The sequence below is a fragment of the Papio anubis genome, chromosome 13, assembly GCF_008728515.1.
Source record: "Papio anubis isolate 15944 chromosome 13, Panubis1.0, whole genome shotgun sequence".
NCBI classification, from domain to species: Eukaryota; Metazoa; Chordata; class Mammalia; order Primates; family Cercopithecidae; genus Papio; species Papio anubis.
Genome location: NC_044988.1, coordinates 25,582,376 through 25,726,554, shown reverse-complemented (window position 1 = coordinate 25,726,554; position 144,179 = coordinate 25,582,376). Strand labels below are relative to the sequence as shown.

Sequence of the window (144,179 nt, the reverse complement as noted above, 5' to 3'; positions counted from 1 at the left end):
CTTTTCCCTATACCAACCAACTTCTGAAAGCTTGGCAAGGGAAACTAACAGCACAAACACTTTTGAAATGAGGTTCAGAAGTGGAAGGCCCAGATTGCATTGGGGTAAAACTTCACTTTTCACAAACAAAGTCAGATCTCCAAAAGCAATGCTTGATATCCACACAATGGCTGGTGTAGACATACATACATATATAAATCTGAAATCATTCATATGCATTCATCACAAATAATTAAGTCATTTAGTTTACTTTCAATATCTCAATGGCAGAGCCTAGATATTGGAGGAGAGAACACTCATAGTCTAGCTATTATGTACTATATGCTTTAAATACATTTTCTTATTTGATTCACACAACACTCACAAAGTAGACACAGTTTAATCTTCCCAGCCCCCATAAAATAAATATCATGAGAAACCAGGGTGGGTGGGGTTGGTTGAGCAACTAGCAATAGATATTTATTGAAATGCCACTCCTAGAATGCATCATTCTCCCTATTGCCTCAGGCTTTGGACAGGTCTTTCCTCTGCCTAGAATGTTCTGTGTGCTCTGTATCGGTGAATTACTATCTATTCACCTTTCGGATCTCAGCCTACACAATGCTTACTCAGAAAAACCTTTCCTGACTCCAACCAGATCAAGTTCTTTTGTTACTCCCTATATGTTTTCTTCTCAGCACATATTGCAGTTTTCAACTACTTGTTGTGTGACCATTAGATTTTTCTGTGTCCTTTACTAACTTGTAGATTCACGGAGGCTTCATAGATTTGTCTCTCTGTGTCCTCAATGCCCAGCACAGAGCCTGGCACATAGTAGGCACTCGAGAAGTATTTCTTGAAAGAATAAATGCATGAATGAGTGAATATGATGTGCCAGGAGTTGTGCTAAGCACTTTGCCCTATCTCATTCAATCCTCACAGCAAACCCATGAGCTATGTCCTAGTGTTATCCCCGTCTGGCAGATGAGAAAACTGAGGAGCAGAAATATAACAACTTCCCAATCACATACTTTATGAGTGGCAGAGCGGAGATCCAAGTCCAGGATCCTTCCACTATATTGTATTACTATAATATATTTCAATTTGTATTTTCAGGTAGATTCTTATTGCCCTTCATGTAAAAGTGGAGAATAAAATGAAGTCACTATAAGAAAAGATGGCCAGGCACAGTGGCTCACATCTGTAATCCCAACACTTTGGGAAGCCAAGGTGGGTGATCAAGTTAGAGGATGATCGAGTTCGAGTTGACCCAGGAGTTCAAGACCAGCCTGGGCAACATGATGAAACCCCGTACTACAAAAAATACAAAAATTAGCCAGGCCTGGTGGCATGTACCTGTAGTCCCAGCTACTCAGGAGTCTGAGGCAGGAGGATTGCTTGAGCCTGGGCAACAGAGCGAGACCTTGAAAAAAAAAAAAAAGAAAGGAAGGAAGGAAGGAAGGAAAAAGAAAACAAAAGAAAAGAAAAGAAAAGAGAAAAGAAAAGACAACATTCATGATTTAATCACTTGTAAAGGCTGCTACAAATGGAAGAAAGCACAATGTCAACTCAGTTTTGAGATTCTTTTCACATTGTGGTGGCACGAAGCAAAAGCCGGGGATTTCATAAAGCAGACTTTGCACTGGAAGAGCTTTAAAAATAGTTCAGCAAATCCTGCTACACATGCTGAACTTTTATAACACCATCATTTAAAAGGGTGGTCATTCTGGGTTTTTGCAAAGTCACTAGACCAAAAAAAAAGGCACTAAAGTCATTTTTAAAAGACACTAAAAAATTCTCTATAAATAGATAAGTAGGTAATATTCCATGCAATTTCACATTTTGGGGGAACTTTTCAAAAATGTCATCATCTGGATTATTTTACTTGTAAATAGACCTTTATTTTTGAATATATATGTATATTCAGATTTAATTTTATATCTGGAGCTTTTTTTCTCTTTTTGACTTTTGGCATCTCTTATGTTCCTGCTACATACATTAGTTATTACTCCCACTCTAGGGGAGTCCATTTTAATAACCTAATCTATATCTTTTCATTTATTACTTATGCTCACATAATTCTATTTAATCATATACTTATATATACACATCTATACATTGTCAGAACAACTTTTTTTAGTTCTAGTTTAGCAAGAAGGGGTTCACATTATTTATGCTTTTCTGTGCCCTGCTTTTCTCAACCCCTCATGGAAATCCCTCCAAGTTGACTGGGATCGCTGTAACTCATTCTTATAAAACAGCTGCATAATATTCCATGTTCCTCCTGTTGATAGAAAATGCCGTCTTTCTACGGGCCACCAGAGAGCACCATTGAAGCAGTGTCAAGTTAAGCAGAGTCTAGTTTGGGGTAGAAATCTGGAGACATATTTGTTATTAAATTTACCCCTTCATCCTCACTGTTCTGATCAAGATTTTGTTCATTCTCAGCTGAAGATGCAAAACTGTTCCTGACTTCTCCACAAGCCTATGCTCCAGGAGGGAACTCAGAACTTTAGCTTTCTCCAAGTGTATCTTACCTACTATCTCAGCCCCAGTGAGATGATAACAGGCTTCCCAGGGTTGCCTGTTCAGATTCTCCACAGTTGTTCACAGACTCAGAGGGAAAAGTCTCTGCAGAAATATTATGATTGGCATGACAGACAAGAACAGCCCCTACCAAAGCTGTAACTTCTACTGTAATTCATAGAGAACAAAAAAATGCCAGTAAACAGGCTGAGAACTTGACACATATTACCTCCCTTGATATTCACAGCAACCTTTGAAGTAAGCACAGTTGTTATCCTATCATAAAGATGAAGTGTGTGGTATCTCTATACACACATGATAAGACACATATCCAGATGCAGACCCTTACAAGACCCTTATAAGACACCTTACAAGATACCCTTACAAGATAAAAAACCATGGGTTTTTCCTCATGCCCATCTAGTAAGTCCATCACTATGTGGCCCTTCCTGCATCTCCATCTTCAACCCTTGGCACCGTCTGTCTCCATCCAAATTCGATCCAAATTCCCTACAGTTTTTCCAAAGCTACAGAGTTCTTAGAGCTTTGCATTTGCTATTCCCCTGTCCTGTGTGCTCGGCTCCCTGCCTCAGAGTATCACCCTGACCCCAACCAACCCTTTATCCGCAAGCAAATTCCTCTTTGTTAAAGAAGTCAGCTTACATTTTGCCATCTGTGGAGCTTCCCCGAGTAAACTAAATATTCCTCGTGCTTTAACGTAATGGAAAAAGTTGCTTACTTATCTAACTTCTCTACTAGAAAAACGTTCTAAAGCTGAGACTTAGTGGTATTAGTCTCTCTGCACCTGGCACAGTGGTTGGTACATGGCAGATGTTTGATGTACGTTCATAAATGAAAAAATGACTGAGTGAATGAGCTGTGAGGGCTCTCTCTGAAAGAACCAGAGACAACTTCGATTCTTAGCAGCATTAAATAAATAAATAAAAGCCAACAGACTTGGGTCCCTTTTTTTCAGAGAAGATTTCTGTGACAAATTCATTTACCAAGTCAATCTGTAGCAAATAAAGAGCCCCTGGCTTTTGTTCTGCAGCTGAGCCTGCAGCGCTACTTTGCCCTTGGATCCGGACAGCTAAAATTGAAGAAAGAGCAAGGGTGTCAGGCCATTCATACATGCCCAGGATCTGCTATTAGTTGCTGCTGAGAGATAAGGTTCAATTTTTTTATTAGCGTGGAAGTACCTCAGGCTCCAGAATGATACAGCAGCCATTGGGGTGACAAAGAGAGAAAACTCACCTTTTATCCGAAAAATGTGTGGTAAAAGTATACATGAGTTTTCTCATTAAAAACACACACAGGGACTGTTTGGCTTGGTTGGGCTTCCTTATCATTTCCTCTTGCTAAAGGCAGATCAATGCTCCTGGGGAAAGAATTGAAGGCCCAGTGCAAAAGTCACTGGGCCCACAATTACTAACGTTACTACTTATGTAGTGTTTTCTTTCCAGCAAACTCTAGATGCTGCTGAGGAGAATGTCCCATCATTACATCTATTGACCGGAGCAGGGCTCTTTGCTGCCCAACAACACGACATTCTCTGGAAGCTCATTCTTCTGAGCTTCCTGGGTTATTGTGGGCTTCTTCACCAAGGAACAGAGTCGAGGCACGATAGCCCAAGTAGAACTTGCAGCTACAAATGCATATATTCAGGGTTACTGTGGGATCTTCGGAGTTTTCCTCTTTCTCACAGAAGTTGGCTTTCTTCTTTATATATTGGATGTTTCCAATCTAATCAAACACAAATATATGTAAAGTATTTTTCTTCTTCATGCCCCCAAATTTTAAACACATTTTTAATATAACAGGATCAGAGACCTGGATGGGGGCCCTAAACTTTCTCTGCTCCTTGCAGGGAGAACTGTACTTAACTCACCCTGGAAGCAAACTGCCCGCCCTGTTCTCAGAAATACCTCAAGGAGACACGGGACCGCCTGTGCATCCTGCTATCTCTTAGCACAGTTGGCTTCCTTGTGGCTCAACTACCATTGTCTTCATTTCCCCTGCTTCTCAAGCAGAAGCTTCGCTTTTCCATTACTTCCATTTCCTCTGCCGCCCAAGTAAGAGCTCAGTTTTTTTCCATTGTCTCCAGAGTCTATAGACTTTCAGGCTGTACATATGTTGCTGTTTTGTGCCTCTATATCTTTGCACATACAATTCCATCTGCCTGGAAATCTCCTTACCCTTTCTCACAGTAAGAAATTCTGTTTATTCTCCAACACTCAGCTCCTTGGCAAATAGCCTTCTCATCTCCATATTCTGCTGCTCTTTAATCTAAGATTTTAATTACCAGCTCCTGAGTACTAGCAACAGCTTTTCTGAAACTGCGTTGTTGAAACTGTGGTCCTTGGACCAGCAGCAGCAGGAGATTAAAAATGAGAATTCATAGGCCACACTCCTGAACTACTGAATTATTATATCCTAAAGTGGGGTCTGGGAATATGGGTTTTAACAGGCTTACCAATCTTTGAGAAGCCCTACTATGCAATAATTTAATCTCAGATAACCTTTGGCATTGGTGGATTTAACACTCTTAACAGATGAGGAGGATCATGATAAGTAGTTATGATTTTACTGAACAAAATTGGAACAGAATTCTGAGAGAGTCATTAGTGAAAAAGAATTTATGTAACAGCCCAGAATCTACATCTCACTGAGATTATTGCTCCTCATTTTTGATTACAGACATATTTTGGAAGAAAATTATTTGGCAAACTTGAAAAGCCACAGATATCTCCCTTGAGAATGTCAAGGGTCAACACTTTTGCCTTTTGCACATTATTTCAGAATCATTCCTTTGCACGTCTGTTTCATAATAGTCATAAAGACTAGGCCCATCTCTTTTGCATCTTGGAATCCCAGGACCGAGCACAGGCCCTGACATACAGTGATAATTTAGTATGTTAACATGAAAAAAAATTCAGGAATGAATGTCCACAACAGAACATTTCTTTCTGAAAACTCACTGCCTATTTTAGGCAATACAGCCATCAGACTTAGTTTTGGTTTAGTTGCTGCAAATAGTTTTGGCATCTGCTAATGTTTCTCAAAGTGTGTTCTCTGGACCAAACGACCATGAGCATCATCCTGGGTATATATCCTGTGCAGATTCATTGACCTACCCTATAATATTGAATCTGAATCTCCAGTTTTGGGTATACAGAAATCTCAGTGATTTTTATGTAAACAATGTTAAAGAACCACTGGATTATATGATTACTCCAATTTGAGGCACTCTAAAATTGGTCACTAACCAAAAAATAAGAAAAACTGTCCCTAACTAGATGGCTTACCATCTAAATTCAGTAAGGGGGGAGTCCTAATGAGGTAGAGAAGAAAGCAAAGATCCCATGGAGAAATTTCATTATGCAAAGATTCCAGACAATCCCATGAGTTTCACTGCACGTTTAGATTGAGATCCATATCTTTGTGAATAGCTGCTTTGGGAAGTGGGAAAAGAGTTTAAGAAGTTTATTTTGCTAAGCTACTCCTTACATAAGAAGCCTGTGAAATATACTCCCAGGAATTCAAATCAAGGGAAGGAAAGCAAGTGGAGGAAGTAGAGGAGTTGTTTCTGGGTTTTGTTGTTGCTTTTACAGGATAAAGAACTAAACATAGAGCCATATATTCTTCCTAAGACCACTTCTCTCCAAAAAGCATGATGCAAATGCCCAGTAGACACCAATTTACTATGGTGTGCCTTCAAGGGGTTGAAAATGAGGTATCCGTTTCACGAGAGTTCTTTAACTGAAGATGCCTTCTCCTGTTCCACAATTTAAGATAATATCTACAGTAGAAATACCCTAGGAAGAAAAAAAAATAGTTTATTTTCAAAATATAATATGGGGAGTTGGTGGTGGAGGTGTGCAATTTTTAATCTTAAATCACCTCATGAGAAAGCAATCAGAACCAAACCAAATAACCACAGACAATAGTATCTATAACCTAGTTAGGTAATAAGTTGTCCTCATGAACCCAAGTAGAGGTGGGTGGGAACAAATCATCAATCCCCAGGTAGTGTCAACATGTACACAGAGGGGAAGCCATGGGAAGCAAGGGGACATTTAATGGATGCTGAAAAAAGATAACTCCAAAAAATATTGGCTGGAAAGCATGGTCAGCCAATTTGAAGATGGCGGCTGAATTGGAAGGGCTTTTTGGAGATGAGACCAATAGGATGGCAGTGAGATTTTAAGAGGCTGATTTAATCTGGGATTTATGAACTGTGGAAACATATTTGCCCTAGTACACTCCCAGGAAAAAGCGCCATGCCAGAAACAACTTCTGGAAATAGAACCCAAATTGACCAACAGGGGTGAAAACGAGAGAGAGAGAGAGGAGAGAGAGAAGGTTCAGATAAAGTTGAGATGAGTAATAAAACCAAAGAGCTCCAAAAGTATGAGGCCATGGTTTTGAACAAAAGTTATTAATCATCAAAAAGACAGAATTCGACAGCAATGAAGCTAGAAATGCTATCCTAACTCAATCCTTCCTCCTGAAAGTTGAGGAAAACTTATTTCATATAAAAACAAGCAGCAGAAAAAGATTATGGTTGAATCTTGGACAACGATTTTACAAGTAAATAGAAAATGAGTCACGGGAAAACATCCCTGCAGATAATGAAAGCACGTTAATGCCCACAAAACAGATGAAAACTATAACCTAATTTTTAATGAACTAATTAAAATTGTAAAATGATAAACCTATATGAAAGAACAACACAAATTAAAATTTATTTAACGAGGTGTTAGAACTCAGAAACGAGGTGTTAAAACTAAGGACAAAATTAAGCCTGTCACAGTGGCTCACGCCTGTAATCCCAGCACTTTGGGTGGCCAAGGCGGGAGGATCACTGGAAGTCAGGAGTTTGAGACCAACCTGGCCAACATGGGGAAACCGCGTCGCCACTGAAAATACAAAAATTATCTGGGCGTGGTGGCGCATGCCTGTAGTCCCAGCTACTGGGGAAGCTGAGGCAGGAGAATCGCTTGAACCCGGGAGGCAGAGGCTGCACTGAGCCGAAATTGCACCACTGTACTCCAGATTCAAGGATGGAGAACTGAGCATTTTAGGAGAAAGGAAAACGATACACAACTTAGCAAGCTGGATTTGTCTCGGGCTTTTACCAGCCCAAATTTTGCTCAGAGAAGTAGCATGTATGTTACTTGGCATGACATGACCAGGCCATTTTGCGTATCAACCATCACGCCATGCTAAAAGTGATAATGCAGTGGGCTCTCCCATTCTGGACCTAAGGCAGATGCCATTTTTACCTCTCGACATAAAGTAATATAGTGCATGGGTATGACCTCAACTAGGAACACTATGGAATCCTCAAGGCAAAATGATGGCGTTTGAAGAAACATAAACACGTACACAATTTTCCCTTTGTTAGAGTCAGTTCAGATTCTACCTTTTATTTTTCATTCATCTCAATAGATATTATATAGCTATGGTTGGAATCATACAGTATATAGCCTTTTCAGATTGCCTTTCACTTAGTAATATGCATTTTGGATTCCTCCATGTCTTTTCTTTTTCTTTTTCTTTTTTTCTTTTCTTTTTTTTTTTTTTTTTTTTGACGGAGTCTCGCTCTGTCGCCCAGGCTGGAGTGTAGTGGCGGGATCTCGGCTCACTGCAAGCTCCACCTGCCGGGTTCACGCCATTCTTCTGCCTCAGCCTCCCAAATAGCTGGGACTACAGGTGCCTGCCACCACGCCCAGCTAATTTTTTTGTATTTTTAGTAGAGACGAGGTTTCACTGTGTTAGCCAGGATGGTCTCGATCTCCTGAACTCGTAATCCACCCGCCTCGGCCTCCCCAAGTACTGGGATTATAGGCGTGAGCCCCTCCACGTCTTTTAATGGCTGAATTTCTTTTTATACACGTAAACTGTGGGTGTGGGGAGGGTAAAAGCACATAGCACATCAAGAGTTGAGAATCCAGTGTTGTTTTCCTTCTACAATAAAGCCCCAGGCTCACACACCTTAGATTAGGATAGCCCACTGGTCAACCTGGAAAGTGTTTGTATGCTAATTATCCTAAACCTGTTTGCTACAATGTGTAGTCTGTGTCAGGCATTGTGCTACAGCCTAAGGATGAAATATAGGGGTCCCAAGCCCAGAGTTCACAGACTGGTCAGAAAGACTACACATAAATGCATGAATTGCAATAGAGAATAGTAGGGGATTTAGGGGAGGAATAACAAAGGGCTTCAGGATCATAGAGGATAGGACTGAGCCTTGGTCTAGTCTGTCTGGTTTCTATGTCGACTGTGTGCTCACTGCTGACTATTAAACTGAAGGACTGATAGGATAAATAAGCTACTTTCCAAAACTGGTCAAATGAAAAAACACTGGGCTCTAGGTAAGGTCGGAGTGCCCTCTACTGAAACAGGAAGATGGAATTAGAAGACAAACTAGTCTGAGTAGAAAAACGTTAATATATTCTTTCTATCCTTTCATTTTTAGAAATGAATAAAGATCTACCTCTCATAACAACATCCATCTTAAGTCTAGCAGACTGTGTTTTCTGGGATGGAAAACAATAGGAGGGCAGGCGAATAGCAAGCAGATGTGAGTTTAAGATAATTAGCATATAAACACTTTCCAGGTTGATTTGGGGGCTATCAAAATCAAAGGTCTGGGACCTTATTGTAGAAGGAACTGGAGCCTCAACTCCTGACGAGCAATCATGTGCTTTCACTCTCCCTGTTCCCACATGTTGTTTAAATAAAAAGAAATTCAGCCCTAAAAGACATGGAAGAAACCTAAATGCATATCTAAGTGAAAAAATCCAGTCTGAAAAGACTACATACTTTTCAATTCCAACTATATAATGCTCGGGAAAAGTCAAAACTATGGAGATAGTAAAAAGACTGATAGTTGCTAGGAGTTAGAGGGGCTGGAAGCATGAATAGGCAGAGCACAGAGGATTTTTAGGGCAGTGAATCTACTCTGTATGGTACTATGATGGTGAATACACGTCATTACACTTTTGTCCAAATCCATGGAATGTATAACATCAAGAGTGAATCCTAATGCAAACTATGGACTTTGGGTGATGATACGTCAAAGGATTGAATTTGATTTTTTTTTTTTAAAGAAATTCAGGCTAATTCCATCATCAGGGCAAATCTCAGAAGGTAAAAGAAGATCATAAAAAGGCAATATGTAAATTGAATGTTTTATCTGTAAGCACATGGCCCACCAGCGGGGCAGGGCACTCCCAGGCTGGTGGGGGTGGGCCCTTAAGCAAGCCACTTCTCTCTTTGGTGTTTTACTTCAGTCTGAATGTCAGTTTGAGTTCTACAGTTTAAGATCTATGTTAAAAATAAGTTAGTTATGATTACAATCATTGCTACTTTTGAGCGAATGCTGAAATTTCCACTAAATCAATCAGAATTTAACCAGTTTCTGGAAAATGTAATGATAGGTAGGTTCATCGATGGTAACAAATGCACCACTCTGGTGCAGAATGTTGATAGTAGGGGAGGCTGTGCATGTGTGAAGGTGAACTTTCTGCTCGATTTTATTGTGAACCTAAAGCAGCTCTGAAAAAAAATAAGATCTTTTAAAAATTTTTTAAAGAAATTCAAGCTAATTCCATCATAAGGGCAAGTCTCAGAAGGCAAAAGAAGATCATAGAAAGGTAATTTGTCTTGCCATCTAAAGGGACTGTAGATAAGAAGAGAGAATGTGTGAAGGACAGATGACATGGTAGTATGAGCCTCAAAGAAAGCCGCCTTACTTACTTCCTCTTGCTCAACCTCCCTATCAAACAGCAAGCTACAGAGACAGTATCATTACATATACCAGAAACTGGCTAAATTCTGATTGATTTAGTAGAAATTTCAGCATTCACTCAAAAGTAACAATGATTGTAATTATAACTAACTTATTTTTAACATAGATCTTAAACTGTAGAATTCAAATTGACATTCAGATTGAAGTATGACACCAAAGAGAGAAGTGACTTGCCTAAGAGTCCACCTCCAACAGCCTGGGAGTGCCCACGGCACTGACTGGCAATGTGCGCACTGACTGGCAATGAGCTTACAGACGCAATGTTCATTTACGCTACGCAACAGAAAAGACAGAGGCTTCTAAAACTGGAGGTTCTGCCATAAGTGACTCTTGAGCAAATGAGATACTTTATAGCAGCGATTGGGGCTGCTTTTGTTTTTCAAACAAGGACATATGCTAAATGTCGATAACTGTCCTTTAGTCTGGATTATTTGGTCTGAAGTCCTGTTTCCACCTTGAATTAGCTTCCAAAAACGGAATCCCAGATTTTGAAACAGCATGGTTGATAAATCTTCAGAACTATCCCAAGAAGAGCACTGTAGTCATTTACTTAAATGGCATTTAGAGTAATTAACAGTTTTAGAATTTTTCCTAGCCTCTTTAATTATCTAGTGAGGCCTAAATATTTCATTGCTCTGGCATGATTAACGTGCTAGTACAGATGAAAAGGTAAGGGGAGGTCTCTGTAGAACAGGTGCTGAATGCCTTACTTGCAATAAACATCCCAGCCACCATGAGTTTGGACATCTGGTAGAGATTTTGTAGTGATATAACATCTGGAATTTAATTTTCTACATGTAGTAGAAAGAAACTCCTTCTATTAAAAAAAACACAAAAAACCCTTAACTTTATTCAAAGCAATTTGCAGTCTTATAATCCATTCATACCCCCACCCAGCTCTTTAGAAAAAAAATCTCCACAAAGTCTATTGTGAAAATCCTTGGAATTTCTTGGCTTTGCAAAATGATAACAATGCATTTTAAGCAAGGTTATTCCAGTTCCTGCTTCCCTGTTTCCATCCATTAATGAGCTCTGGCTTTATAATTAAAGTGACCTAGTGTGATATTTCAGCTTAATTACTCAATGTTGTCATCTATTTCAGGGCCTGTGAATTTAATAGTATGTATGGAGGCCCAGTAAGAAGTGAGGGAGAGCAAGCAGAGAGTTCATTTGCATTTATTGAGTTCATTCGTGTTTATGTGCACAGTGTTCTTTTCCTGTGGAAATGGGCTTTTGTGACTGCTCTTTTCATAGTTCAGTAGATTGCTTGCTCCACTGCAAATGGCTGCTATCAATAAACACCCTTACTTTTCATCTGTGAGACCCAATCATTTCCTGGAGATAAAGATGGCTTAGATTCATGTAAAATACATTCCAAGACATTTCTTGGATGGAGTCAGGACATTTAAAGAAAACCTAACAGGCAGACCTTAGATAAGATGGCTCTTTTTCGCTCGCTCGCTCTTTTTTTTTTTTTTTGCCATCCTCAAACTTGGGGCCAACTGACCTTTGGAAAGCAAGAAGGGGCTATTAAATAATATCAACCCCTTCTTCAGTCTCAGGGTGGCAGAGCTCCCTCTCTAAGAAAGCAGGTTGCCCATCAGATGAAAGGCTGGAAGTTCACGTTCAGACCCCGGGTGTGCCTTTCACAGTCCTTTCTAAACTTGACCTATGGGCGGTTTCGTGTGTGATATCAAGCTGATAAGCACTTCTCGGAATGATTTCCTCCTCCACTGAACCAGATCCTGAAAGGAAACGTTGATTATGGCTCTTCCCTAAATTACTCATCCTCAGCATTTCCTACATTAAACAAAAACTGTCCTCAAATAGTTATCACTATTACAAACATCTTATGTTCCTTTCTTTCAGCGATTTCTCCTTATAACGAATTCTGCTTTTGGATCCAATATATCAAATTCAGCCTGCTAAAGCACTTACTATTTTTCTAATAATTGAAACATGAATTTATTGCCTGTGAAAAACATGTTCAGCCCAGAAAAACACATCCTCATAGTCGGGACCTTTTGAAATGTAAATATTACATACGGGAAACATACAATATGGGAACAGTTTAAGTGGGTTTCTCTAAGTCATTACCAGATGATCTTCCAGTAGGCTTTAGCCTCAAGACAAAATGAAACCTAAAGTTGCCTGAGTAGATTTGTGGTGATCAGCTTTAAATATATTAGACTGGGAACATATGTTTTTAAGCAAAGGAATCCTGACACAGCAAAACCTTTTGACATGACAGAGGAAAGAAACTGATCTGAGTAGCTGTCTGTAACATGCCATTTGCTGTGATCAGTCTCTCCTCTAGCCTGATCTCTGGTGTCCCTGTTTGTATTGGAGCCATTTCCTGCCTGATAGTATGTTCCTGTTTGACACACCATGCCTGGGAAAAGGCAGTATCATTTACCCCCACCCAGGCAGGCACAAGCTGTAAGACGTCATCAGAACCCTCTGTTTCCGTTACTGGGTGTTGGTCATTCTGCAGGGTTTGCATCTTTCTCTATTTACTTCCTGCCCAGTTAAGGGAAATCAAAAGAAGTGTCCAAAGATTTGGTTTCAAGATGAATTGACAAAGCTCAAAAAAAAAGAAGACAAGGAGGAGGTGAAAATATAGTTCAAGGTCCAAGATTTCTAATCAGAATTTTGAAGCCTATAGAATTTATCTGTTCCTTGCTACTCAAAGTATGGTCCACGGACCAGCAGCACAGGAATCACATGGAAGCTTATTATAAACACAAAACCCCAGATTCCACGCAAGACCTACTGCATCAAAATCTGCATTTTAACAAGATACTCAATTAATTTGCATGTGCCCTGAAATTTGAGATATACTGATCCAAGTCAAGCCTTTTATTTACAGTTAAGGAAACTGAGTCCCAAGTGAAAGGCTTATGCCAAGCCACAAAGCGATTCATCACAGAGGAGCTGGGACTAGAACTTTGATATGAATACTCTGGCTAGTCGTCTTTCTCTGTATTTGAATGGAAGACATACAGCTCATGCCCTGGGGACAAAATTTCTTCAAATTTGTCATCCTCTTCAACTCACAGATTGCACCTCTTCAACTCACAGATTTCTCATTCATCAGAGCTTCTTCACTTCTCTCCTCATCCATATTAGATTCCATTACAATTCTCATCCTGCAAATTCCTGAACTCCCCTTGCACCCTTTTCTCATTGTTTCACACACTCTGAGCAAAGCACCTCCCATGAGTGAGCTCAACCAACCACTTTCTCCACACCTGCACCCAAACAGCTGAGCAAGGCTGGAGAAATATCATTGAACCATATAGATTGCTGTCACTTTATATTTACAATCAGCAATCTCAGCTAAGCCCTCAACAGTGTCCACTAATCTTACTATATGTCTGCAGTAGTATAGTACATTTCCTACCCTTTCATACTTTTTGCAATTTCCTCAAAATTCCCACTACCTATTCTCTCTCTCTCTCTCTCTCTCTCTCTCTCTCTCTCTCAGACAAAGTCTCGTGTTATTACCAAAGCCGGAGTGCAGTGATGCTATCATGGCTCACTGCAGCCTTGACCTCCCAGGCTCAAGTGATCCTCCCATCTTAGCCTCCTGATTAGCTGAGACTACAGGCACACACCATCACTCCTGGCTAATTTTTTTTTTTATATAATTTTTTTTAGAGACAGGGCCTCTCTATGTTGCCTGGGCTGGTCTCAAACTCATGAGCTCAAGTGATCCTCTCGCCTTGGCCTACGTAAGTGCTGGGTTTACAGGCTTGAGCCACCACACCCAGCCCACCATCCATTCTCAAGTAATGATTTGTCTTCAACTTCGCTAAGATAATATAAGTAATTAGCTATTAAACCTTTCAACTTTCTACTGCCGGTTCTAAATCTACATACCCGTCTGCCCCTGCCCACATCCATATTCTCCTTTCCCCTCCTCTCCCACCTCTTAACACACTAGTTTGCAATGGGCCCTGTGAAACCACCCACTCTCCCCTTCTCAGGAAGGATTATTGCACTATAGATCATTTTTCTTTTCTGAATATACCATATGCACACATCCTTGCTTCTGAATCAATCTCATCAGCATTCAATTATATCCCAGTGCCTCCCTTCTTCAACAAGAAGCAAGGAGGCAAAGCTTTGGAGAGAATTTCTTTGAGTTCTCTCGATTCTCTTCCTCACAGAAGCTTCTTGAAGGGTGTATTCTCTACACAAATACTGTTCACTTTTCATCTTTCATTCACTATTTCTTTACTTCGTTGATTTTATAAAAGTGGCACATGCTCCTTTTTAAAAAATTTAAGCAATAAAATATTTTTTAATTATGAAAAACAGTCCCAGAACTCCCACAACCCAGAGATAATCATCCCTTGTCTCTTTATAATCTTTTATATTAATATATATCAACAGGAAGGGGGATAGAGTAAAAAATATAAAATGAGATACATTCTGTATGCTGTGTTCTAAAATGTAAGATTTAATTGTATTTTTTCAAATGTATTTTTCCCCAAACCTTATTTATTTTTTATTGTACTTGAATTTAACAGAACGAGTTTAGAAAGCAAAATTAAAAGACATTCCTGGCCAAGTACAGTGGCTTATTCCTTTAATCCGAGCGTTTTGGGAGGCCGAGGCAAGCAGATGGCTTGAGCACAGGAGTTTGAGACCAGCCTGGGCAACATGTTGAAACCCTGTCTCTACACACACACACACACACACACACACACACACCAAAAATTAGCTGGGTGTGGTGATGTACACCTGTTGTCCCAGCTACTCAGGAGGCTGAGGTGGGAGGATCACTTGAGCCCAGGAGGTTGAGGCTACAATAAGCTGAGATCACACCACTGTAGTCCATCCTGGGTGAAAGAGTGAGACCTTGTCACCAAAAAAATTAAATTAAAAAAAAAAAAAACTCCTTTGAACAATAAGAAAATTAGTCTTTTAACCTATCAGAAACTCAAAAGAATGCAACCATTTGTCTCTCACCCACCTGTGACCTGGAAGCCCCCAGGATGTCTGGGCAGGGGTTAGGTGGGGGAGGGCTTGTTTTGAGTTGTCTCCACCCTTCTGAATGGAGCTAATGTACTTCTTACATATATTGATTTGTGTCACATGTCTCCCTAAAACGTATGGAATCAAGCTGTGCCCCGACCATCCTGGGCACACATTGTCAGGCCTTCCTGAGGCTGTGTCATGGGCACGTCCTCAACCTTGGCAAAATAAACTTTCTGAATTAGCTGGAAAAAAAAAGGAAAATTAATCTTTTATAATTGCCTTCACATTCTTAGTTTTATAGCTTATCTTGTTATTTTAACTGTGTCAAAGTTTTTAATATAATCTGTTCTGTAATTATCATCCTTCGAGTACTGTGTTCTAGTTCTCTATTTAAATATATCTAATCCTCAACACTGATTATTTTTACTGTAGATTTTCCATTTCTGAGTATATTCAACAAATATATTTGAAGCATCTAAACATTGGAGATGAGAGTAGAAAAATAGGTAAGAGTTTGTTTTTATGGAACATATTCTAGAACAGGAGAGAGAACACAGAAATAAACAAGACAAACCAAAAACCAATATAACTTTCAGATTGTGTGCAGTAAGTACTGTGTACTATATATAAGAGCATATACTGAATAAGTAAGGAAAAAGCTATTCTCATCAAGAAAGGCTTCCCTTTGGATGTGGCATGTGAGCTGAGTCTTGAATGATTCAAAAGAGCCAATCACAGAAAGGGATGGGGGAGCAGGAAGAGGAGGGACATTTTAAATAGAAGGAACAGAAAATGCTTACAGCTACATAGAAGGAACAGAAATAAGCTTGGCATATTTGAGTAACAGAAAGTAGGCCCATGTGGCTAGAGCTTAGTGGGAGAGCAGGAGAGGGGAACATGCGGTTGGAGAGGTACACAGGAGTCAGTTTACAAAGGGGTTTTACGCCAAGACATGAGGTTGCAACTTTATTCAAAATGCAATGCAAAGCCTTTAGTAGGTATAAGCAAGAGAGGGAGAGAGGGATATAAAGTGATTTATGTTTTCAGATGACCAGTTTGACTCCTGTGTAGAGAATAAATTGAAAAAGGAGGTGAAGTGAAAAGGGAGAAGCAGGAAGTTCAGTTAGAAGATGTAGTAATCCAGGCAAGAGATGATGGTGACTTGGATTAGAGAGATACCAGCAAGGATACAGAAGAGTAGCAAATTTGTGATATACATCATAAATAGAGGGGATGGGACTTGCTAGTGGGCTGGAGGTGGAGAAAAATAGAACCAAGGACAAATCCTAGTGTTTGGTTGGTTAGTTTTGTTTTACTGAGCAACTGGGCTAAAATTGACGCCATTTACAGAGAGAAAGAAGGCTGGAGAAAGTATAGGTTGGACTGGGAACAGATGTCCAGGAATTTCACATTTGAGATATCTACTGAAAAATCCATCAGACAGAGGTATCTACGTCTAGTCCAGAGTTGAATGGAGACAAAAATTTAGGAGTGCTCAACATGTGGATGCAATGAACACCGTCGGAAGGACTGAAATCACCTAGGGTGGGTAAATGGTTCACAGTCCTCACTTTGCAACGAAATTACCTGAAATCTCTAAGAAACACTTGTGGCTGGGCACAGTGGCTCAGGCCTGTAATCCTAACACTTTGGGAGCCTAAGATAAGAGGATTGCATGAAGCCAGGAATTTGAGACCAGCCTGGGCAACATAGTGAGACCCTTGTCTCTACTAAAAATAAAAATAAAAAAAATACTTGTGCCAAGTGTCTAACCCCAAAATAAATCAGCATATGTGAGAATGGGGTCAGCATCAGTGTAGATAAAGAAATGGGCCAAGGGCTAAGCCTTTGGGTACACTAACATTTAGGAGAATCCAGTAAAGGAGACTAGGGAGTCACCAGGGAGAAGGGAGGAAAACTAGGAAAGTGTGTTGTCCTAGAGACCAAGAAAAGAAAGTGTTTCATGAAGGACGGAGAGGCTGTTCTGCTGAGACATTGGGAAAGATGAGGACCACGTAATGGCAATGTGGAGGAGAAAGTTGAGTAAGTTGCCACCTGCTTTTGTTTTATCAGCCACGTAAAGGGAAACCATCAGCTGAGAAAGTGTAGGAACAGAATGACACTAAAGGTTGGAGGAGAGAGAGGAAATTGTGTAAATGTTATTTTGAAGAGTAAGAGAGTAAACAGAACATTCAAGGAAAGCCAGGAAGTGTCAAGTGCTGATCTGAAAATTAGGAGAATAGTCAGTTTACTGGTATAAGCGATTCCAACCCCATTCACGTGCTCAAGGTGGGCAAGTAGTTGACTTCATAATGGTAGGGTTTTTGTTTGGCTTTAGTTTTATTTTTGTTTGCTTGTTTGTTTTGCCAAGTAAATACTATGAAGGAAGACAGGGAGGCAAGACAGTTAACTTAAACTCCTAACTTCCCTGGGGTTAATTACAGTGACAGAACATGACATCAACACCTTCAACCAAGTGGGGGGGACTTCGCAAAAAAAACAAAAACGAAATAAAAAGCATTATTCAGATTTTCAAAGGAATGTGCTTTTAAGTAAATCTAAGCTGGATAAAGACAGAATGAGACTAGAAAGCTTGATAATGAAATGCTGAATAATGAAAAGTGGTGGGGTTAGTAGATGGGGATCCCAATGAAATAGAATTGGTAGGGGGCTGGGCACAGAGGCTCACGCCTGTAATCCCAACACTTTGAGAGGCCCAGGTGGAAGGATTGCTTCACCCTGGTAGTTTGAGAGCAGCCTGGGCAACATAGTGAGACCCTATCTCTAAGAAAAATTTGAAAATTAATCATGCAGGCTAATACACACCTATAGCCCCAGCTATTTGTAGACTGAGGCAGGAGGATCATTTGTGCCCAGTTCATTGTTGCAGTGAGCTATGATCATATAACTGCACTCCAGCCTGGGCAACAGAGTAAGATCCTAGCTCTGAAAAAAAGAAAAAAAAAAGAAGAATTGGTAGGCTGTAGACCTAAGAGTGAGCCAGAGGATCAGTGGTGGTGAGACCTTCTTTTTTTTTTTTTTTTTTTTTTTTGAGAGAGAGTCTCGCTGGGTCGCCCAGGCTGGAGTGCTCACTGCAAGCTCCGCCTCCCGGGTTTAGGCCATTCTCCTGCCTCAGCCTCCTGAGTACCTGGGACTACAGGCGCCCGCCACCTCGCCCGTCTAGTTTTTTGTATTTTTTTTAGTAGAGACGGGGTTTCACCGTGTTAGCCAGGATGGTCTCTATCTCCTGACCTCGTGATCCGCCCGTCTCGGCCTCCCAAAGTGCTGGGATTACAGGCTTGAGCCACCGCTCCCAGCCTTGGTGAGACCTTTCTAACTGTGTTCAACTCTTACCTTTGTCTGCCGCATTCACTATGATATTGTCAGTATTTCCTCTATGTAAATCACTTGATTTTCAGCTGTGTGTACTGTGCTATCTGTTGTTTCTAATTTATGTATGTTTTATAATATTGTTTTGTTTCTTAAGTTATTCCCTTGACTCTGAAATCTGTCTCATTTTGTTCTGCTTTTTGTGTTTTTTGTTTTTGAGGTTTTCCTGCCATCATGTCCTTAAATTCTTATTTTATAAATTCCTAACAAGGAATCGTATTTATAATTCTTTTATGGCCCAAAGGACCCATGGAAATGTGGACTATTCAACTGTGTTTTGCCCACTACATTCCTTCTTCCCTCCTTAGTACCTTCTTCTTTTCCCTCCCTTACTTTCTTCTTTTCCTTCTCTTCTCTCTTTCCTCCCTTTCATTCCTTTGTCTGTCTTCTGTCCTTTCTTCTCTTCTTCATTCTTCTCTTTTTCCCTTCCTCTTTCCCCTTACTTCCCTCCATGCTGTCTTCTCCCTTCTAGCCTTCCTTCCTTTTCTCCCTCTTCCCTCCTCTTTCCTTTCCTCCTTCCCTCTTTCCTTTTTCTCCTTCCTTCTTTCCTTTTTTCCTTTCCTCTTCCTTCCTTCATTTTTTTCCTTCCTTTTTTTCCTTTCTTTCTCTTTTTCTTTCTTTTTCCTTCCTTCCTGCTTCTTTCCTTCCTTCCTGCTTCTTTCCTTCCTTATTCTCAATTTATCTGGCACCATGGCTTGGTTTTTTTGTTGTTGTTTTCACACAAGTTTAAGGCTGACAGCTCTAACCAGAACTTCTCTTTAGTAGACTGCAGGTCAGGCCTCATCTGCACCCTTTGCAGTTCATCTAAGACTCTGTTGTTTTCTCCCCTGGGCAGCAGGTGAAGGAGTGAATGTTATCTCAGACCCATCTTCCTGTGGCCTGTGGTGCAAGGGAACAGGAGAACCTTCTGCTGGGGTCTGAGCATCCTCAATCCACAATGTGAAGACATGAGCTCTTCTATTTCTTCAGAGTTTTTGTTTGTTTGTTTGTGTTTTTGAGACAGTCTCGCTCGGTCACCCAGGCTGTAGTGCAGCGGCACAATCTCGGCTCACTGCAACCTCCACCTCCTGGGTCCAAGTGGTTCTTGTGCCTCAACCTACTGAGTAGCTGAGATTACAGGCACGCATCACCACACCTGGCCAATTTTTGTATTTTTAGCACACACGTTTTCGCCATGTTGGCCAGGCTGGTCTCAAACTACCCTCAAGTGATCCTCCCACCTCGACCTCCCAAAGGTCTGGGATTACAGGCCTGAGCCATCACACCCAGCCAATTTCTTCAGAGATTCTTTTTTTTTTTTTTTTTTTTTTTTTTTAGGCCAGTGCTTGCTCTGCAGCCCAGGCTGGAGTACAGTGGCGGATCTCTCAGCTCACTGCAAGCTCCGCCTCCGGGTTCAAGCCATTCTCCTGCCTCCAGCCTCGAGTAGCTGGGACTACAGGCGCCTGCCACCCTCGCCCGGCTAGTTTTTGTATTTTAGTAGAGGCGGGGTTTCACGTGTTCAACCAGGATGGTCTCGATCTCCCTGACCTCGTGATCCGCCCATCTCGGCCTCCCAAAGTGCTGGGATTACAGGCTTGAGCCACCGCGCCCGGCCTGAGATTCTCTTAATACCCTGTGTGACAGCATATCACCTGGCTATTGGCCAGTCCCCCAACACCTTTCGCATGGGGCACGCGTTCTCGGAGCCTTCATGTTACTGTCCAATTTATTGGAAAGCCTTTCTTTTCTCTACTGAGACCCTGTGATGATACTCAAGGGTTTCTCTTAACTTTCCCTAGGCTTCCTACTCAGCCCCTCAGTCTCCACCTCCACAAACTTGGGAATTTTGACAAGAATGTTCAGGACTCTATGGACTTCCCATCTCTCCCGTGCTGCCTCTGGAAGGTGGGTGTGGGTCAGAAGCCATGCTCAGCCCAGCCATGGTAGAGTCTTCTGATTCTTTCTTTAGCTACCAGGTTTCCATAGTTAGCGAAACTGGAACCTTTTCCTCATTTGATTGCGGCTGGTGAGCTTACTGTTGGTTTTCATTATATTTGTTGTTGAGAGACAGATTTTTGTGATCCTCTTTCCCACGACTAACTGGGAAGCACCAAAAATGAAATCTCTCCCTCTGCCTTCTTGTAGAGAGAGACACAGATCTTAAATATGTAAATAAACAAGACAGTTTCAAAGCATTGCGACAGAAATAAAATACAAGGAAAGCAACATTTCTTTAGGTTTGTCTTACTAGCTTTACCTTCATTTTCCCTGGAACTATCATTTACAGGAATCTAGCCCCACAAAAGAACACATGACACGCTGTTACTTTAGGTGGATGCCGTGAAGCTCTAAATAAAACTGCTCCTAAGTGGATTGTGATGTCATATTTAATAAAAACTTTATGTTATGGGATAGCCATAGAAACAATGACAGGTTAGACACACTCATCTGTCTCGAGGTGGCGGGCAGGGGTCAGGGGGATGGGAGTCCTGATTTCTAGCATTTACAAATTTCTGTAGTATAAATACTTATACCATGCTGATTTCAAGCTACTAGCGATTTAATAACTAGCTTGAAAACTCCTAACTATTTACCGGTGGGCTCTTGTAAGTCAATACAAGACAGCAAAAGCCAAGCCCTTCAGCCTGTGCCCCACTGGGGCTGCTACTCTGGGGCCCAAGCTCCAGTTCTCATTTTCAGAGTGGCTGTGAACAAGTTATATAACTGTTCTTCGTCTCCATATTTTCATTTTTATAAAAGGATCAATAATATGATAGAAATGTATGATGGTTACATCCCATAATGTTTAGTTCATAAAATCTTCCTAATTCATCAAGCACATACATGATAGAGTGGGAGAGGTCTATCATAAGCCGAGCTGTGAACTTGAGATTCTGAAGAGCCTCAGAATAAATGAAGACACGTTCCTACGCTCACTCCCTATATAATTCGTTTGAAAAATTGCATCCCCTCTCTTTCCCTCCCTCGTTCTCACACACATACATGTCCAGCTGAAGCCACCTGAATGTCCGATGTTGAAAGCTCAGTCTCCTGCTGTTGTCCTGACTTCCTTAGGGAGTTCTGATGAGTCATTCTGGCTCCAAGCCCCGCCACTTCCTCCTCCTGCAGAGGAAGCTCATTTTTCAGCACTCACACCCACAAACCACACAGGAAAGCGAGAAGTGGGATTAAGTGAGAATGTTGAGCTCCTTCCATCGCCTCTGGTCCACTATTATACACGATCTTGCCAACTGTGCCTTGACTGTAACTGTGGCTCGTCTGAGAACTGGAGTGGCCCCTGGAGCACACATCCCTGCCTGTGCATTGCCTGGAAAGTCGAGCTCTATAGCCCAAGGAAAAACCTCCTGATTGGAAGGCAGAAAGCACTGGGTTTTGATCCAGCTGAACTGGATACAAAGACTTTAGTTTCCTCATCAGCAACCTGGGCATAAATAGTTACGCGTGCTTCATAGTGTTATGTAAAGATTAGTTGAGATAAAGCATGCAAAATGCTCAGGATAATGCCTGGTACATAGAATATTCTCATATATGTTAGCTAAAATAATAATAATAACTTTTTTTTGAGACAGGGTCCAGCTGTGTCGCTCAGGCTGGAATACAGTGGCATTATCAGGGCTCTCTGCAGCCTTGACTTCCCAGGCTCAAGCAATCCACACACTTCAGCCTCACAAATAGCTGGGACCACAGGCATGCACCACCACACCTGGCTTTTTTTTTTTTTTTTCTGGTAGAGATGGGGGTCTCACTGTGTTACCCAGGCTGGTCTTGAACTTCTGGACTCAGTAATCCTCCCACCTCAGCCTCCCAAAGTGCTGGGAGTGCAGGTGTGAGCCACAGCTCCTGGCCAATAATTATTTTTATCATTAAGTAGATCTGCCTAAGGATATCTTTCCAGTCTTTGAGAAGCTTCACCTACGACTATTTTAAAACATGTATCCTTTAATAAATTTCAAACTCACTATTCAGGATTTGTGTCACTGAGTTGCTATTTTTTAATTTATCCAAAAGCTCTTTCATAATGCTTTAGCCATTTTGCCTAGTAGGAATTTTTCTGTATGATTTTGCTCTAGATGTCAGTCTGAACTGTTTTAAAAACCTCATATAAGATTTGCTTGTTCTCCAGACACTGTATGATTTTGCTCTAGATGTCAGTCTGGACTGTTTTAAAAACCTCATACAATATTTGCTTGTTCTCCAGACATTCATTTATCATTTGATTGAGAAATATTTTTATCTTTTTTCTATTATTTCCCTTTTTCTTGATTTTTACAATGCAGATGGAAAAGGAATCAGGGTTGGGCTGATGGCCATGGGTGCTTAGGGAAGCCTGGATTCATTTATTCATTCCACACACCTTTGTTGAATACATTTCTTGTGCCTTTGGGTCAGGCACTACCCTAGGAGATAAGCCCACAGAGAACAAAAACACAGTCCCTAGCTTCGAGGACTCCAGAGACTAAGTAGAAACTACAGACAGGTCAACTGGTGATAAATGCATGGTGTGTTAAGTGCTAGATACAAGAATTCATACCCACTATGGGAACCTGTGGGTCAGAGGGAGCTAAACTGGGAAAGGAGGAGACAGGGAAGTTTTTTTGAAGTTTGCAAGTGACTTTCAAATGAAGAAAGTGGATAAAAAAAGTCCCAGGCAGAAGGAACAATAAACACATAAGCACAAAAACATGAGAGAGCCTGGTCTACCAGCAGCCACACGTAGTTGTATTTGTTGGAAATTAGGAAGAAGGTAGGGAAGTTCCAGCGGTGAAGGCTTACAAGCCAGGTCAACCTGTTTTTACAACATCCTGATATCAATAAGGAGTGATCAAAAGATTTTAATCAGGGGAATAAAGAGACCACACTTGTGCTTTGAGAGGTCACTGCAGGAGCGATATGGAAAGACTTCAAGTAGGGCAAGCCTGACGATGGAAAGACCAGTCAGGAGGTAAACAAAATGGGCAGAGAACGAGGAGGTTTGAACTAAGGAGACAGCAGTGGGAATGCAGAGAAGCAGAGGGCTATGAGAGGGATGTGAAGCAGAAAACTCAATAGCTCTTGGTGATCAAATAGACATGGTAGATAAGGGAAAAAGAAGAGTCAAGGATGACTCTTAAATTCTTGGCTTGGGTATCTAAAGACTATGGTGCCATCCACTGACAGGAAGCACAGGAGGAAGAATAGATTTAAGGAGTTAAATAATTATTCGTTTTGGGTATCTTAGGTTGATTTGCCTGTGATACTTCCAGACCAGGCCAGGTGTGGTGGCTCACGCCTGTAATCCCAGCACTTTGGGAGGCCAAGGCAGGAGGATTGCTTGAGCACAGCTGTTTGAGACCAGCCTGGGAAACATGGCAAAACCTCGTCTTCACAAAAAATATGAAAATTAGCCAGGCATGGTGACGTGCACCTTCAGTCCTAGCTACTGGGTAGGCTAAGACTGGAGGATCATCTGAGCCCAGGGAGGTCAAGGCTACAGTGAGCCAAGATTGCACCATTGCACTTCAGCCTGGGTGACAGAGTAAGACCCTGTCTCAAAAAATAAAAATAAAAGTAAATGTCCAGGCCAGACAAAAGTGTTTCAGAGTGGTGCAATGTATCTAGTTTGGAGTTTGACAGACAGATCTTAGCAGAATACAGGTGGTAGTCAAGGTCACAGACTTTACATGTAGAGAGTCAGCGGAATGAGAAGAGACTAAAGAGTCAAGGAGGAAAGACTGATGCTATGGTTTCCATGTTCGTGTCCCTCCAAAATTTACATGTTGGAACTTAAACCACGAGGTGAAGGTATTAACAGGTGGGGCCACCTGGAGGTGATTAAGCCATCAGGGCTCTGCCCTCATGAATGGGACGAGTGTCTCTATAAAAGGGCTTGAGGGAGTGAGTTCACCTCTTCTGCCCTTCTGCTTCCTCCACCATGTGAGGATACAGTGTTCATCTCTTTGGCCATGTGAAGACACAGCAAGAGGCACTATCTTGGAAGCAGACAGCAAGCGCTCCCCAGACACGGACTCTGCTGACACCTTGATTTTGGACTTCGTAGCCTCCAGCACTGTTGTCTGTAAATTATCCAATACAAGGTAAATTCTGTTATAACAGCAAACAAACTAAGACAACTAGTAAACATAAATAGCAAAAAAGAAGAGAAATAAAAAGGAAAAGTCAAAGAGATAGAAAGGAAATAGGAAGAGTGGGAAACTGTATTAACACTTAAGATTTATGGCCAGGTATGGTGGCTCACACCTGTAATCCCAGCACTTTGGGAGGCCAAAGTGGGAGGATCGCTTGAGCCCAGGAATTCAAGACCAGCCTGGGCAACGTAGCAAAAACCCTGTCTCTATAAAAAAACAAAACAAAACAAAACTACAAAACTTTTCTGGGTGTGGTGGCAGGCACCTGTGGTCCCAGCTACACAGGAGGCTAATGCAGGAGTTTTGAGCCCAGAAGGTTGAGGCTACAGTGAGCCATGATTGTGCCACTGCACTCCAGCCTAGGTGACAGAGTGAGACCTCGTCTAAAAAAAAAAAAAAAAAAAAAAAAGATTTAAGGCTCAGTTCAGGTACCAGATTTTCCAGAAAAGCAATTACCAGTCTCCTCCTGACACCGAAGCCCCATCCTATAAAACCCTCAAGGGTCTGGTCCAGCTTTTACACATCTACACATCTCCAGCACCTAGAATGGTTTTCTGACACATGGTATCTATTTCGTCCCTCAATATGTTTTAAAAAAAAAAAAAATTGAAAACAAGGGAAGCAAGACACTCAAATGAGAGGAAATGATCAGCTCTGCGAAGTACTTCCAAGAAGCCAAGTCAAAACACTGTACTTCTAAACAAGACAGTCAATTTGCAAGGTTCTTGGCAAGAGAACTTAGTAAACTAAAAGAGGCAGAAACCAAATAACCCTGGGAGTGAATTGAGACAGTGGGGAAAGAAAAAGTAGATTTCTCTCCTGAGAACTTCGTCAGTGAAGAGTTACGTCACCTCATATAAAGCTGGTAAGGAAGGGATTTTCACCACAGTGGCTCTTGAAATATTATGCTGCTTTTGAGGCAATTCCTTCTGTTTTATTACAATGACTTTTTCACCTAAAACATATGAGACAAGTCCTCTACAAGAAGTGATATTTTGGTATTCTGGTTCCAGGCAAAGTCACACTCCCCAATTTACTTGACACAATAGTTTCTCATCAGAGAGTATCATGCAAAACAAATTTGAATTGCACTCATGTTTGTATAAACCCAAACAATCTGTTTTGAATATGCGAAAAAGAGGCAAGGGAGATGGCCTCTTCTAGGATTCCTCAGTCTTTTTTCACACGTAACAACTCCATATTTCTAAGCACTCTCTTGTCTGGACTTTATTTTGTGCTGCGGGTGTGTTTCTATGCTATAAGATTACTTTAACTGCACTTTGAGTGAAGATACCTCAAGTCCCCAAAAAGCTGAAAAATTGTTGAAGAAGATGATGCAAAGAGAAATAATTAGCTTAAGAAATTTTCATTGTATCACATTTAATGCACAAATTATTGACTTTCAAAATGTTATCCATTACTTGTAAAAACTTGTTTTTATCATTTGATATATATTTACTAGCTATGAAAATGATTTGGGTATCATGGGTTCTGATGAAATTCATCAAAATTTTTCCATTAAAATTAATGAAAATATTTTCTTTATGTAATGGCTTTTCATTTAGCAACAGACTTTTCAGAAATGAATTTAAATTGTTAAAGGAGGGATAGGTGTTGTGAAAATGGGAGGGTGATAGTCATGGAGATTTTTTTTAAAGATGGAAGATAGTTTAGTGCAATTGTATATCAAAGCAAAACAAAAACATGTTAAGAGAGAATGAAGATACAGAAGTCAGAAGGCATCACTGATAAAGTGATTTCTTGAGAAAGTAAAAAGGAAAGATGATCCAGAACACAGGTGCCTTGAACTAATGTGGAATGAAGGCAACTGTTCTCATAGAAACTCAGAGGAATGGAGGAAATAAAGGTTTCAGATTCAGATCAGTGGGTCAGGAAGAGGAAGGTTGATGCCCAAATTTACATGTTAACTTGACTGGGCTGTGGTGCCTAGCTATTTGGCAAACAATAGTCTAGATATTGCTATGAAGGTATTTTTTAGATGTGCTATGCATTTAAATTAGTAGACTTTTCTGGATAAAGCAGATTACCCTCCATATGTGGGTGGGTCTCATCTAATCAGTTGAAGGCCTTAAAAGAAAAGATGGAGGTCTCTGGAAGAGGAAGGGATTCTGCCTCCAGACTGCCTTCAGGCTCAAGACTGCAACATCAGCTCCTAACCAGAATTTCCAGACTCCCAACCTGCCCTGCACATTTTGTACTTGCCAGTCTCATAATGGTGTGAGTCAATTTTTGAAAATAAATTAATCTCTAGATAGGTAGAGAGATAGACACAAACATCATACAATATACGTAGGGCTAGGCATGGTGGCTCACGCCTGTAATCCCAACACTTTGGGAGGCTGAGGTGGGAGGATCACTTGAGCCTAGGGTTTGAAACCAGCCCGAGCAACATAGTGAGACCTCATCTCTACAAAAAATAAAAACTTAGCTGGGTATGGTGGCACACACCTAGAGTCCTATTTGGGAGGCTGAAGCGAGAAGATGGCTTGAGTCCAGGAGGTCAAGGCTACAATTAAACCATGATCATGCCAGTGCACCCCAGCCTAAGCAACAGAGCGAGACCCTGTCTCAAATATAAATACACACACACACACACACACACACACACGTTGCATATACACATATTTATTGGTTCTGTTTTTCTGGAGAAGAAGGGGAAAAGAAGTTCAGGGAAGTTCAGGGAGAACTGCTTTCTGACCACTATTCCCTGGATGAAATCCTGGATGGCATCATCCACTGAGAGCTGATGGTGCTGCCGAGGGAGCATTAGGAAACTGGCAAACGTTTGCATAGTTATTGTGGACAAGCAGGAGGTTGCTAACTCAAAATGTGCAGAAACATTGTTACAGCAATTTAGAGATACTGACAGCTCAGTGCTGGAACAGCAGGAGACCACCTCTATGAGGCCCCTGTTCCTGGAGTTATGTGTGGTTGCATAGATTCCGTATACAAGACTTGATTTTTGGTGGAGCATGGGGAAGGATCTGCTGTGTAGAACTGTTAATAAGAATTATATATATGAGAAAATAATACATTTTTTCACAAATGTATTTATTCATTTTCTATAACACAAATAAGAATGCATGTGATGGTTTATCCCTTTCAAAATCCAAATATCCAAGTACCCATCTCCATATTCAACAGGTGATATTTTTGCCATATTCTCATCAGATCATTTGTTTTCAGAAGTAGACATAGCAAATATCATTGAAGCCTCAATATTGCTCCGTCTCTCCTCAGAAGTCACTAGCATCCATGTTTTCATAATTTATCGCCCAGGTATTTTATGCATAAGCAATATTTATAATTATTTGACATTGCCATTTCCAATAAAAGAATAGAGAATTGTTTTTGAATGATTTTATTGTTTAAGTAAATGTCATCTTACTGTACAACAATTTGCTTTTCTCTCTACTTTGTTTTTAAGTTTTATCATGTTAATACATGTAACTGGAAAATGAGATTTTTTATTATCGTTTTTAAGAATAATTTATTTTACTTGAAAAATCTTTTTACAGCGAGTTTCTTCTTAAATTTTCATCTTAAATTACACCTTTCTAATTTAAATGAACAGTTTTTATATACTGATTGTATTAATTGAAATAAGAACAAAATGACCAACAAAGTTTTTTTTAACTAAAACACACACACACACACACACATACAATTCTCTATTACAAATATTTTAACAAATGTAGTTTCCTAAAGCAAACATACATTGTCTCAAGTTTACAAGTCAACATTCTTGTAATCTCTACTAAACAAACTTTTATACATGACAGGAAAGTTCTTTGCCCTTTCAAGTAAATAGTCTTAGATAAGAGATCATTTCATGATAACTAAAGACAAAAGAAGCATAGATAAATTTTATAATCATGGCAACTGGAATGTAAATATTCTGTAACCTCCTGCATTATCTTTTTCATCTAAACAAAGAATTGGGATTCTCAAAAACACTATGCTAATAACCTCGTTGAAGTTTTTTGTTAGTATCAGTGAACCATGTGGCTTAGAGTTTCAACTATAATTTTAACTGAAGCTGATTCTAAGTATTTGAGGTAAATAATGTTCTATGATATAGAACATTAAAGAATCTATAGGCAGAATTTATAGCCATATAGCCACCAATTCATGTTAATTGTTCACAGTATTCCATTATATAAAGATCCTACATTCTAATCTACTCTCTGGCAATAAGATCAGTTTATTTCTAGTTTTTAATTATCACAAGGAAACCCCCAAGAGCATTTATTTAAGCACATGCCTCTGAACTCACATGCAAGAGTCTCTCTGTGTTCCACATTAAGTGGAACTGCTGGATCACCAGGGTAAAGAGAATGTGCATCTTTGGTATGATACAAAGATCATATCTTTACTAGAAATTGTCAAAATTGTTTTTGAAGAAGTTGCACCAGCATAGCCTCTCACCGCTCCTGTGTGAGACTTCTGTCTTGTTTTTCCACATGCCACCTCATACTGGGAATTATGGGACTTTTAAGTTTCCACCATTCTGCTGGGTATAAATCCATGCCTTTAATCTGTATTTCCCTGGTTACTGGTGAGACTATGCTTTGCTTTTGGATTTTGGATATACTTTGTTGCCATGTTGGTTTCCTCTTCTGTGAATTGTTTGATCACATCCTTTGCAAATTTTCTCAAGGTCTTGTCTTTTCTTAAAAGGTTTGTAGGAATTCTTGATATATTCTGCATACAATTTCTTTTCAGTTTTATGTGTTGCAAAAATCACCTCCCAGTGTGTGGATTTAGTGCTACCATTTTAATTTGCACTTACCATTCTTCTTCTCCTCCTCCTCCTCCTCCTCACTCTTATGTTTGCTCCATTCTTGCCTTCTGTTGTACTTATAACATTTATAAATATATACATATGTGAAAGGAAAATAAATCTTGGGATAAGCCAAAGGGAAAAGTCAAGCTGGAAACTGCTTAGGGCAAACCTTCCTCCCATTCTACTCCTAAAAAAGACAGCTACTAAAATTTAAAAAGTCACATAACCTCCTTCACAAGTTGTCTACCAGGAAATTCCTTACAGACAAAGGTCAAACAGAACTCAAAGTCATCCCTCTGCTCACTGAGATAAATGCATATCTGATTGCTTCCTTTGGAAAGGCTAATCAGAAACTCAAAAGAATGCAACCACTTGTCACTTATTATTTACCTATGACCTGGAAGCCCCCTCCCCACTTGGAGTTGCCCCACCTTTCTGGACCAAAACAATATATATCTTTACACATATTGATTGATGTCTCAAGTCTCCCTGAAAATGTATAAAACCAAGCTGTGCCCCGACCACCTTGGGCACATGTCATCAGGATGTCCTGAGGTTGTCACAGATGCGTGTCCTTAACCTTGGCAAAATAAACTTTCTAAATTTATTGAGACCTGTCTCAGATATTTGAGGTTCACGTATATATAGTCCATTTTTTTTTCCTTTGGGGTTTTAAAGCTATACATAGTTTCTATTCCTTTAATTGTCACTCAATTTTTTTTTTTTTTTTACCTACATGCTTAGTTTTTCCAATAAAGTCTGGAGGAGTGGTTCTCAAAGCACAGACCCCAGAGCAGCAGCCTTAGCATCACCTGGGAATTATTAGAAATGCAGATCCTCAGGTCCCACCCCAGACCTGATGAATCAGAAACTCTATGGGTGGGCACACAACCTGTGTGTTCTAAGTGATTGTGACGCATGCCAAAGTTGGAGAAACACTGGTCTAGAAATACTTAAATATTTCTATCTACCTTTTCCTACCCAATCTCATAAGAACTCCCATCCCTACTCCACCCTCTTCCTCGGTATTCTTGCCTGGAATTTTGATGTCTGTGCTGTGTTTGTGTGTGGGGGTGTGGAAATAGTGTCAATGGTTAATTAAATAAAACAGCATTTCAAGAAGATCAGTTTCTCTTGGGGTTTTTGTTTTGTTTTGTTTTATCACAATCCTTGGATCTCTGTTAATGGTTCTTTCATTAAAGATCCTAAGTTGTTCAATTTTCCTAATGCATTTTTGAAAGTCTTTATATGGTCTTTATTTTTAAATCCTGGTTCATTCAGGTCTAGAATTCAAAGTTTGCAGTTACTGTCTGTCAGCACCTTAAAAATATTATTCTGTTGTGATGCGGTATCTGTTGCACATGAGAAGTCTGTTGTTCATCTAATCAGATCTGTTAGCAAGAATTCTGTCTTTCTCTTTTGTGTTTTTTTTTGTTCTTTTGTTTTGTTTTGTTTCAGACAGAGTCTCACTCTGTCGCCCAGGCTGGAGTGCAGTGATGCAATCTAGGCTCACTGCAACCTCCACCTCCTGAGTTCAAGCAATTCTGGTGCCTCAGCCTCCCGAATAGGCATGATATGTTTTGGCTATGTGTCCCCAACCAAATCTCACCTTGAATTGTAATAATCCCCATGTGTCAAGGGCAGGGCCAGGTGGAGATAATTGAATCATGAGGGCAGTTTCCCCTGTACTGTTCTCGTGGTAGTGAATAAGTCTCCTGAGATCTGATGGTTTTATAAATGGGAGTTCCCTCGCACCTGCTCTCTTGCCTGCTGCCATGTAAGACGTGACTTTGCTCCTCCTTTGCCTTCCACCATGATTGTGAGGCCTCTCCAGGCATGTGAAACTGTAAGTCCATCAAATCTTTTTTTCTTTATAAACTACCCAGTCTCAGGTATTTCTTTATTTGCGGTATGAGAACAGACTAATGCAAGCTGTGATTACAGGCATGCACCACCACACCCAGCTAATTTTTGTATTTTTAGTAGAGACAGGGTTTTGCCATGTTGGCCAGGCTGGTATCGAACTCCTGGCCTCAAGTGATCTGGCTGCTTCAGCCTCCCAAAGTGCTGGGATTACAGGTGTGAGCCACTGTGCCCAACCTTCTCCTGTGATTTTTAAAACTTTTGTCCTTACTCTTGTTCTGCAATATTACCATCTTGTGTCTACATGTGCATTTATTTCTATTTATCCTTTTCATTATTCTTTGTGCATTTTTAATTATAAGGATTTGTGAATTTCTTTAACTGTGAAAAGACTTCAGTTGTTCTTTCTTTGAATATTGTTTCTCCTTATCCTTTTTTCTCTTTATGTATGTATGTATGTATGTATGTATGTATGTATATTTATAGAGATGAGGGTCTCACTATGTTGCCCAGACTGGTCCTGAACTTCTCAGCTCAAGTGATCCTCCTGACTCAGTCTCCCAAAGTGTTGGGATTACAGGCATAAGCCACTGTGTCTGGCCTGAATTTCTAATACAATTGTTCAGAGCCCTTTTTTCTTCAGCTATGTCATCCTAGAGTTGATCCAATCTATTGTGTTTTGTTTTTCACTTTCCAGATTTTTTTATGTACATGATATCCAGGCAGTTCTAATTTATATGTTACTGTTCTTATGTCCTTTCTGCCTATTTTTGTTTGGTTAATTCTTTTCCTTTTATTTTTTTCCAGTAGAGATGGGGCTCTCACTCAAATGCCCAAGCTGGTCTTGAACTCCTGGGCTCAAGCAACCCTCCATCCTCTCTGCCTCCCAAAATACTGAGATTACAGGAGTGAGCGACTACACCTGGTCCTTTTCCTTTTATTTACCACTCTGATGATCCTAAACTCGTGTGTTTAAAGCCTCTTTTAAATCTTAATCTATTATTTTATTATTTTCTTTTTATTTATTTATTTATTTATTTTTTGAGATGGAGTCTCACTCTGTCGCCCAGGCTGGAGTGCAGTGGTGCAATCTTGGCTCACTGCAACCTCCGCTTCCTGGGTTCAAGCAATTCTCCTGCCTCAGCCTCCAGAGTAGCTGGGATTACAGGCACCCACCAGCACGCCTGGCTAATTTTTATGTTTTTTTATTCGAGATGGGCTTTGCAATGTTGGCCAGGCTGGTCCCGAACTCCTGGCCGCAAGTGATCCATCCACCTCAGCCTCCCAAAGTGTTGGGATTACAGGCATGAGCCACCGCACCCAGCCTTATTCTGTTATTTTAATTATACATAAACTGAATTTGTCACAAATGTTGGCTGTCTCTCTTAGACTAGACTTCTTCACATGCTTTAGACTGTGTACTTCAGCTCATCTTAGGTGACATTTTTTTCTCTTTCATCCTTTCCAGCCAGTCTCCAGGTTTGGGGTTGTTTCTACCTGGCCTTTCAGAGCCCTCAACTTCTACTTCTAGTGGTGGCTCACGACTACCTCTCTCCCCCATACGCTGTGTGGTATTACAGGTATTGATGATCTGCGAATGTGTGGGGCTTGCTTAAGATTTTGGTTGTGTGTTTCTTTCCTGGGCACAAAACTTCACAGAAGTGATAGCCCTAAGGAGCTTTCCAGACTCGTTTTTTAACCAGGGGAGCTTCATTCAATCCCCTAGTTTCAAGAAACTCCTGCTCCCTTTCAGACATAAAGCCCAGCAAGTCCCAGAACCAACCCCCAATGGGTTTGTTGTGTTTCTGATACGTGGAAATATTATTTATTATTGATATACTGAATGCTTTTATTTTCTATTTTTATACTGCTATATGGAGCAAATATGGCATTTTGAAGAATAAATTTGTAATGCTACTGAACTGTATTAGTCAGTTCTTGCTCTACTATAAATAAATACCTGAGACTGGGTAATTTATAAAGACAAGAGGTGTAATTGGCTCACAGTTCCACAGGCTGAGCACAGTGGCATCTGTTCAACTTCTTGGGAGGCCTCAGGAAACTTACAATCATAGCAGAAGGTAAAAGGAGAACATCTCTTCACATGGCTAGAAAAGAAGCAAGAGAGAGAAGGGGCACCTGCCACACACTTGAAAACAACCATATCTCATGAGGACTCACTATGGGATGACAGCACCAAGGGAGATGGTGTAAAACCATGAGAAACCACCCCTGTGATCCAATCACTTCCCAGCAGGCCCTACCTCTGACACAGGGGATTACATTTCCACATGAGATTTGAACAGGGACACAGATCCAAACCATATCATTGACACACAGATTCTGACAAGAAATTTGCTTTGTTAGGCCGGGCGCGGTGGCTCAAGCCTGTAATCCCAGCACTTTGGGAGGCCGAGACGGGTGGATCACGAGGTCAGGAGATCGAGACCATCCTGGCTAACATAGTGAAACCCCGTCTCTACTAAAAAATAACAAAAAAAAACTAGCCGGGCGATGTGGCGGACGCCTGTAGTCCCAGCTACTCGGGAGGCTGAGGCAGGAGAATGGCGTGAACCCGGGAGGCGGAGCTTGCAGTGAGCTGAGATCCGGCCACTGCACTCCAGCCTGGGCGACAGAGCAAGACTCCATCTCAAAAAAAAAAAAAAAAAAAAAAAGAAAGAAATTTGCTTTGTTATGTTTTTAGGGCCCCGGAAGGTAAACAGAATGATGCAGACTTCCCGTTTCTGGTCTGACATGTAAGAAGCTTGGAAGTCATCACTCTGTCCTAACAACAAGTAAAAAGCTGAACAAAATGAAAATCAATAACTTTTCTTAGATCTGTCAAGAGAAGTGAGGTCAGATCAAACTGCTGCCCTCAAAGCTGGAGAGACAGACAGCTGGTTACAGAGAATAATAACTTACCAGAGCAGAACTCCATGAGCAGAAACCTCCACAGGAAAGGTTAGGAAAACCTAAGCTGTAACTAAGAGTTGCTGAAGCCTTGGTGTGGACAGGTCTGAGAGTTAAAAACTCCAGAGGGGCCATTCATAGGGGCAACTTCATGCTTTTGTGAGTTCTCCACGATCTCTAGGTTCTCACAATGAAGGCTGGAGAGAAATCCACTGAAACTTCCTCCAGGGGGAGGGGAAAGGGAGCCATTTTAAAATATGCCAGAGCATTCTGTGCGTCTTAACGAGGTCTGCTCTCAAGAGCAACTATTTTACCATTGCCTACCTTAATGGGTTATTTCAGAGCCTAACCAACCGGGAGTAAGGGAAAAACCCAGCTCCAGCCCCCTCTAGCCATCCTGTCCCACCTAAGGGGAAGGAGAGCACTGAAAAGCACTTAAGAGGTTCACAGCCCAGCCCAGAGGCACAGACTTCTTACACCACATTGCTAAAGGTCTATTTGCTGGAATTACTTTCACCCAGTATGTCATGTCTAGCTTTTAAGAAAAGATTATAAGGTATACTAAAAGGCAAAAGACACAATTTGAAGACACTGAGCAAACCTCAGAACGAGACTCAGATATGGCAGAGATGTTGGAATTACTAGACGGAGGTTTTTTGTATTTTTTTTTTCCCCCGACAAGGTCTCATTCTGTCTCCCAGGCTGGAGTGCAGTGACACAATCACAGCTCACTGCAGCCTCAATTTCCTGGCCTGAAGCAATCCTCCCACCTGAGTTTCCTAAATAGCTGGCGCTACAAGTGTATGCCACATGGCAAGCTAATTTTTTAATATTTTGTACAGACAGGGTCTCACAATGTTGTCCAGACCGGTCTTGAACTCCGGGCCTCAAGCAATCTTCCTGCCTCAGCCTCCCAGAATGCTAGGATTACAGGCATGAGCCACTGTGCCAAGCCCAGATCATGATGTGAAACAACTATGACTATGTTAAGGACTTTAATTTAAAAAGCAGAAAACATGCAAAGACATATGGGTAAAATAAGCAGAAAGATGGTTACTCTAAGAATCAAAAATAAATGCTAGAGATCAAGAGTACTGTAACAGAAACGAAGAATGTCTTTGATGGTCTCAAGAGTAGACTAGACATGGCTAAGGAAAGAATCTCTGAGCTTGAGAATACGATAGTAGAAACTTCCAAATCTGAAGAGGAAAGAAAGAAAACACTGAAAAAACCAGACAGAATATCCAAGAACTATGGAACAACTACAAACGGTATAATATATGCATAATTGGAATACCAGAAGCAGAATGATGTATAATAATCATGTTCACATATATAATCAATTTAATGTTATCTTCTAAGTTCTCCTGGAAGTTAAGACAATTACCCTCACTGTAATTCTATGTGAAATTTCTTCATAACTAGGTTATAAGCTTCACCAGAAAAGCAACTTTGAAGTCCCACTTCATATGCAGCAATGGATAGACCATGTGGACTCACATTTTAAAGTACTTTCAGTAAGGTCTAAACAAGTGGTTGCAAACTCTCAGCACACATGCCATGGTTGATCTATGTAATTGTTTGCTGTATTCTATCCCACCATACTATGACAGTACCTCATGATCCTTCTCAACACAACACACTAGGCAGTCATTTCCAATTTTCTTGAGTTAGCCCACAAAATACATTCGGCTTACCAATATTTCCTATGTGGCAACTTCCTTCTACAAAACATTAATTTGTGAAAAACAAAAAAAGGATTAATAGAGTCACATGAATTTGGAAACACTGAATCAAAATCACACACATTCTTCTTTTAACTTTGAGACTTCATAATACACATGATATGTCTATTTTCTAAACTTTCTAAACCAGGAAGGGGCAGCCTGTAAAACAAGCATGCCCTGGAGCATACTTTGACAAATATTATTCCAGAATATTCATGGAGACATTGTTTACGGTAAAGTAGAGGAGTTTGGGAAGGGTGCCAAATGTTTTTAGGTTAGTGCTATAGTACAGGGGTTTGCAGATTTTCTCCACCAAGGCCAGATGCTAAATATTTTGGACTTTCCGATCCATAAATTCTCTTTCACAGCTACTCATCTCTGCTGTTACAGCACAAAAGCCATAGTCAATCCTGGGCGTGGCTGTATTCCAATAAAATTTTGTTTACAAAAAGAGGAATGTGGGTTGTAGTTTGCCAACCTCTGCTACAAAGAGTAATAATGATGCTTTGTCATAAAACATTTGTATTCAACAAATACTGAGTAGCTACTGTGTGTTTTTTGGTTCCGTAAATATTGTTGGATGCGTGAATACAGTAGTCACCTCTTATACGTGGGTTATATATCCCAAGGCCCCCAGTGGATGCCTGAAACCACGGAGAGGACTGAACCCTGTATATGCTGTTTTTTCCATCTAATAACCAAGATGGTGATTGTGACTAGCAGGTGGGTAGCATAGTAGGTAGTGTATATAGCGTGAATACATTGCACAAAAGGGTAAGTCCTATCCCAGAAGGATAGCATGACATTTCTTCACACTACTCACAATGGCATGCAATTTAAAACTTACAAATTTTTTACTTCTGGAATTTTCCATTTAATATTGTCAGACCAAGGGTGACCATTGGTAACCGAAACCACAGAAAACAAAACAACAGATAGAGGGGGATTACTGTAGATGAAATCAGTGTTTGTGGGAGAGACCAAGGTGTTTAAGGCACAGACACTGTTCAAAGACCTAAACCTTTACAGTTGACATTTACTTACCATTTTTTTGCTTGGCTTTTGGTAAAATTATTATTTTTGCATCACCATTCCACAGAGGAGGGAACTGAGACTCAGACTTCCTTTGGTGGCCATACCAGAGGTGGCATCAAGGAATACAGGATGCATACACACACCACCAGTATAGCTTTTCTAAGTCACTGATGCTTTGTGTGTCAACTTGACATTGCCCCAACTTATGGTGTGAATCCTACAAATATTAAAACCACAATAAAAACATCACAGAAAAACAACTAATTTGCTTTAGATAATCCAACCCTGCAGTGTTTATGTGTTCCAGGATGGGATCCATTCTTGAGTTGTTCAAAGAAATCGATTACATCTTTTTCCCACATCCAGTTTTCTAGTCCTCTGCTGAACTTAAAACCTGGACAGTAGCAAGGAAAGATAAAGGCACCCTTTGTTTTTTTCAATATTTTGTTTTGAAACCCTGATGGAGAAGCTTTATTTAGATCTGGCTAGCCTTTATCCTGCAAAACTTTCCAAACAAAGGCTTCGTGGCTTGGAGTTTTTCCAGGTCCTGTTGATTCCTGTAAATCAAGTTAACCCAAGGCAAGTTTGGGCTTTGTTCAAATCCCTACCACCCTCCACTTCCATGCCTGTTTCCCATGCCAGCTGTTTAGACTACAGCATTCTGATATTCGCAACCCACAGTTAGGTTAGGCTATGTTCTTGTGCAGCAAAAGACAATCCCAAGATGACAAGTATTTAGCATCTGACAACTACAGAATCAGGGAAAGGGAAGCAATTTATAATGAAAAGGAGATGGGTGCCCCCATGTTTACTTTCACAAGCTCTGTTGCACCATCCTTTCTAATTGTAACCTTTTGGAATAGGTGCTAGAAATTAGCCTATTTCTAACAAAAGAAGACATTGAAGCCCCTCTTACCCACCCCCCTGCAACCCTATAGCACAATATACTAAATTGCTGATGTGAAACAATTACCACTGTGGCCAGACATAGGGCTCCAATTCAAAAAAGGGCTGTGTCCCTTGAAATTCCTTAGGCTTGGCTGCCCTGCTGGCCACAGAACCAGCCACCGGAATGTTTAATAGACCAAATGCTCTCTGCCTAAACCATTTGTTTCTCTTCCTAGAATTCCTATGGGAAATTTTCTTATGAAACAGATCTGAGAGTCAGTATGTACAAAGAGCTTCCTTTTGAACAACTGTCTTCCACTCCCCTATGCCCAGCCAAATCGGATGAAAGCAAAAAATGTTCTCAGACTGCACAAGCAAAATTGGGCCTCATAAAGGCTTATAAGAGTTAAAAAAAAAAAAAAAAAAAAAAGTGGGAGCCATTCTTCAATTGGTTCAAATGTCTGATCCAAATGAAAGCAAATTCCTAGCATTCCCCTTCAGCTGGCATCATTCAGTATAGCCAGTTCTCAAAGTATTGCTACAACATCCGCCAACAGGGATTGTCACCACTCATAAACATCTGTGGATTTAACTCACCCCAGAGCTCTGAAGAGTGGGAAATCCAGGCATTTGTTATTTCTGCAGAACAAACTAACCTTGACCCAACAAGGGACAAAAACAAGGCAAAGCAAAATTAAATGACAAGAGCTAGGTGTGACTGATGGAAGGCAGAATATAGAGATGGGGAGAGGATTTGTTTTTGGGAATGTGTAATATCCAGTAAAGAACACCTGACTGGCTTTAACAGCCATGTCTACTAAGCACAATTTTTTACTTACTAAAAACTCTAGTTTGGAGGCTTATCCTGTGTTTGTTTTCTCCTGCCACATCAAAGAATAACACACTCGACCATGGCTTGTCACATGTGACTTGCATTAACTAGTCGTTCAATCTGTAAACATGACACTCTAGAACTAGATGTTTTCTGAGATCCTCTGGCACTACAATTCTAGGAATGATTTTTATCTTTAGCGTTTCAGAAAATGGCATGGCATCTTTTCCCTTCCCTAGGATTAAGAAAAATAATTCACAGATATTAAAGCAGACCCAGTTTTACCTACGAAGGAAAAATACCTACCATTGTCTGATGGAGATACATACACCAGTTTGAGTTATTGGGGGCAAAATCCACAAGACTTCATTTTTCCCCTTCCCACAGCACTGGCTTCTTGGGCATTTCACACCTCCTTCAGGGGATAACAAAGACTATGAGAAAAGTCAAGACTCAAACCAGTTTTCACACAGTATCTGTTAGGAATGCTAAAAATAAGCTAGGTAGCAAAGAGTAGTCATAATTAAGGTTGAAGTTTAACTGTAAATTTCAATTACCGTATTTCTGTAAAATTTAATTTTTATATTTCAGCAATACTAAGACACATTTTTTTTCACATTTAACATCTCTGAAATTGGAATGCAGTGTTACATTCCAGGGAGTTGCATTTTACAATTCCTGTCATCGAGGCACCATCATGATGTAGTTGCCATTGCTGAGGTATGTACAGCATTGGTCACACCTGTTCAAATGAATGTTGTCATCTCTATTGAATGATGTACAACCTGGTTGCTATGGTTTGAATGTCCCCTCCAAAACTCATGTTGAAACTTAATGTGGCATATTGAGAGGTGGGACCTTTAAGAGGTGATTGGACCGTGAGCCAGCATGTTACCACACTCAGTCCCCTCACCAAGTGATGCCCTGCATGACCACACGACTCTTTGGAGTCCTCACCAGCAAGAAGGCCCTCACCAGATACAGCCCCTCACTCTTGGCCTTCCCAGCCTCCATAACCGTAAGAAATAAATTCCTTTTCTTTATAAACTACTCAGTTTCAGATATTCTGTTATAAGCAACAGAAAATGGACTAATATGTCAGTACTACAGCATTGAATTTAACTACGATCTAACATTTAGATAAAAGATTTCAAGAATGTGGAAAGACACAGAAAACAGAGCAAAGGGGTATAAATTTGACATAAGAGAAATAAACAGTGTATTGTGTATGTACAAAGACATAAAAACTGAGCAGAAAATATTCACTGTAGGAGAAGAAGAATGACTATGCTTCCATATTTTCTTATAAAGGAATAACAAGTGCTTTACAGGAGCTAAAAAAGAAGATGTTCACAAGAAGATGATGTCATAGTTTGTTACTGAGGTGTGTGCAAAATGACTGCTTATCACAAGGCAAGGAAGGCAACTGGGGCAGGACAGATTGCCAAATCCTCTGGAAGAGCCGAGAGACATTTCAAAGCAGTCAGAGGTTGCTGTGATCAATTCACATAAAGTTGTTTTTTGTTCTTCTCTTCCTTAGTAATGTATAAAATAATGGTGAGACTTGCAATTGATGGAATCTTGGGGTTGATGGGCTGTATCTTCAGCATCACAACTAACTGAATATGAAGCAGACCTTCATAAGAGATTGAAGTAGTATGTGGTGTTGTACTCATGACTCATATATGGAAACTCAACCTCCTTGTGACCTCCAGCCCCTCAACCCCTCAGAGTCAGCAAGACCACTGACTGCTCTTCCCGGCCAACTTCACATCCATGGCCACTCAGCCCAGGCCCTCTAATTAGTCGTTTCACCATGTCCTTACCAATACCTTAAAGACCAGTTTTTTTCACCATGATTTTCTATCTTGGTTAATGGCTTCTGCATGTACAACAATTTCAACAAGTAAAACCTTCTGGTCCATAGTAGATGTTCAATAAATGCCTGTTTCTTTTATCATATGCCTCCTCCCCAGCTCACAAATCCCCTCTTCTGGGCCTAACCCACACTCCATGATTTCACAGAGCTCATATAACCAGCTTTGTCCAACACCCATTACATTCACACTCAGGGTTCCCTGTTTTCAAAAAACTTTGCTTCTCCCTTGACTTTCTCTCTAGCAACTTGGTAGCAACTAGAAAAGATAATTTTTAGTTTGCTTTTTGCCACTTTATTCAAACTGCCTTTTCTGTAAATAAATCTCAGGAAAAAATATACATAATGGAATTCTACCTCTTTTTGGTTTTAATTCTTTTTTGTTTTTTGTTTTTTGTTTTTTTTTTTTTTTTTGAGACAGAGTCTCGTTCTGTCACCCAGACTCGAGTACAGTGGCCGGATCTCGGCTCACTGCAAGCTCCATCTCCCAGGTTCACACCATTCTCCTGCCTCAGCCTCCCGAGTAGCTGGGACTACAGGCGCCCGCCACCTCGCCTGGCTAGTTTTTTTTGTATTTTTTAGTAGAGACGGGGTTTCACCGTGTTAGCCAGGATGGTCTCGATCTCCTGGCCTTGTGATCCGCCTGCCTCGGCCTCCCAAAGTGCTGGGATTACAGGCGTGAGCCACCGCGCCCAGCTGGTTTTAATTCTTGAATGTCTCAGCAACACTTGATACAATTTAAAACTTCTTCCTACCTGAAATTTTCTACTTTCTGACTTCTGAAACGCCATTTTTTTCTTGGTTTTCTTCCAAAGTTTATGAAAACTTCTTTGGTTACCCTTTCTGAAATATTTGCCTCTATTCAGTCCTCAAAAGTAAAGTGCTCCATTGCATAGACATTTCCGTATTATCTCATTCCAAATCCGTATTTCCAATTCCAGCCTGAGCTCCAAACAGCATTTCAAACCATCTCCTGGAAATCCGCATCTAGGTGACTTACAAAGATCTCTGTCAACCACATCCCAAACTAAAATAAACTCCTCTATATTCTTACTGTTCTTATACACAAATACTCAGTTAAGAAAACAATTATCTTCACACACCAAGTGTGAAACCTCAGCATCATCTTACACTCTGTCTTCTTCAACTCCAACAGTAAGTACCACCCAGTCTTGTTAAGTCAAATTCTGTAAGATCTATTGAATCAAGTCCTTTTTATCTTTATTCATTTGTACAAATGTTTAATGAACAGCTTCTCTTGGAGATGGCTCTGTAAAGTGCCAGTGACAACCCTCTCCTCCTTCTAATTTTGATACTCAGAGATAGATCCATTCTCAGATAGAAATTAGAGTATGTGTAACCCAAATGAGGCTCCCTACCAGCATACACACAAATACACATGTGCACATGCACACGGGCACACACACACACAAACACACACACACACACAAAAGCCCAAATTTGCAATCCATCTAAAAGGAGAGTCTTTACAGGCATATTCGCTTTGCAGCAAATATATCCAGTCAACTATATGGGGAATTGTGTGCTGTCTTGCAACCCTTGAGCCTAGAGAGTTCCTAGAAAACAGGCTTGGGATCATCAATCAGGTTTGCTTACATAATCTGCAATCAGGCTTGCTTACTTCATGGAGGAGATCAGTAGAAGAACATATCCACCCTATAGGCTAGCCTAAAACACAGCCCAGAAGAATAGTAGCTGCTATGAGCGAATTCCACAAATCAGATAAATAATTCTTATTTTGTGAAAAAGGTGGAGTATAAAATGAAGAGAGAGATGTAATTGGAAACATTACTGTAACGCTATCTCACCTTATAAGTGGAGTGAAAGTCCTATATTCATTTTCTGAGGCTGCTATAAAAAATTACAAGTATGCCAGGGCCAGTTGCTGACATTTGTAATCTCAGTACTTTGGGAGGCCAAGGTAAGAGGATCCCTTGAGCACAGGAGTTTGAGATCAGCCTGGGCAACATAGCGAGGCTCCAACTCTAAAAAAAAAAAGAAACCTACCGACTTGGTGGCTTGGTGACTTAAACAATAGAAATGTATCCTCTCACATTCTTGGGGCCAGAAGTTTAAAATCAAGATGTTGAGGGGGTTGGTTTCTTCTGGCGGCTCTAAGGAAGAATCCATTTCTTACCCCTCTCCTGGTTTCTGATGGCTGCTGGCAATTGTTGGTGCCCTTTGGCTTACAGTTGTGTAACTCTATTCTCTGACTCTGTCTTAACATGTCCCTGGCCCCTGTGTCTCCCACTGTGCTCTATGTCAAATCTCCTCCTTTCTGTTAGAAGGACACTAGCCATTGGATTTAGGGTCTATCCTAAGTGTAGGATACTATCATTTCACAATATTTAAATAATTATATCTACAAAGACCTTATTTCCAAATAAAATCACATTTATAGGTACCAGAAGTTAAAACTTGGACATATCTTTATCTTTTGGGGACACTAAACAATCCACTACAAGTCCTTATGAAAGTGTGAGCACAAGGATTCTCCCTCTAACTCTCTTTTATTCCAGGAACTGTAGCAGGCACCAGAAACACAGAAGTGAATACAATCAATGCAGTCTGTGTCCTCATACTCACTGTCCATTCTTCACTTTTCCTACTAACAATGCCTGACCAATGAAAATGGTCTCCTAATTTTTCTTCTGGTTTCCAGTCTAATTAGTGACAGATTTTAAAACATGCACATTAGTCAGAACAGGCAAGGTTATGCTGCAACAACAAATAACCACTGTATTTCAGTGACTTTTTTTTTTTTTTTTTTTTTTTTTTGAGACAGGATCTTGTTCTGTCACCCAGGCTGGAGTGCAGTGGGACGATCATAGCTCACTGTAACCTCAAACTCCTGGGCTCAAGCAATCCTCCCACCTCAGCCTGCCACACTTGGCTCATTTTAAAAAATTTTGATAGAGACATTTGTTGCCCATGCTGGTCTCGAACCCCAGGGTTCAAGCAATCCTCTTGCCTTGGCCTCCCAAAGTGCTGGGATTACAAGCATGAGTCACCACACCCAATATTCTCAGTGTCGTAAAACAAAAAAGCCTTGTGTCTTATTCATGTTCCTGAAAGAATAGCTGAGAGTCTTCTCTATGTTTTTCTCATTCAAGGACCCAGTCTCAGGCTCCCATAAAAGCTAAGGCAGAAAAAGGAAAAATGACAAATCGAACAGTGTCTCTTAAAGTTTCTACCCAGACCTGGCACATGTCACTTGCACTCATTTCTCATTAGCATTGGTCCAAGTCATGTGACCATGACTCAGCTCAAAGGTATACAGAGAAGTATGTAATCCTAATATAGGCTTAGAAGTGTGAGGAACTAGCAATATTCAGTGAACAGCTCTAATAACTACCACGATCATCCTAATGTTTCAATCTGTAATACATGTACCTCACTTGCAGATTAAAGTTCACACTCCTCAGCATGGCATTCCAGGGTTTATGTAAAGATCCCAATCTCTATTTTCTGCTTCATTTCTGCCGCTAATGCTCCAGCATTTTGACTACTCAAATTCCATGCCATGATGTGCCCTCTCTAGCTTCCAGGTGTTTGTTCATACTGCTCCCTCCACCAGGAACAACCTTTGTCCTTTCTCATTTTCCAAGTTTCTTCTTAAAGGTCGTTTCTTCTATGAAGCTTTTTCCTTAGGTAGAATTAATCCCTCCATCTGTTATATTTCATTTTTATATAACTCATTCCTTCACTAATTTATTTCCTCAAGAAGTAAACCACGTGCCAGGCACTGTGCTGCAATGAAGAGAAGGGCATAGCCGTAGTCCTCCAAAGTTTATTGCCTAGTAGGGGAGAAAAAAAATGTAACAGGCAATTAAAACACAGAATTTCACATGCCACTTAAGGAGAAGGATGAGGTGCAATGGGAGCCATTAGCCAAGAAAAGGCTTGGGGAGGAGAAAGATCCAGGTGGAGAAGAGCTTGTATACAGGCCCATAGAGAAGAGAACTCATGATGAGTTTGAAGAACTGAAAATATGTGCTTAAATACAGGGGAAAAGCATGACACACACTGGAAAGTGAATTGAAGATGGCACCATATCTTGAACTGGAGAACAAGACAGTCTCATTTACTACGTTCACAATTCATCAGAGTAATTGGTTCCTTAGTCTGGCCTCTTTGATCTATCAGTTTCTGAGATCTCAGAGGGATATTTCTGTTTGTTGTTGTATTGGTGGGGTTTGTTTTGTTTTGTTTTTTTGAGACATAATCTTGCTCTGTCATCCAGGCTAGAGTACAGTGATGTATGATCACGGCTCACTGTAGCCTCGACCTCCCAGGCTCAAATGATCCTCCCACCTACCTCAGCCTTCTGAGCAGCTGAGACTACAGGCATGTGCCAACGCCCAGCTCGTTTTTTGTGTTTTTTTGTAAAGGAGTTTTGCCATGTTGCCCAGGCTGGTCTTGAACTCCTGGGCTCAAGCAATCCTGCTGCCTTGGCTTCTCAAAGTGCTAGAATTACAGGTGTGAGCAACAGCACCCAGGCTTCCTCTTCATTTTGTAATGCTACCACCTATTATTATGCATTGTCTTTTTTCTTTATACTTTTTTTCTTTTTGCTGAATGTTCTATTCATATTCTACTAATATTAGTATTATTAATTTTGTTATATCAACTTTTAAAAAATTAATATACCATTTTTTCTCTTTTCATTTTTAATCATTCCATATCATTTTAAGGTATGTTTATAAACAACACTTAATTATATTTTACTTTTTAGTCCAAATGGAGATTGTTGAATTCAATATTAGAAAAGTGAGTTTAACCTATATCTATTTTATATAATTATTAACATATTTACGCTGGCCAGGTGCAGTGGTTCACTCCTGTAATACCACAACTTTGGGAGACCAAGATGGGTAGATCACATGAGACCAGCCTGGCCAACATGCCAAAACCCCATCCCTACTAAAAATACAAAAATTAGCTTGGTGTGGTGGTGAGTGTCTGTAACCCCAGCTACTTGGGAGGCTGAGGCTGGAAAATCACTTGAACCTGGAAGGGAAATATTGCAATGAGCTTAGATTGAGCCACTGCACTCCAGCCTGGGTGACAGAGCCAGACTCTGTCTCAAAAAATATGTGTGTATGTGTGGACACTGATTTTTGCCACCTTTACATTTTACTTTTTGCCATTCTTATTTTTTTCTTTTTACTGTTTTATTAAACAGATCAATTTTACAGACTTCTTTCTTTTCACTTTCCAGTGTCGAAGTTATGCTTTTTGTGTTTATTTTAGCATACATTCTTACATTTATACTATGCTGACGAAGTGAAAGGTAATCAGTATTTCTTTTCTCTACGGAAAAAGACAAGGACCTTAGCAAACAGTAACTTCCTCCAAACTTCCTCTGCCTCAAGGTTTCCAAGTTACTGTGGACTATTTTATTTCTAGCTTCTTTTGAAACTCAAAAAACAAAAACAACTGTTCTTGTTATTTTATGGAAAATACTTTTTGAAACTGTGTTCCACATTTTATTGCTTCCTTTGTTCATCGTTGCTTCTTGTACTTTATCACTCCACCTCGCAATCATTTATCTTCTCACTGAACCCCAGGGCTTTAGCCCCAGTCAAATAGATACTTTAACCCCAGGGCTGGTTAAAGAACCACCCTCAGATATGGATATCTGGGGTTCCTGAGTTGTAACCCAGCACTTTAGAGCGTCCCTCTGGCCCTTCATCTACAGTGCCTATCCCCAAGAGCCAAGGAATCCAGGAGCCCAAGAGGACACCCCACCAAAGCAGGTACCTCTGGTCCTCCTCCGAACCATGTTTCAAAGATACAGGACCCAGGAATTTCCTCTGAAGGGCAAATGTTAAGGGCAGGCTTTCAGTGTAGCTTTCTGGTTCACACAAACCTTTATATCCTGCTCACTGATTCCAGTTTCTTCTACAGTTCCAACAAGTGCAAATTTTGCTTTATTTTGAGCCAGATCTGTGTGAGTTAACATAGAATCGAATAATTCTATATGTCTCAAGAGGAACGGTTGTTAGAAGGAGGGGAAAGTAGATTTTATATGTGCAAAATCCACTGCCTTAATCTTAATTTTACATATAACTAAATGTATGATTTAAGTGAAATAAAATTAATTGAATTACATTGGTTATTTTTACAATTAAATTGATTGAATTTAAATTATTAAATTATGCATTAAGAAAATCCTCTAACTGTGGCCCAAATCATACTGTGGACCACATAACTCCATGATCTGGGACAAATCAGTTTATTTTTCTGAGCTCCAATTTCTCCTTTTAAGAAAGATATTGATGTGGATTGCACATAGTGACTTCCTTCCAAAGAATACAGCATGGAAAAGGGAGAGAGGGCAGAAAAGCAACTCTGCAGCTAAGAAACTGTGGCAAATCCTACCTGTACCAGGTGATCAAGGTTAACATCGAAAGGGATAAATCATGATAATAATATGTGCAGTTGATATAATGTGATAGGAATAGTACTTCATAGTCCTCCTCACTGAAACTCAGTCTAAAAATGAGAAAAATATCAGACAGCCTCTAATGAGGAACATTCTACAAAATAGCTGATCAGTACCCTTCAAAACTGTCAAGGTCATCAAAAAAAGGCAAAGTCTGAGAAATGCCTACAATGTAGAGGAGCCTAAGAAGACATGACCAATAAATTCAATGTAATATCCTTCATGGGACCCTAGAACAGATAAAGAACATTTGTTAAAAACAGAAACTCTGAATAAAGTATAAACTTTAATTACTATATCAGCATTAGTTAATTAAGTGTAACAAATGTGCTATACTAATGTAAGATGTTAGGCTGTGCATGGTGGCTCACGCCTGTAATCCTAGCACTTTGGGAGGCCGAGGCGGGTGGATCACAAGGTCAGGAGATCGAGACCATCCTAGCCAAGATGGTAAAACCCCATCTCTACTAAAAATACAAAAAAAAATTAGCCGGGCATGGTGGCAGACACCTGGAGTCCCAGCTTCTCGGGAGGCTGAGGCAGGAGAATGGTGTGAACCTGGGAGGCAGAGCTTGCAGTGAGCCGAGATGGCGCTACGGCACTCCAGTCTGGGCATCAGAGCCAGACTCCGTCTCAAAAGAAAAAAAAAAAAATTAGCCAGGTGTGGTGGTGGGTGCCTGTAATTCCAGCTACTCGGGAGGCTGAGGCAGGAGAATTGCTCGAACCTGGGAGGCGGAGGTTGCAGTGAGTAGCACACCACTGCACTCCAGCCTGGATGACAGAGCAAGACTCTGCCTAAAACAAAAAAACGAATGTAAGATGTTAATAGGAGAAACTAGGTGTAGGTTATATGGAAACTCCCTGTACTATCTTTATAATTTTTCTATTAATCTAAAGCTATCCTAAAATTAAAAGTCCATTTTTAAAACATTTAAAGGGGGAGATTAGATAATTTCTAGGAGAGTTTTTAGCCCCAACATTCTGAGATCTAAATGTAAAATAATGAATCTTCAAGTTTAGCAAGGAAAGAAAGAAAATCTCTCTTAGAGGTAGGAAATTGGATCACGCAACCTCAAAAATAAGTGTATGTCTATAAATATCATATTACCATTTCAAATGAATTCATTTGTAACTTGCCTATCCAGCAATGTGTTTTCTAAATGTATCCACACTGATACAGAGAGAGAATACATTCATAGTTAACTGAAGTAGAGTAGTTCAATGTATTCTGTAACGTGTTTATGCAGTCTCACATGATGAACATTAATGTTCTTTCCATTTTTTCACCAATATAAACACAGCAATGAATTTGTTTAAACATGTTTGCTTGTACACATGAGCAAGAAGTATATATACAATTATATTCACAAGTGTATATATACAATTAGGGTAGCAAATATACAAAGCTTTTAGATACTGCCAATTTGACCTCCAAAAGATTTGTACCAACTTACTTTCTAACCAACAATGTATTCCACAGTTTCATTTTCTCTACATATTCACTAACACTTTGAAGGGTATTTCATTTGTTAATTTCAGTTTCCCTAAATACTAATAGAGTTGACATTCAGATTTCTATTCTATGAGTTGGATATGATTAACATTTGCTCATTTTTTTCCTTGTTTGCTTTTATTTTCCTCAGTGATTTATAGAATATATATATATATATATATATATTCTTGATAGTAATCCTTTACTGATTATACTTGTTACAAATATCTTGTTTAAGTTTTTGGTGAGTCTCCTGACTTTGCTTATGGTATCTTTTGTCATACAAAAATTCCATTGCACTATGGTATGAAAGTTTGTGTTTCCCTAAAATTCCTATGTTGAAATCTAGTCACTAATGCGATGGTGTTAGGAGCTGGGGCCTTTGGAAGGTAAGGACAAAGCAAGAAGGCTCCATCTATGAATCAGGAAATGAGCCCCGCCAGACATCAAGTCTGCCAGTACCCTAATCTCAGACTTCCCAGTCTCCAGAACTGTGAGAAATAAATTTCTGTTGCTTGTTAGCTACCTAGTGTACAGTAATTTTTATAGCAGCCTGAATGTACTACAACAAAATTGGTACCAAGAAGTGGGGTGTTATAACAAATACCTAAAAATGTTGAAGTAGCTCTTGGACCTGGCTAATAGATAGAGGCTGGAAGTGAGATCTATGCTAGAAAAAGCCTACATTGGCATGAATGGAGCATAAAGGATAATTCTGATGAGGGCCCAGAAGAAAAGAGCTGTAGAGAAAGGCTGAATCTTCTTAGAGAATACGTACATGGTTATGAACAGAATGGTAAAGGCTATTCTGATAAGGTCTCAGATGGAGATGAGGAATATGCTATTGGAAACTGGAGGAAAGGTGATCCTTGTCATAAAGTGGCAAATAACTTGTCTGAATTGTGTTATTGGCCTACTGTTTTTGTGGAAGGTAAAACTTATGAGTAATGAAATGGCATATTTGGGCAAATAAACTTCTAAACAAAGTGTTGAAGGTCTGGCTTAGATTTTCTTGAATGCTTATAGTAAAACATGAGAAAGGGGAAATGAATCAAAGATGGATTTTTAATCAATAAGAAAGCAGAACTTAAAGATTTGGAAAATTCTCAGTTTGTGTGTACTGTAAAAAGTGAGAAATGTGTTGGGAGCTAACACCAAGGGTGTGGCCAAATGACCCTTTGATAAGGAAATTAGTATGGATTGGCCAGGTGTTACTCATCAAGACAATAGAAGAATGACCCTGAAGGCATTTCAGATTGGGGCTGCCCCTCACAGCCCCAAGTGTAAGGACCTGGGGGAGAGAACAATTTCAAAGGAGGGGTCATTGGCACCCCTGGGACCTTGGCACCCTCTGCACAGCACTGCCTCAAGGTTCTGCTTCCTGCACTCTGTCACCATGCTCCTCCACTGCCCCAGGTGTGGCTCTCATGGACCTGATTCAATATGCACTATATGCAGCAGAGCTATAAGGGTCTGGCTCCTGCTACCTAAATTTCAAAGGATGGCCTGGAGAGCCTGGAGCCCATGTAGAAAGCAGCCATGAGGTGGGGACACTGCAAGGGGCCCACACTAGGGCAATTCCCAGTGGAGCCATGGGGGGTATGGCCACAATGAGACCAACAGTTAGACCCACTGGCACGTGATTACATCTGGGAAGAGCTGCAGGTTCAAGACCCAGGCAAGAAGCCACCATGGAGATGGGGCCTGCTCAAAGCCCCATTAAGAGAACTGCCATGGGGATGGGGCTCCTCAAAGCCATGAAGGCAAGGCCCTGCCCCAATGGGTTCAGAAAGGGGAACTTCAACCCTGCTAAGACTGGTAGGAAGAGCCTAGAGTCAAAGAAGATTATTTTCAAGCTTTAAGGTTTTGAATTGCTCAGGACCCATTACACTCTTCTGCCCTTAAATAAGCAACCTAACTAGTGGAATGAGTCACAGAACCTGGAAATAGACGTGTGACAAAGATGGCATTAAAAATGGAATGGAAATGTCTATCCTGTTCCTGTCCCACCATTGTGTTTGGAAGCACATAACATGTTTGATTTCACAGGTTCACAGCTGGAGATAATTTGCCCCACAATGAGTCATACCTTCAATCTCACCTATATCTGATTTGAATTATATTTAGATGAGACTTTGGACTTAGATTTTAAAGTTGATGCTGGAATCAGTTAAAACTTTTGGGGCTATTGGGATGAATATACTTTTCGTGTGAGATGGAGTTTATTTTGTTTCATGGTGTGAGGTAGGGATCTAATCACATTTTTTTCATATGAAAAATCAATTTTTCTCATATTATTTAATGAATAATTTATCCTTTACATGCTGATTTGTAATGCCATCTTTGTCACACATCTATTCCCAGGTTCTGTGACTCATTCCACTAGTTAGGTTGAAGGGCAGATTTCTAGGTTTCAATACAAGATTTAAATGCAATCTACATAGAATGGAGTCCATGAACCTGCAATTTCCATAGTTCTGATGGATACAGCCCATAAACTTCACTTTAAGAAACATAGTCCTTGGCTTTGGTAAACAAAAGAGAATGCCAGAGTCCAGGGAAGATGATATTCTTTAATACAGGGTAGCCTCCCCTTTATAACCTGTTCTTTTTCCAAGTGGTACCTGAAACCTTCACATCCACTATTCAACAGCCCATTTCAATGCAACTTGACTCATAGAAGTCTGACCACAGAGAGAAGCTAAGCCCTCATTCCCTCTAAACTTAGAAACTCATACTAAGCAGATGGGTATATCTAAGTAGCTAACTTCCCCACGATAATTAACAGATTTAACTTTTCCCTTGAAGCAGGAGTCCACCTACCACAAGCACCAGTGTAACACTATTTTTATAGCCCTCAACAAAATAATTACATTAATACAACAAATAAACTCTCAGACATGAGAGCAACACACACACGCACACACACACACACACACACACACACACACAAAGTAACAATGAGGGCAGAATTTGTTTAGAAAAATATTCTCTCACTAAGCACACTCAGAAATTCAATGATTAGATAGAGTCCACTGGCTCTGACCTGCTAGTGGAAGAGCAGAGATAGTAGGAAAAGTGAAAGAAAACCAAGGTAGAGCCACTGTTCTTCCTCCTCATTCTTTACTTCCAATGTTACCATTCTTTAAGTCTATAATTGGCTACCTTTATGCTTCATATTAGTTACTTGTCTTCTGTAAACAGGTAAAATAAAGTTAGGACCAAATAAAAAGAGCCTCTTGTGTTAGGTAGCAACAATAAAAATAATAAATTTTTAATTTAGAAGCTGACTCTCCAAAATATCCAACACTTATACTTGTTATCTACTTTAAATCCAATTATTTTAGATAATATTACAGTAAAAAACTATAACTGAAAACAACAAATTGACTCATTTCAAGGAATCTGAAACAAGAGCCAGAAAATTTAGATTATGCATATAATAAAATCACACCTTCCCCTCACAAACATAATTTTGTGTTTATAACTGACCCTCTTCCTGGGGTCAGTTCCTGGATAAAACTGCACAGGAAGCCCCTAATCCTCATGATTCCTAATCTTGTTTATGTATCATCTATCCACTTGCATCTTCCCTTAACTTTTCTGGCATATGTTTTCAATATAGAGCTGCAACAAAGGAAAGCTATAATTAACAAATCTCTTCCTTTTAGCTATTAAAATAGGTGACTTACAGAAATGCAAGACATTACAAAAAGAAAGAATTTTGCAGTGCTCACAGAGCACAGCTTCCAGGAAGATGTTGGGATAAATATGCTTTCTTGTGGCCAAGACCCTGGGCCTGGAATCTGAATAGATTATATGTTTCAGAGCCAGGTACTGTTTCTCATCTAGTATCTGTGTTCTGAGAACATTGCTTAAGCTGGAGGAAAATCACAGTATAATCCATGACTTTCCGGAAGGTAATCAGAAGGGATTCTACTCAAGACCAATACTCATATCCTGTAGATGTACTGACTTCACTACCCAGTGACTAGTTCTCCAGGGTGTGAATTTTCCAGATCTATAATTTCCTCTACACACAGATGAAATTAGTCTCATATGGAGGTCAATATGCTGCTGGAGGGCAAAAATCCTCTAAAAGCCAACAAATCAGATATGTCAACAAAAATTCCAGGTACATACTACTTTTATAACTATAAGGTGCTGTGGGCAGATATTTAAAATCACATTGCCTCCCAAGAAAGAATTTGTTTTAGACATAGGGACTGACCTGATTTTGAATTACTTTAGCAAGGGTTAAGGATCCTGAGGGTTAGAAGAAAACATGTGAGCAGCAGTGGAGCAAGAGTTATGAAACAGTTCTGGAAATGTGGTCTTCCAGTATAACGAGGGCCCCAGGAGTGGAGCTTGGGCAGTTGGGAGGGGGCAGAGGTGTGACTAAGCAGAAATGGGGCACAGAAAAACAGGAAGGTTTGTTGTCAAAGGCACTCATTTTCCAAGTCCTTGAACTCAGCTTAGCTAGTTATATGAACCTTAGCTCTAAACCATTTCACTACATGTCAGCATTTTTTCCTACTTGATAGGAAGGAAAAGTGAAATTCTGTGTGGTTAAAAAAATGAGAGATAGTGGGCCGGGTGCGGTGGCTCAAGCCTGTAATCTCAAAGTGCTCACGCCAGCACTTTGAGAGGCCGAGGTGGGCAGATTGCCTGAGGTCAGGAGTTTGAGATCAGCCTGGCCAACATGGTGAAACCCCATCTCTAGTAAGAATACAAAAATTAGCTGGGTGTGGTGGCACATACCTGTGATCCCAGCTCCTCCTCAGGAGGCTGAGGCAGGAGAATTACTTGAGCCTGAGAGACGGAGGTTGCAGTGAGCAGAGATCGTGCCACTGCACTCCAGCCTAGCCGACAGAGCGAGACTCTGTCTCAAAAAAACAAAAAACCTGATAGTTAGAAATGAGATGTTTCTGGTCCCTGTTAGTTTATGGTACAGAGGGGTTAAAATAGACAAATTATTAACTGAACTAAAGCTCCTTCTCACAAGAATGAAGAGCTGAAAACTATACATACTAGCAGAAGAACAGGCTGAAGCCACATGTTTTCCAGGTTTGTTTGTTTGTTTTTTTTCCACATTTCATAACTCCGGTCTGTACACAGCTGATTTGTTGAGTGATGGTGCTAGGGCAACTAAGGGCATGAATGCAAATCTCATGATGTTCAAACCAAGTCACTAAATGGGTATTGCCTGGCCTGAGGTCCCGTTTTCTAGATATAAGTTAACAGTACCAGAGTGCGTTGAAACTAGGGCAGGGTTGTGCATTGGGTATTCTCAGTGGTTCCCCAAACTGGCATTATGTTAGAAGTCTGTTTTTAAAAAATCCAGATTCCCTAATCCTTAACCCTCAAAAAAACAACAACAAAGCTACTAAATTGGAATTCACAGGGGTCTGGAAATCTAATTTTTTAGAACACAAACCATCGGGCGTTTCTGATGGCCAGCCATGTTCAAGAGTCACAGCTGTTCTCATTTAATCCCCCCTGTAATTTCACAAAAGTTATGAATGGTTCCACTTTATAGATGAGAAACCTGAGGCTCAGGAGGAAGCTGCTCCCAGGACCACCACTAAGTAGAGAGCCTTAGCAGAATCAAACCTAGATTGGTCACGAAAACATCCATACCTGCAGCAAATAACTGTATCAGACACTTTACCCTGACTCCACTCCACCTCCTCTCACTAAGAACTATTTTCCTTAAAAAACAACTGACTGCATACACTCTTGAAGGAGGCAAGTTTGGTCATCTTTCTCTCCCATCAGAACTCTCTCATCCTCCTACCCATAGTGGGAGCTGAGGATGTTTCTTGCCTCCTAAGACTTGCAAATCTTGCATTCTCCCACATCAGAAACCTACCTGACCCAGGCCCTCCTCCATCAGGAACTGGATGTTGACAATCAATATGGGCTGATGGGAGAAGGTGAACCTCCCACACCCACCCTCTTCTCTGGCAAGGGTCAATCTCATTATCCACGAACGATGCTTAGCCACTTCCTGCAGCCCTCCATGAAGTTCGTGCATTAAAAGGTTTTTGCTTACAAAGCAAACTGCCTGTATGAAATAACTCATTCTACCTCACAAAAAATACATCTGAAATTACCAATCAGAGCTTCAATAAATGTAAAATTAGTAAATAGGGTGAATATTTACTAAATAAATATTTAGCAAAGAAAAAGCAAAGAAACCTATGTTTTTGTTAGTCTCTGCAGCCTAACTGTGGCCAAATGTATACTTTCCTTTAAAGTCCTTAAAAATAATAAAACGAACTTGTAGAAAATAAAGAATAGCTGGGATTTCAGAGTAGGAATAACTGTAGCCAAAGGAATCATTGTAGTGGTATTTCGAGCATCATGGCGGGAGGACTTAATCATGGGCTCCAAACCCTTGTCCCACTAATAGCCATATACTTCGCCCAATATCAAATCGGCCCTAGTCAGAAAAAGTTCTAGGGAAAACCGTGTAGATAAAATCATTAAGGTTTAAAAAAAAATTCCATTTTGTTCAGATGTGTTCTCTATTGAAGGGAAAGAGGGAAAGGAAGAACAGGCTCACTACATGCTATGAGATGGTCAAACTTTAGTGTTCACAAGAAACATCTGGAGAGCTTGTTATAACATCATATTCCCAGCTTCACAACTCCTGGAAATGCCACTTCTCCTGTCTGAGCTGAGGCTTGGGATCCTGCATTTTCATCAAGCACCTCAGGCGATTCTGATGCAGGTTTTTTCCTTAAGTTGCTATTTTAAAACTTTTGACAATGTGGGAAGTTTCCAAGAACAGGACAATGAACACCCACTACACTGAGATCAAGGGTTGGTAAATTTTTTCAGTAAAGTAAATCTTTTTGGACTGACAGTCTCTGTAGCAACTACTCCTTTCTACCCTGCAGCAGGAAGTGCCTACAGTTAATAAGTATACGCAAATGAGCTTGGCTATGTTCCAATAAGATTTGATTTATGGGCACTGAAATTTAAATGTCATAGAATTTTCACCTCATAAAATATTACTCTTCTTTCCCTTTGTTATATTTAAAAACATAAAAACTATTCCTAGCTCAGAATTGTAGGCAGAGGTTTGCCAACTAAGCCAGCTTTCCTATGGATGAACTTTAAATTTACCATTTTTCATATTTAGACTAATTATTTTGTCCGTCTTAGGAAAATTACAAAAACACATCTATAAAGATGTTTTCTGGTCCACCCTTTGCTGTATTTTCAGATATAACATGTTCACAGCTTGCTACGGCTGATAATTTTGGATGTCCTGTGGGACACAGTTCCTCATTTAGAAATCACAGTGCAGTCAGTCATTCTCTAAATTTACCACATAAAAATAAAAAGTGTGCGTGCCCTTATCCACAACACCAGGGCCTACTGAAGCATCCTTTTATTAGCTTTTTTCTCAAACCGAAGATAAATAAGGGAAAAACAGAAAAAACACCTTTTCTCTTCCAGATGACTCAAATGGTCTAGCAAGTCGTGAACAGCATTTTGCCATTTGTGAGCAAGGAACCAGGAATGGAGTTCCTTTATTTTTTTCCCTCCCTGACCTTTTGTTGAAAATTAGCTTAAATAGTATCTGCTCACATTTCCAGCTGACTGGGTTATAACCAAGTAACACTAACAGTAATGATACAAATCTGCTGCCCTATTAAAGGTCTTTCCCTCCAGGGCAATTTCTCAGGTTATTAAACATTGTTTAATAAGTATCCGAAAACCAAACAAGAATTCCAGAAGTAAGCTCCAACTCTGCATGAAGAAATTAACAAACATTGTCATCATGGAATCTGTGTATTGTGCTTACCTACTAGGAACAACAGAAAAAAACCACTCGACCTAACTAAAATCATTCCTTCTTACTGAAATGCCCCTCAACCACACACATCCAAACATGACCTCATCTCTTAAGGAACGAAAACCTACCGTAGTTATCTAAAGCACTCAAGCCTCGATCCATCACTTCATTACCCTCCCCTCCTCAAGACAAAGTAACCTGCTTAATGGCATGAGGATGTGTTGTATCTTGATGAAGTTAGAGAGCAGAGGAGTCATAAATCCTCTCTTCCATCCCCGAGTCTAAACATCAGCTTAGAGGCTGCTTTGGAGTCATAGTCCATGAGATGGTATGTCTGCCTTTTATCTTCTTGCCAGCACTCTCTTCCAGCCTCTGAAGATAATATATGGCATGCTGACTCAGGTGGAGAGGCAGGAATCACAGCAAAGACTTAAACCCCAGTCTGTGGATACATGAGAGCCCTCTGTATTTCTCATCAGCTGGCTGATTTGTGGACGACCACATTTTTGGAGCTCAACCAACGGCCTCACCTGATGGAAAATGCTTACGAACTTATAAATCACCTTTGAATATATTTTCTTGGTAGAAATAGAACAGACTGCTAGCTCCCAATTGCCTGAAATGTATATATCAGTGTATAGAACCAATTTAATGATTTGAGAGGACTGAGGACTAAAAACTGTATTAAAAGCTTCTATTACAAAGAGACAATAGAGAAATGCTTTATTTAGGGCTGAGAGTTTTATAAGTAATATAGGAAACCCAAATAAAAATAATAGATAAATGCAATTTTGTTTTAGTCACAAAAAAATTACAGACTGAAGTTAAACAGTGGGCCTATTATATTAGTACAGTGGTTCCGAAACCTGGCTACATATTAGAATCATCCAGGGAGCTTTAAAAAAAATTTCAATGCCCAGGCTGCACCCAACACCAATTAAATCTGAATCTGGGGGAAAGGGAGCGAAGCCCAGGCCTCTATATATTTTTTAAAGCTCCTCAGATAATTCCAGTCCACAGCCAAGGTTGAGAACCTCTGCATTGGAGAATATAGTCCCTGCCCTTCTGAGCTTACTTTTACAATATTTACTTGGTGAATTCTGTTCACCAACTGTCTTCCTCACTTCTGTCAGTAACTTCTTTAGAGCTGGAATCTGGAATTTTAAATTTATAGATAGAGATATAAACTCACGTACAGGCCAGGTGCGGTGGCTCACGCCTGTAATCCCAGCACTCTGGGAGGCCGAAGCAGGAGTATCACTTGAGGTCAGAAGTTCAAGACCAGCCTGGCCAACACAGTGAAATGCCACTTCTACTAAAAATACAAAAATTAGCAATGCATGGTGGTGGGTGCCTGTGATCCCAGCTACTCGGGAGGCTGAAGCAGGAGAATCGCTTGAACCTGGGAGGTGGAGGTTGCAGTGAGCTGAGACTGCATCACTACACTCCAGCCTAGGTGACAGAGTGAGACTCCATCTCAAATAAATATATAAATAAATAAATAAATTCACATACACACATATATAAAATACATGCGCACATATTTTTATTTAACTTAGGCCCTGATTATTAATATATAAAACAGAAAAACTAAGTGCCTTGGTAATTTACATATCTTCTCCAAATCTTTAAAGAACCAAACTCTAAAAACCACACATAAAGATATTTAAGTCATAAAACACACACATACACATACACTCAAACTTTAATGACCTTCAGGAACCATGATCCAATAATATATTTAATAGGTAAGATCTCATTCATCAATATACAAAAAAAAAAAAAAACAACCCAGAAAACAAAAAAACTAACTTTGATTAAGACATGTGCCCTTAGTAAGGGCACTTACAGTTAGAAAGGTTTATCGGTAGCACTTTGAGGTAGCATATTTTGTAAAGTCACAGGGCTGCTCTGCAGTTTCTCCTGGATACAAAGGTAGAAGCCATCAGCCTTTGCCCCTGGAAGAGGAAAGTGAAATTATCTGTATTCATTGCCAGTGTCAGCCTGAACACACTTTATACCACCCACCCTTGGCCATCCCTCCTCTATACTTTATGCATGGGGGTTTAGAACAACAAAGGCATTTTGCTGCTTCTTTCTTCTTGGTATGGCAGCATCCCAGGCTGTGGAGCCAGTTGCCTCTTGCCACATGTGATTCACCAGCAGGAGACACATGCACCCCGTGGAAAGGGAAGCTGGGCATCACGGCATGCTTTTTAATTGGCTTTAACATTTCATTAAGTAAGAGTGACTCATTCCTGTAAGGCTTTAAAGAGGTTCATTTCTGAGTATTCTCTCCACGATTCTGACCCTAGAAAGCGCTCCTTTTTTTCCTCCCTGGGTGTAATCATTTTGGGGTATCATTAAGCTTTCTGGGATTTTCCTGGCAGGAGGGTGAACAGAAAAGCTTTAAAAAATCCACACAAAACAACAACAAAAAACCCAAGTGCAAGAGCGATACCAAGAACAGACTTCCTTTGTGCAAGTTAAAAAGATACAAGTTTACGGTTCAGGAAAACAACCGACTTCTTAAAACAAAACAAACAAACAAAAAAGGAAATATTCAGTTCAGCTCTGCATTTTAAATACAAATATACAGTCAAAACAGGCTAAGGATTAAAGCTGCAAAAACGGTCCCAACAGCCTCAGACTTTTGCTGCAGGAAAATTTTTTGCCCAATGGTCACAGATTAAAGGGATATCTAGTCCCCAAGAGCCCTTTTGTCCCAATATATTTCCTGTTTGAAAGTTGAACCCTTAAAAGTAATTGATATACAAGTGAATAAAAATAGCACATGTCCAGACAAAAAAGGGCATGAGCTGGGCCTGAGTTGCCACTTAAAACTGTCATTCAATATCATAGAAAATCCTCAAAGGCTGCCCAGAAACAGGGCCCCAGGCACTGCTGAACATGCCAGCCACCAAGTCGACTGCCACCTGACACAACTGAGCGTTAGACTTCAAGTATCCAAGGTGCTACAATAGCTGGTCCTCTAAAGACCTCAGGCTGACTCTCAGAAGCCCCCACTCCACCCCACCCCATTATACAAAAAGTAAAAACATTGCTCATGGTCATTACAAAATACTGGGGTGGAAAGTGAGGAATAAGAGATCTGCTCTCTGAATACACCAGCCTTACAAATACAAATAACGTCTTTAACATTTTGTACAACTAGAAGGTGCATGAAGCTGGTATCCAAGCAATGATTTCAAACGCTTTCTTTTCTCCCCATTCTGTATCAAACTGGAAAATGGTTCCGTTGGGTTAACAGTGTCATTTTAGAATGCCATAAATTAAATAAGTTAGTTCACATTTTTTCCCCCAGCACTTAAGTTACAGTTAGTCTCTAATGTGCTTTTGAAGCTTGCTTTAGCAGTTCCAGGTCTCTTCTGCGGACAGTGGTGGCTCTGGGACAACCATATTCGTCCAGCTGCAAAGGTATGAATTGTTCAAGCACCCCAAGGCCCTGTCCAGCAGGACTGGTAAATAGCTTAGTCCATGATGGTTTAAAGTTTCCACTGAATCCCAAAAATATGGTACTCCCTGAAAAAAAAAAAAAAAAAGAAAAAGAAAAAAAATTCAATTTTTATAGCTACATTCCAGCAAGAGAATACAGGAGGTGACTCGGAGGTGAGCAAAACAAAGGCAGCTATTAAAAAACTCTACACTTCCTTACATCAGCAAATGAACTCTCACCACCCACCTCTTGCCCCAGATAACAAACCACATCCGAACACACTTCCTGTCGCACTGTGCCCTTATTTAGAAATCATCTTAATGATACCCACTCCAGCAAACAAGCTCATGAACATGGTCTGCTAGCTGAATTGCACCATAAAATTGCCTATGCTGCTGGCCCTGTAAGAACTTCATAGAATAATACAAATACAAACCTTTGTCATAAAGATGAGCTGGTTTGGCTAATCCCAGAGGTACTAGTAAGTGTGAAATGTTCAACTGCTTTATTTCTCCTCTTGTGCTCAACAGAACAATTGACCTGTATGTAAAATTTAGAAAGTCAGAGAAAATTTCAATCCTTCAGCATGAGTATCTTTCTTTTGAGTATTTTTCTCAACTGAATGCTGAATAGAAATATTAGATAAAAGCAGAACTCCAAAAAGAAAAAAGCCTAGATGCTTTTCCATCCAATTCCCTTCTCTTCCACCCCACCACCATGGGCTTCGCATGTTGCTCTTACAAGGGGTAACACACGGAGAAACCAAATCATTTATGTAAGTTCACCTAGTGCAGGGCTTCCCAACCCCTGGGCCATGGACGGGTACCAGTAGATTAGGAACCAAGTTGCACAGCAGGAGGTGAGCGGGTGAGCAAAGCTTCATCTGTATTTACAGCCACTCCCCACCACTTGCATTATAGCCTGAGCTCCGCCTCCTGTCAGGTCAGCTGTGGCATTCAACTCTCATGGGAGCGGAGCCCTATTGGGAACTGAACATGTGAGGGATCTAGGTTGTGTGTTCCTGAGAATCTAATGCCTGATGATCTGTCACTAATCATCACCCCCAGACAGGACCATCTAGTTGTAGGAAAACAAGCTCAGGGCTCCCACTGACTTTACATTATGGTGAGTTGCATAATTATTTCATTATACAATGTAATAATAATAGAAATAAAGTGCACAGTAAATGTAATGTGCTTCAATCATCCTGGAACCATCCCCCTCCACCTCTGGTCCATGGAAAAATTATCTTCCACAAAACCGGTACCTGATGCCAAAAAGGTTGGGGACTGCTGACCTAGTGGATGGTTTGGGATGCAGTTCTTTTAGGGAATAGTCTATTGTTGTTGTTTATAATTTGTATAAATTTGTGGGACACAAGTGCAATTTCATCACATACATAGGACTGCATAGTGGTGAAGTCAGGGCACTTAGGGTATCCATCACCAAATAATGTATACTGTGCCCATTCAGTAATTTCTCATCATCCACCCCTCACCCTTCCTTCTCCATTGTCTATCAGGGAGTAAGTCTACTGTAACATGGGAGAATGGTTTTGTTTTGTTTCAAATACTCTATTTATTTAAGTTCTATTATCTATTTATTAAATAAATGGATAAACACAATTCTAAAAATAAATAAACAACTAACTGTGTTTTCCATGGTCTGAATGGCCATTTTTGTCCTACAGTAAACCAACACACATACTTGGACCTATCTGTGGATTCTCTGTTCTTCTCCTCTGATCTTGCTCTTCTCAGCCAAAACTATGCTGGCCTATGGCTTCATGGTCTATTTTAATAGTTGATAAAACTAGCCCCTTGTATTACTGTAATTTGTTTATATTTTACTACTTTCTCATTTATTCTTCCAGATGAACTACAGTATCAACTGTCAAGTACAGCAGAAAAGTACCTTTTGGGACACTAATGAAAATATGTCAAATTTATATTTTAACTAAGTAAATGTAATGCACTTGAATCATCCTGAAACCATCCCCCTCCACCGGTCCATGGAAAAATTATCTTCCATGAAACCGGTCCATGAAACTAATAATTATTCATTTTTCCATTCAGAAACAGCGAGAGTTTCTCCTTTTATTCAACTTCTGTTGCATATCTTTTAGCAACATATTTAATAATGTATTTATTTTGTGTGTGTGTGTGTGCACGTGTGTGTGTATACAAACTCACTGTTTCAAAAACTTTAATCAGAAATATTCTTGGCCAACCAGGTGCAGTGGTTCATGCCTTTAATTTCAGCATTTTGGGAGGCTGAGATGAGAGAATCACTTGAGCCCAGGAGTTCAAGACCAGCTAGGGAAACACAGCAAAACTCCATCTCCACAAAAAATAAGAAAAATAATAAAATAAAATAAAATAAAATAAAATAACAGATAGGCTGGTGGTGTGCACTTGTAGTCTCAGCTACTTAGAAGGCTGAAGTAGGAGGGTCACTTGAGCCTGAGAGGTCAAGACTGCACTGAGCTGTCACATCACTGCACTCCAGCCTGAGCAGCTGTGTTTTGTTTCTTTAGAGATAGGGTCCTTGCTCTGTCACCCCGGCTGCAATGCAATGATGCAATTATGGTTTACTGCAGCCTCAAACTCTTGGGCTCAAGGGATCTTCCTGCCCTAGCCTCCTCAGTAGCTGAGACTACAGGTATGTGCCCACATACTCAGATAATTTTTGAATTTTTTGTAGAGACAGGGTCTCATTACATTGCCCAGGCTAGTCTTGAATTTCTGGCCTCAAGCAATTGTCCTGCCACAGCCTCCCAAAGTGCTGGGATTATAGGCAGGAGCCACTGTGCCTGACTTCTTGGTCAGTATTACTGAAAAAAAAAATTTCAAGAACAAATCAGTGTTTAGGGGGCTCTGAGTAGCTCTTATTAATTAAAAGGTAACATTAGATTGATTTATTTTCAGAGTCATCAAGGATGCCTACAGGAAGTTGAAATTTGCGTAGTATATCTTAATGTGGGTCTTAATAGTTCTTAAGATTAAGTGCCTTAAGTTTCATGCTAGTATGGGTTCTTTATTGTAGTCTGTCTGTCTTCTTTCTTTCTTTTTTTGAGGCAGAGTCTCGCTCTGTTGCTCAGGCTAGAGTACAGCAGTACGATCTTGGTTCACTGCAAACTCTGGCTCCTGGGTTCAAGCAATTCTCCTGCCTCAGCTTCCCAAGTAGCTGGGATTACAGGTGCCCACCACCACCCTGCCCAGCTAGTTTTTGTATTTTTTGTAGAGATGAGGTTTCACCATGTTGGCCAGGCTGGTCTTGAACTCCTGATCTCAGGTGATCCTCCTGCCTCAAACTCCCAAAGTGCTGGGATTATAGGTGTAAGCCACCACACCCAGCCTACTGTAGTCTTTCTAAAGCAGCGGTGACACAATCTAGAATTAGTGCAGCAGTCTAAGTACGGCCACCCTGCAGACCTGACCTTCTTCAATAGGTCAGAATTACCCATAAGATCATTTACAGGTCACCCCGCAACCCTATACACACAGACACGTGCTCAGTCTCCCTAGAAGTCACTGCCAGTGGCTCCACACTTTCTAAACACTTTGTTAAAATACAACATACACATTGAATTTTTGCAAATGAAACCTATGTGTATAACCAGAGGGTGGATCAAGAAACAGCATTACCAGTATCTTAAAAGCCTTTCTGTTAATGAGTTGGTTTTACCTCTTAAATCTATGGGGTACCTTGCAGGACTACCATGTTGTCCTAAATATTTCTGGTGAGATTTATGTCCCGGATTGTTTTAGGGGAAGTGTGTATGTGTTTTCAACATTAGGAAAAATCTTTAAATCCCGCAAGAAAATTGAGGCTGTACAAGTGTCTTAAGCCAGAAGACAGAACTACATATTTACATTTAATGTTACATCCAAATAATCCAGTGACTTCAGAGAATTTATTGGCATCCAGTTCTGTAAAGCATAAGCTATCGGAAAATGATTCTAAAGCTAGGTAGGCCTTTAATTTGGGGAAAGCTTATGTTCCTTCCTTAATGGTTCCACTAAATGAAAGCCTGTGTATAAATCAACATCTGTGGCAAAGGCAGAAAACACCCTGAGTTCATCTCCTTGCCTCCAGGCAGGGTCTAACCAACCCAGAGAAAGAAAGCTTTCTCTCCTGTGCAGCTTTCTTCAGAGACAGCAAAGAACACCAATCACACTAGTGCTCTACAAGAGCGATTGCACGCTCAACCACTTCAAAAATCAATTTACTCTTTTCCAGCCATTTCCAAGTGACCCAGGTGATGACTTCCTGTATCACGGTCATAGCGCAATGCTGTCCAAGACCATCAGTGGGACAGAGGGCTGCAAAGGTCAACTGCCTGGAAAATCACTTCAAAATAGTAAAAAGCCTTCTGAGGGAGTTGCGGACAAAGTACATCAACTTAATACTAATAAGTATAACGCTCTGATATTTGTTTTGTGAGACTCAAAAAATAGATAAAATAAAAAGTGGGATAGTAATGTTCCAAATAATGAGCGTTTTTTCCTCCGAAGAGCCTTCCCACCATTTGCAAAATGTTGCAATGCCCAAGTTCTGCCACAGGCAAGCAACGGCTTGTCAGTGATAAGCAGCTTAGACGACATGGGCGTCAATCTGAGGTAGGAGAGGAATGAATACCTTGCACAGTGCTGTGAATGTCCACAGAGTAAAAAAAATCAGAGTTGACCAGGCATTATCGGTTGTGGAGCATTCCACATCTTTAAGGTGGCTTTTCCCTGTTATAGCACAAGCTGGGCCTACCTTGGAGGGATGCCTGTTTTTAAATACTCTTCCATGCGACTGACATCAGCAAGAGGAAAAACCTTTTTTTCCGTCAACCGGAATGGAACGCTGCACGGATCCACAACAAGGAGGAGGACGCCTGCACTTCGGAAGGTAAAGTCAGTGCCATTGACCTGAGAATGCAAAAACATCTTCTGCTGTCATCATCATTTCAAGAACATCTGCAGGATGACTCATTTTTCCGGCCCTTTCCCTGTGTCTTCTAAACCCATGATTCGAAGTATATTTCCAAGATTCAAATTGTGTGCTTCACTTGCTTTTTCTTCATCATCTGAAATTGCGCCTGTGTTCCTAGACACTGCCTATAGATTCTGCCTTGATGAATGTTTGCTGACTGGAGAAGCTGCTTTGAGCAAGGCATGGTGGCCCCCACTCAGCTAAGCTGGGTGACTTCACTCTGAAGCGCTCAAGGCATTCCTTCTTACACACACCCTCTCACTGGGGTCAAAGCTTTATAAGTCAATGATAGGTGGCTGCCTCTGTACTTCAGCTCAGATGGCTTATTGTCATATTGGTTCAGAAAAAAAAACACACACACACATATAAATATGCATCATGCCTTGACCCCCAGGAATTGCACGTTAGTTTATATTTGTAGTTTGCTACAAATAACAGCTCTCCTCTGAGATCAAAATGACAAAGCGATAATTTTACTGGAATTTAAGCTACAAAGTACTACTACATTTATTTCACAATTACTGTGAGCTAAATTTTCAAAGTCATCCTCTTTAAATCAATGGTGTGTGACCTTTTCAAGAAAAAGGAACCCCAGACATTTCCAAATATCATTAATTTCTCAGTCAAAAATGAAGGAGCAAAACAAAACAACTAAGCACTAATTAAACCCACAGGCACTGTTTCTGTTTTTAAGGTGTAAAATTATAAACTATTCTAGAGGCTAACAAAGGAGAAGTGTTCTCACCACACCTGTCCATGTTTGGGGAAATTATAATATTTAAATTTTACTTCTAATCACTTTAGATCTCACTGGTATTCAAAATGGCATTTTAAGGCCAGGTGTCGTGGCTCACGCCTATAATCCAGCACTTTGGGAGGCTGATGTGGGCGGACTGCCTGAGGTCAGGAGTTGAAGAACATCCTGACCAACAAAGCGAAACCCCATCTCTACTAAGAGATACACTGCGCATGGTGGTACATGCCTGTGATCCCAGCTACTTGGGAGGCTGAGGCAGAAGAATTGCTTGAACCCAGGAGGTGGAGGATGCAGTGAGCAGAGATGGTGCCACTGCATTCCAGCCTGGGTGACAGAGTGAGACTCTGTCTCAGGAAAAAAAAAAAAAAAAAAAAAGTCCTTTAGCTAAGTTTAAATTGCACCAATCCAGTGAAAATAGTTCTGAAAACATTTGAAGTAAATTTTACATGTGGAAAGACTAGACATGATTTCCTTATTTTTTTAAATTGAGGTACATTTAAGAAAAAAATACGTAACAGTCCTCAACATATTCAGACTGTCCCCATGAAAAGTATCCCCAAAACCTGTTGCTTAAAAAAACCACAAAACGTTCCATGAAAACTAAAGCAAAGCAAGGTACCATGGCCCATGCCTGTATATTAGCTACTTGGGAGGCTGAGGTAGGAGGGTCACCTTAGTCTAGGAGTTCAAGGTCAACCCAGGCAATGTAGCAAGACCTTGTCTTAAAAAAAAAAAAAAAAAAAAACAGAAACAAAAAACAGCTGGGTGCGGTAGCTCATGCCTGTAATCCCAACACTCTGGGAGGACGAGGATGGTGGATCACCTGAGGTCAGGCGTTCAAGACCAGCCTGGCCAACATGGTGAAACCCCATCTCTACTAAAAATTAAAAAATTAGCTGGGTGTGGTGGCTGGTGCCTGTAATCCCAGCTACTCCGGAGGCTGAGGCTGGAGAATCTCTTGAACCCGGGAGGCAGAGGTTGCAGTGAGCCAAGTGCCACTGCACTTCAGATTGGATGACAGAGCGAGACTCTGTCTAAAAAAAAAAAAAAAAACCACCATACAAAAAACCTTAATGCAATCCCAGATCTTAAGGAAGGGTTTTCAGATAATGAATGTAAAAAGTACTGTTGATAAATATGACTTTTCCAGAGTCCCAGGCACCCAGTATGTAACAACAGAGTCAAACAATGTTTTCAGACTCTAGGACATAGCCTGCCTGCAATTTTTTTTTTTTTTTTTTTTTTGGCAAAACGCTCTCCCCATCTCTCTCTCTTTCTCTCTGTCTCTCTGCTACCTAGTAAACTACTAGAACAGTGAGATTCAGCACCCACCTGCTTCCCTTATGCAACTCCCAGTAGATACCATGCTAACAGGCTGGGATCAGGTTCCTCATGCAGCTGACTGCATTCAGATGCTGAGCTAGCAAATTTCATGCCAATAAAATTACATCATGAGTGTATTACAAAATGCAGGACTGCTAAAGGAGGGGAACAGGCATAAACACAGACTTGAAGAATCTTTAACCTGGTGTGGTGGCTCACACCTGTAATCCCAGCACTTTGGAAGGCCAAGGCCGGAAGATCACTTGAGCCCGGGAGTTCAAGACTAGCCTGAGCAACACAGTGGGACTTCGTCGCTATAAAAAATATTTTAAAAATTAACCAAGTGCTGTAGCATGTTCCTTTAGTCCCGGCTACGTGGGAGGATCAATTTAGCCCGGGAGGTGGAGGTTGCAATGAGCCGAGATTGCTCCACTGCACTCTGGCCTGGGTGACACAGGGAGACCCTGTCTCAGAAACAAACAAAACAACAGCAGCAACAATAGCAATAAAAAAATAAAAAAGAATCATTGAGCTACATTTACATAGGGATAGTCTTAATTCAGAGTTGTGAAGCAGAACTGAAGTTCTGGAGCTGGATGGCAGTGATGGTTGTACAACTATATGAATGGACTTCATACCACTGAACTGCCCACTTGAGAATGGTTAAGATAGTAAAGTTTATGTGTACTTTACCACAATACAAAAAATTAAGAAAAAAAGTAAAATTTAATTTTCTCCACATATATATGAATTTGTGATTATGCTGCCCACCACTAAAAAAACCAAGCCCCTAAAGAGACCACATGAGATGGCACAGGCCTTGGCTGAGTATTAGTTGAAAGGCTGGATACCTGTCACCCAAAGAGTTCTTTGTATGGTGGCACCTAGGTCAACCTGATTTTGGACGGGCCACATGCTGAGACCTGGTTCTCATTGGCTAACCTTGCTCTATGCACAAATGCTAGTGTTGACACCGAAACTCATGTCTAAACTTCCATCAAGTCACTTAGAAAAGACAACTAACACTTTGCATCTTCATTTTCCTCAACTGAAAAAATAGAGAAGAGGCAACCTTAAAATAAAAGGCTGAAGAGATGTTAAAACTTTCATTTCCCATATCTTAAACAACCTTGAAGCTTATTTTAAGTTTCAAAGAATAAGGTTAATGGGTAAACACAATCTACTCAGGAAAAAATACTTCTTAAATTTATTTAAAAACACAAATGTTTAGGAGATATTTATACCTCTATTGTATTGCTTGCTACCAATAATACAGAATGTGATTACAAACCAGTGACTATAGCCAGAAGTAATTCCTGTCACCAAGACAGAAGATAAAAGCAAGAAGCTGTGACAGTGTACACATCTGCCTTGGTCTGAATGTCTGTGTCCTGCCAAATATTTCTATGTTGAAATCCTAATCTCCAAGGTAACAGCATTAGCAGGCAGAATCTTTGGGAAGTGATCAGGACATGACAGTGTAACCCCCATGAATGGGATCAGTGCTGTTATAAAAGAAGCCTGAGAGAGACCCCTGGACCGTTCTACCCTGTGAGGACGCGATGAGAAGGCGCCATCTATGAACCAGGCCACCAGACGCTCAATTTGCTGATGCCTTGCTTTTGGACTTTCCAGCCTCCAGAACTGTGAGAAATAAACTTCTGTTGTTTATAAGTTACCTAGTTCATGGCATTTTGTTATACCACCTCGAACAGACTAAGACAACACCAGACAGTACTTACAGAAATAACAGACGGGTCTCCACGCTGCGTTTCTGCTTTATCAGGTGACTGGAATTGCACAGGGAGGTAACTTTTATGAGGATCACTAGTAAACACCACCTAGACAGAGAAGATGTTCCATATTTATGGCAACTCTTACCTTCCTCCAAAAGGTTCCCTCAATATGAACTTAATTATAATTAAAGCCAGTGGTTGTATTTCTTATTCTGAACTTTTTGTACATATTTCATGACCTAGAATTCCATCTTGATATTCTTAACACAGTAAGTATATATTTGTTCTTCATTTTCTGGAGCAACACCAGTTTCAAATAAATATTATTCTTGTTCACTTCAGTTCCATAAGTGATTACATAAATGTGCTTTATATTTAAATCTTTGTAAACATTTTATGGAAAAACAGGCACAAATATTTTTTAAAGTTTTCTTTCGGACCATGGTCCCTCAGTCACTCTAGGACTGAGGAAAGTGTAGATAACAAGGACTACCCTGTTAAGAAACATTGACTAACTTTGTACATGCGGAGGTCTCAACTCCTCTTTGTGACCTGCAAAGTGTTCCATAAACAGAGCCAGGCCTTACAGATAGGCCCCTATTTCTCTCTGTCCTGTTACACTCAGGCAGGGCCTCGCTTTCCCACAAGCACTCCACCCTCTTTCTTGCCACTCTGCCTTTGCTGATGCTGTTCCCTTCCCAAGAATGCCCTTCCCTTTTCCCTGTACTCCTCCAAATTATTCCCAGTCTCCAAAGCCTATCTCCTCCCTAAAGGCTCTCTTCTCATTCAAAAACACTTAATTCTCACACAGTTTAACACTTAGAGGTACACTGTCCATATAAACCAATGTTAACAACTTCCCTGCAAGAATAAACAATCAGCCGGGCATGGCAGTTCACGCCTGTAATCCCAGTGCTTTGTGGGGCTGAGGTGGGCAGATCACCTGAGGTCAGGAGTTCAAGACCAGCCCTGGTCAACATGGCAAACTCCTGTCTCTATTAAAAATACAAATATCAGCCAGGCAGGTGGCACACATCTGTAGTCCCAGCTACTTGGAAAGCTGAGGCAGGAGAATCACTTGAGCCTGGGAGATGAAGGTTGCAGCGAGCTGAGATCGTACCACTGCACTCTAGCCTGGGTGACAGAGTGCGACTCCATCTCAAAAAAACAAAAAACAAAAAATAAACAGTCAAAATGATCTCAAGTAGCATTCGGAAGCTGGATAGTTCTTTGAAGTCTCCAAGTTTGGGGTCAAAAACTCTTGTGAATTTTCCTATTTACTCCTAATATACATGTGTTTGGTTTTGACAGTCAGAACAAAAATTAGGCCGGGCGTAGTGGTTCACACCTGTAATCCCAACAGTTTGGGAGGCCAAAGTGGGAGGATCGCTTGAGCCCAGGACTTCGAGACCAGCCTAGGCAACATAGTGAGACCCGCCTCTATATTTTAAAAATAAAAGTAAAAATTACCCACAAATTTTCAAGTAGAAGTGATATTCCCAGATACTTCAACTACTTTGCAACTGCGCAAAGTCAATACTCAAGACATTTTTAAAAAATGAATTCTGATCAATGCTTCATGCACAAAAGATAAAGAATGCTAAGTATTAGTGCATGGAATCATTTAACAACATAGGCCTAGAATATTTCCAATGATACTTAAATTATTTTTATAAGTTATAATGTTTATTATAAATTATATAAAGTCTCTTCAATATTGAGGGGTCTTAACAAATCCAGCTTGAGAATTAGGCTAGAAAATATACTTCCCCACAAACATTATCTCAAAATGTCACTTTAACATTTTATTATTAAACTGGCCTGGCAAGGAATCATATAACCTTCATATACAGGGTTGTTTTTGTTGGTGTTGTTTTGTCTGGTTGGTTTATTTTTGGTTTTACTTGTATGAGAGAATACAGGTGGCTCAGAAATATGAGAGACTAAGATTGTGATAGTAAAGTTGCCATTCAAAAAAAAAAAAAAAATTGGCCAGGTGTGGTGGCTCACATCTGTAATCCCAGCACTTTGGTAAACTAAGGCAGACAGATCACCTGATGTCAAGAGTTCGAGACCAGCCTGGGCAACATGGCAAAACCTCGTCTCTAGTAAAATTACAAAAATTAGCCAGGTGTGGTCTCATGCACCTGTAGTCCCAGCTACTCAGGAGGCTGAGGGCGGAGAATCCCTTGAACCCGGGAGGCAAAGTTGCAGAGAGTCGAGATTGTGCCACTGTACTCTAGCCTGGGCAACTGAGAGAGACTCCATCTCAACAACATCAACAAAAAGCAAAACAAACAAACAAACTCATACATCCTAGTGGGAAGCATAAATCCACCTCTTTCTTCTTGCTCTTACTGCCACTAATGAATATAAATAATGGGAAAAAAAAGAGAGAAATATGGAACTTATTAGTGGAAGTAATTTTGTTTTCTTAAATCACTTAGGATAGTAAGAAATGAAAAGAAAGATTTAGTTTTCTCCATACTAAGAGGCAGTATGCATATTTGTGGTAATTATTGCTTTTTAAAAAAAATTCTCGGTGGAACTCAAATGTGAACATGTATCAGAATCAGCTGCAGGGCTGGTTAAAACAGATTGCCGGGCCCCAGTCCCCCAGCTGCTGATTCAGTAGGATGAAGGTTAGGCCCAAGAATTCCCATTTTCCACAAATTTCCAAGGGATCCTGATGCTGCTGGTCTGGGGGCCACACTTTGAGAACAATTTCCCTTAGCCCATATTTGTTGGTGTGAAATATAAATCAGGGCAGCTCCATCCTTTGTTTCTTCACTTGGAACTGATCTGATTTCCTTTGGAACCCCTTCCGTATGCCCAATTTTAGTTTGTATTTTGGGTTCACTTTCATTGCACTGCTTTCTTGAGATCCAGTCATCAAGTCATTCTTGATTAGAGGTCATCTAATCAAGAATGTTAGAAGAAGCATTTTCATTTCTAACCAAAGTCAGTCTGTATTTTTTTTTTTTTAATAAAAATGACAGAGTGATGTGATAGTCTATACTTCAATTACAGATAGATATAATAGCATATGCTTCAAACATATGAGTGGATTTCCACCTTATAAAAAGGAAACAATTTTCATATTAGCTGTATTTTTGAAAAGAAATTTCACACTGTGCCAACAAAACAAAGTATCTTTTTTATATCACTGGCATGTAAATCCAACAGTAACACTGCCACAGAATCAAACATCTGAGAAAGAAAAAAAATGAGGACCAACATAGTAACCTCTAATTTAAAACTGTGGAAAATCTGCAGTTGTTCAGGATAAACTGACGTACCACAGGGGAACGTATCTCCATTATAAATTTGAACTAGTTTGCTTCTTATGCGCTTCACATTTTAGCATGGGCCAAAACTCAGGTGATACCATGCAGTGTCCATAAATGGGCAACATAGATGTTTCAAAGAAAAGTGCTCCCATTGCAAAGAAACTCTCCGACTTTTTCTCCCTGGCCACAGACCACTTTTCATCCTTGTTTACCTGCCGAGTGCCACAGCCTTGACAGAGTCCAGTGAGCATGGCCGGCATCCGCTTGACCACTGATGGCTTTCTGTAGTACTGTGGGTACGCTTTGGCCATGCAGTTACTGATGTCCTTTGAGTCTGTGGCTGCCTGGATCTTGACTCTTTCACATCCCTGAGATGAACAGTAACTGTGGCCATGCCTGTGGCTTTTGGCTTTGAGATACAAAAACAGTAACCTGCACGAAACAGAAACCAATCCATGTAGTTAGACTTACTCTCAAAAACTTATAAAATTCCTCAAATCAGTTCATGGCCAAAAGGGATATTCCTCCACCATAGTAACTTTTCCTTAAAACATAAATTACAAAATGAATAAAGTTATTTATGTTTTCTTTCTATCTTTCAAGGGTCCTAAGTCAAATGCAGTAACACTTTAGGAAATACTTTCATACCCTGCTTCCATTGTTCTGGAACATATCAAAGCTGATTTCTGGTTTGAATTAGTTCGATAGGTAATTTGGGGGGATGAAATTTGGTTTGGTTCAAAAATTCCTTGGAACACTTTATACATAATGTGTTGAGTTTAGGATTTGGTAAATTAGTGTGGTTCATTCTTTTGGTTGTTCTCGTTCATAAATCATTTTGGTTAAGGCACAAAACTGAAATAATAAAAACAGGAACTGTGACTTGTTTGGCTAAGGCAAGATAAAGTCTCAAATCAATTCCTGTGATATTTACGAAGAGCAGATGGACCTGGGTTCCTTCAGTCTATATTAAGGGACCAAATCAGGCAAAATGAACAGTCCATCCCACCCATTCTGAATTATCTTCCCACTGCCAAGATGAATGAAAAAGTCTAAGTTCCAGGTGAGAGTTCAATCTCTGTCAGCAAACCCAGTCCTTCCAAACCAAAGGAAGTCAAGATTCTTAAAAAACATGATCAAGTGTGATTGATTACTAGAGACGAAGAATTCACATTTTAATATGAGGTCAATAAACAGTACAAAGTTGAGAATATGAGATACAAATCAGCCCAAATGGCACATCGAATATCTCTCGGACTGAGAGCATGAAAAAAAAAAGGAAAAAAAAAAAAAAAAAATGGCACAACCCGCAATTACTTTTGCACCAACCTAATAAAAGGAATTAGGACCTCAGGATTCTTGAAATACCCAGATCAGAAAGTATTTCCCATCTTTTTACACTTTTAATCATTAACTTGTCACCAGACTATCCTTACAAATGTGGATTTTTTTTTATTCTTGTGGAAAATCAAGTGGGAATCTGGAAGTTCTATCATCTACAGAATGAAAGTCCAGGTGGTTGTTTAAGTCTAATCACAACTCGAAAATCAATGCTGGGTGTGGTGGCAGCAGCTACTTGGGAGGCTGAGGTGGGAGGATCACTTGAGCCCAGGAGATCAAGGCTATAATGTGCCACAACTGTGCCTGTGAACTGCACTCTAGCCTGGGCAACATAGGGAGACCCCGTCTCTTAAAAAAAAAAAAAAAATTAAAAATTGGAGACAATTATGACAATAAAACTTTTAAGCTGGTAACACTGGCTGGTGGGGGACTGGGAGGGCAAATGAGTTGCATCTTATTTAAAGGCTAACCAGGTACTTAACAACTGAGCCCCAACTTCATTCCCCAAGTCAATCTCGTCACCCTTCTCCCCACCCTTCTCCCCACTCTGAACTTCTTGCCTTTCCCCAAACATGCAATGCCATGTTCTGCCATGCCCCCATGCATTTGTGCACACTATCTCTTCAGTGTAAGACATTTCACCCATTTCTTTTTCCATCTCCTCCTAAGTGTTTCTCAAGAATTAGCTCCAGGGTCACCCTCTCAGGATGTCACTGGTTGTTCTAGGCTGAACTTGAGGCAGCCCAAAAGGCACATTGAATATAGGACCAGGAACATTCAACGTTTCCCTCTCTAATGTCTTGCTTTACATGCCCACATTCCTCAATGGACTGTGAGTTTGCAGAAGAAATGTGTCTTCTTTCCATTGGTATCTTTATAGTGCATAGACAATGGCATATAGGAGGAATGTCTGCATGAGGGAAGAGGCTAAAGGTACATGCTACCTGCTGGAAGAGTACAGGAGATGGAGCCTACCATAGCCCACAGGCTGAGAGACTGTAACTGGGTAAAAGCAGTCAAAACCAACAGGACCCCAGGAGAACAGGATTGGAATTAAAAAGTGGAAAGATGCAGCCTAGAGAAAGTTGAAAGCAAATATTCCACAGTTATACAGTGATTTTCAAAAACTCAAGGTCAACTTGAAAGATAGCCTTAAGTCAGGAAGAGAAAAATGAGCTTTCACTGAAATATGAACTATATCACATGTAAATAATCATATGAAGAACTATTATGGGAAAAAATTATTGTAATTTCCAACTGGGCCTACTGGTTCTTCATTGACAAGGCATAATTTCTCTCTCTAAATTGCCTTAATACGTACACAGCAAACATCTTCACTCGATCCCTACTGCCAACTATAATTACGAGTCATTCTAGTTCCCCTCTAAACCTCTAATAGAGATGTGCAGAGAATTACCCACATCAGCTGCTTTACTAAACAGCCGCGATGCTGAAGAACTAGCAATTTCACCATTAAAGAAAAATAGGAATAATTCTCATTGCCTGGTTTCACTGAATTACCCCGTGCTGGAGTCAAAATAGAATTTCCTCTCCGATTGCTTTCTTTGCAGTTCTTCCAGTGAATGCACAGGCTCATATTCTTCGATTTTGGATAATGAGCCATTCTGCCGCTGCAAATAGCCAAAGGTAACTTGAAAACTTGTGTTTGACGGATAGCAAAGGCCAACTCGAATCCAGTCATTCCTTTAAAGGGGACATATAAAAAAATTAGTTTACACTTGAGACATTATCTGTTAAGTAGTATAGCATATGCAAATAACTGCCCTTCATGCCCCACTTCTTCCACTTCCTGCCCATGGTTTTGTCCTCCTTAAATTTCTTCGGTATGGTGGGCCACTGACAGTGGAAGTTCTGAACCATGGCATAGTAACAGATCACCTACCTTCATCTGTTGCTCAAATTTCTCATATCAATAGATACACAGCAAAAATACAAGCCTTTAAAAATTTTTTTTTTATTTTTTTTGTTGTTGTTGTTTTTGAGATGGAGTCTTGCTCTTTTGCTTGGGCTGGAGTACAGTAGCGCGATCTCAGCTCACTGCGACCTCCACCTCCCAGGTTCAAGCAATTCTCCTGCCTCAGCCTCTCGAGTAGCTGGGATTACAGGGGCACACCACCATGCACGGCTAATTTTTGTACTTTTAGTAGAGACGGGGAATCACCATGCTGGTCAGGCTGGTCTCGAACTCCTGACCTCAGGTGATCCACCACCTCAGCCTCCCAAGTGCTAGGATTACAGGCATGAGCCACCACGCCCAGACCTAAAAATTCTTAGTTTTAACAGGATTTCAAAGAACATTTTAAAAAGTTGGATAAAATATACTTAGACACTCTAAAAAGATAAGAAAATTAAGTGAGATGGTTGGGTATAGGTGTACAAGATAGAAACACTAATATATGGAGAGTGGAACTGTACACTGGCAAAAGCATTCTAAAGAATTTTTTTGTTTATAAATATAAATTTACCTTTTATAAATGTATTCAGATGAGTTCCTAGTGGGAAAATTGCTGGATATAAAGGTATATGCCTTTTTAAAGCTTTTGATGCTTATCACTAAATTGCCATAGGATTTTCTTAGTGTCCTTAAATATAAAATTAATCCTTTTTAAAAATCATTAAAAGCATTTCCACTTTTTATCATTTTCTTTTTGACCTTTTTATTATAGTAAATATACATACCATAAAATTTACCATTTTAATAATTTTTAGCCATATGGTTCAGTGGCAATAAGTACATTCTCAATGTTGTTCAATCATCATCACTATTTCCCGAACTTTTTTGTCATTCTAAAAAATGTTTAAACAATATGTAACAAGGCCTTAAAATTCTTCATATAGCCAGGCAGAGTGGCTCATGCCTATAATCCTAGCACTTTGGGAGGCTGAGGTAGGTAGATTACTTGAGTGCATGAGTTTGAGACCAGCCTGGGCAACATGGCAAAACCCCATCTGTACAAAAAGTACAAAAATTAGCTGGGTGTGGTGGCATACACCTGTAGTCCCAGCTACCTGGGAGGCTTAGGTAGGAGAATTAATTTAACCCAGGAGGCAGAGGCTGCAGTAAGCCAAGATTGCACCACCGCATTCTAGCCTGGGCAATGGAGCAAGATGTTGTCTCAAGAAAAAAAAAAATGTTGCTTACCTAGGTTTTAAAGTGAAAAAAATAATCCCACTAAAGAATAATTAGAAAATGCAGACAAAAGATATAAAAGAAGAGATGTTCTATGAATTATTGTCTATAGCAGCAAAATGCGGGGGGAGGGGGAGTAGGGGGTGGGCAGGAGAAATGACCTAAATGTTCATAGGGTAAGTTAAAAAAATTATGGCACATTCATAGGCACAAAGCAACTTGAGGTTAGAAAGAGGGGAATATACTATATATGTTTACAATATACTATATATGTATACTATATATGTTTATATATGTTTACCTCGCTTTGGTTAGGAGGACTATAGATTATTTCCATTTTCTTTATGTTTTTCTCCATTTTCCTTATTTTGTTGAATGAATAAGTACTGCTTTCATAACTTCTAAAAGCGTTATTTTTCAGAAATGGCATTATGACAAAATCTATGACTTCCCTATAATTATCTCAAATTGAGGGGGAAAAAAATTGTCCATCTCTTCCTTTTGCCTCTGACCATCATGTAATTTTTATAAAGTTTCAGCTAATTAAACAAGTATGACTGAATTTCATGCCCATGTGGATTTTTGAAACTTCTAGGCTCAGCTTTTTTTTTTTTTTTTACTTTAAAATGTTTTTACTTGCTCAGTATTTGATGGAAAGGTATGCACAGCACTTTACAGAACACTGCATATCATTTTATTGTCATACCTCACCTCCAATTCATAATTCTGCCCAATATAACTTAAAGAGTACTGATCACCCTTTGACATTTCTCCATCCTCTCTGACAATGGTTTGTTTCTTTCATTGACTTCTCTGCAACTCACTGATGATATCAGATTGGGCTTTCAGAAATCTCACTCTGGCCACAATATGGACTAAGGATTGGAGGTGGGGAGACTGAGGTGGGGACTGCTCCACGGAGCCAGGCAAGAGATGATGGCTTGACTTAGCCACAAACACTGTGGGTAGAAAGAAGTGGACAGATGTAGATGACTTTAGGAGCTGGAACCAACAGGGTGCCGTTACTGATAAGATGGAGTGATGAGGTAAAAAGAAGAGGCAGGAATGAGTACTGACTGGCCTTTGGGCTTGGTTGACTGTGTGGGTGGGGCACAGAGGGCCGCAGCAAGGATTACAGGAAAACAGTAACAGTAATGGTAATAGTTCAGCTCAGAGCACATGCCAGAACCCTAACAATCTCAGAACAAGGGCATCTGCCACAATGTTCATCATCCTTGGAGGTGACTTGCTTAAAGCTGAATTCCTATATGCTCTAGTCCTACTCCGTTCATTTCAACTGGACGTTTTAAGAGTGTTCTGACAAGTCAGGGCTTGATGACAACTCAGGTGAACAAGCCATTTCAATTTTTCAGGTACATATCTCAGCAGTTTCATGGAGTCGCATGGGTTAATATCCACATGTATCTAGATTGATAAGATACATGTGGTTTACCCCTCCCTTTCTAAATAGTCCCATCCCACATTCCTAGTTTCACCTTCTGTCACTTCCTCTGATACACCCTATGTCCCCATCACACTGAATCTATCATTTCCCCCAGGAGAACTGGCCCTTTCCCAACACTGTGCTTTTATTAATAGAACAAGATGGATTGCTTCATCACAATCATTCCTCACCGCCGCCTGGCTCAACTCCTTTAGGCAGAATTATTTAATAGTTGCTCTATCATTTGTCCACTAAAAAATAGCTTTGGTTTTTGAGTTTTTTCTACCTGTCTACTGTGAACTCCTAGAAGGCAAGTACTTCTCTCATTCATCTTTATGTCAACTCACACACAATAAACACTTGAATAAATCAATTATAAAAATAGCGCCTTGGATTGCATGTGATATTAGAACAGACAACTGAGAAATCAAGAAGGGATAAAATAGTGCCTTCAGGCAGGGCTAGCAAATACCTGGCCTTCATGTCCCAACTCTTTCACTCCTTGCCCCTACAGGCATTACTAATCCGTCCCACCACTTTCTTCTGACAAGTCTAAACTCAGCCTCAAAAATCTTTTAATTTTTCAGGTAAGCAAATGTTCTGCTGGAACTACATAGAAAACTACTTCCCATCCCAGCTACAGGGAATTAAAGCATTCCGCAGACTGTATTAAAACCTATTGTTGAATGGCTTAATGTGCATAATAACTTGACCACAGAGGGAAAAAAATGCTTTTGAAATGACAGGATTCAATTTGTATAATCTCTTAATTCCATAAACACAAAATATACAGCCTCCCCACAAGAGAAGCAAAGTACATAAAATTGGCTTTCTTTGTTTGCTGCAAAGGAGATGTAAGTTATTCTTTTTCTCCACTAAATTACTACTTGCTCAACTATTTGAAATAACAGTAACAGAAACATACTTGTTGAAGTTGACGAGGTATAGAAATGTAGTCCGCGGTGCTGGCCCATTCCAGTGGATGGTATATCCCTTCTCCAGCATGACCACAGGCTGGTACTGTGGAAAGGCAGCCTTCTGATTAATACCTCGGAGCACCATAGGGTGGGACGGATACTCATCTCGTGTAATGGTCATAGAAAGATTCTGAGTGCTCCATGTCTGTACATAGACCTTGAAAAAATAACCAAGAAGGGAAGAGAATGAAAATTTAAATAGCTAAACAGACATTTTCAGCACAAAGTCAAGTGTCTCGACTTTGAAAAGGGAGATTCTGTGATCTGTGCCAGACTAAGTGAGCAGCGGCCAACTACATCCTAAGCCACGTATAGTGCAGCCGACTTAAACCAGAAATGGTAAAAACAGACCATGTGCTCTGCTAGCCAAGATCTTCATCATCGCTTCCACCACTACAGGCCAGCTTATTCATCAGAATATAAAACTTCTGTGGCTTACACAGCTTGTCAAAGAAATCTCTCAGTCTAAAGAACACACATACAAAAAAAATTAGTAAACTAATGTGAAAACTGATATCCTCTACTCAAATCTAAGAGATTTTCCTCTAAACCAAGAGATGAAAAATTTATATATCTTAGAGTTTTGGCTTTCAATTTTCCATGACCTACGTCAGGCCACAAAGCCATTTTTCACCCATTCAAAAAAAAAAAAAGTTATAAAGTACTGTGCAACAACTGAAAAAACATATTAAACTGAGACAAATTTGAAAGTCCTGAATGTACTCCAGTGGCATTAGAGCTACTTGCCATGCCAAAACAAAGCCATCCCCAAATGTATCCTACAAAGGAAAATTCTTAGAACAAATCTCCTAAAACAAATCAGTATCTGTAACCAAATTCTCCAGAATATTAAAGCAGCTGCAGAGTATTGACATTTAATCTACAATACTGCTGTATTTTCCCGTTATTTCTATAATCTTATCGACTCCTCAATTTTATGTCCTTTTTAACTACCTCAATTATTTAATACTTTTCTGACACCACTTAAAGATTTAAAATAGACAGGAAACATTTTTAAGACTATTGATTGTCTTCATTTAAATATATATTTGATATATAATATATATTAATTTAAACATACATTTATGTTTAACATATATTTAATTTTATATATTTATGTATATGTATATTTATATGTACATTTTTTTGTGTGTGTGTGTATATATATATGAGGCTATACATACACTGCATATCTGGCCCCTGCCTTAGTAACCTTAACTCTCCCTATATCACCATCTTTCTCCCTGAGCACCTTTATCCCTCAGGTCATCAAAAGGCACATATTTGGCCAGGAGCAGTGGCTCACGCCTGTAATCCCAGCACTTTGGGAGACCGAGGCAGGCGGATCACTGGCAGTCAGGAGTTCGATACCAGCCTGACCAATATGGTGAAACCCCATCTCTACTAAATATACAAAAATTAGCCAAGCATGGTGGTGCACGCCCATAATAATCCCAGCTACTTGGGAGGCTGAGGCAGAAGAATTGCTTGAACCTGGGAGATGGAGGTTGCAGTGAGCCAAGATAGTGCTATTGTACTCCAGCCTGGGCGACAAAAGCAAAACTCCATCTCAAAAAAAAAAAAAAAAGCACATATTCCACTAAAAAATAGTTACAAATAGTTAAATAATGATCATTCTATCTCGAGATCCAATTGCTCCCATTTTTGGCATACTACATCATTTCTAAGTAACAACAAATGGCAGCAGATCTGGGCTTCTGGCCCAAATTTCAAATTCTCAGGAGTAAATTTCTGGTCTATGGTCCTACCATTCCCAGTGACCCCTGAGGAGTATTAGATGACTTCTTTCTTTCTTCATCTATAAATAAAAACAGAATTACTACTCTGATTTGTAATATATATCAGGTTAATATTCTCAAATACATTAGATATTCAAAGGACTGAATGCTTTACTGAGTGAATGTTGAATAAATGAAAAATATGTCATATTGATAGTCGCAATGGTAATTTATAAAAGAGCTACCAGAACCACATATTTTATAGAAACATTTATGATCACTTAAAAAATATAACGTTTTCATTAGTGCGTACCTGCCACTTTAAGACAGACAGACAGATGTATGCACACATGCACACATGCATGAAAACGCATGGCTGGCAAGAACTTTAGCCAAAACTGTAGCTTCAAAAAGACTAAAAGCTTTTTATTATTTATTATTATTATTATTATTATCATCATCATTGAGACAGAGTTTCGCTCTTGTTGCCCAGGCTGGAGTGCAATGGTGCGATCTCAGCTCACTGCAACCTCCGCCCCCAGGTTCAAGCGATTCTCCTGCCTCAGCCTCCCAAGTAGCTGGGATTACAGGTGCCCACCACCATGCCTGGCTAATTTTTTCTATTTAGTAGAGATGGAGTTTCACCATGTTGGCCAGGCTGGTGACCTCAGGTGATCTCCAGACCTCAGGTGATCCACTTGCCTCAACCTCCCAAAGTGCTGGGATTACAGTCTATTATTTAATCCTGGCTGGGCGCAGAGGCTCATGCCTGTAATCCCAGCACTTTGGGGGGCCGAGGTGGGTGATCAAGACCATCCTGGCTAACACGGTGAAACCCTGTCTATATTAAAAATACAAAAAAATGAGCCAGGTACGGTGATGGGTGCCTGTAGTCCCAGCTGCCTGGGAGGCTGAGGCAGGAGAATGGTGTGAACCCGGGAGGCGGCGCTAGAAGTGAGCTGAGATTGTGCCACTGCCCTCCAGCCTGGGTGATAGAGTAAGACTCCGTCTCAAAAAAAAAAAAAAAAAAACTTCCTACCCTTTAATTGTCTGCATGGGGCAGAGCGCGAGGGGAGGATCTTCTCCTTTCAAAATCCTGGGCAACTGGTACCTCCATTCTGCAATCTCTTCCACCCACTAAAATTTGACTATTAAAATCACCTTTGCAACTTACTGCTCTTCTCCTTAAATAATACTAAGAGCAACAAAGCACTGAACTATGTGCCAGGCCTTATGCTAAATGCTTTACATATACACATGTAGTCTATCTTCACAACAGCCTCCTATGAGAGTAACTACTATTATCCCCACTGTGCACTGACATAGAGTAGTTAATCAACTTGCCCAATGCATACTTTAGAAAATAACAAATTCAAACCCAGAATTCAAACCCAGGTAGTCTAGCTCTAGAGTCTGTGCTCTTAACTATATATTATTACCTTGCAAATTAGTTCATCTTCTTATACTAGGCATCAATACACATTAATGCTTAATGTCTTCAAAGAGATGCTTCTCAATGGATATCATCTCCATATTTTCATAGACATTATATCATAATATAATTAGGAAATTTTCCTTAGATTCCTTTCTTATCCACTCACTCCTAATCTCCAGCTCTGTCCCCGGGAACATCTCACTTTTCATGTGACCTACTGATATTTTGCTCAAAAGTCAGATTCTTTAAGTAGAGATTAATGACCCCAAAAGCAAAGGATAAAAATACCTCATAGAGGGCACAGCTGTAGTGTGGCAAGAAAACCTAAGAGTCAAGAAACATGGGTTCTTGCCCCAACTATGTTCCAACCACTTTAACCCACGGTAAATCAGCTGTTCTCTCTGGGACTCACTTTTTCACCTCTTAAACAGATCTGGAGTTGGGGAGTTTTAAGAAAAATTCCAGGAGTCTATGACTCCTAATGAATCAAAAGAAAGAAAAGAAAGGACAGGACAGGACAGGAAGATAGATCACACTTTGGAAAATGTCAATCACGCTGAAAAGCTGAAGAGTACTTCTCACAGAAGCAGTGCTGGCAGGAGCTGGTAGGAACTTGGGCATTATACGTTTGCTAAGCCTACCTGTGCATAGGTCCCGCTGCAGATCACTGCATTCCACTTAGTAACATTTACACAGCTTGGATGGCGGATCAGGTAGTTGTCCATTCTTCCCACATAAGCATCCTTGTATCCTGTCACAGAGCCATCAATGTCGTGGAATATGGAGTTCTTATCACCATCCAGCTCACAATCTTCAAACCAGGGACCAGGCTTTCCAAAAAAGACATTCAGAGAGACCTGACCACAGTGAAAAAGAAAGACATCACAAAGTGAGGGCTCCTGCCATCGCAGCATCCCCTGCCGTGACCCAACTGCAGATCCATTGTGATTGCTTTAAGGTTAGAGCAGTTCTGAGTTACAGTTCATAGTTGTCAGCTATGGCACTCAAGTCAACCTGAGCTTTCTACTCAATTAATGACATACTGGGGTTGGGGGGAATTTCCCAAAACCTTATGGTATTTAATGGGCAAATGTTAAACGTCATCTTTATTTGTATTCCTCTTTTCCCCACTTAAAAACTATTACCTGTTCCCCAGACAAAACTGAAGGGAGACTATGTAGTCATATACATTTGTTAAAAATTATAAACCGTACATGTAAGATCTGTGCATTCCCCTATATGTTAATTATACCTCAATGAAATAAAAATCTATGACAAGTTATCTTCAGAGCTAGTTAATCATTTTATCTCCAAATGCTTCAGTTACTTGTTCATATGACTCCCCCCCACCAAAAAAATAAACAGAGAAGTACAGGTCAAAACAGAAACACAGTTTAAGTGTTGGCTTAGTATGGCTGAGTTACTGATAAACTCACTTGAATCTGCTAAAAAGCCCATACTACTATTTTACTCCTCAATACAGACCAAACTCAGCTCAATAATTTTCACATCCAGTGGAGTTTACTTAAAGCCTTTATCAAACACATAATGCACAGCTGCAAAATGGACTGCAGGTGACATGCTTTACAGCCTTTAGCTGCTTCTCATTAACAGTAAATTATATAATACTAATACTATTCAAGTCACGCAGATATATCTCTTAAATGCTTTTATGCACTTTTTGCCCTGGGGTGTTTTTAAATCAACAGAACATCTAAATGATAAGCAACTCAATGGAAAACTGTGACATCTAGGACAAGTAGCTGCAAGTTCTTGGTTCCATACTTTTTCTCTTTTCCTACGTGGTTAAATCTGATAAAAGTTTACAGCATATTTTCCACCCTTTTAAGTAAAGCAAATTTTGCAAACTGCTCCCTTTATAAGCTTCAGAGCACCCCCACCATAGAAAACTCTAGACTGGATGAACTGCTGGACTTAAACACTATGGATTGTCTTATGCTGTTATAACTTTAGGACAACAAATACAGTGGCTAACAAACCGCTTTTCAGTATGCCTATGCCAGTGATCGCGATACATGGAGAACTATGGGGAGGTCCACGTGGGCAGTAAGGAAACAGCAAGTCTCCACACTGGACAGGTGATCCAAGACTCATCCTGCTGATTTATGTGGATGCCCTCTACCAGCCTAGTCCTACCCCTCCCCTGGAGTCACATGGCCTAAGAAAGAACCAGCCAACCAAGCTGACACTCCAATTTGTACCTGTGCCTCTGATCCACGCCCAAGCTGTTGCAGAAAACCAGACATAGACTTTGATAAACCTATCAAGCTCTATTTTAAATTGGGCAACTATAAAGTTTGTGGGTGGATGTGAATGAGAGAATGAGAATTTATTTCCCAGGTGTGGCTGCCTGTGGGAGCAGGGAGCTAGATGTCCTGAGACTTCTCTTTCTCGTGCCATTGCCATCATGGAACTGGCAAGATGATGAAAGGCTGGGGGCATGTAATCAGATCGTCCTGTGTGTTACAGGTACAGGTGATACTGGTGAAATTGGTAAGAAAATGATTCCTGTGGGCTACTGTACTGTAAATGGTAATTTTTATAGTCTATCTGCCATCTTCATAAAAACCTTCCAACAGTTTATATCAGAAGTAACCCAATTTCAGCCAGGTGCAGTGGCTCACACCTATATTCCCAACACTTTGGGAGGCCAAGTTGAGAGGATCATTTGAGACCAGGAGTTAAAGACCAGCCCAGGTTAATGAGGCCCTTTCTCTATTTTAAAAAAAAAAAAATTTTTTTAAGTAGCCAGATGTGGTGGCATATGCTTGTAGACCCAGTTACTTAGGGAGCTGAGGTGGGGGATGGCTTGACCCCAGGAGGTTGAGGCTGCAGTGAGCCATGATTGTGCCACCATTCACATCACTGCACGTCAGCCTGGGTGACAGGGTGAGACCCTGCCTCAAAGGAAAAAAACAGAAAAGAAAAAAGAAATAACCTAATTTGTATCACACTGTCACAGTAATCTGCTTTATTCCCAACCTCTTATCCTCTAGTTCCCCAGAAGAATAGCCCTCAGACAAGTAAAATAGCAGGAAGGACCCAAATCTCTTAGTGGAAATGGACTACCCAACCAGCATATTTCACTGAATTTTCCAAAATTGTATGTCCTCTTGTTCCTATGAAACTCTATAATTTCTGTATCATCTCTTGAAGTCATTTTCCCTATCAAGGTATGACTTGAATGTCAAACATACCCCAAGTCACACGGGACTTCTGTTCTCACCTTGAACTCAATGGGAGAGTGTGCATGGAATTAGGAGCTGCCTCTGTGTGTGTTTTTCCTCCCACTTACACAGACTCGGTGCAAATCCTTTGCATTTTTGTCTATCCCTCCTTTTCTCACCATAGTCACTACATAGGAACGACAGAACATACTTACATGTGGACCAAACTTCACGAGGGAGATATTATTCCTGGGGGTTATCTGCCAGGAATTCTTCATGAGGAAGCCAATTGCACTGCTGTACCTATCTGGAGTTGGCACATACTTTTTGAAAGTGCTCCTGGTGAGGTGAATGGGCCCATCATAAATCTGAAAGCCTCTAATTGGGAATGTCCTGTGGAAATACAAGATTTTGTTTAATGCACATGGGCTGTCCCCTTAGCAGCACTTCATTTACTTGTTTTATGAATACAGCTAAATATCCTGTATGCGCTATGCAAAATTCTAGGATACAATGGGAACCAAAACAAGATCCCTGATCAAATGAAACATACGGTGTAGTGGGAAAGACAAACAGAAAAACAAAGGATCATTTCAGAAAATAAGTGCTATAGAGACCATAAGACACGACATTATGATGGATTGGGTGGGGAGAAAGATGCTATTTTAGACAGAATGGAGGCCTCTCTGAAGAGGTGACTTTGTTTTCCTAGAATCAACTCAGTTAAGATCTTTTATTTGGAACCTCAGGTACTTTGCTCTTTGTTTCCAAATCTCCAGCCATGAGAACAAAAGACAAGCCTTTGCTTAGGCAGGGAACTGACTCTTAAGCCACTAAATGACAGTACAAAGGTAAAATGATACACTTAAAAGTGTGAAAGCATGAGCCCTCAAGGCTTACCATGACAACAGGTTTAGCTAGACTGAGAATTTTGTTTTATTCATTTTCCCCTTTCTGTTCAAACACAAACTCCTTAGCCTACTAATCATAAATCAATAACCATACTTAATGTATAGGAACTGGTAATATTCTGAATTCCTTAAGTTCCTCTCCTATTAATTCTTTAACTGCATGGCAGAGGATCTCTATAGCAACTAATTATTCTACAACTAGGCAATGTTTTACAGCAAAAGCATATATGCTAGCAAGAAAACCAAATAGCCTAGTTAAAAACCTTCACATCATGATGTATTTAATATTTCTAAGCGTACATCTCAACATGGTTCTCCCCTGTAGAAAAGATTGTGATATGGTTTGGCTCTATGTCCCCACCCAAATCTCATCTTGTAGCTCCCATAATTCCCACGTGTTGTGGGAGGGACCCAGTAAGAGATGATTGAATCATGGGGGCGGGTCTTCTCCGTGCTGTTCTCATGATAGCGAATGGGTCTCACGAGATCTTATGGTTTTAAAAACAGGAGTCTCCCTGCACAAGCTCTCTCTTTTTGCCTGCTGCCATTCACGTAAGATGTGACTTGCTCTCGTTGACTTCTGCCATGATTGTGAGGCCTCCCCAGGCGTGTGGATCTGTAAGTCAATAAACCTCTTTCTTTTGATTTTAAATTGCCCAGTCTCAGGTATGTCTTTATCAGCAGTGTGAAAATGGACTAACACAGGTTGTAAAGATATAATAAGATTAAAGCAGATTCCATTAATCAATGAGAAATTTTGATTTTGGAAAATCCTCCTTACCAAACAGCAAAAAGCATTTTGAAACAAAACTGGAGGTCGATATAAAACACAGAGTGGAATTGATTTGGCCACCATCACATTGCAGCCCATATGCCAACCAATACAGCTTTTTAAAAAATCTACACGTTAGAAGCAGCAGCGAGAGCCTAATTGTGAAGAGCACAGCACTGAAGACAACCTAACTGGGTTTGAATTCCACCTCCTCTACCTTTAGTAAGATACTCATTTGTAAAACAGGATGCTGGCAGTGCCTATCTCATTGAGCTTTGTGAGGATTAAGTAAATATATTTACAACAGGGCCTGACATATCATAAGCATTTAATACACGTTAGCAATGAAAACATCCATGAGGTTCTTTTCCCAGTGGCTTCTAAGGGCTAACAGGAGCTCCACACAGAGTGTAGCACATAGCAGTGCTCAATATTCCACAACGACAAGCACAAGAGGTGAGCAGCCAAGCCTAGTGACCTTTCTCCAGAAAATAGTACAGCCCTCCTCCAAGTCCTCGCTCTGCACCACTACTCCCCAAAGCTAGCAATCTGTTTGCCCCATTCCTCTGCCCTGTTCCAGCCCAACATCCAGCAATAGTACTCCTCTAGGGGAGTTGATTGTTGAAGAATTATGACATGGGCTCAGATGTGAGGCCTAAAAACACTGTTGAATATTTTTCTACCTGGTTTTCTCACAAGTAAAATGAGAAGTCCAAACTGTGCCTCAGAACTGAGATATGAATTATTAGTTAATAGTTTCCTTAAAGCTTTGAAGACGTGCTAAGTACAATTTTAATGACTCTGTGATGATGATGACGACAGAAAACATGCCAAGAGCCTAGCCGTTCCCTTCAACATCTAAACCGCCATTAATTAGACAGCCGTGGAGGGGGTTTGAGGTAACTTTGGCATCGATCAACTCTCATTTCCTAGGACTCTTTTCAGTAGGTAATTTCCTTTTTCCAGTAGCTATTTCTGAAAACCAACAACACACATTGAGGAAAAACTGACCTAACGTCATAGTTTAGGGTTTGGCAACTTTCTATGGCTCAAGAAGGAAGAAGAAAACAGTTTATATAAGGTCTTATATAAGGAATGAGAAACAAGAGAGGTTTCTTTGTTATAAAATTGATAATTAAATCTATGAAATGTTTAATAACGAATGCTCCAAAATTTCAGGAGGATAATACACATAATAATTATAATAGTAGTAGTCGTAGCAGTAGTAGTAGTAGTAATAAATAATAAAATAGGAAAAGAGTCTCACAGTAGGAACCAAGCCATCCAGGATTAGTACAGAAACTCCCCTGAGGATTAGGTTTTCCTTTATTGCTTACATTTGACACTCTACAGCTAAAGCAATGCTTACCTGTTCCTGGGTAATGTCCGAGGCTTCTGGTCTATTCCTCCAGTGCCTACATACTTGTTCTGACCACCCTGAAAGCCGTAATTCCTGCTCTCCCCGACAAAGAGTGATTCAGATACCTCTTGGCTGGAACCTTCATCACTTGGAAAGCTTCCATCACTGTTAACATGAGAACAATCATTAGCTACATTTCTCTAGAAAGTTTAAATGTATTCCCAAATGTAGGCATGCTATAACTGAAAAGCTAAAAGTTTTAAAAGAAGTCAATAGCTTTTTCTCATACATATTCACAAGTCTTCAGAAACTGCTTTTTTTTTTTTTGAGACAGGTTCTTGCTCTGTCGCCCAAGCTGGAGTACAATGGCAAAAACATGGTTCACTGCAGCCTTGACCTGCTGGGCTCAAACAATCCTCTCACCTCAGCCTTCCAAGTAGCTGGGACCACACATGCCTGCCACCACACCTAGCTAATTTTTAAAAATTTTTGTAGAGATGGGGTCTTGCTATGTGGCCCATGCTGGTCTTGAACTCTTGGCCTCAAGTGATCCTCCTGCCTTAGCCTCCCAAAATACTGGGATTATAGACATGAGCCCTCACACTCAGCCTTGAAATTGCTTTTAAACTATAAAAATACCTGTACCTACTTATAGTTTAATATATATACATACATATCCCCTCTTACTATATATATATACACATATATATAAATATATATATATAATTTTTTTTTTTTTTAAGAGACAGGGTCTCATTCTGTTGGTCAGGCTGGAACAGCAACCTTGAACTCTTGCGCTCACAGGATACTCCCACCTCAGCCTCCAGAGTAGCTAAGATTACAGGCATGCCACTACGCCTGGTTTTTTTTTTTTTTTTTGAGATGGAGTCTGCTCTGTCACCCAGCATGGAGTGTGGCACTCCATCCCAGCTCACTGCAAGCCCCTCCCGGATTCACTCCTCATTCTCCTGCCTCAGCCTCCCGAGTAGCTGGGACTACAGGTGCCTGCCACCACGCCCGGCTAATTTTTTTGTATTTTTAGTAGAGACGGGGTTTCCCCATGTTAGCCAGGATGGTCTTGATCTCCTGACCTCTGATCCACCACGCCCAGCCCTCATATGAATTAATACATGATTTACAAACTACATATAAACAAACTTTAATTTAGCAGCAATAATTGATTGCTCTAGTCTCAGGCAACAACACCGAAAATGAGGAGAACAAACTTGTCCTGACTATAAGAATTAAATGACAAGCGTGTTTAGCATGACAACTAGAATGACTATTATCTGTAGAAAAACATATAGAACAAAAAGTTTAGTTCTTAAAGACTGTTGCTAAATTAGAGCAGCTTATAAGAAAGAAAATATTAGTTTTTTAATTTTCTCCCTACTTTTACTCCCTTCCTTTTTTCCCCTACTTTTTAAGAACTTTAGTCTAAATCAAAAGTGCTTTCTTCCAAGCAAAAATTATCCTTCTGTGAAATTCCAGCTATATTAACCTAGTACTTTGGTATGAATTCAATTAATCAAGAAAAAATGTATTTTTGGCCCTCTAGTGGTATCAGGAAGAGGGTGCTATTTTTTTTCTGTTAAAAAATGATAAAACATTCCTGTGTATTATCAGAAAAAAAAAATCAAGGGTTATTTAACTTAAAGCTTTAAAATAAGTATTTTTAAGCAATTACAAACCTGGCAAAGGTCAGTCCTATTCCATTATCTGCAAATCTGTAAAAGAAAAGAAAGTGAAGAACATTTTAATTCACCATATTATGTAAAAAGAGGTAATTCTCTCAATATTTAATTATCATGAAATCCAGGAGGTCCCAATATTTACTCTCTACACTACCACACAAAAATCTGATTTCACAATAACTAGGAGCACAGAATCTGCAGTGACGGCACCCAATTCAAATCCTGGCTTTGCCAATTATAGCTGTGTGACTTTCGGCAAGCTACTCAACCTCTATCTCTCACTTTTCCCATTTATAAGTTGAAATGAAAATATAACCTTCCTCATAGGATTCTTGAGAGTATTAAACATACTAAATAATTTCTAGTGTTGGTGAGGTGCAGTGGCTCATGCCTGTAATCCCAACACTTTGGGAAGCTGAGGCAGGAAAATCGCTTCATCTCAGGAAGTCAAGACCAGCATGGGCAACACAGGGACACCCTGTCTCCACAAAAGATTTAAAAATTAGCAGGGAGTTGTGGCACATGCCTGTGGTCCCAGCTACTCGGGAGGCTAAGGTGAGAGGATTGCTGGAGCATAGAAAGTTGAGGCTGCAGGGAGCTATGACTGCACCACTGCACTCTAGCCTGGGTGACAGAGCAAGAACCTGTCTCAAAAAATAATAATTTCTAATGTTTGGAACAGTGCCTGGCAGACAGTAAGCAGTGTATCAAAGTATTAGCTATAATTATTATTTTCATAACTATGTTTTTAAAACAATTAGACTGTGGTATATGATTCTGAAGCCATTTCTACAGCTTCAACACAATATCAGTTTTTTGGATGAAAAAAGGCAGAAATGACGTGAAATGCCAAGAAGCTAATTTCAGTGCCAGAAAAAAAAATACACACACACATTTTTCTAGACTGTTGAACACTAAATCTTAGCTTAACATGCATGAGACCACTCCTAAAATTATACAAATGGGAAAAAAAGTGAGATACTTACTGCCTCAAGTCATGTTAAGGCATAAGTCAACTGAGGTGGAATTATAAAGCTTTTATTTTGAATGGCAATAGAAGAGCATCAGAAAAACTAAGGAGTTTTCAAGAGGAAGGGAAAAGATCCAGGTAGTTAAGACATAATTACTGCGGTGGAATTATAAAGCTTTTATTTTGAATGGCAATAGAAGAGCATCAGAAAAACTAAGGAGTTTTCAAGATGAAGGGAAAAAATCCAGGTAGTTTTATTTAGCTCTCTGACAAAGACCATACTTGTTATATCAAGTTAAATTCCCGGTTTCTGTTCAATTTCATCAAAAACTCCCATGTCACTGGACAAGTTCTGTTCCAATAAAAGCACCAAAGGACGGGCGCGGTGGCTCAAGCCTGTAATCCCAGCACTTTGGAAGGCCGAGACAGGCGAATCACGAGGTCAGGAGATCGAGACCATCCTGGCTAACACGGTGAAACCCCGTCTCTACTAAACATACTAAAAAAACTAGCCGGGCGAGGTGGCGGGCGCCTGTAGTCCCAGCTACTCGGGAGGTTGAGGCAGGAGAATGGCGTAAATCCGGGAGGCGGAGCTCGCAGTGAGCTGAGATCCGGCCACTGCACTCCAGCCTGGGCGACAGAGCGAGACTCTGTCTCAAAAAAAAAAGGCACCAGAATGAGACTACTTCAAACATTTGTAGTCTTTTAACTCTAGCATACTTCCTTAGAGCTTGTCCTGTCTATTCATAATAATAATAATAATATGATTCCAAGAATCATCACTGTGCTTTCATGCTACCGGCTTTAAAAAAAATCTGAAAATACATCAGTGTCATCATATAATAACTTGGTTGAGAATACCCACGCTGAATTTTGAACGATAATATCTCCTCCTCTGACCCAAGCTCCATTATCATTATTTTTAAAAGCAATGAGCCTGTCGATTAGAGCAGCAACACGTGGTTTTTCAGGGTTTGCATCCTGATGAGGTCGAAATCTAGGGGGTAAAAAAAGAATTTTAAAAAATGTAATACAAAAGCCATAGGAATTAGCTGTCAAGAAGCAGAATTTAAACTTGACCAAAACAAATGAAAAATTCTTAAGATACAACTAACTTACATTTTAAAGATTCAAAGAAGAAATTACATTTATTTACACACAAGTTTCCAGAGAACCAACTGCTTTTATATCTTCTTAGTTCGTTTTTGAAAAATCAATTAAAATGGACACTGCAGAATATTATTGCATAAAAATCATTTCCAAAAAAAACCCAGATCAAGAAGTCTGGCATGTCTTTACAAATCCTTAAGGTACATGTTACTAATATAAACTTATTTAATAAATTAATAATATATTTCAACATACATATATGTGAACTAGAGTATAATTTGAGTTGTATGCTGGTTAAGTGTTTACATATAGACAAAACTGGGTTTAATATCATTAAAATGCCTAAATTTAAAAGAGACTGTATTTTTTTATATTTTATTTTTTTTTTTTTTTTGAGACAGAGTCTCACTCTATCACCCAGGCTGGAGTGCAGTGGCACAATCTTGGTTCACTGCAACCTCTGCTTCCCAGGTTCAAACATTTCTCCTGCCTCAGCCTTCCAAGTAGCTGGGACTACAGGCAGATGCTACCACGCCCAGCTAAGTTTTGTATTTTCAGTAGAGATGGGATTTCCCCATGTTGGCCAGGCTGGTCTTGAACTCCTAACCTCAGGTGATCCACCCACTTCAGCTTCCCAAAGTGCTGAGATTACAGGTGTGAGCCACCGCGCCCGGCCAGACTGCATTTAATTAACATATTTATTACAAAGACTGAACTTCACCTTTTCTTTTTCTTCTCTCTCAAACAGTTACAAGGACCTTAGTGAAAAGGTCAAAACACTTGGTGTCAAAAACTGTCCACTACAACAACTCAAATATTCAAACAGCCCCATCATGCTCAAATACTCAAATACATGATAATCAAATACTCAAATGGCCCCATAAGGCCACCTATTTAAAAAAAAAAAAAATCATTTTTATCTTAATCTTACAAAACAAATGGAAGAAAAAAAAAATCACAGCTTTTCAAAAACCAATTCAGCAGGTAGAGATTTTCAACCAGTGAGGAAATACCATTTGCTTAATGCTAACACCACAGCTGTTGGCACACAGTAGGTGCTCACTAAATGGATATGATGGCAGAAGCAGTTATGGAGAGAGAATAGCAAGTGCAAATGTCCTTAGGCATGAGAGAGCTTAGCATGTTCAAGAATAGCAAGGAAGTCTGCTGGAGAGAAAGAAGCAAGGGACACAGAATAAAGAGGAGGGCAAGGGTTAGGTAAAGATCTGGGTCTCCATTGGAAATGCAATGGGAAGTAAATGGAAGCATGGAATCAAGGAAGGGATGCAATCAAATTTCTTTTTTGTTCTTTTAACAGATCACTGACTGTTATTTGAAGAATGGATTTTAGAGAATGGACTCTAAGGAGACCAGTCAGAAGGATCTTGTGTTTCAGATAGATGCACTTGTGGTATAAACTGGGGCAGTAGCAGCAAAGGTAAAGAGTATCATATCCATCTTTAGATTATATGGCCCAAGTCCCCTTACCCTAACTAGCTCTGACTTAAGAGGTAAAAAGTTTGACTCTAAGCCAACATCTATTCTCTGGCATTGTAATTTCTGCCAAACAGCTTTGTAGTCATTACATAATACCAAGCAGATGGAAGAGTTCTGGAAAGGAGACACATTGTTCTAAAAGAAAGCAAAAAAAAAAAAAAAAAGAGTACTATAAGGCAGCATCTAATTCTCTGCTGTAACCATCTCAACTTTTCTGAACTTCCTATCAATACAAATCAATCACGACACCCCCACAGCGCCCAGGCGCTTGTACAGGGAGGGAAAAAAAATAATCAGTAACTGACCATTTGCTTTGATACCCTTTATTTCCATCTTCTTTCCCACTTGGCATATAGAAAATAGTTAATTTTCCTGATTTTTTAAAATCATCGTTGAGTTTTCAGCGCACTGATCAACCTTCTCTTAATTGTCCTCTGCTTTAAATGTACTAGTCGGTTCTCATGCCCTTTCACTCTTTTAGATGAAATTTCCTTAATTTCAAACCAAGAGCTTTCTTGAGTTAAAATATTCCATCTCTGGATTCCTATATTTTCACATCTTGAAGACACAAGGAAAGGCTTATATGATTAACAGGTGGTTTGTTTTGTTTGTTTGGTTTTTTTGAGACAGAGTCTCATCTTGTTGGCCAGGCTGGAGCGCAGTGGCACAGTCTCAGCTCACTGCAACCTCCACCTCCCAGGTTCAAGTGATTCTCCTGCCTCAGCCTCCTGAGAAGCTCGCATTACAGGAATCTGCCATCATGCCCGGCTAATTTTTTGTATTTTTAGTAGAGATGGAGTCTCACCGTGTTGGCCAGGCTGGTCTTGAACTCCTGATTTCAAGTAATCCACCCACCTTGGCCTCCCAAAGTGCTGGGATTACAAGCATAAGCCACCACGCCTGGCCCTGATTAACTGCTGAGTCAACTTCCTCTTTGAGGAACAGATTAAATATCTTCTGGATCCTCTAAGCCTGGTGTTTAGTACATGAGCTGGTTTATTACTCATTTATGCTAGTTTTTATCATTTTTGCCATGTCTAAATTGCATTAATATATATATGAGCATATTCAAAACACTAGTTCAGTATATGCACAAGCTCTTGTTACTTTTCTGCTATAATCAGTTCTTTTCAATAACAATTTCCAAATGGAGTCCAATTCCTTATCAATATGTATGTAACTCTAAACTAGTAAGGGAAATAAATAATGGAGAGACGAAAGATAACCATTTTCATAATATCACATACACACACCTGGTAAGGAACTACTTAAGCCATTATGAGTAAATTGTTCTATTGTCAAGTCTAATTAAAATATCGGCCGGGCGCGGTGGCTCAAGCCTGTAATCCCAGCACTTTGGGAGGCCGAGACGGGTGGATCACGAGGTCAGGAGATCGAGACCATCCTGGCTAACACAGTGAAACCCTGTCTCCACTAAAAAATACAAAAAACTAGCCGGGCGAAGTGGCGGGCGCCTGTAGTCCCAGCTACTCGGGAGGCTGAGGCGGGAGAATGGCATGAACCTGGGAGGCGGAGCTTGCAGTGAGCTGAGATCCGGCCACGGCACTCCAGCCTGGGCGACAGAGCAAGACTCTGTCTCAAAAAATAATAATAATAATAAAAAATAAAATAAAATAAAATATCAAAGAACTCAAATATATTTACTCCTCTATTCATATATATAAATACATGTACATATATACACATACACATTACTATACTTATACATAAATATATATACATAGATAAGTAATTTTTTAAGGCAGGGAAGAGAATCAATTGTGTTTATGGATTTTTCTGGCAACGCTAAGCAAAGAAGACATTACTTTCTACCAATTATAATAAACTACATTAGTTCTACCAATTATAATAAACTCTTTAACACTGAAAAAGCAGCAGTAACCTTCTAGATAGAATTCTTTGCCAGCTACTAGTCTCCTCTTAGTTCATAATTTGTTGTCCTCTATATACTCTTTTTTCTTTGTTCTTCTTAAGTTTATCTCCTCTATTTTTTCACTTCATTTGTTGATCAGCTTTTAGGTATCTAGTGCTTTGTGTTTATTTTTTTAAATGCCCACAGTTTCTGGGTTTCTCAAATACTATCTGATCATTGCATCAAAATATTTCAGGATCAAGTTGATGTTTGAGGAATCCTGATGAGTAATATACCCACTAGACTTTCCCCAGTTTTCTTCTGATCTCATGTCTTATTAAAGTGTCGCAAGAATCTGCCTCACCCTGAAGTCAGGCTCACCAACCTATGGTGTGCTTCCTACTTGATTCTCTGAAGAACAATCAGCCCTGGTATTCTTTTCCTAAGTGTCTGTCAACAAAGCCTATTAAATCTAGCGCCCTATTAACTCCATAAACTGGTCAATCAACTTGAAGTATGGAAAATAATAATATGTACAGTTTCTACTGAATATGACTTTAAGTCGCCATCTTTTCCAGAAAATTTTATTTTCATCTGGGACATTTTCTTTATTTTGGCTCACATATAGCATGTAAGAGAACTCTACTGAAATGTGGATCCATATCTAATGCATTTTGTGATTACAAAAGAAAGTAAACTAGAGCCTGGCTATGATGTAATCTGAGGCTACAAAGGACCGAACCAGAACCAGGTTGCTTATCAGATTCAGGATCATTCCTTTTGAAATATTAAATGCAGTGTTCATTTTGACCACGAAGAACAAATTCTATATGGTTTGGTTTTTCAAGGATTAGACTAAACATCTTAGTTTAACTTATTTTTCAATGAATCATACTCCACACCAAATTTGGAAACTTTCTCAACATATCTCCTCTTTTTCCTTTCTCTTTCTGCAACTCTCTCTAGCATCTATTTATAGCCATGAAAAAGGAGAAAAACATCAGCCTCTTTGATATTTCAATAAGATAAAAGCCCAGTCACAGGACCTGGAACAACAGAATAAGTAGTTTTCAAAAAACCCTTTTATGAACTTTTAAAACTTCATTTTAAATGTGTTACCAGAGTAACAGCACAATAAGCTCCAGTTGGAAAGTTTTGCTTTGACAAGGTATAGCTTGGGTGTGACTTAATAGAGCCAGCTTTACCTTGCACTGTTGTCCAAACAGAGGTATTCCCTTGGGTCAGCAGCACTAGAGTTTGTTGTTTTGACACCTTTGTCAATAAATAAGCCAGCCTGAAAAATATAAATAACAGACTGGAATGAATATGAATCCCAACTTACAACAACATATACAATGATTCATGAAAATAGATTTTAGCTTATCACTTCTACCAAAAAAAGTGGGGCAGGGAATCAACAGCAAAGGTACTGTAAAAAACAGCTACTTTCCTGGATATTTTCTACTCATTTAACTCATTTCACTCATTTAGTCATTCAACAAATACTTACTGGTAGGCACCCAGTGTTATACATTAGTTAACAAGAAAAATGTGATCCTTGTTGTTGCTAACACAAAAACTAGCAGAAACACATGCAATTAAATAAATAATTACAATCCAAAACGATAAGCATATGATAAAGGAAGCAGATGAGGCTTGGGCACAAGAGAAGGGCATCTGGAGGAGGCCTTTTTTGTGGGTGGAGGTGAGAGGATTCAGGGAATGTCTCCTAAAAGAAGTGACCTCTTAAAGCTGAAACCTGAAGGATGGAGAGAAATTAATCAAGCAAAAGAATGGATTGGCGGTGCAGGGGAGGAGGTGGGAGGAAGGAGCTGAAGAGGCAAAGAAAGTAACTCAAGGGAATAGTTTGTACAAAAGTCTGGAGATGACGAGAGAGCATGGAATAGCCAGGAAAAAAAAAAAAAAAAAAACTTTGATGGACAAACAAGAATGTATGAAGGAAGGAAATATAATGGAGAAGACTAAAGAGGAGCAAACATCAGATCACATGGAATTGATGTGCTACAGAAGTCAGGACAATAGGAATTTAATAAATGCATCGTAACCAACTGTGAGTTAAGGAAAAAACACTGTAGCTGTAACATGGATAATGGATTGAAAGAGGATTAAAAAAAAAAAAAAAAGAGGAGGCATATAAGGTAGAAGATGATTCCAGTAATCCAGAAGAGAAATAAAGATGATCTAGACTTGTGGCCATACTAGCAGTGGAAAACAGATAAAGCGAGAATTATTTACTAGGTAGAACTGATAACATTTTGTAATTGATAAAATTCTGTGGGTGAGGGAACGAAAGCAATAAAAGCTCATATATTTTTAGTTCAGGCCACAGTTGAGTAGTAGTTTCATTCACTGAAACAGACATATGGGAATAGGTCTGGGCCTAAAAATAAGAATTTTAGTTTGCAACATGTTTTATTTATGTCCATAAGACATTCAAAGGGTACTCAGTAGGCAGTAGGATAAGCCTGACCAACCTAGACTAGTACAGACCCAGGAGGCATCAGCAGTTGAAGCCATAAGGACCAGTGTGTGTGTGTGTGCATACATGTGGGTGTGTGCCTGTATGTGTATAGTTATTCCCAAATGACATGTTTCTTTTTGAGTACTCCAAGAATTCAATCTCCTTTGGCTATAAAGTATTATCCTGGACAGTCATTTCCAAATTTAACAAATTAACACCTAATCATCCACTCATGTCATTTAAATGTAATATTCTTATTAATTGAGTAAATTACTGCATGTTAAAAATCAATTAGAATGGGGCCAGGCGTAGTGGCTGACACCTCTAATCCCAACACTTTGGGAGGCCGAGGCAGTCAGTTCACAACGTCAGTAGTTCAATACCAGCCTAGTCAGAATGGTGAAACCCCATCTCTACTAAAAATACAAAAAGTAGCCAGCCATGGTGGCAGACGCCTGTAATCCCAGCTACTCAGGAGGCTGAGGCAGAGAATTGCTTGAACCCAGGAGGCAGAGGTTGCAGTGAGCTGAGATCGCACCACTGCACTCTAGCCTGGGCGACAGAGCAAGACTCGGTCTCAAAAAAAAAAAAAAAAAAAAAAATCAATTAGAATGAGGTGCTTTTTATACCATTTACAATTAAGAAAATTTGAGGATTTCTACTATGAAATGCTACTTTCAATAAACATTAACCAACTATTCAGCTCACGAAAGTCAGTTTTGTACAGTTTTTTCCTCAAGTCTTCATCAAGTGATTCCAAGCTCTTCAAACTGTAACACACTTGGGTTTTTAAAGGATCCTCTGAGTATCATAAATGCAAAGTATTCCTTGAACTGTGGTGTGGGTCACATCAGGGTAAAGGATCTGGGCATTACATGTGTAACAAAAACATTGAAGTTCCTTGTGAGCACAAAATAAATCACATGTATTTATCACCAGGGGGTGAAGGGTTAGAGCCAGATTTCATGAAAAAATTGAAACTCCTAATGGCCTTTAGGTTACTTGATCTGTATCATTTTAAATTAGGTCAACTATTCTTAAGCAATATTTCACTATTTATATAATTAGTATAATGCCTAATAGGACACTCTACCAGCCACTGTGAATCAAAAGAAGAGATGAATTATGTTTCTCAACCCCCAGAAGCATATTATTTAATGTGTACTTCCCTAGAAACAGGTAATAACATTAAAGATTGGAAAGAAGTTGAGAGGGAGGAAGAGATGAAGCAAGGGAAGAAACGAGAGAGGATGAGGACACATGAATCAAATCCATTATGTAATTATTCAGGTTACACGTGCATGTATGTGTTGTACATACCCGTATGCGCAATAGGTATGTATAAATGGAATGCTCTATATATATCCTGAACAGGGAGGGGTTAGGTGTCTGTTTTTAATTACAAATTACTTTTTCTGATGGCAAGTTCTACCAAAAACTGACATTTCTCAGCTATAATCTACTATGGTTTGAATATATCCCCCAAAAAGCATGTGTTAGAAAGTGCAAAAGTATTGGGAGGTAGAGCCTAAGGTGTTTAGGTCATAAGGGATTCACCCTCTCGAATAGATTAATGCTGATTATAAAAAAGGCTGAGGCAGCAAATTTGTTCTATTGCTCTCTCGACTTCTCCTTGCCCTTCTACCATGGATGACACAGCAAGAAGACCCTTACCAGATGCTGTCCCCTTGATCTTGGACTTCCCAGCCTTCAGAACTGTGAGCCAAATATATTTCTGTTCATTATAAGTTAACTACTCTGTGATATTCTACTACAGCAGCACAAAGTGGATTAAAATATAATCACAATAGTTCATCTTTTACACTGTCTAGCACATGTACTAATTGTTAAAACTTAGAAGCCTACCTTAAAATTTGAATGGACCCTGTTGTTATAAAATATACCCAATGGAGTGAGTTCTGGTTTTGCCAAGAGCTGCAATCCAGTGGATTCCCCAGTAGGTTCCTTGTGGAATAAATACCATATCCCAGCATCCTACAAATGAAAGGACAAGCTCATTAAAAGCCTGATTTATACAGATATCTATGAAACACTCTCATAAACTAACTGCTTCATCAGCAAGTTTAATCTTTTTCACTCAAATCTTTCATTATTGCAGGTTCAGAATTGACAATAAAAAGTTATACACACATCTCAAAGTGGTCATATCACGTATTTTTTTAAAAAAGCAAATTTAATTTTGCTTGCAGGATTGGACAAAAGAGAAATAATTGGTTGGTATAAAAATTCACTTTCAAAACTTTTCCATCATTATCTACATTAAAAGTTATGCAGAATTAAAACCAAATCAGCTTTCCATGTGACCAGGACAGCACAGCCGTTAAGCAATATGGTTTTTATCTGTTTACCTCTAAACCTGTTCAATAGATGAGTCATGCCTATTAAACAACTGTCCACCAGCACGCAGAGATCACTGACTTCTTTCAAACAAGTCTAATGCCCTTCCTGTCCTGAGGGAAATTTTTGCCAAAGAAAAAAAAACACCACACGTATGAATCAGGATGCTGTCTCAGGCTGGGCCCTGTCTGTTCAATTTCACTATTACTGACCTTAATAGGAACAGAACAGTTTCAAATTTTTTGACACTCAAAATGAGACATAAAAATGGAAAAAATGTTAATTCCCATGACAGTTCTTTATTTTACAACTCAATTAAAAATCAGCCCAACGTGAAGGATGACTTCACTTGATGGAACTTTGATTAAATAATTTGTTAAAACTTAATCATACAGTGTAAATGGACAGCATTAATTCAAATTTAGCACACATTTATTTAGTGCCAACTATGTGCCAGGTATATAGTAAGACTATTCTCAAATAATTCATAGTCTAATAGGAAATATAGAGATAATTAAAATATAATATACCTAATAAGTACTTACTAGCTGTAACAAATGGAGTCCATTGGGAGGAGAGTTGAGAGAGGAATTATGGAAAACATATATATATACCCACACACCAAAATGAATGTCATGTGTAACATTTTCCATGATAAAAGTTTACAAATGGGTCTTAATAAAACAAACTACTCTGAAAAATGTTTGCTACCCCAACTCTTCTGGGCACAAAACAGACAAGTCGACAGGATAAGACCTGGAGGGTCAGAAGAAAACTCCATACCATAACCTGTAAACTGAGGGCAGAGTGGACCATCCTAGGATGCAATGGAGATGGAGATGGAGATGGGAGTGGGACAGGGATAAGGGGGTAGCACTCTTTCCTGTTAAAACACAGTGGTGTCAACACAGGTAAAAGGAGCTTTGTAAAAGGCAGTGGAAAGGTACAATGAAAAAATGGTTTGATTTACTTTGGGAGGAAAAACCCTGCCCAAATTAGCTTTTACTGGAACAGTTTTTCTAGAGAGAAAATAAACAGCTCACAGAATAAAAAGGAAGAACATACATGCAATGCTTTCTTCTTTTCTCACATGAGCCACAGTAAGGGTATCTGGCAGCCTCACCTTTTATTTTTCATGAACTCTCGGCAATTTGCTTTAATCTTCAAGCCCTGACTTCTAAAAAGAGCTAAAAGAAATCTTTGTTCTGGCTGTTGACGCGTAATGTCACATAGATCAGAAGATGGCTGTGCATCAACTTCTTGGTCATCTTTACTCAAAAACTCACTTTCCAGTTAGAAACTCTAGCACAAACCTCATACAGGCTCAACAAATATTTGATGAAAAATGAATGAATGAAAACCTAAAATGATCAAATATCTGGGTTTCTGCCCTGTCAAATAAGAATCTTCAATTGACAGAGACTTTCAGATTATGTTTTATGTTTTTAAATAAAATAACAGACATGAGTTCAAACCATCATCCACTGATGCCTTTTTTGTTATCTCAAATAAATACTCCCTTCAGCTAATCTTTTGCTTCATCTTGCAAACAATGCTAGGTATTTATTTCCTTTTAAAAACTTAAGTAGCCATGCAGTATAAATATGAATATTTAGGCACCACTGCAAATTTCATATTTTTTAATTGCAGTTTTCAATACAGTTACAATCTCGATAGCATACTATCTTAAAAGATTCATTTAGCGGCTGGGCGCGGTGGCTCACGCCTGTAATCCCAGCACTTTGGGAGGCCGAGGCGGGCGGATCACCTGAGGTCAGGAGTTCGAGACCAGCCTAACCGACATGGTGAAAACCTGTCTCTACTAAAAATATAAAAATTAGCCAGGCGTGGTGGCAGGCACCTGTAATCCCAGCTACTTCAGAGGCTGAGGCAGGAGAATCGCTTGAACCCAGGAGGGGGAGATTGCAGTGAGCTGAGATCTTGCCACTGCACTCCAGCCTGGGGGACAGAGCGAGACTTCGTCTCAAAAAAAAAGAAGGAAAAGATTCATTTAGCCTGAGTATGGTGGCTCATGACTGTAATCCTAACGCTTTGGGAGGCTAAGGCAGGTGGATGGTTTGAGCCCAGGAGTCCGAGACCAGTCTGGGCAACACAGTGAAACCTCCTCTCACTCTCTTACTCTCTCTCTCTCTCTCTCTCCCCCCCCATATATATATGGTTTATATATATGAGATATATATATATATATATATATAAAATCAGCAGGTGTGATGGCATGCGCCTGTAGTATCAGCTCCTCAGAGGCTGAGGTAGGAGGATGGCTTCAGCCCAGGAGGCAGAGGGTGCAGTAAGGCAAGGTCTCACCACTACACTTCAACCTGAGAGACAGCGAGACCCTGTCTCAGGGGGAAAAAAAGATTCATTTAGGTTTTAAATTAGCAGTTTTAATAACACTAAAACTCTAGGCCGGGCGCGGTGGCTCAAGCCTGTAATCCCAGCACTTTGGGAGGCCGAGACGGAAGGATCACGAGGTCAGGAGATCGAGACCATCCTGGCTAACACGGTGAAACCCCGTCTCTACTAAAAAATACAAAAAACTAGCCGGGCGAGGTGGCGGGCACCTGTAGTCCCAGCTACTCGGGAGGCTGAGGCAGGAGAATGGTGTAAACCTGGGAGGCGGAGCTTGCAGTGAGCTGAGATCCGGCCACTGCACTCCAGCCTGGGCCACAGAGCGAGCCTCCGTCTCAAAAAAAAAAAAAAAAAAAAAAAAAACAACAACAATAACACTAAAACTCTCAATAATAAATACAAATTTCTCCAAACTTATCCAGGGGACATTTCTACTACCCAAAAATATCATTTAGTCTCTTAAAATTTATTCTCATGTGTGTCTTAATTCATCATAATGAGTTTTGCTGCTTTCCCAAGGAAATGAAATTCCCATGTGTATATAAAGCCTTACATTCAACAAAAGGGTGTGCCCCCGACCAGAGTGACAATTGTCATGGTATTCTCCAAAATAATCCATTCTCATAAAGAAAAGCTAAGGTTTTTTGTGGGCTTTTTTTTTTTTTTTTTTTTTTGCGTGTGCGTTTTTGTTGACACGGGGTCTCACTGTTACCTGGGCTGGAGTACAGTGGTGCAATCTTGACTCACAGCAGCCTCCACCTCTTGGGCTCAAGTATCCTCCCACCCCAGCCTCCCAAGTGGCTGGGACAATAGGTACGCACCACTTTACCTGGCTTTTTTTTTTTTTTGGGCAGGGGTCGGGGGTGTATTGCCATGTTGCCCAGGCTGGTCTCGAACTCCTGAGATCAAGCAATCCAACCACCTCGGCCTCCCAAAGTGCTGGGATTACAGGTGTGAGCCACTGCGCCTGACCTAAGCCTATTTTTATCAACACCCTGAAATTGAAATTATCAGTTACTTGGCCACATATGACTTAAATATGAGAAGCCAGAAAGGTTGTACCTAATACACCAAAAATACACTCTGGAAATAACATAACCCTAGTGATTAGTCCACTTCTTTTCCCGCTTTGGCATCTCTCTTATTAAACTCACAGATACTAACAGGCACAGGGCGGGCGCAGTGGCTCACGCCTGTAATCCCAGCACTTTGGGAGGCTGAGGCAGGTGGATCACGAGGTCAGGAGATCAAGACCATCCTGGCTAACAAGGTGAAACCCTGTCTCTACTAAAAATACAGAAAATTAGCCAGGTGTAGTAGTGGGCGCCCATGGTCCTAGCTACTCGGGAGGCTGAGGCAGGAGAATGACATGAACCTGGGAGGCAGAGCTTGCAGTGAGCCGAGATCACGCCACTGCACCCCAGCCTGGGCAACAGACTGAGACTGCATCTCAAAAAAAAAAAAAAAAAAAATTACAAAAAAGATATTATATTAACGGGCACAGAGAATTTACGAGAAATAGAATAACCATCTCAGCCATATCCTGCTCTCAGCTAAACAAGTAGTACCAGAAAACAATGTCATGCTTGGGTTACACTAGCACACATGACATTAAATCCAAATAAGCCAGACTATTTATAAACAAGAAAAACATTAAAACATCTGAGGTCACTTTAACATTATTTACCTGTGAGCCTGCAGCTGCATTATTAATCAGATTATTGTTGGGATGAGCAATCCAGAATGTCGAAACAGCCCTGCAAGGAATTTTCCAAGGTGATTTAAACATCCTTCGCAAAAACTCCTGCCCACTCAAAACTTCCCCCAAAACCTCTTCGCCGAAAGTCAAAGGCCTTGATGCATGGGTTTTTCTCTCTGCCAATTACTCACATACAGTCAGTGGCAGGCACAGGGATGTAATTTCCAAACACTTTATCTCGCATGGTGGTACACATGGAATTGTTCCTATCAGTGGGCAGGAGAGTGCCCGGCTTGGTGAGGAGTCCCAGATTGTGGAACAAAGTGTTCCTCTGTTCAATACCATCTTCCAAAAAGAAACAGTGACCTAGCGTGTCAAATCCAATGGTGTCTTTTATCTGCAGAAATAAAAGTATATTAATGTCATTGGTAACAAGACTGATTGTGATTTAAGTGACAAGCGCTATCCAGTGTAGCATGTTCACTACAAATGGAAAAAGAGGTCTGAACCTTCGCAGAATGGGCAAAGTGAAATGTCAGGCTTAATTTATCTCTGAAGGGGATAATCTACTTGGGTCCTACAGGGGAAAAAAAATAAAAATAAATTGTAAATAAATAAATAAATAAATAATAAAATACAAAATATAAAATTGAATGAAATGTAAAAGAGGATACTCTGGGTGGTTGGAAAGGTAGGCTTCCTTCACACGGAAAAATCGTGGAATGCTCAGAAAAGGCAGGATAGAGCAAGGCATGGGGTTAAACAGTTTACTTATATAAAATTGAGAAGACATAAGAATTAAAGAGAGTTAGTTATTTCAATAATACGGGTTGACCTAATGTGAGGCTACTTACTAGCAAGCCATTTGTTCCATGCACAGTGATGCACCTTGAGAAGCTGTGGTGAATAGACAGGCCGTCCACAAATGTTGCGTGTCTGTATCCTCCTTTATAATCCACGTCTCCACACAGGTGAAAATGAACAGGATATCGCCCCATCTGCTGCTGACCCATGCGTTTCAATTCCACATAAGAAAGATGGACTGAACTAAAATTCTTCATTATCTGTAAGTCAAGGTACTAAAATCAAACTCATACTTTTCAGAATGGGGAAGTAGCAAAAAATGTTGTTTTAGCAGAAAACAACCAAAGGAGAATACTTATTAAAACATTTGATTTTCTTTTGCATCCTGTTTTCCCAGATTGCTAGTTAATAATTTAGCAAATGCTTGTTTACATAAGCAAATGCTTTAGAGAGCCATAAAAATAGCCTCCAATTAGGAATAAAGGCAAATGTAATCAGGAAAGATGCAGTAATTATCTCTGCATAAGTGTTTTGATTTGTTCAAATATTTTGGGCATTCCCAGTCTCTATCTTGTTCTTTCACTTCTATAACCTCCATCGGAGTCTGATAAATAGTTATTTATTTCTAGATTCTCCCCAGTGTTTTAGTTAGCGCATAAGATGGTTGACTTAAGTTATTTTTAAAAGTTCTTCTGTGATCCAAAGTTAGAGCACTCTCAATATTTTTAAACACTAGATTTTCAATCATATTACTAAAAACAAGGGAATACTACTGATCAACATTTCAGAAATCCTTGTAACAGGCGGGGTATGGTGGCTCACATCTAGCACTTTGGGGGGCCAAGGTGGGCAAATTGCTTGAGCCCAGGAGTTCAATACCAGCCTGGGCAACATGGCAAAACCTTGTCTCAAAAAAAAAAAAAAATACAAAAAGTAGCCAGGCGCAGTGGTGTACACCTGTAGTCCCAGCTATTTGGCGGGGCTGAGGTGGGAGGATCACTTGATCCCAGGATATTGAGGCCACAGTCAGTTGTGATCATGCCACTGCACTCTATCCTGGGTGACAGAATGAGACTCTATCTCAAAAAAAAAAAAAAATTCTCGTAACAGAAATGCTACTACTTACAACCACAGCCTACTGAATGCACAAAAAGTGATTTAAAAACACATGTAGCCAAAATGCAGCCCAGAAGTCCAACAGATTAGTATATATTAATAGAATACTGCCTAGCATACAGTAAGTGCTCAACATTTTTTTCAGAACAAACATTTGCATACAAAAAATATTTTTATAGAAACATATTTTGCATGTGCTTGCTAGTATTGCTAACCCTTTGGTAAAACTATGTTTTTTAAAAAACTAACTGATTCTTTCAGAAATCGCATGCATGGATACCAACAAAGAGCCTTTTTTTTTTTTTTTTGTCTCTGTAATTGGTTCTTCCCAATATATTGATTTGACTCCTTATGGAACAATTCTTAAATGGTTTAACTAGAGGTCCAGGCCAACTAAATGAAGTCATTACATTCTATTTTAATCACCCAAAACCTCCTCATTGTCATCGAGAAACAAAACATGATTTGCTTTTAATATCCATTTATATCTCATTCCAAAACTTGACAGTTTCTTCAAACATGTATTTAGCAACCAGGATTTCAAAGAAATAATCAAATCCTTTTGCCTACCATAACGTGTCCCCCAAAGGTATCATAATCAAAAAATTGGCACTGATTTTCTGCGTAGCACGAGTCCTCCACTTCTCCTTGGATCACAATATTCCGGGTAAGAATTCCAACCTCAGCTCTCATGTCTACACCATCTATGATCTCACCCATGTGCAGGAACTGAGGGGTTTCTGGTTGATATGGGCAAGGAAAAAAAAGAATGTTACAACAAAGAAAACATGAAACTCACTTCGAAAAGACATTCTCTTCATTCCATAACCCCAAGATGATCCTGAGAACTTCTCATCTGCTCCCATTCTCTGACACCTCAGAATCAGAATCCCAGCACACGGGGAATTTAAAGATTATCTAGTCCAGCCCCCACCCACTGCCTGAACCCTCACTACTAACTGTTCCGCCAATTCTCAAACCCACATACTGACAGAAAGCTGGTTCCTTCCTGAAGCAGCTCAATCCTCCCTTCAACAGCAGTAATAATCTGGAGTCTGCCTAATGATCCCTAATCTTTCTCTCCAGTTTCTGTCCATACGCTCTTGGACTCCTCCCCTAGGGTGTAAGAACCACCAAATGCATGGTGAGTCCATAAAACAAATGGTGTGTAGATATTAATATCAGGGTGTCAAATTGCTTATGCTTTTACTTGGAAGCTAATCTGCAACTGGACATTAACAATAGATAAATTACCATCTTTTCTTTCTCATTTCTTATTTTAATATTAGTATGCATTCTTTTAAATTCTCACATTTACTGGAAGTGTAGAAGCACTTTAATAATGAGCTTTTCACTGATGATCTTATTATATAAACTCAGGAAGGAAAAATACACATAAATCATGGGAGGACAGCTCATGAAGACTCATCATGCAGACTTGTTAACAAGAGTTGGAATTTCCAAAAAAAATTAATGCCAGATGGTATCATAGTTTTGGGGGCTTTTTGTTGTTGGTGGTGTTCTTGTTTTGTTTATGCCCTGTATTATCAAGAAGGAAAAGTACAATGTCGAATGAAGCACAGGGAAAAAGGGCCAAGTGAGCCAATCACTATTTTTTTCCAAAGCAGAAAATTTTTCCTTAATTGTTGAAGCTCTACCTATTACTCTAAATTACTGAAAAACTAAAGAAGCACTTACTGAACAGTTACTGTAAACTCTTTTGTTTTATACCATAAATGTATACTTGAGTTCAAAAGAAAAGCAATAGAATGAGTGAAATGCACCATGAATTCTATAAATGAAGCCATGTACAAAGGGGCTGTGCCTAGTACCAGGCTCAAAATGAGTGCCCAGTAAGTGTCAGGCATTCTTTCAATATGCAACTTACAGTAAGAATTTCTTCGTGTAGTTTTTTTTGACGCAGGTTGCTCCGTCGCCCAGGTTGCAGTGAACTGAGATCACGTCACTGCACTGTGTGAACCTCCTGGGTTCAAGCAGTTCTCCTGCCTCAGCCTCCCTAGCAGGTGGGATTACAAGCCTTGTGCCACCATGCCCAGCTAATGTTTTTTGTATTTTTAATAGAGACAGGGTTTCACCATATTGTCCAGGCTAGTCTCAAATGCATAACCACAAGTGAACCACCCGCCTCGGCCTCCCAAAGTGCTGGGATTATAGGCAGGAGCCACTGCTCCCAGCCAGGAAATGTAGTCTTATGAAAATACCTATTTGATTCCATTTTAAGTATTAGTGAGTTGTGTTTTTTTTTTTTTTTTTGGCTAATCAAATAGGCACTTGAAAACCACAGGATTTCTTTTAATTAAGAAAGACTTCTATTTATAAATGGATCTAATTCATCGTTGGGTTTACAATTATCTGACAGTAGAAAATTAATACAGAAGAAAATGGAGGGGAGGCAGCGGGAGGGAGAGCATCAGGAAAAATAGCTAATACATGCTGGGCTGAATATTTACGTGATGGGTTGGTAGGTGCAGCAAACCACCATGGTACACGTTTACCTATGTAATGAACCTACACATTCTGCGTATGTACCTCAGAACTTAAAATAATGGAAAAGACCTTGGAAAATCAATTTCTCTAGTTGACATCTCTTTTTTTTAATACAAAGAAACTGAAGCAATATGTATCATTAGCAGCAAGAATACTGCTCAATAGCTATTTTTATCTAATATTGCCTGGAATCTAGTGTTCAATGCATTCCACTGCTATGACCTTCAATACTGATGATGGTGATGGTGGTGGTGGTGGTGACGGTAGTGATTGAGAGGAAAAAGGATTCCAGGAATCAAATCCCAAGAAAATAGTGTGTTTCCCAAGAAGTACTCCGAGCAATTTAATACCTTTGACTTTGACCTGAAAATGGCTGCATTCGGAACAGGGAAGAAGAGTGAACTCCTCTGCTTGGTACATGGAATAGTCTGTGCTTGCGACCACAATCTGGTCTCCAGGTTTCCAACTACTAACGTCATCTAGCAAATTTAGCTTCACTCCATCTACAACCTCTACCCGGAAACCTGAAAGAGAAACACCTAAACCAAAAAGAAAAAGAAAGTGATACATTAACAGTATTTTTTTTCTCTCTAAAATCAACCTTCACACTGATTCACAAATCAAAAGTTAAGATAACCATGATTCAGCAAATTTTTATGCATGCTACCATGTGTCAGTCACTCTACAGATATAAATAATAAAAATATGAAAATGGAGAGATCTCTGCCCTCAAGGGGAGAGTACCCCATGTACCTCTAGTCATGAAGGAACACAAGATGTCACCTTAGTAAACTATTACTTTATAATTTTGAAGAAGGCTCTAGATCCCCAAATCTCTTGCTATATTTCAACTCAGTGCAACAACTGTTATACTGACCCCAAATCATCCCAATATGTGACAAGTACCTATATTCCAGCAGAAGTTTTCAAGTAGAGGATAAATACCCAGTGCTTCAAGTTGATCCAAGCACAGAAAAATGGATAGGACATTAGCACACTGACATTAGCACACTAACAATCTTAAGGATAAGAATTTGTGGGCCAGCACTTCAGGAGGCCAAGGCAGGAGGATCACTTGAGCTCAGCAGTTCGAGACCAGCCTGGGCAACATGTGAGACCCCTGTCCCTGCAAAAAACATTGGCCGGGCATGGTGATGTGTGCCTGTATCCCCAGCTACTTCGGCAGCTGAGGTGGGAGGACTGCTTGAGCCAGGAAGGTTAAGGCTGCAGTGAGCTATGATCGGGCCATTCGTAGGCATTCCAGCCTACGAGACACAGCAAGACCCTGTCTCAAAAATAAGTAAATACATAAAATAACAATTTGTGGATGGGCACAGTGGCTCATGCCTGTAATCTCAACACTTTGGGAGGCCGAGGGCAGAGGATCACTTGAGCCCAGGAGTTCAAGACTAGCCTGAGCAACAGAGTGAAGTCCCATCTCTACAAAATATTTTTAGAAGTAGCAGGGTGTGGTGGCACACACTTGTAGTCCCAGCTACTTGGGAGTCTGAGGTGGGAGGATCACTTGAGCACAGGAGTTTGAGGCTGCAGTGAGACATGACTGTGCCACTGCACTCCAGCCTAGGCAACAGAGCAAGATACTCTCTCAAAAAAATAACATAAAAATCTGTCTCAGAAAACCCTTCATGTCTGTGCCTTTGCTCATGCTTTATTCTTCCCCTAAAATGTCTTTCCATTCTTCTTGACCAACCAACATACTGTCCTTTTTATGAAGTTCAGGCGATTCTTTAAGGACTTCCCAAACATCCTTGTTGGAAGCAACCTCTCTGTCTCCAGTATTCTCTCGGTATACTGCCTGGAATTGTTCACACCTTCCTATTGGGAGAACCGCCCACCTCCTTGGAAGCTGCATCAGTGAAGGTTGCAGAGTACATTATTTACGTATGCACGACTCTGTCTTGTTTGTGGTACGTATCCACGGATGTCTACTGAATGGATGAGTATGACCAGTACGATCTGCAATGTGACCTGAGGTCACATGATGGTGTCCCTGTCCAGCTCAGCTCCTTTCCTGGGATGATGTAAATTATGTAATCTAATGACTACTAATTACTGATCTTTCCTAATATCTTCTTTGAAAGTCAAAGTTAATTCCCAATTAAACAGACAAGAACTGAAAATCTGATCCAGTTTCACAGCTTGGCTTCTTTTACATGCTATCCAGTATAGAAATGTTTTCTGCTTCTTAACATTCATGATATAATCTGTCATAAATCAAAAGCTGATTTAATGGAAATGTCTATGAAATGGATGGGAAATGTCTATGAAATGGATGGGAACTACTTCATAACATTGATAAAAAAGGAAAACATGACATTTCAAAAGATAGCTGTTTAATAAATATCTGTACTTCTCTGTCATCTTTCTAATTAACAGCATACTACTCTGTGACTACTTTAAGATGCTGACTCTAGGATGGGCATGGTGGCTTATTCCTGTAATCCCAACTCTGGGAAGCTGAGGCAGGCAGATCACCTGAGGTCAGGAATTCAAGACCAGCCTGGCCAACATGGTGAAACCCCATCTCTACTAAAAATACAAAATTAGCCAGGTGTGGTGGCACATGCCTGTAGTCCCAGCTACTCAGGAAGGCTGAGGCAGGAAGAATAGCTTGAACCCCAGCAGGTCAAGGCTACAGTGACATGGTGATTGCACTACTGCACTCCAGTCTCAAAAAAAAAAAAAGAAAAGAAAAGAAAAAAAAAAAGATGCTAACTCTAAGGGCTGATGATATGAGTGAAAGAACACATTCCCTTTGGAGAATCAAAAGTGGGGAAATTCAAGCAAGGAACAACAAATAATTTGTATATTCTTACAGTCTTTAAAAAAAAAAATTACAGAGACATGGTCCCACTATGTTGCCCAGTCCTAACCTTCAGCGATCCTCCCACTTCAAGCTCCCAAAGCTCTAAGATTATAGGCATGAGCCACCCGGCTCTGCCAACTACCCAGATAAAACTTAACCTGGGCAAGTCTTGGATTCTGTTTTGGTACTCTTGATCTACCCTGCTTTTCTATAGCTATAAAGCACAGAAATAAAGTACCTAACAAATCTAAAATGTTTTCTGAATATGTTTCTTGCATCCAGATACTAAAGCCTGTAGGATTTCATACAAATAATAATATTAATAATAGTAATTCTAACAACAATAATGATAGCTAATAGTTGTTGAGATCCCACATGCATAATAACCTTTCATCAACACAACTGTGAGAGACAGGAGCTATTACATTTATTAGAGATGAAGAAACCAAAGATCAGGGAGTTTGAATAACAGCTAAATATGGTAGAGCCCCAAATTTAAAGCTAATCTAATTCCAGAGCCCAATTTCTTCCAAAGTCTCCATATTATACTTTCCAAGAATCAAAACAAGCAGGTTAAGAACAAATTTTTAAAAACCTCATGGAGGCAAAAACAATTCCTACCCCAAATTTCACATTTTTGCCAACAAAATAAATTCCCCTAAGAGCGATTAAGAAATATTTTTTCATATAAAATTTCAGTAATACACCCATGCCTGTAATCCCAGCACTTTGGGAGGCTGAGATCGACAGATCGCTTGAGGTCAGGAGTTGCCAGCCGGGCCGACATGGTGAAATTCTGTCTCTAGTAGAAATACAAAAAAATGAGCCAGGTGTGGTGGCACGTACGTGTAATCCCAGCTACTTGGGAGCCTGAGGCAGGAGAATTGCTTGAAACCGGGAGGTAGAGTCTGCAGTGAGTGGAGATCCCACCACTGCACTCCAGCCTGGGTGATAGAACAAGACTCCATCTCAAAAAAAAAAAAAAAAAAAAAATTCAGGAATGCTTTAAAAACAGATGACTAACCGGGTGTGGTTGCTCACACCTGTAATCCCAGTACTTTGGGAAGCCGAGGCGGATGGATCACTAGGTCCGGAGTTCAAGACCAGCCTGGCCAAGATGGTGAAACCCTGTCTCTACTAAAAATACAAAAATTAGCCAGGCGTGGTGGTGGGCACCTGTAATACCAACTATTTGGGAGGCTGAGGCAGAGAACTGCTTGAACCTGGAGGCGGAGCTTGCAGTGAGCCAAAATCACGCCACTGCACTTTAGACTGGACGACAGAGTGAGACTCCGTCTCCAAAAAAAAAAAAAAACAGATGACTACTAGACAAATAAATTTTGACTTGAAAGATCACTAAAATTTGTTTCTTTCTGTTAATTTCTTTTTAAAGCCAGAAGGTTAGATGGGGAAGATTTGTATTACTCACTAACACATTTTTTCTTGGCTTTAAAAGAAAATCCTGTTTCAGATTATCTCCTATTAGCACTACTGAATGGGAAACATAAAAAAAAGTTCATTCTCTGATTCCTAAAGAAAATTGTCCACCTCTTCCAGAAAGTAAGAGTCACTGAGAACATGAGACATGAACAATATCTTACGATAGCTAGAACATACCATCTTTCAGAAATGACTCGTTATCACTAATGTGGAAACGTAAGTAACATTTCCTACAAAGGAAACGTTGACTAGAAGTCTGTCAGTAATTATCCTCTGTCTAGAATACCAGCTATTTGGGAGGCTGAGGCAGAGAATTGCTTGAACCTGGGAGGCAGAGGTTGCAGTGAGCCAAGATCACGCCACTGAACTCCAGCTTGGGTGACAGAGTTAGACCCTGTCTCAAAAAAAAAGAGGGAAAAAAAAGATGACTGCTTTTTTTTTTAGTGATACTGGAGGCGGTACCACTAAACTCCACTTACAGGACAAAATTCCTGCTAAGAAACACTTCTTACCCACCACCTATGCTTTTTGGCAGAGGCAAAGAAACAGCAGTCATCTTGGAGACAGAAAGCTGGGGCTTGATTCCAGCTTCCTCATCCCTAATAGATCATCTCTTCACTCCAAGCCCAGAAGATTGTTTCTAGACTAGAGAATGGTCTATTCTAGTTACAGCACACCCAACTCAGCTTTGTTCTAAAACAAGCTTGTCCAACTCACAGCCCGCGAGCCACATGTGGCCCAGGACAGCTTTGAATGAAGCCCAACACAAATTCATAAACTTTCTTAAAACATTATGATATTTTGTTTTTAGTCCATCAGCCATCATTAGTGTTACTGTATTTTATGTGTGGCCCAAGACAATTCTTTTTCTTCCAGTGTGGTCCAGGGAAGCCAAAAGGTTGGAGACCTCTGTTCTAAAAGATTACTGGATTTTGTTCTGAAAGATTAAGCGCAGTAGGAAAACTGTAAGTTTCAACTAGTTGAGAAATCTAACCAGGTTGATTGTCATTTGAACATAATACTATTCTAAAAAAAAAATCTGTCATAATACTCATCAGTGTCTTACAAGAATATAAACTCTACTTGCCTACCTTCGATCCATTCACTATAAGCTGTCACAGAGAACTTCTGGCCATCCACGGTATAAAATTCTCTTTGGGCAAGAGCCTTCCCGCCACTGCTATGATTTTCATAGTTTCTCACAGATTCATTGCAAGAAGTGCTTCCACCATCAATGACACCAACTAAAGCCCAAGCTTGCCTAGAAGGAAAAAGAGCATGTGCATTTGATTACTTGTCATGGTATTCACAAAATCCCTGACAAAGATGTTATTACAGAGTGCTGTGTAATTCTCATATTTTGTTTTTGTCAATCCCTAATGGTTTTTCTATATGAGGTTGCAATTCCAAACCTTGACTGCACCTAGTTTTCCTAGAAGGAAATGCACCTAGTTTTTAAATACTTGTTTGTCCAGCTCTGTAACAGGTGAAAGACCGATGACTACAATTTCAATTAATCATTGACTTACTTCCTCAATACCCATCCATATCACACATCACATTCTGGCCAAAATCCATTTACCTTCTTTTAAAACGATTATCACCTGCTCTCTTTTAAACTATCCATTCTATTAATACAACGTTCTCAAAAATCTAATTGCATAATAGAATTATCTAGGGAGTTTGAAAAATATATCAATGCACAGACCCCATCCCAGATAAAGGGAATCATGTTAATTGCAAAAGGTTGGGTCCAGCATTTGTATGTTTGTAATAATTTATTTTTATTTTTTGGAGACAGGGTCTCACTGTTTTTAAAGTTCCCAGGTGACTTGATCGTGCAGTTAAGGCTTGAAAACCACTGAGTTTGGGCAGTGGTTCTCAAACTTCAGTATGCATCAGGATCAAGAGGAGAAAGGAAGGGCGTGCTGAATTAGATTGCTGGCCCCACTCTCTCCGTTTCTGAGGTGGAACCAGAGAATTTGTATTTCTAACAGGTTACCAAATTATGTTAATGCTGCTGGTCAGGGCACCATACTTTGAAAACCCCTAAATTAGAGACCAGAGGTTAGAGTAGTAATCATCAACCTTCAATAGCCTGGGAGTCTTATCCTTCTTCCTGACATAATTGATCTAAGGAGCATCCTTCATGTCAAGATTTTTTAAAGTCTCCAGTTATGCAGGCAAGGTTGAGAACTGAGTTAGACTTTTTTTTTTGAGATGGAGTTTCGCTCTTGTTGCCCAGGCTGGAGAACAATGGCGCAGTCTTGGCTCACCGCAACCTCCTGCCTTCCGGGTTCAAGCGATTCTCCCACCTCAGCCTCCCGAGTAGCTGGGATTACAGGCATGCGCCACCGCGCCCGGCTAATTTTGTACTTTTAGTAGAGATGGGGTTTCTCCATGTTGGTCAGGCTGGTCTCAAACTCCCCATCTCAGGTGATCAGCCTGCCTCGGCCTCCCGAAGTGCTGATATTAAAGGCGTGAGCCACCGCAGCCAGCAGAGATTTCTTAACATTCCTAAATTAAATCAAAGCTGTAGAATCACTATCCAACAGATGTTAAATTTTACATACTATATGTCTATTTGTTGAAAGCAACGTGTTTGAAAACACCATTATTTCTTTTTTTTTTTTTTTTTTTTTGAGACAGAGTCTCGCTCTTGTTGCCCAGGCTACAGTGCAATGGTGAGATCTCAGCTCACTGCAACCTCCACCTCTGGAGTTCAAGCAATTCTCCTGCCTCAGCCTCCCAAGTAGCTGGGATTACAGGTGCCCACCACCACACCAAGCTAATTTTTGTATTTTTAATTTTTAGTAGAGACAGGGTTTCACCACATTGGCCGGGCTGGTCTCGCACTCCTGACCTCAGGTGATCTGACCTCCTCAGCCTCCTAAAGTGCTTGGATTACAAGCATGAGCCACCGCACCTGGCCTAAAAACACCATTATTTCTGATACTAAATATCTGAGAGACATGCTCAAACTTGTGACCAAAAGCAATCAACACAGAGGGACAATTTTTAAAAACCAGAAAATCTGCTTTAAGACTCCTGGTTTAAAACATGAAAAGAAAAATGTCAACTTCCTACTCTAGAAAAAAAATAACAAATGTAATCTGTGTCTGACAGATGGCTGGATATTCACAGATAAAAGTTAACCAAAGCATGCCTACACCCTTACAAATTCCACAGCCGCCCCTGTATGGATTAGCTACTCTTTGGACAACAATGCTTTGTAGCTTTATTTATCCGCTTGATATAGCAGAAAGAATCAAATAAAGAATGTCTCAATATATTATCTCCTATTTGAGAGAAGAAAAGAGAGGAAGAATATCACAGGCTTCCTTTCTTTGCCAGGACTGCCTCAGCAACTATCAAACAATGTTCTTTCTCTCCTATTGACATTATCTCCAAAACACTCCTACTTCCCTCCTCCACTTGAGGGAAAATTTCAACGCACCAGAACATTATCTTCAAAGGCCTATGTGTTTATGTACATTGGAGATAACGTCAATGCAATGGAACGCTGGCAAAAGATCACAACTCTAATTCCTCTATGAAATCAAGAGCAATATTTTAAAAGGAATTTAGAAACCAGTAGGGAGAGGAACCTCAGAAAGTCAAAATGGTCACAGCTAACGATCATGCAAACCTAGAAACAACAATAGCATGAAGAAATAGAAGTTGTAATCCCTGGTATTACTGGATAATGAAACAAAGTAGGTCTGTAACTTTGAAAAGATCATGCTTCCACTCCTAGGTTTATATATTATAGAAATATATGCACATGTACATTAAGGGATGGATCAAGGAACATTTAGGGAAGCAATTTTATAACAGGTCCAAACTGGAAAGCCACTCAGATGGCCACCAATAAATAAACTGTGGTATATTCAAACAACAGAAAATAAACAGCAAAGAAAATGAGCCTCGGCCGGGCACACGGCTTATGCCTGTAATCGCAGAAATTTGGGAGGCTGAGATGGGAGGATCACTTGAGGCCAGGAGTTTTAGATCAGCCTGGTCAATAGAGTGAGACCCCATCTCTATTTAAAATCAAAAAAAAAAAAAGAAAAGAAAATGAGGCAGCACTACATGCAACAATATGAATAGCATTCAATCATGTAACACTGTGCAAAGAAGCCGGACACAAAATATAATATATTGTCAGCTTCCATTTATATAAAGTTTGAAAACAGGCAAACCTAAACTTTAGTAGATCCCAAAATTCAGAAGCATGGCTTCCTTTGGTGGGGAAGAGAGTGATGAATGCATAGCAGAGGGGAGGAAGGGAACTTCTGGGCTGCTGGCAATGTCCTATTTCTTGACCTGGGTAGTGGCTACACAGGCATCACATTGCGGCAACTCATTCAGCTCTACATTCTTACTTTTTTGTTTGTGTATCATATTTCAAAAACAAAAAGAAAAAAAAAAAAAAAAACAAGAAACCCTTTGAGGTTTTGCACATGGAATTCCCTAGGTCTGAAAAAGCTTCCTTCTCCACTGTCTACACAGCACACTCCTGAACTTCCTTCAGGTCTCTTGCCTTTGGGGAGCCTGTACTGATTCACTAGGCCAATTTAGAGGCTGCTTCTATTAATACTGACACTCCCATTACACCCTGTAACTGCAGCATATCTCACTGTAGGATCATCATCTATTTAGGTCTCTGTTTATCCACTAGATTAACCAAGGGCTCTGAGACAGTGTCCTTTCATCTAAGCATCCATGGGTATCCAGCACTTAGCATCTCCTAAATATCCCCTACATGAATAAAAGGTATTTCTAAAATGTTACAGACTGTTTTTCTTCACTAATTTTTGTCTTTCTAGCCTGCTCTAGAATTGCTATAGGTAATACCCCATTCCAACAATCTACCATCAAAGGAAAAAACAGTAACTAGATTATTATGGCATGTGGGTTTTGAGGTCCTCTTACTTTTTCCACCACAGATATTCCCTGACTTTACTAAGAGCATTCAGCAGAATTAAAAGCTTCTATTTTTTAAATGAAATGTTAGGCCGGCTACTTCCCCTAGATTCAGAACTGCATTAGGAAATCATGGTTAATTAGAATATGGCACAAGAAGGCTGGGCGCGGTGGTTCACGCCTATAAAGTCAATGTTTTGGGAGGCTGAGGCGGGAGGGTCACTTGAGCAAAGGAATTTGAGACCAGCCTGGGCAACAAAGTGACACCCCCCACCTACAAAAAGTTTAAAAATGAGACAGGTGTGGCAGCAACTGTTTGTAGTCTCAGCTACTTGGGAGGCTGAGATGGAAGTATCACTGGAGCCCGGGAGGTTGCGGCTGCAGTGAGCTGCGACTGTACCGCTACGCTCCAGCTCAGGCAACAGAGCAAGACCCTGTCTCAAAAAATAAAAATAAAAGGAATAGGGTACGAGAACCATAAATAGCAGAAATGAATTCCACTATCTGGATGAATTTCCTAGCCCTTTAACTTTTCCCTTCCTCATATATGCCAGGGGTCCACAGACCTGTGCCAGTCAAACATGCAGATTCCAATCAGCCTGCAAAGGAGTCAGAAAAAAGAAAGAAAAAGAAAAACAGCATATTCTACCCCCTCAGGCTTTTAAGACAGGTTTAGAACTTAGCATGAAATTCTGCCCTAACCTTTAAACTCATAAGTTGCCTCAATTAGCCTGAGTTTCATATGATCTTCAGAAGGTAATGAAAGGAGGAAGTATCTTCAGAGGCAAATTATCCTTAAACTGCCTGACTGTTTTTCAGTACCACGCTTCTGCTCTCAACTTTTCACAAGCCTGGCACTCCAGTTCACAAAGGGCTTCGTAAACCAAAGCCAAGGAAAACAGCTTTTGTATGCGGTGTCCTATCCTCCAGCCCCATGTCTCAAAGCTACCAGACATGCAGATGGTACAGTGGCCCTTCTGATGCCTGAGTCATGCTGTGGCTGTGGCTTCTTTCCCCACCCTCACTCTCTTCTCACACAGACACGGGCAAGAAGGTATGCCTACCTGTAGCCCAGTCCTCGGATCAGTTCACTTCCCAACCGTTCCTGGATCATCTGGATGGTTCCTTGTAAGAGGCTTTTAGCGGCTGAATCCCCGACAGCTATGGCAACAATCCGACCTGGATCCTGGAATCTCAGAAACTCCTGAAGCCGCCTGCTCTCATTGTGGTATTCGTGGGTATCAAACCTCTCACTTTCCAAAATTTTGGCCGTGTCTTGGTCAATGACCCTCACATTGAGGCCCCGGGAAAAGTCCTTTTCAAAGGTGTAGGACCCAAAGGGCAAGCCTGAGGAATTCAGGGTCCTTGCCAACAACGTCCACGATGTCTTCCGTGCCCCGTGTAACTCCAGTGTCCCGCCAGCTTCCACACCAATAAACTTTTTGCCAAATATTGGCATACTTTCACCTTCATCTGACTTGCCATACAAGGTAATTGTCGCTTTGGATTTATAGCGGCATTTTTCTGCTCCAATATGAAGCGCCCCACCATCCTGGATCAGGATGTAATGAGTCCTCAGAGTAATATTTCTGGATCCATCTTTATTGTCCCCAAATACAAGCAGTCCTGCAGGGAATACCAACCTGTAAGCCAACTTCTAAATCATCTTTCTGAGATGCAAGGAAATAGATTTCACCTTAAGGTAAAGTACACTTCCGCAAGTAAGTCAGAAAAAAAGAATTCACTAAGAATCTGCTTAGGAAACTAAAGGAAAAAACGAAGAGTTCATATCTTAATATATTCTCAATGCCTATGACTGTAAATTTCAACCCATTCACTTTACAGGTTAAATCATTTCTCTTAAAATTACCTAAGAGCCTACAAATCTGAATCTTATTTTTGTATATGTTTACTCATGTTAACTCTCTCATCACTCTCAGAATTGTGACAAAAATTTAGCTCTGAGAGATCACCTCTCTGGAACTGTTTCCTTGGCTATAAATCAGGGGTCTTGATTTGAGTGATACCTAAGGTCTAAGCTCTTCAATTCTATGGTTATCTCTGGATAAATTCTCTGGTTTTATCTCAGGAACTTTCCAAATATCCATGGTTGGAGTGACAACCACAAACTAAAGGCTATTCTGCCTAAAAATAGTTTTCTACATAAGGAACATCAAATATCCCCCACATTAAAGAGCAACCTTGCAGTTCCCATAGGTAGGAACCATTACCTACCTCCATCCTGAATGACTATAGAATGCACGGTGGCGTCTGAGGTCAGACGGAGCATATCTCCCTCCTTGATAACAACTTGCTTTGCAGAATCTTGTCCTGGATCCCAGTTCCTGAGACGAGGATTTTGATCTGGGCAATTTTCTATAAACACATTGATATTCCATCCAACCCATTAAAATGCAAGAATAATATAACCAACTCTAAGCACGACCACTATTTACTGCAGATCTGCAAGAAATGTGCTAACATATGTTGATTTCCTGCCATTAGAATGGAAATCCCACGCCTTCCCACCAGCAGAGAACCGTCTTACCCTTTAATTTCTCATCACATTTCCATTTTGAAGTATTACCACAAAACTAAATTGCTAGCATCTAGTTCAGGACAAACTTCACCAAAAAAAAAAAAAAAGTTCCCCTGAATCATCTACTCTGGAAATAAACCAATAGTAAGAGGCAAAATTATACATTCTCCTGGGATTCACACTAGAAAGCTGTTTTAGAAAAGAAAATATGTTCACAACATCCTGGTAAATCAAAAACGAAAATTGCTAAATACATTGATCAGGTCTTCACAATTTCTTTCCTGTACATGGTGAACAATGGAGTAGGTGCTGATAGCACCTCTCTCCAAGACTGAGAAACATCGCTATCTTCAGCCATGTGCACCCTCCCACCAAAATGAAAGAGGCAAGTGGCTAAAGACATAACTTCTCATTTTCAGAGATGAGGAAATTACAGGTTAGAGAAACCAAAGGTTACTTAGCAAGCTCAGTGATATGCAAGTTTCCCCTTTTAGAAAATGAGATTATTTACTTGTAGTGTTCCTTTACTGGAATTAGAACTTGCCTCTTGAATAGGTATTATAATAACAAAAATATAAATGTATTTAATTAAAATAGTCATAGCTATTTAATGCATGAAACCTTTAAGGTCTGCCATAATTTTGAAGAGGGGAGAAAAAAAAAATCACGCCTTCAATTTTGATCAACTAATGGCCAAGTATTTGTGGAGCATCAATTTATCCACTCTGTACCAGATATTTTAAAATTTATAAGGCATAGAATCAGCTCACATTTCCTCAGAGTTTATATTCAAGCTTTGGAGGGAAAAAACACCAAGTATGAAATAATGAAATGCTGAACAATATGGTAGTGGGTCGAGGTTCAAAAGACCTCAGGCAAAGGAGGCATGGGGCTGGAGTAACTGAGGCAGCTTCATGACACGAGACCTGGACACCAAAGGATGGGCAGTATTTAAATAAAAGGATCATGAGAACGCTAGTAAGACAAGTATCCCTTGAGATCCAAGTAGTCCATTTGGTTGCTCAGAATTCCAAGGTGCCTGTATTTAAACTGAGCAAAGGTAGGAATAAGCAAGATATGCTTGAAAACCATATGAAGAAATTCCTTTCGTTAAGGTGGAAGGTACATGTTTAGGAATAACATGAGAAAAAGTAGAGAGGTAGGGTGCTGCAGAAAGGTATTATTCTATACAGAAAAATATGATTCCTCATTTTGAACTTACATAACACTAAGGCAAACATCTTCCTGTTTCTGAGCTCTTAGGTTTACGCTTTCTCTTATTAACCACAGCTAAAATTAGTCTCTCCAGTTATATCCTTGGCAATTATTTCATGGAATTAGTTTTTCTCACAGCAGTATCATAACTGTTGATATTTAATGCTTCTGATAAGTCAATGAGTATCACTATTATACTAAAAACAATCTTTAAGCTTTTCTTCCCATCAAAGAAACAAAAAAACTCTTAAATTAGTTTTAGCTTAATAATGAGGATTCCTTAAACTTTTCTTCTACCTCCCTTTTCCCATAAAACATCTAGCTGAAATTCTCCATAGTGTTATAACAAGCACTGTACCCAGCTACAAAGAAGGAAATCCAGTCTTTTGAGATCTGGAGCCTACTTCAATGGTTATATAATTTCTCTTAATTGTTTTTAATTATTCCCCAGGAGAGCATGCTTCATTAGAACCATCACCAAAAATTCCAGTCTATTTCCTTCCAGTAAAATGCACTTAATGAGAAAATATGTGGTCTGTACAAAGCACTGAAAAATAGCTCAGCCAGCCCCACCTTCCCAGCTACCCACTTGTAGAGCAGTGAGTGTATTATCAAAGTTATGTAACAGCAATAACCACAGTCAAGCTGACCCTGAAATATTTTAGCATACCAGATCTTTCCACTGATGATCTGCACTTATACTGCCAAAATGTGAAACTAAAGAATGTTGATTCAAGGAACCATATTAGCAATGCCCTGTTTTAGATGGACTATGAAAACACCAATCAAAGCCATAGACTTCAGCTCTGATTTCCCACTAGTCTAGCATCCCTTTACTGCAGAATAGTTGGGAAGTATGAATCAGCACAGTGAACTTGGTTATTATGAATCAGCATAGAGAACTTGGTTATTCTGCTGGGAAAAGGAGAGAGGAAGTCATATTGCATGTGATGGAAATCAATGTTATAAGTTCATAATGTGGTCTACTAGTTTGGTCCATAAGGATATTAATGTGCATGTCTCTCTCATTTGAGGTTTATTTTCTTAGAAGTACTAGCACTACCTCTCCCAGAACCTTAAAATGTTTAAAATCCCTTAAAAGCACCCAGGAAAACTAAATAATAAAATATTTGTAAGTCTTATAAGTAGTAAAATCCCTCTGAACAGTTATAGCCACTTAAGGAAGAATTTAACTTGACAAAAATCTGTTGTAGACTTTGTTTAAAAATGCAGACAAATATGGTACCCAGTCCAGGCTATTAAGAGTCTGCTTCTCTCTTCATAGCCCTGAGCCCTTTGATTTTAGACAGATGGATGGTATTCTTTTATGAGGTAATTCTTTGTTGGTATTCTATTAAGGCTGACTGGCAACCAACTTCTTCAAAACTTTTCAAAATATTGATATATCATTAACTTGAAAAGAAAATACCATTTAAAAAATTAAAATCTCCCTGCATAATATTTAACTATGAAGTAATGATTGATTTTTAGATAAAGGTGTCAGAACTTACACATCCTAAAGGATACTTCCCTTCCAGGATACATATTGTTACTCAAAAATATTTGAAGTTTTTCCTTTGGAACTGCTTCCCAAGCCCATTTCAAGCCACAAACACAAATCTTATTATTTTTAGTCACTTACTTAAAAAAAAAAAATCTAATATAGTTCACTATATTTATGACCAAAAAAAAACTTGCGGCCGGGTGCGGTGGCTCACACCTGTAATCCCAGCACTTTGAGAGGCCAAGGTGGGCAGATCACCTGAGGTCAGGAATTCGAGACCAGCCTGATCAACATGGTGAAACCCTGTCTCTACTAAAAATACAAAAATTAGCCGGATGTGGTGGCACTTGGTTATAGTCCCAGCTACTCAGGAGGCTGAGGCATGAGAATCATTTGAACCCGGGGGGGCGGAGGTTGCAGTGAGCCAAGATCACACCACTGCACTCCAGCCAGGACAACAGAGCAAGACTCTGCCTTAAAAAAAAAAAACAAAACTTGCAACAGTACAAAAATCATACCTACCATAAGAATTTAGCAAAGGTTCTCAAAGCATTTCCAAAAGAGGTGCTCCAAGACCTCCTTGAGCACTGGAACAAAGTGGCACAATGGACAGGAAGAGCAACCATTTAATCATTTCCAACAGATTACTGAACAATTGTTCTCATTCATAAGAAGTGACACCTCATATTACCTAAGTGCATATTAGTAAGCTAGGGTCAACTTAATTTTTTTTTTTAAGTATTCTACTATTTCCTTCTCTTTTGTCTTCTAGAATATGTTTTATGTGCATATACACACACACTTACCATCTGGAGCATATTTTGAGGATATTCCTAAAATGATTGCAAGTGCAATAAAAAATGAGAAACTAGTAATAGCAAAACAAATGAAAGTATTTTTGTGTCTCTTTTGCTTTTGACTTTCTCTCTGGGCTTGCTGTTCTTCAGGTGAGAATGCGAAGGTTGCCCGGTCTTCTCGTCTGACAGAGGTAAATTTGGCTGAAGCTTGACTCTTTGGAGGAGGAGGGGGACGCAATGGGACAACCTTCCCTGGAACATAGCCAGATGAGTGACGACTGTTTCCATTCTGAGGTTGGAGGAAAGCAGGGGAGTGTCCCCTGGAATCAGTGGCATACATGATATACTGTTACTGTGAAAAGAAAACAAATTAAACTTCAGTATGTGTAAATTCTTTTAAAATTTCATTTATTTATTTATTTATGAGACAGATTTAGCTCTTGTTGCCCAGGCTGGAGTGCAACGACACAATCTCAGCTCACTGCAATCTCTGCCTCCCAGGTTCAAGCGATTCTCCTGCCTCAGCCTCCCAAGTAGCTGGGATTACAGGCATACACCACGATGCCCAGCTAATTTTGTTTTTTGTTTTTTGTTTTTTTTTTAGTGGAGACGGGGTTTCTCCATGTTGGTCAGGCTGGTCTCGAACTCCCGACCTCAGGTGATCTGCCCACCTCAGCCTCCCAAAGTGCTGGGATTACAGGACCATGACCTGCCTTTAATTTCTATTTTTTAGAGACTGAGTCTCACTATGTTGCCCAGACTGAAGTGCAGTGGCATGATCATAGATCACTACAGTCTCGCACTCCTGGGCTTAAGCAATCCTCCTGCCTGAGTCTCCCGGGTAGCCAGGACTACAGGTGCATGCCACGATGACTGGCTAATTTTTAAATTATTTGTAGAGATGGGATCCTGCTATATTGCCTAGGCTGGTCTGAAACTCCTGAGCTCAAGTGATTCTTCCACCTCAGCCTCACAAAGTGCTGGGATTACAGGTGTGAGCCCCACTATCCAGCTAGAATATGAATCATAAATGTTTTTTTTAAGTACTCTTTTAATTGTGTTAAATATACCATAAACTTACATTTTAACTATTTTAAGTGTATAATTCAATGGCATTAAGTACATTCACAAAGTTGTGTGACCATCACCACTATCCATTTCCAGAACTTTTTCATCATCCCAAACAGAAACTCTATATTCATTAAGTAACTCTCCATTGTTCCCAGCCTCTGGTAACTATCATAATGATTTCTTGAAAAGATCAAGTCAGCTTACATCGCTGATCTCATAAACCATGCTGACAATCACCTGCGTTACTTGGGTTCTAATGTCACTCCTCCTCAACCCCGGCTACACGCTATAATCACCTGCTAAGGTGAATGCTCAGTGCGCCACCCCTAAACAATTAAATCAGGATTGCTGTCCCTGGGATCTAAGTATCTGCAGCTTTTAAAGGCTCTCCAAGTGATTCTCATCTAGGTAAGAGCCGCTGTTCAATGCCAACTGTTCTCAATTTTCAGTGTGGATAAGAATCATCAGAGAAGCTTGCTAAAAATCTAGATTCCCGGCCTCTTTGCCCTGTAATTCTGGCTCAGCTGGTGCAAACAGGGCCCTGGAGTTTACATTTTTAAAAAATATATCTTGGTGACCCTGAAGCAGGTCACACTTTGAGTATCATTATTCTAAGCTCTTCACATTGAAGCTAAAAGTCCGTGTGTCATGAGGACCCAAAGTGGCCCTAAAAAGTTCCAATAGATAGGCACTCGTGTTTGGGTGTTTTAATTTCCCCCCTAGACTTATCTGGTGACTAAGTAAGTTAAGTATTACTATCCGTGTTATCACTTAACTGTATAGACTGTGAATTCATTTAGTGAGAAAGTCTAAAGTCTATCTTATCTCTTTAAATCCTCGAATTTTGTTTGAAAAAACAGACATTTAAATATTATGGTTAAGATGATAAAAATACCTAACACAATTAATGCCTTATGTGTATTAATTCATTTAACATATTTAATACAACAAATCTATAAGGTAGATGCCATTACCCCCGTTTCACACATGAGAGAAACTGAGGCCCAGAAAGGTTAATTAACTTCCTCAAAGATCACACACTTAATATAGAGGAGAACCAGGACTTAAACCTAGGTATTTTTACTCTAAAGTTCAGGCTATTAATTTACACCACTGTGTCTTTCCAAACAATCGAAAGGCAAAGAATGAGCTTTGCAAGGGTGTCACTTGAACTCAGGGTGCTGAGTCTGAAAGGCATATTAATCTTCTCAGGAATTCGTCATACAGAAGTTTAAACTATACATGCTTCATTTTTAACAGAAGCTTACACATAAAAACAAGGAAATCCTTTTTAATTTTAATGCCTCTATTACAAATTATGTTTTGAATGAAAGAATAAGTTTTGAATGAGACCTTACTCTGCTATTTTGCCAAGAGGAAGGGAGGGAGGGAGGGAGGAAGGAAGGAAGGAAGAAGGAAGGAAGGAAGGAAGGGAGGAAGGGAGGGAGGGAGGGAGGAGGGAGGAAGGGAGGAAGGGAAGGAGGGAAGGGGAGGGAAGGAGGGAAGGGAGGGAAGGAAGGAAGGAAGGAAGGAAGGAAGGAAGGAAGGAAGGAAGGAAGGAAAGGATTTGTATTGCAATGACTGTGGATAAATATATGGTGTGCCTTATGGCTTCAGAAATATGGTGTTTAACCTCTTACATCCCTTCCTTAACAACTAGAGCATCTCAGAGTCACCTGACTTCATTCAATACCCTTACAATTAATCCCCTTCATCTTCTGCCAAACAGTGAGTAATATTCTAGTCATAAAGGTACTTCCAAATTGCTCTAAACTATCAGCAAACCCATTAAACACAAAATGGTCATTAGAGAAGCCACCAGCAAGCAATTCCCAGGACCCAAACGACCTGGAAATTAATGGGGGCAAAAAGAGAATCTCATCAGGAACTGATGCTGATTTTACACGGGGCAAAGAACAGTCTTAGAGTCTGTGCGTCTGTCAAGAACGCTTGGTTTGTGGGGTTTGATTTCTGAACAAAAGTAATTATTTAGATGAAGCTCAAGCTTCATGACAAAAGAAAAACACCATCATTCAAGGTGCTATTGAAGAACTGCTGCATGTGCCAAGCAGCAGACCAAAATAATGGAGACATCCTGCTGGAACAAATGAAAGAGTACAATAAAGACCCCGTTATGATCCTCTCTGAACAAAGAACGGGCTGTAGTAGGTATTCTTGAGTGTCAGCTCGCCAGGGTGGGAGGGGAATCACAGCCCTAATCTGCTCTGAAAGGGAGTAGGAATCTTTTGTTTCTGAGGCTGCGCTCATCTGATACCTTATTGTTTCAGGGTGAGAAAGGTTGTTATTACTTAACAGGCTGGTGGGGGCTGGGGTCTTTGGTGGGAGATAATGGGTCTCCAGATGTACCCACAATAAAACAAAAGTCATGAGAGGCTAAATGAAGTCCCCAGCCTACTGGGAATAATTTGTGTCTTCATGGTCAAAAAATGGATCCCAACATGAAAATTCAGATGGCATCTGTCACAAACTAAAGTGGCCAATAAATCAAAAATAAGCATGGTTGTGTTTTTCCTATAAAGCTCCTGCACAACATGTATGTGTGTGTGTATATACATGTTCTGAATCCACTACCTCTATTTTATCGAAAAACATGTAAATGTATAAGCAGCAAATGCAAGATTCTTTTCCTAAGAGGTAATATAGTGTTGTGCCATATATTAGAAAAAAATAACCAAAAAAATCGTATGTTAAACAGATAGCTCCCTCAATTTATTCAGATTTTTAAAAATATAAGTTACAAATACATTGCTTTAGGATTTCACTTTATGTTTGTGGATTTACTTCAGGCATAATATTATGTATTCATTACTTAAAAATATATTGATTGATAATTATAGATCTAAATTATTCATGGGAAAAAACTGGCATTTCATTCATTCAGTATGCTAATTGTGAGGTCTTGCTATCATTAGAGGATTACGGTAGGAACTATGGGGTATACAGAAAAAAGATTTACAGCATCCCTAAGAAATGTACTTCCTAAATTCAATTTTAAATCACTTGTTTGGACCACATGTTCTTACTCATAGGTGGGAATTGAACAATGAGAACACTTGGACACAGGGCAGGGAACATCACACACCGGGGCCTGTCGTGGGGTAGCGGGAGGCGGGAGGGATAGCATTAGGAGAAATACCTAATGTAAATGACGAGTTGATGGGTGCAGCACACCAACATGGTACATGTACCCTAGGACTTAAAGTATAATTATAAAAAAAAATTTTTTTAAAGAAATAAATCACTTGTTTGGAAGGCAAGTGAAATTGAACAAGTTTCCCAGGCTATCTCAACAATGGCTGTTCAATCTGTAAAACTGTTAGTACTTGTGTTTGGGGTCCTGAGAACAAAAAAGGGGTCTACCAGGAGAAAGACAATGTGGAGTTTTCTCTGGCTTTCAAGGGAAACTTAGGTGCCATTTTAATAATTTCACTGCAGGCCAGTATTTCACTTTAATACTCAGTTTGTATCACGTTATTATTTTAAATGGTCGTATTTCTAGTAGAAAACACATGCTATGAAGAAGGAGCACATGAGTATTTTATGACACATTTTTAGACCAACTACAGATGGTGACAACACCTAAAATAAGACAGATAATCCAAAATGGGGATAATCTAAGTCATTCATATTAAAATTGGAAATGTACTCCACAAAGCTTTTAAAGCATAATTTTTGGTATTTAGATATTCCTTGAGAGAGTCATTTTGCGAGTATTTATTTACTGGATTACAAAAGGAGTAGCCCAAAAACTGCACAGGCCATTTAGGCAAATATTAAATTAGATAATAAAGAAATTACTAAGACTATGAAAACACATCAACTTAAAATATACAAATGCTAGAAAAAAAAATACAAATCCTGGAAAAATATAAGCATTCCAAAAAGTACCTAGTGCTGTTGTCTAATTCTCAGTTGCCCCCACAAAAAGATACCTTAAAAACTCACTGTTATTTTAAATTAAATTCTTCTCTTGGGAAAAAAAAAAAAAAAAAACTGGTATATTACCTCAAAAGCAGTTCAAAGTGGGAGAGACTTGTATATTTGGTAAGAGTATAGACTCTATTTGGTAATAAATTACAGTAACTAAACACAGAAAGCAATTATTTTGAGATTTCAGTAACATTAAAGGAAATCACGCTTTTTTTTTTTTTTTACCTATAAAAAGAGGCATGATTTTGGCCAAGCAAAGTGGCTCACACCTGTAATCTCAGTGCTTTGGGTGGTCAATGTGGGAGGACTGCTTGAGGCCAGGAATTCAAGACCATCCTGGGAACCCAGTGAGACACCCTGTCTCTACGTAAAAAAAATAAAAAATTAAAATAAAAAATTAAATTAGCTGGGTGTGGTGGTTCAATGCCTGTAGCCCTAGCTACTCAAGAGGCTGAGGCAGGAGGATTGCGTGAGCCCAGTAGTTCAAGGCTTCAGAGAGCCATGAATGAACCACTGCAGCCCAGCCTGGGCAACAGAGCAAGACTCTCTTAAAACAAAAACAAAAAAGGAGAGGCATAATTTTAATACAATTGAGCTATTCTCATTTAATGCTTTCAAACACTGCACTATTTCATCCATGAACCCTTCTCAAGTTTCCATAAATTAGCAGGGCACGACTCACACTTGTAATCCCCATACTTTGAGAGGCTGAGGCAGGAGGATCGCTTGAGCACAGGAGTTCAAGACTATCCTGGGCACATAGTGAGACTATCATCTCTACTGAAAAACAAAAAAATTAACTGGGCACGGTGGCATGTGCCTTTAGTCCTAGCTACTCACGAGACTGGGGCATGAGGATCACTACTTGAGCCTGGGAGGCGAAAGCTACAACAAACTTTGACTATAGCACTGTACTCCAACCTGGGCAACACACCAAGACTATCTCAAAAAAAATAAAAAACCTCTTACAGGATCATCTTACTTTTTGCCTTATGTTTCAGTTAATGTATGTACTTGTCCGTCTGCAGCAGACCCTAAGCTTCTTGAGACCAGGAGTGATTGGTATTCTTGCAAAAGTTTACATATAGTAGATACTCAACAGATGATTGTTGAATTTAGATCACAAATTCCTGCCAAGGAATCAGGCAAAAATGCTACATACACACTCACACACACGTATATATACATACATATACACACACATAGATACTTATTGGGGAGGAGACAAACAAATGGTTGGAAACATTAAGTCCACTTTCATTCAGAAATCAGTTTGGTTTTGTGTAAGTATACCCCCAAAGAATCTCTTGAACTACAGATTCCTCTCTCTCTCTCTCTGTCTCTCTCTCACACACACACACACACACACACACACACACACACACACGCAAAGAAATTTCCTATTTAATCCTTGTTTGACATCCTTGAGGCTCTGGGAAATTTGACTAATTTCTATATCAGTTTCTCTGATTCAGGAGAAAATTGAGAACAATACTACTTAAAGCAAAAAAAGTCTATGTTAATTTTTATAAAATGCAATTCTAGTACGAAAACTAATAGGGGACTAAAAGGTATTATTAACAACTGCAGGAAGCAATTCTAAAGATAAAGAGCAGCAAACTACCTAGATAAATTCAACCTTTCACAATATTTTGTAATAGATTTAACTACACATTATGAAATGCAGTAGGCACACAGAAAAAAAGAAACATTCCACTTCACTTTATATTGTTATGTTGACAGCCATTAAATGCTGTGATCAAAGAGAAAGGCTTCTCAATACAGAGAAAGCGGCAGCAGTTCAAAACTAGTAGGAGCTCTTTAAAAGGGCTTTTAAGGTTCTTTCAGCTGCTGAGATGTTAATATGCAAGACAAAGGTACTTATCACTTACATGGTGGTTGAGGACGCTTGCCCCCTAGGCTAGTTCATCAGTCCCCCAAATAATCTAGCCCTTCCAACCCAGTGCAGAGAAGGTCCCACAGCCACACAGTCCAAGAAATGCATATTGGTCCCATCAACCCCTCATATTGAACAACTAATGAAAATACAATACTTTTGATTCATTTAAGCTCTTTCAAATCACGCCAAGGCTTTTTAAGAGAACTAATTTTTGAATGGAAGATTCAGGCTTGTGGGAATAGCCAAGAAGTTGGCACGATCTAATCAAGTCAGTTCTTTTTTGATCAAGGACGTAATTTTTTAAACAATATTCAACCTAAGGGTCAAGTTACAATTTTTGCTTTCCGAGAGTTTCAGTACAACTGGCCAAAATTTGGCTAAGAACAGTTTTTCTTTTACTAAGATCTTGGAAGCTCTTTCTAACATATTCACTAGTATATCCAAAAAGTAAAAACATGCAGCAAAAAGTAAAAAGAGGAATGAGCATGAATTATCATGAAAACAGATGCTACTATAATTATTTGTACTTCTGACCTAATAAAATATTTAACCAGATTCTAACTGCCTTGAATTTTCAATTAATAATTGCACAATCTCCTACTTTCAGGAGAAGAACACAACAAAGAATAACTATCAGGGATCACCATTTAGATCTTCTGGTTTGGTTTGGTTTGGTTTGAGGGGAAGCAGGATTAGGCTGTTTCATTTAGTTTTGTTTTAGATTCAGATTATGTCCATTGACAAACAGTGAACTCAATAAATACCTTGTACATAAAAAAGTGTTCAATAAGAAAATAACCTTAGCAAAGTAGACTTTTTAGGTCCTCTCGTTCCCCAAGTTTCAAATAAACATTTAAGTGTGACCAATGTTCTCAAGAAGATTGTGTACTTAAATAGCTATTATAAAGGTTTTCAAATACAAAGGTCGAAACACAGAGTTTGGGTAGGGAGGAATCTTTTTATATGTAGTTTAGCAGAATATAATGTATTACATATTCTATTCCCAGAGCACACAAGATAATATACATTTTTTTAAAAAAAAACAACCACTGCAAAGAATTCAACATAAATGCTAGGTCTATACATACAGCTATTTAGGAGAAAACGGACAGATGGTTGAAACAATTAAGTCAATTTTCATTCAGAGATCTGCTCGATTGTGTATCAGCATACTCTCAAAGAATTGAAAACCCTTAGACCTCTAAACAGGCGTGGGGCCAGGGACCTTGGCCATCTTGAAGGTTCACTGAAAAATCAACTCACAAAAGCCAGATCAATAGGGGAAAAGACACACAACTTTATTTAACGTGTTATACAGGAGAGCCTTCAGAATGAAAACCCAACCCCCTGGTGGGGTACAGAAGTGTGTATATACCTTCTAGAAACTGGAGAAAGAATGCAGGCTCAGAGCACGGCCAAAACCAGGTTACAGTAGTAAATCAGGTTTTAGCTGCAAGACAGGTTATGCGAGGAGGCTTGGCTGGCAAAAGCGGTCTTGTTATGTAGATGAACCTCACAGGTAGCACCCCTCAGAAAGCAGAGAGGGCAAATGTCTCTTTCAGATCTGTAAGGTGTCAGACTTAATTAATCCTTCCTAGATCCGGACAAGAGAAAGCCTGGCTGCATTAATGCATATTTTCTACAGATGCAAATTTCCCCCACTACAGACCACTTTGCAGGGCGACTTCTGTTTGCTGATCCTCCAACAGCCATCTCAAAATACATCAAAAAAATATATTTGGAGGTAAAATATTTTGATTTCCTAAAATAGAACATCTTCCACAGGACATGCCTTCACACTGTCCCACAAGGTGCATTCTCCATTATTACTTTGCCCTTGTCACAACCCTTTTGTCTTTTTCCTTCAACTCTCAAAAATCAGTATGAGTCACAATCACCTGCAACTGTTTGGCATGTTTCCAAGAAATAAGATCCTCTGCACAGTTAATTTACTTACACAGATCCTTATTTACTTTTATTAAGCAGATTGTAGCCAGGTCAATGTTCAGATGTAGAAGGGAAATGCACCAACTCTTAATTATAAACCTCTCCCTATGAAGGGAAAGGACAAGGGACTGAGAACCCCTAATTGTTTATATATATCCCTACCTGCTTTATCTATTTGATCAGTTTAGACACATATGAGTGATATTCCCAAGTTAAGCTATTGTTACAATAAACATCTGTATACACCAGACTTCTAGATTCACACCATGCACCACTCAGATTATCTCCTTCCTCAAAGAAAAAACAACAACAACAAACTCCTGCCTGCCCCAAAAACCTATTAAAATACAATACAGCGAAAGCATAAGAAATGTGGGGGTCATAGGCTTCTGGCTCCCTAAAAGTTCACTAAAATCACTGACATGAGACAGTTTGATTCACAGGAGAAAAGGCATATTTAATGTGTAAGCATGGGAGCCTTCAGAAGGAAAACCCAACTTCCCAATGAGGCACAGAAGTTTATACGACATCCTGAGGTTACAAGGAGAATGAGGGCTTGGATCCTGGTAAAACAGGTTACAGGAAGGAGAAGAGGAGGAATTCTATTGAGGGAATAAATGATAACCAGAGAATGATTGGATGGGGAAACAAATTAACTTCTCAATAGTTCTTTTTGGAATTTAAATGATCTGTGGAGGTAGTCTTTATCTTGAATAGGGTCTGTTCAGGTATGGAGAGATTTTTGGTCCTTTCTGCAATGGATAATGAAATAACAGGGAAAGAAGCAGGGATAATTGTTCTCTTTGTTGGGGGATGGGGGGATGGGGGGTGTCAGTCCTATCTCTGTAGATAGGGGAAAAGTCTCTCCAGGAACTTTTTGATCTCTAAAGCCTTTTAATTTAAAATACTCATTTTACCAGGGAGCCATATATTGGGGTGAAGTATTTTTATTTTCTTCAGAATATTTCAAACCTATAGTCCTAAAAAGACTAAATTTACTGAAAAAAAAAAAATGATACCAGGCTTTTGAATTAGAATAAGTATTATTTAAAGTTGAAAGATTTATCTTCCCTGCTTAAAAATTTAATTTTATAGGCCGGGCTCAGTGGCTCATGCCTGTAATCCCAGCACGCCAAGGCGGGTGGATCACCTGAGGTCGGGAGTTCGAGACTAGCCTGACCAACATGGAGAAACCTCCATCTCTACTAAAAATACAAAAAAAATTAGCTGGGTGTGGTGGCGCATGCCTGTAATCCTAGCTACTCGGGAGGTGGAGGCAGGATAATTGCTTGAACCCAGGAGGCGGAGGTTGCGGTGAGCCAAGATCACGCCATTGCACTCCAGCCTGGGCAACAAGAGTGAAACTCTGTCTAAAAAAAAAAAAAAAAAAAAAAAAATTTACTTTTGTATTAAGCTATAGTGTTTTTGCTAGAAAACTACTAAAAAAACTATAGTTAGGAAATACATCTCTGGAAAAACAAAAATTAACTATAAATACTGAGTCTGTTTACCCTGATAATAACAAAATAATAAATGCCTATGGTCTGTATTTAAGGAATTCAGATTAGCAACTTAGCTACAGTTTCACTAAAGTGGACATATCCTTGGCAAATTACACTGGACTCTCCTGTTAAAATATGAACCCCTCAAAACAAAGAGCCTCTATTTATAATGTTTAATGCCAAAAGTGAACCAACTGAAAACTTCTTAATTTTAAAGTGAAATAAATGACTTGAAAGAAATGTTCAAAATTCATTCTTATGTTTCTGTCATTTATGCAAGGTAAAGGAGGCAGCTGTCCAATTTTTCTGATCCCAAATATACTAATTAATCCTATCTTGATCCAATGATGTCAAACAAGTCTCTGAGAAGTAATGCTACACCCTAAAACCAATATGGCTAATATGGCCAAAAGGTTAAAATGCATTATCATGGCCAAAAAAAGAAAAGCATGAAAGGGAAAAACTGCAGACCTACTACACATCAAGTGGGGAGGAAGGGTAACAATTAAGAATAGCTAACACTCTTTGAGCAACCAAAAATAAAAATAAAAATAAAAAGAGAGCAAAGTACATAGGCCTCTAGGTGGAAGTAAAGACCTAGGAGATAAACTGCAGAAAGACAGATTGTTCTTCAATCTGGAAAATTAGAAAACAAGGGTAAAAAGTCATTGTACCTACCAGGCATTCTCTATTCCCTTCGGTTTCCTTTTTTCCGATTATTATTTCTCAGATTTCTTTCTCTCCTTAATTCTTTTTATTGAAAAGCTCTTCTCTTTTCTCCCTTCCTTCCCAGTGATCCTAGACCATCCCCCCTTCGCCCTTGTTCTCAACTGGCTGAGAAGATTCAAGAGAGGCTTCCAACCTGCTGGCAGTGACGGATGGCAGTGCAGAGGCACACAATGGCGAGTGCAGGCGCGTCACCAGCCTTGCAGCTGGCCTTCCAAAGAAAGAACCAAAGCCGAAGTCTGTCCTGAGGGAGGCTGATTTAATTAAGGTTATAGCAAAGGGCAGAACTGCCTGTGGGCTGCATTATCTGCAGAGGGCCAAAGACAATGCATTAAAACACTCCTCAAGAAGAAAAAGCCAAGAAAGTTATGTTTGTAAAATGTTGAAAGGTGGGAAAAATGAAAAGACAACAGGGATGTGTTTGAAAAACAAGCAAAGACCCGCCGAAGTTCATGATCTAGTGACGTACAGATACCAAAATGCAATGACAATAGGAAACAGAAGGAGTATGTTTTGATGTGCCTTTCACACTAGAAATATTTCAGATGAATAATGAGATGCCCAGACTGAAATAATCCAGGGCTGTTCAATCCAGCGTCATAGCAAAGTTTCTGTCAATGGCAGGGCCAGGACCAGAACCCAAGTGTACTATTTCTTTCAACTGTAACACAGCCTATTTTTAATATAACTTTAACCACTTGGAATAAAGCCTTTTCAAACAGGGAACAAGTTCAGTTTTGAGCATCTCTTATGAGAAAAGGACTCTGCCAGACACTGGAGAGCCAATAGTACAAAAAAAAAAAAAAAAAAAAAACCATGGTTCATACTTTCAAGAAGCTCACAGCCCAGCATTTGGGGGGAGAAAGAGTAGGGAGACAACACAAGTAAACAGGTAATTAAACTGAACGTTGAGGCAAAGAAAGTGGGCTGAGGAGGTGATTGCTTGAGTTTATCAAATCCCTATGAATGGAATAGAGTTTAATTTTCTAAAACCCCGGCAAATTTACTCACCCAAATGTGCACCATCAGACAATTACTAATCTCGTATTCTGCATGTGTAAGCTAAAGTCTACCACTGAACTCCGCCATTAAAATGACAACACATTGCCCCATAGTGACTAAAAAGTATGGGAGTGGGGAAGGGTGACGGACTACAGAAGTCTTTCATATTCTTTGAAAGGGTGTCACCTGCAGGTGAGTTCCAGGCCAGAATACAAAACAGTCACAGTCCCTCTCGTCCTAGGGCATGTGAAACCTAGGCCACACAAAAGGACCATATTACCCATTCTCAACAGTTTCCTCTACGTTCCTCAAGACTCAAGGGTGCTACAGAGTCAAAAGGCAGAATTTCTAATGAACAAGTAATTATTCAGCACTAGAGTGGCGGCTGGACTTCACTTAGCCGAATAGAGATACACTGTGGCTAGGAAGAGGGGGGCACAATGATGTGCACCTGTAGTCCCATCTACTTAGAGGCTGAGGCAGTTGGATGGCTTGAGCCCAGGAGTTCAAGGCTATAGTGTGCTAGGACTACTATAGAGCCACTGCACTCCAGCCTAGGTAACCTAAGACCCCACACCAGCCCCATCGCCAAACAAACAAACAAACAAACAAAAAACTGGTTAGCAGCAGCACAACAGGCAAACAGGGGCTATATGACAAGCCCAAGTGCCGCAAGCACTAACAGGAGGCAAGAAGAAACACTTGAAGGTTAAAGCCAACCTCAGAGTCGGCCAAGCCCAGCTCAGGTATAATATTTTTCAAATCCCCATATAAAATTGATTTTATAGTGGTAGCACTGGTGGCATTAAAAAGTAATGTTAGTACGGGCGCAGTGGCTCACACCTGTAATCCCTTTGGGAGACTGAGGCCAGGAGTTCAAGACCACCCTGGGCAACATGGTGAAATCCTGTCTCTACAAAAAAATATATATATATAAAGATTAGCTGGGCATGGTGGTGCATGCCTGTAGTCCCAGCTACTCAGAAGGCTGAGACGTGGAAAGATAGCTTGAGCCCGGGAGATAGAGGCTGCAGTGAGCTGTGATCACACCAATGCACTCCATCCTGGGTGACCCCTGAGTGAGACCCCTGTCTCAAAAAAATATAATTTTTTAATGTTACATGTTTTTTCAAACCATAACTTAAAAAAAGAGAAAAACTCAAGAACTCATTTTTCTAATTCCTCCCGAAACAGGAATCAGGCATATGTTCCTGTGTTAAACTAAATCTTTCCCATTCCTAAAATGTTAATAATTAACTTTCCAAACTTTATTGTATGCGAAAAAATGACTCATTCTTCAGGGAAGTGAATCACCACTACGCAGACCACTAGGACAACAGAAGGCTTGCAGTCTCCAAAGAGCACACCAATAATTAAGTAACAGCCCCTAAATCGATAACAATTTCACACTGGAGGGGGACTTAATCTGACCTGACCACGATATTAAATTTGTGGCAGATATTCATACGTTTTAAGACACATGAAACTCAGTCAGAGGTCAATTCTTTTCTCATGGGGTCAATATGGATTGTCTTAAATTTCAACTTTTTCAGGGAACAACATCCTAATGACACTTCTAACCAGTGGTAAAGCCTTATTAAAAAATATTAGGGTTAAGAGTGCCACATTCTCTACCTAGCAAACTTTCCGTAACATAAAATTCTTATCAAATATTGTGGAACTTCTTGTTCAAACTACAATGGACCCTTGATACGACAAAGGTAAAAAAGTTTATCACTCATCACCATGTAATGAAAATAAATGCCTTGTTACAAATCTGGTTACTAGGTTGGCCTAATAATAACAGTTTCAAAGTGGATTTGCCTGATAGATCAAAGGACTGATTTGTTGGGAGATAGCAATTCTGTGTTTTAAGACATACATAGTTTATGAGTCTGTTTCACTTATTTTTAAAGACATTTTAATAAAAACCCTATGCTTCATTTATCTTTGTATTGCTCACAGCAACCAGTACAGTGCCTTGCACATCCTAGGAATGCAATAAAATAGTTGCTGAACATAGTTCCTGACAACCAACATTAAAGTCTTCCCAAAGCAAGTACCAGGAAAACAAAAGAACAAGCAAACAGGACCTACAGCCGTAAGTTTTGAAGAAGAAAAAAAAGAACATGCAAACATATTCTAGTACGCTTTTATTCTGATTCACAACTCAAATCTGAACAGGGTTTCCAGAAACTTGCTTCTTATGTGCACATCTACAGTACTTTAAATCTTCATCCTGTTTATAGAAAATACAAGTAAAACTAATGTTATTTTTACACTTAGTTCCTTATTTCACAGAAATTTGTTACAAGTAACATCACCCCACCATCATGTGTAAGTAGTAGGAAATGAAAAAACACACATAGTGTCTGCCTTAAACCTGAGTGCAATGAGTTTCAAAGCCCAAATGCAAAATATCTGACCATTAAACTAATTAAATTGCTAACAAAGCCAAACAGGAATAAAATAATATATCTGAGAAAGAAAAAAAAAAAAAGTACTGACTGGAAACAGGGACAAAGGAGTTCTTGTCCCTGCTTGGCTGTTAATTTACTATATGACCTTACCTAATTATTTAGCCTCTCTGGGTCCCAACTTCCTTGTTTTAATATTATCTTTAAGGTCCCTTCAAGCTACATGCTAAGATTCAGTATATGTAGCAGTGTCCAGAAAACTGATTTACATTCATTATCCCCCTCCGCACCCCTCCCCTGGCAAAAGGGCACAGTTCACTTGATAGTTTTAAATATCTGAGTTTGGATTTCTATCAAAGGCAATTTATTAAAATGTCAGATGGGCTTAAGTTCATTTCAAGTGGAGAACTAAAGCGAGTATTGCTTACAGATTCAAGTTTCGCCTAGACAGCAGCTGCTGCTATTGAGAGAATAGACTTTAACAATCTAGCTGAAAATTATACCTCTTTACAAATGGAGAAAACTAGTAACGGGGATTTTCATACTCTCAAAAAGGCAGATGCATAGCTTTTCTTTTTTTTTTTTTTTTTTTTTTTTTCCTTTTCCATATTCATCATGTTGAGAGAGAGGAAAGCAGAAGGGCTAGCTTGGCTTGGGAGGCAGAGAGGAGAATGGATGTCACCATACAGAACCAGACAAGACCCTTTCAATTGATGTACTGTACTAGACAGCCCATTCTTCTAACTAATGCTCACAATCCAAACGAAATGAAAAGATTTCCTGTGGCTGGGATGGGAAGAAGTCTGGACAAGAGAGCAATACCATACGACAGTAGCTAGCTTAAAAGTGTAAAGACTTGCTTTCAAGATGGGATTCAGATCATTCTGGAAAGGGCCAATATAATGAAAATCTGTAGCTGAGACCTGATTGATTAAGCTATGATTTATATCTATGCAGAGCTTTAAAAAACTTTTGAAAGTACCTTTTGATACCAGACAGCATTAGCTTGTATAGTACTTTATCATATATTAATACATAGCAAACTTACTCAAATGTAATCCCTACAACATTCCCATAAAGCATTTTAAAACTCCTTTTTCAGGTGAAGAAACAACATGGAAGGATCAGGGGATTTGCCCAACAGCAAATGCTTAGCAAGTGTCAGAGCCTTGTTTTAAATCCAAGTCTGACTTCAAGTCCTCCAACCTTCGCCATTTTAAGATAACACTTCTGACACTAGTTTTCAGTCCCTACTATTCTGTCTGATTTAATAAATTGTATTTCTCACAAAATTGCTCCCCCACCCCCAATCTGTTCCTTCTCTGGCTTCTTAGAGCATGCTATGCATAATTCTCTCAGACATGCACTTATTGGATCTTCTAGTTGTTCATTTCCTTATGTCCCTGACTAGGCTCATTTCTTCAACAGCAGAGACTGTCATCTCTCTAGTTCAAACACATAGGTATCTTCAATCCCTGTGGCCTCCCCGGTTGCAACCACTTTAACTCCTTCTCTTTGCCAACATGAATGCTCCACAAAGCAGGTGTTGCTATTGCTTCCAGAGGGTCTGGACCACAATGGGTGATTAATAAGTGCTAGCTGAATGGATGGTGGGTAGGTGAATGATGCAATGCTCATACGTATTTTAGAGCACACATTACAATGCACACATTTACATACAGCACTCCATGTGAGTCTAAGACCATGAATTTGGTAGTGATTATTAAGTTTATTCTTTGCTTTCTTTCCTTTTTTTTTTTTTTTTCAGATGGAGTCTCGGTCCTGTCGCCCCAGGTTGGAGTGCAGTGGCACCATCTCGACTCACTGCAACCTCCACCTCCAGGTTCAAGCGATTCTCCTTCCTCAGCCTCCCAACTATCTGGGATTACAGGCGTGCGCCACCCCGCCTGGCTAATTTTTTTGTATTTTTAGTAGAGACAGGGTTTCACCATGTTGGTCAGGCTGGTCTAGAACTCCTGACCTCAGGTGATCCACCTGCCTCGGCCTCCCAAAGTGCTGGGATACAGGCGTGAGCCACCGCGCCGGGCCTAAGTTTCCTCTTTCTAAAATGTGGTTTGTCTTTCTCAATTTCAGAAACTCGCCCAAAGCATGTAGCTGTAAGTAGTACCCTGTCAACTTCAAGATAATGGCCCACAAGACTACATTACCCTCCAGTTTGTCTTTTCTTGGTAGCAGTTTGAGGACAGCATTGATTAAGCCTATTAGACCATGGCTGAAGTGTTGCCCCATTCTGGTTTCCTGTTACGAATCTGACACTTCTAGAAAGTCACTGGTTACAGACTAGATTAAGGAAGGTGACTACTCAAATAATTAACTGTGACACAGAATACCCGGATAAGCACCATGTAAGAATTTACAGATTCTATTTCCCTGTCCACACACAGGCCAGTCCTCGGCTCACTATCTCATTCACAGGTTTAAAAGAACAGGTGATGACTCACAATTCACTTCTAATCTTAGTTTTCTGAGCCTTTAAACACACATACATCAGACAAAACAGAGTCAGGAGGACTGAACAGAAAGCCGGAAGATAGATTTCCAGTTCCACCCAAACTGATCCTCTAATGCAGGTACACAGAAGCTGGGGGGAGTCATTTCAGTGTGAAGAAGAAAGCACTCTCAAGTGCTACCCAATGTTTACTAAGCAGAGGACGTGCCTACTGCACATTCTTCTGTTTTGCCCAGAAATGCAAACTAAAAAGAACCTTTTGTATAGGTAATCAAAGACACACAACCACAGTATGATACCCAGACCAATTCTGAAAAGAACAAGCGTCCTTCCAGGGTCAAATAAACAGTAGCTCCATTCTAGCCAACCAAAAAAAGATAAGGCTAGCCATTTTAAATGTGTTTTTTAACACTGAGCCATTTCCAACAGATTTGCCTGGCTGCTCTGGGGAGTCAGGCCTCGCTGAGTTCAGGTGAAGCCTCTAGGCTTTCCCCTCTCTCTAAATTCTTCCCACTTTTTACCGGGAAGAGCAGCACATCTGAACACACGCAACTGTGCAGCAGCGCATCACTCTGTCACAGTGAATCAAGGGGAGGGAACTCAAGGCAGTGAGTAGCTCATGTGCACAATGGAAGTTTTAAAAATTATTAGGCAGTCTATCCTTAACCCCAACTGCTGATAAAAGGAGATATATATCAAAGTCTGTTTTCCTAACCTTCTGCGGAGAATGTAAGTGAGCTGTTTCCGCTCCAGGGCGAGGTCTAGTGACACTCATCAACCCTCAGCAGAGAGCATCCAGGGAATTCAGGACCTTGGTTTTATCGCTAAGGGTGTAGCCACTAGTGCTATTAACAGCAGCACTCTAGGTCCTCAGAGTGGGCCCCCCTCCTTTACCAGGATCTCCCAACTCTGCAGAGAAAAAGCTGAGAATAGGGTCCAGGGCTAAGGCTATTCCCCAGATTTAAAGGAAGCTGTAAGCGATTTTAAAGCCTCACCTTACCTCAGCTAACAGAAAGAGAGGCAGGGGGCGGTGGGCGGAGGACCCACCAACCCAGGGGAATTGTAAGGAGACAAAGATCACCCCAAACGCACAAGCGCGCGCGCACTGAACCCGGACTGCAAAACACATTCCACCAACCTTTCACCGTAGTCGGCTTCCTGTGGGGTTTATCCCCTCACCCCATCCCTCTCCAGAAAGTTTAATGCTGTTCGCACCGACTTTGAAAGGTCCATTGTTCCCTTCCCCGTAAATGTAATGAAAAGAGAGAGAGGAGGGAAAGAAATCGAGACACCGTTCCCGAGGACCCTTTCTTAAAGAGAGGACTGACTCCTGGGGAGTCGGGTCAATCCTAATCCAGAGATGAAACTGGGAAACGAGGCGCACGGGGGAAGGGCGGGAGGACGTTTCCCTTTTCGGTAGAAATGCCCAACGCCGAAGCCGGCCAGGCCGCCGGGAGCAGAAAAGGTGGGCGAGACCCGGGTCTGCGCTCCCGCAGTGGCCCCCTAGGGCAGCAAACGAGGCGGAGCAGGGAGCGGGTGAGCGAGTCGCTTCTTACCTTCCCCTACCCCGCTTAGCGTCCGTTAACTCAGGTGCCTACACAGCGGTCCAGGGAGACGGAGAGGAGCCCCTGGCGTCCTCGGGTCCAGATCTCCTCTCCATGGCCAGGAAGCCACTCGATTGCCGGAGCCCACAGCTGCCGCTCGTACGCAACTGGCAGCCGCAGCCTCTGCCTGGAGGTGAAATACTCTCCTCCCGAGAGTGACGCGCACTTCCCTCCGCCTCCGCCTCCTCCTCCGCCTGCCCCGAGCCTCGGAGGCAGGGGCCTCGGCTCGCTCTCTCCCGGAGCCGCCGCTCGGCTTTCTCTGCTCCTTCCCCTCCGGGAGGAAGAGGAGGAGAATCGTGGCCCGGGCGGCGCGGGCCTGAGCGTCCACGCGACAACAGGGGAGGAGGCGGCGGCGCGGGACGGAGTGGGGTCCCAGGAGTCGCTCTTGTCCCTAGCCGCCGGGCGCTGCGGCTCCCTAGGGTCGCGCTCAGCCTCCGCCGGCCAGACAAGCAGCCCGGCTCGGCTGGGCCGGGAACTGTGGATTGGGCGGGCGGGCGGGCAGTGGAGAGCGAGGGAGGCGGAGGGAGAGGAGGAGCCTGCCATCAGAGGAGGCGGTGACCCCGCCGGGCCCCTCCCGCCGGCCCCGCTCCCGGCGAGCTACTAAAGCAGAGGCTCAGCGCCACTCGCTGCCGCGCGCTGGAACAGCGCCCGAACGCACTGCCGGCGGGGCAGGGCCCCAGCCAGCGCACCCCGCTGAGGCTGCAGGCTCCTTCCCTTCCTGGGCGCGCATACCCGCCTGGCGGAACAGGAGACAGTGCCTCCAGCACCCCCAGATGAAGCTGGTACTGCGCCTGTCACTCCCTGGTTGAGCCTGACACTGCGCCCCCAAAGTCCCCGGCTGAGCGTGACTGCACCCCATCGATCCTCGGCTGAGTCAGACTCTGAGCCCTATCACCGGTAAAGAGATTTCCACATTCCCACAAGTGTTCTGAGAGTCCAGTCACAGCCCCCACCTGGCCAGACGCGAGCACCAGGTTCTCAGCGCTGTCAGAAGAACCAGTCTGCTCTGGGACACAGGGCAGCTCTTCTGGTCCCTTGGAGCAGCCCCAGCATCCCGCTCGCAGGCCGGAATAAATATACTTAGGTCTTCCCACGCCCCCTGCCCGCGCCACTCTGGAGGGGTGGCCGCTTGCAGAGGTGGCGCCGAAAGCCACGCCCCGGCCCACCCCAGTGCCAAAACGCCGCTCTGAGGACACCGGCACCGGCCCTGAAGCAGCCCTGCTGCCGCCACCCCGCCCCCTCGCTGGAGCTGCTCTCACAGCCTTGGCTCTGAGTGAGGGCGCGGCCCGGGCTGGATCACTCAGACCCACGAGGTCCCGAGCTGGTGACAGCGGCAGGACTGCCAAATCCGGGCCGTGGTCATCCTCGATTTAATTGGGAATTGGAAGTTTTCCCTCCAGGAAACTCTTTCAGTGAATACTGTACAGGTAGGATAGTTTAGTTTTCAGGGTTGTTCATTCCTTCT

The 144,179-nt window shown here is 40.2% G+C and overlaps 1 protein-coding gene across 6 annotated transcripts; it reads right to left on the bottom strand.

Moving 5' to 3' along the window:
* Positions 1–58,055: 58,055 nt before the first annotated feature.
* Positions 58,056–143,789, bottom strand: CEMIP2 (cell migration inducing hyaluronidase 2). 6 transcript variants are annotated; one of them, XM_009188930.4, is made up of 24 exons: positions 143,668–143,789; positions 124,134–124,476; positions 120,305–120,445; positions 119,134–119,695; positions 114,235–114,404; positions 109,227–109,415; positions 106,939–107,108; positions 105,303–105,512; positions 104,640–104,845; positions 104,437–104,506; positions 99,888–100,016; positions 96,745–96,833; positions 91,925–92,056; positions 90,087–90,122; positions 88,405–88,560; positions 85,568–85,745; positions 82,806–83,021; positions 78,939–79,147; positions 74,940–75,122; positions 72,290–72,509; positions 68,794–68,892; positions 64,753–64,907; positions 60,425–60,528; positions 58,255–60,074 (listed from the first exon to the last, which is right to left on the bottom strand). In XM_009188930.4, the coding sequence occupies exons 2-24, from the start codon at positions 124,462–124,464 to the stop codon at positions 59,878–59,880; spliced, it is 4,152 nt and encodes a 1,383-aa protein (XP_009187194.2). In that variant the 5' UTR covers positions 124,465–124,476; positions 143,668–143,789; the 3' UTR covers positions 58,255–59,877. The 6 variants fall into 6 exon arrangements, with proteins under 6 accessions (XP_021783236.1, XP_009187194.2, XP_003911847.2 ...); XM_003911798.5 differs by lacking the exon at positions 143,668–143,789 and adding an exon at positions 142,667–143,180; XM_021927544.2 differs by lacking the exons at positions 64,753–64,907; positions 143,668–143,789 and adding an exon at positions 142,667–143,180 and having other exon boundaries at positions 58,056–60,074.
* Positions 143,790–144,179: the final 390 nt, after the last annotated feature.

Excerpts from the sequence above, each read along its gene's own strand:
- CEMIP2 (XM_009188930.4), bottom strand. The coding sequence starts at position 124,464 with ATGTATGCCACTGATTCCAGGGGACACTCCCCTGCTTTCCTCCAACCT. Across the intron at positions 104,846-105,302 it reads ATGGAACAAATGGCTTGCTA|ATAAAAGACACCATTGGATT; the intron begins GTAAGTAGCCTC and ends TTATTTCTGCAG. Across the intron at positions 72,510-74,939 it reads TATTTTGACTCCAGCACGGG|GTTACTGTTTTTGTATCTCA; the intron begins GTAATTCAGTGA and ends TGTTTCGTGCAG.